The sequence below is a fragment of the Salvia splendens genome, chromosome 5, assembly GCF_004379255.2.
Source record: "Salvia splendens isolate huo1 chromosome 5, SspV2, whole genome shotgun sequence".
In the NCBI taxonomy this organism is placed as follows: domain Eukaryota; kingdom Viridiplantae; phylum Streptophyta; class Magnoliopsida; order Lamiales; family Lamiaceae; genus Salvia; species Salvia splendens.
In genome coordinates, this window is record NC_056036.1 from 5,236,218 (window position 1) to 5,366,467 (window position 130,250).

Consider the following 130,250-nt stretch of genomic DNA (forward strand, 5'->3'; position numbering starts at 1 on the left):
TTTCAGCATGAAATTTTATGTAGTGTTGTTTTGTTGGTTAATAAGGAGAGAATAAAGTAAGAGAGATAAAAAAGTAGAGATGAAATTGTTTGCATTTTAAGAAACATTTCATTTTTAATGCGACAGAGGCGTATTTATTATTATGGATAATATTATATTAATATTGTATCCCCAATAGGCCATTTAACCTTATTGGTTTATGAAATTTAATTATCGAATATATTATAATGTGCAATAATATGACAGAATTAGTTTTTCCTAACAAAATATTACTCCCTCCGTCCCGCAATTATGATACCTCCCTCCGTCCCGCAATTATGATACTTACATAACAACATATCTTATGTGAGTATTTATATGTATGTGATTTGATTTACAATATTTTAAAATTCATTATTTGACAATATTACTTTTATAAATTATATGACAAAATAAAGGTTGATCTTTATTTTATTTATTTATTTGAAGTTTTATAGACAAATTAATAAATTGAGCTTTGATTTTTAATTAATCTATAAAGTTCATTACGTCATTAATAAATTTTGAAGTAGGAGTATTAGATAAAAAAAATACTCCCTCGGTCCCAAGATGAGCGAAGCATTTCTTTTGGGCTCAAGATTTAAGGAATTGATATTTAAAGAGTTAAAATAGAGAGAGTAAAATATGAGAGAGGGAAAAGTAGATAAATAAAGAAAGAATAAAGTAGGTGGAGAATAAGGTAAGAGAAATGAGTTTTTGCTAAAAAGCGAAATTACTCACTTAGTGGGACATTCCAAAAAGGAATATGACTCTCTTCTCTTATGACGAAGGAAGTAAGTATAAAACAAAACAAATAATATTAACGAGAACTAAACTAGAGTATATATGGCGCAAATAGGGTCTATAACATATTTCTCATTATATACATTTGGCGACTAGTACACCAGAAAAGGGCCGGGTTGAAAAACATGTGAATATATAATAGTACTTTGTACAACGAAACTAATCGGATTTCTGATTTATAAATTCATGTGTTTTTTAAAAGAAAGGTAAATAGAAATTTAAAAACAATGAAAATAGAATATCTTTTCAGTATTCTTATTCTATTTTTTTTAAATATTCTTTTTCACAGTTCATGATTCTTACTTATTTAAGTATGTACTATTTTTATGATTTTATTAAAATAAAAATTATAGTAGTAATAAATGCCCAAATTTCCATCCACTTTGATAATTCAACACGATGCTAGTTCAAGTCACGGTGTTGCCTCTGCGCCAATACAGATGGGTGTACCACGTAGTAATGAATACTTGTTCCAATGTTTCACTGATATGTGCAGGAACACATCACATACCCAACTCCAGGCTGATTTGGTTGAAGAGCTCTGGGCACGTAGGGGAGGGGGCGCATCATGAAGAAATTGTGTGATGTCGATAATTTTCGTTGTATAATTTTTCCCTTCATGTAATACAACAAAGATTTAGTTTTCAATTTTTATTTATTAAATTAGTAGTTTTTTTCTAATTATTTTCTGTCCGATAATTTTAATTCTAATTGAATTAAAATATACAATCAATTGATAAAATAATGTGATTTGTGGCTTGTGCGTGTCCACTATTGCTATGGACAAATTTTTTGTAAGAGCATCTCCAATAGCACTGGACGTCAAATAGCCATCAAATAGCCTTTACACTGCCACTAGGGATGTCAATCGGGCCGGCCCATCGGGTTTCGGGCCGGCCCTACTCGGGTTGCGGGTCAATCGGGTACGGGCTAATCGGGTTGTGAATTCTTTCGGGTTGTAAAAGTTCAACCCTAACCCTAAAAGCTCGGGTTTCGGGCTAGCCCAGCGGGTTAATCGGGTTGCTACCGATAAGATTAACATGCGATCAATCCAATAAATAATGATGAAAATTAGTTATATTCATAAAATGTAAAATATTTAATTATGATACATTTGAGATATATGGTTAAACTCAATCATAAACATGATCAAATACTAATATTTGAGATATTTCGTGAAATTTTAATGCATGTTTTAGAAATTTAAATATTTTTTAAGTGAATTTGAAGTTTTTAATTTATTTATCAATTATTATATTAATAAAAATTTAATATTTAATTTGTATATTTAATATAAAATTGAAAGTTATTTTTGCAGTTATCTATATTATAAAATTTATCAATGAAGTGTCGAATTAGGAGTAAAAATAGAATAATAGAAATTTTATCGGGTTTTCGGGCCAGCCCATCGGGTTTTCGGGTCTAGCCCTAACGGGTCGCGGGTTAATCGGGTGCGGGCTAATCGGGTTTTAATTTTATCGGGCTAGAAATTTTCAGCCCTAACCCTATAAATTTGGCGGGCTATTCGGGCCAGCCCACGGGTTGCGGGCTACATTGACATCCCTAACTGCCACATCATCAGCACTACAATTCTCCTGCCATATCAGCTTGCCACATCAACTGGACATCAAATAGCCCTCACATAGCCTTCACACTACCTATCCACATCACTAATAACAATTATATAATTTAATTTACACTTGTATCAACATACGGAATTTAATTTACGAGACAAATACGGAAAATTCGAATAATACTATTAAAATTTAAAAAGTACATTAATTTAAAAAAAAGTACAATAATTAAAAAAAAGTACAAAATTTAAAAAGTACAATTAAAAAGTACAATATTTCTATATGGAAACATAAAACATTCAAGGATGTCTCTATAAAAGAGAGACAACCTAGAGTGGTTTTTGTCCCACATCGAATGTGGAACATAAAACATTCAAGGATGTCTCTATAAAAGAGAGACAACCTAGAATAATTTTTGTCCCACATCGAATGTGAAACATAAAACATTCAAGGATGTCTCTATAAAAGAGAGACAACCTAGAATGATTTTTATCCCACATCGAATGTGAAACATAAAACATTCAAGGATGTCTCTATAAAAGAGAGACAACCTAGAATGATTTTTGTCCCACATCGAATGTGAAACATAAAACATTCAAGGATGTCTCTATAAAAGAGAGACAACCTAGAATGATTTTTATCCCACATCGAATGTGAAACATAAAACATTCAAGGATGTCTCTATAAAAGAGAGACTACCTAGAGTGGTTTTTGTCCCACATCGAATGTGGAACATAAAACATTCAAGGATGTCTCTATAAAAGAGACACAACCTAGAATGGTTTCATAATTCGCATGCCCATTAAATATATATGGGCTATTACGAATTTCTTGTATAAATTTATTTGTAAAAATTGTTTTTAAATATTAAAAACAATTTTCATAAATAAATAGTATTTTTTAAATTTTTTTTTAAATTCGAATTTTTAAAATTCGAATTAAAAAAAATTAAAAATTTGACGCCGGTTTGACGCCGATCCGGGGCCTACAATGGCGCCCGTGAGGATCGGCGTCGGAACCGGCGTCAGCGTGGGAATCGGCATGGCGACGCCGATTTTGACGCCGATTTCGCCGACGCCGGTTCCAATGGTTCGGCGTCAAACCGGCGTCGGCGAAAAATCGGCGTCGCGGTGGTGACGCCGGTTATTGGAGATGCTCTAACTGTGGAAAAAAAATGGATGTGGACAAAAAAAAAGTGGCTTGTCCACCAATATGTCCACATTATTGTGTACACTCTTAAAAGCATATGGTAGATTAAGTCAACTACTATGTACCTAGGATCTTGAAATCGACCTAAATTACGTATGGTTTGAATATGGACACTAGATTACATTATTCAGAAACATGCACATCGATAGTATTTTCTACAGTATTTTATAATAAATGGTTTAAAAATAGTACTATAACCAGTACGTAGTAGTACTAGTTCATCTGTACGAATATATTGGTAAGTAGGAGTATATCTGAAAACTACTCCGTATTTAATTTGTTTCACAACATAAATCAGGAGACAGATATAGGTACACTATTTCTTACTCCGCATAGATGATAGATCTGATATTAAAAACAATACTTGTATATTGGAAACAAGTTAAATTTATTTATTGAGTAATGCTTGTTAAACTAAGAAAAGGAAACTAGCTAGTAGTACTAGGGAGTAATTTATAATGTTGCATGCATAATAGGAGTACTAGTAAAGCTAGCTCGTGCATAATTGATAAATGATAGTACTCCCTCCGTTTCTCCATAGTTGAGTCATTTTTCCATTTTAGGAAGTTCCCTCATAGTTGAGTCATTTCCCTATATAGTAACTTTTTTCTCTTTCTTACTTTATTCACTTTCTACTTTTTCCCTCTCTTACTTTTTTATCTATTTATTTAACACATTCAACATCCATTTCTTAAACCCCGTGCCGAAAAGTTTTGCCTCAACTATGAAGAAACGGAGGGAGTACTAATTAGTGATGCAAATTAATTTAAGCTGGAGTCGGAGAAGGTGCTTCTGTAGGCGGCGGCGGAGGAGGATGGATGGCCATTGGTGCCGGAGAAGGAGCTTCTATGGGTGCCGGAGAAGGCGCTTCTATTGGTGCTGGAGTAGGCGCTTCTATAGGTGACGGAGAAGGCGCTTCTATTGGTGCAAGAGAAGGCGCTTCTATGGGTGCCGGAGAAGGAGCTTCTAATGTTGGCGGTGGAGGTGGTGATTTGTGTTTGTGTGGATGTGGTGGTGGCTTATGTTTATGTTTGTGTTTGTGTGGTGGTGGTGGTGATTCGTATTGAGGGGAAGGTGGTGGTGGACAATATATTTTGTAGTGGTGGCCGTGGTGGCCGCGGTGATCAAAAGGAGACCAATAAATAGGCCATTCTATGCAATGCTTCATGTGAAAAAAAAAACGTTGCTTCAATGCTCGATACCAACATCGACAAAATAGCTACTAATAAAACACATATTTTGAATTTCATTTTTGTTGCTAATTTGTTGGCTAATTAACAACAGATTTAAGGCTTGGTTTGTTGTTGATTCCACCACTTCAGACCATTTATATAGGCAACATGCTTCTATAACTTTTATTTATTTATAATGGCTATTCATATCTAGGCCTGGCTAAATTAATCCATCCCTACACTAAATGAGCTCAAAAAAGCTAAATTTGCTTCGTATATATGTGTAACCGATTGAAATTCCACCGGAAATTCTTACAATGTTTAATTTACAAGTATTGCTTTTTATAACTGAAATATTTTTATATAAATAGCTTGAAATATTATAGCTACCTTGTACTTGTGCATATCATCTAATCTAAACCTTGTAAGATCATATATAGTAACTTATTTGTAAGCATCAGGCAAAGACCAATAACTAAATTTTGAGACTCATCATTTAATTAATTTATTTCAAAGTATATTCGAAGATTATTAATTAATCAAAGAGCAGATTAGCTAGGTTTTGACTTGTAGAAGTGCATGCTATTTAAGATAGAGAAATTAAAATAGATCCATATGTAGCCCGTCATCAATAACTTATTTGTACGTGCAAATTAAACTAGAGAAGTGATAGTTTACCCCCTAATTATGAACTCACAACCTCAACCTAGAAAGCAAAAGTAACACTACTATTGATTCAAATTATTTTACACAATATTTAGATATATTTTAGTTGAAGGGAGGAAGAGATTGAACTTTCAGTCTCTCAGTAATTAATTAAATATTAAAAAAATACACTTATTAAACGTAACATTTTCGTTAAAGAAAACCTATAATACCAAAATAAATTTGAATTTTTATGTGACATTATTGCAAATATATTTTGATTAATTTATATTTAGAATAAACGTATTTATAATGTTCATAAAATACTGAATATACGTTTATTTTCAGTATTTTCATTTTTTCATTCATATAACGTCATCGAATTTTCAGTATTTTGTGTTAATCGTTATGCAAAAGTCTCTATCATCACAATAAAACATAGGGTAATTATGTTCTCAAATTTTTGAATTGTTTTTTAGCCTCAAACAAAACAAATTTTTTTTGCATCCGCGCCTGCTGGTAACCAAGGTTGGTCGAGGGGGTCGACGCACGAAAACTCTACCTCCATCAATCACGGACCAAAGGGCGATGAGAGCGAAATGGAGGCAAATTGTCTAGAGGGAGGTGGAATTCTGCAAGGAATAACTGAAGTCGAAGAGGGAGAGGAGAAGGATGCATACCCATGCCCATTAAGTGTCACATTTAGTGTGGGCACGAGTTTTAATAAATGTAAAGAAAAGTTGGTTGAATAAGTTAGTGGATTATGGGTCCCCTTATATATATTAGTTTTATAATAAAATGTGAGTAAAATTGGTTGGTGAAATGTGACTCTTATGGTGGGACGAACCGAAATGACCAAATATGACACTTATTGTGGGACGAAGATAGTAATTCAAAAGTTGAACTTGGCCTTTTAATAAGAGTTCAGATTAATTTCTTGAGAAATTGAAATTAGTAGATACTACTCCCTCCGTCCCACAAAAGATGTCACACTTGTGGGACGACACGAGATTTTAAGAGGTTTTATTTTGTGCGTTAGGTGGAAAGAGAAAATATAATGTTTATATTATTGTGAGAGGGAACTTTTTCTAAAAATGAAAATTTGACATCTTTAGTGAGACAAACTAAAAAGGAAAGTGTGACATCTTTTATGGGACAGATGGATTACTATAGTTTAAGAATTGATTATGTTTTTTATTAGGCTAAGTTATTGAGCACATATTTCTTTATTTTTTATTGTAAAAGTTTCAGTCTAAACCCAGCCCACCTTCTTTTATTAGTACTCCCTCTCCGTCTTATTAAACATGAAACATTTATTTTTTAGCATGAGATTTCATATATGATTGTTTTGTAAGTTATTGAAGAGAGATGAAAAAAATAGAGATGTTGTTATTTCAATTTTTAAAAAACGTTTCATTTTTAATGAGATAATCTAAAAAGGAAAATATTCATTTTTAATTAGACAAAAAATTGTATGACACAGAGTGAAAGGAGACACCGGCTCTTAAGGTAAGTAAGCTTCATGATCTATTAGTAACTTTTTAAAATTTCAACACTTTGTTTAAATATCAGGTTCCGTCACTAACTTAGTATCACATTTGAGTTCTTTATCAACCTATCGTTGAATTTAATATTGTAATTATAAAAAACTAAGAAAAAATGAATATATATCATTTTAATTAGCTTCTAATCAATTCTATAATAACTTTTCAAATGACTAATTAAATCATAACTTTTTTACATTTCTCAATCATCTCTTACAATTAAAATTTAAATTCGACTGATGTCTACTCTATAAATATGACCAACGACTTAGTTAATTACTCCATGAGATGCAATCGGAATGAATTTCCATATTTATAGGCATCATTAATCAATTTGAAGTGATAAGTCTTCGATATATTAACTATTGGCTTTGTCACCCTTTATTTTATTTAATGTAGTTTGGCCGTTAATTAAATACAGTTTACTTACTATAATATTTCAAGCTCACAACTGTATATTGTTAGACTTAGTGGCATATAATAGTACGTACTTGATTAGTATTTAGTCTAACAAAGTTGACTTACTACAAGTGGCGGACACAGTAAAGAGGGAGGGAGAAAGGGCTTAACCCCTTCCAAGAACTATTTTTTTATTTTTTTCTATTTATTTTTTTTTTGATAAAATTCTCAAATACTCTTTAGCCCCTGCTAAATGAAAGTGAGGATTTTTGCACGTGTGTCGTGTGCACGTGTTCCCCCTTTCAACAAGATTTATAATTTTCCCACTAATACAACGAATATTACAAAGTATAAGCGGCAAGAGCGGGGTCGAACCACAGAGACTAGGGACCTACTCGAGATTGTTTCTACGACACAATCGGAAAAGTGATCGGCTGCTGCCACGCATTCATTAAGGGCTGAGTTTTAACTACTAGACCTGAGAATTTAAACCTAATCTATTCTATCTACTGGATCGAGAGAACTGAAGGTGCTTCAAATGTAATTGCAATCATGATTTGAAACTGAAAATTAACTTTAGATCATTCACCAAATTTCCTGGGTCAAGCAAATAAGTTTCCTAAAACAGCCAGACAGTAGAGCATAAGAAAAGCAACAAAACAGATTTCCCTAAATAGCTACTGATAAGAAAGCTGCAACTAACAAACTAAAGCAGATCTGATTCTAACTACCAGCAAACTTCATCTTCTTCATGAATCCAACGGGAAATACAGAACAAAACAGAGCATTAAACACCATGAAAACAGAGCAATCTCAGATCTAAATTTAAACATGAAATTAAAGCATAAACTAACAGATCTACGCTACTGGGTCTAGCAGATGCGAGATCGAACAGTAAACAGCCATAATCGTGCAGAATAGAAACAGAGAACTTCAGATCCACCAACACAGATTCAGATCCACCACAATCCAACATCGGAAACGAAACGTAAACACGAAATTCAAGCTAGAACTGTCAGATCTACTCTCCTGGGTCAAGCAGAAAGCGGAATAAACACAGATTAACCTTGCATGCATCACCTAAACTAACAGATCTCAGAAATCGAGCACGTGAATAACTAGATCTCAATCTCTAAACTACTGGAAATCATGTAAACATCATGGATCTAAACATCTAAGCCACCAATTGCAAAAAGCACCCAAGAAACATGAGTAAATAGCATCATCAACATGAAAATAAACACCAAAGCTTCATAAAACCAGAAATAGGTCGAGATCCAAAGGCGGAGTCGTCAATTCCTTCGATGAAACTCGAGATCTAACTACATCGTCTCAAAAGCGGTAAAGAAAGCAAGGATCCGACGTCGGAGTAGTCAATTCCACCGTCGAAACCATTGAACTAAGCTAAGAAATCAGCAACTAAACTAAACTAAGCTAAGAAAGCGGTGGCGTTAAGCGCCTATAAGAGTTTCCTACCTAAACTATGAGAATGGTAGCGTTAAGCGCTACCGAGAACTTCCTACCTAACTACAATAGCGTTAAGCGCTCCTTTCTTCATTCATGTTGGTCCCTTTATATAGGGAGGCTTCAAGCTCGAATCCCTAGGGTATGCTCTTCATGATTTGACGTTTGTACCCTTAAAATATGATATTTTAAATCTGCTCCATTTTCCCCGCCCCGGGTAATTTGTGTGCGTTCCTGGGTCCGACAGATTTTTCACACACCTGCTCTCCTGATAATTCTCCTTGACCTAGCAGATTTTTGACACTTTTTACTCATTTTCTGCTCATTTTGCATCTGCTCGGTCAATTTGCAGTATCTACTTGACCCAGCAAATATCTGCACACTTAATCTCAAATTTACGCACTATCTCCCCAAAAAAGCATGTAATATCACCCAAAACCAATGCATGAAACGAGCCTTATCACTAAGTTAATAGTATTAGAGAGTAAATCATCAAAAATATAATAACAAAAGGGGCTGAACTGAGTTTTTGGAATAAAATTGCAGAGGTGAATTTTTTGAGATGAAAAGGGCTGTCATCATTTTGAGGAAGAAGACACCTTTTTACAAAAGTTAACAATATTATATTAGTAATAGTAAAAAGTTTTATCGAACGAAGTGTAGATATTGGGACTAGTTCTAATAAACTGCCTTATTTCACAAACACAAAAGTAAAATCAATTTAAATTTTTTAATAACATTTTCTGTTTACAACATTCTAAATTGATAATTTAGCCTTTTTACCAAAAAATTAGCACAATATTATTTTAGAGAGTGTAACAACATTCTAAATTGATAATTTAGCCTTTTTTAGCTAAAAATTTGCCACAATATTTTCGGTCATTTACAAAAAGAATTGATAAGTATATTTATAATAATATATTTAATGTGTTGTTTTCTCTATGTAAATTGGCGACTATTCACGTAGTATTTGATTTGAGTTTAAGAATTGGTAGATTTAGTTGGATTTAGAGTTTAGTTCAAATTTAATTTTAATATTATCTATCTTTTGTTTATATTCACGGCATGGTTATATTTTAAATTATATACTCCTTTAGAATAAGATATACTCTCTTCGTCCGTGAAATGTTGTCTACTTTTGTCATTTCAGTACGTCCGTCAAATGTTGTCCACTTTGCATTTTTTCGATATTTAGTAAATGAAGCACTTTTTCCACTAACTCATTATATTCACATTCTATTATAAAACTAATACTATTATATTTCACGTTCCACTAACTTTTTTCATTCACTTTTCTTCAGATTTCTTAAAACCTGCGCTGAGTTAAATGTGGAAAACATTTCGCGGATGAAGGGAGTAATATTTATTCGTTTTTGTTGCTGTATTTGCATTTTTTTTAAAGATTATTTTTATTAAATATATTTATTTATTTATTGAGTATAATATATAGTGTAATGGAGCCCCCGCCAACAATATTTTCTGCGTCCGCCACTGCTTACTACCTTTAAACCACTCAATTATTCGAGAAAAAAAATTGATCAATGTCTCTAATTATACTCCCTCCGTCCCAGAAAGATTGTCTCATTTCCTTTTTCACACTTGTTTTACAAAAATAATAATAAAAATTAAAGTAGAGAGAGAAAAGTAAAAGAGAGAATAATGTAGAGAATAATCTTATCTACATTATTTTTTCTATTATTTTACTCTCTTTCAACTTTACCTATTTATTATTATTTTTGCAAAACGAGTGCAAAAAATGAACTGAGACAATCTTTCTGGGACGGGGGAGTATTTATCTTTAATGAAAAATATTGAGTACAATGTTATTGGCAATAAATTAATATTATTTACTTCAAAATTTAAAGATAGTGGGTATCATTAAACTTGAATATGCTCCCGATACTCGAAATATATTATTCAGTAAATGGAGTATGTAAAAAACCATGCATGAAGTTTATTGAAAAAATGGGTAGTATATATCCATTTTCACCCTAGTTAAATACATAACACTCATTTAAATCATGGATATTGGTTATATTCAAATCAGTTTCATGAAATTTGAAAATACAATATTAAATAGTAAATTTTAGTTTTTCGTAATTGTCCTATCAATATACAAAATGATATCTTGGTAAAATGATGTTGTTTGAATTAAATAAATACTATTTCTTTTCCTTTCTTTCGTATTTTAACTAAATAACACTATTTTGAGTATCACCAAAGATGTCGTTTTGTACATGAATGAGAAAATTGAGTAAATTTAAAACTTCGTGATTTGCTAATATTCCGTTTTCAAATTTCATGGAACCGACTAGCATTCGATAAACTCTGTGATTTCAATGGTTATTATCACAAACATTAATATATAGTTGCTATAATTCCAGACATATAAGTCAAATTTATACTCCTATGTAAATAAAAAATTAATTTAAAAAGCAAATTAAAATAAAAAAGGTAAATAAATAAAAAAAAATACAAAAGCAACAACCCATCTGAATTGGACGAGGGGAAGGTATTCTAATTAATTAGGAGTACTATTTATCGGATTTCCTTTTGATATTTGACTAATTTATTATAATTTGAAAGTGATCACTATTTTCATATTTTTAATTATTAAGAAATTTTTATTAAAAGTGCTCCTCCCCATAAAAGTAATACTCCCTCCATCCCCATTAATTGTCCACTTTTGTCATTTCCGCCCGTCCCTCATTAATTGTTCACTTTCACTTTTACTATAAATGGTAAGTACGCTCCACATTCTACTAACTTATTCACTCACATTTTATTATAAAACTAATAAATAAAAGTGAGTCTCATATTCTACTAACTTTTTAACCTACTTTCATTTACATTTCTTAAAACCCGTGCCGGAATCAAAGTGGACAATTAATGGGGGACGGAGGGAGTAATCTTTCTCCATTTTAATATATCCCACAAAATTAGTCTATTTTAACTTTTGGCAAATCTTTCTGGATGGTCTCTCATTTTTTATTTGAGTGAACTACATAAATAGTAGTTCATCTATCCCATATAGATGTCATAATTTCTTTTTTAGTTTGTCTCACAAAAGATGTCACATTTTCATTTTTGGAAAAAGTTCTCTCTCACATGAATATAAAAATTAAATTTTCTCTCTCCATTTAACACACAAAACAAAACCTTCTAAAATCTCGTGTCGTCCCATAAGTGTGACAACTTTTGTGGGACGGAGGGAGTACCTGATCTTTCACGTTCGCACAAAAATGGAACCTGATATTTGTTTTATATCGTTTTTGGTACCTCGTGACAAAAATAGCCCTAGGTACCAAACATGTGATTTTTAAGTCATGATAGAGGGTATATCTGGAAATTTCAATTAAATAGTCCAAAAAATGTGATTTCTTTTTTATTTCCTTTCATCTTTCCTTTTTCTTCTTAGTTCCTGTTTCCTTTTTATATGCAAATCTACTCCTTATTGCAGAACTGTAGAACTAAAGACCAAATTAGAATTTTTAGATCTAGTTTTTTATGGATGAGACGCACCGATGTATAAATTATTTTTGCTTTCATTATATGCCTATTTTACTTAAACTCATGGCAAATAAGTCATAAAATATTAGGAGAATTTAACTTCATTCCAGAATATATTACTTCATTCCAGTAGTTTTTACTTCGTCCCAATAGGATTATTACTTCATTCCAGTACATACAAGCTGTTTCTCGGACAGAGACGTTAAGACCATCCCGCCGACGCTGTGATAGTCTCGAAATTTTAGCTATGCCAACAAAATAAAGTGATAGTCTAATTGAATAGTGTAATAAGCACATAGAATGATTTAATAAATTATTTGAATGAAGTATGTATATAAGCAAGTCCTACTCGAATGAAGTAAAAATATTGTCCAATGAAGTAATAATCTTTTTTGAATGAAGTAATAAATATACTGGAATGTATTGTATTTTTTCAAAGTGAATAAAGTAAAAAAATCAATTGAATGAGTTCGAATGAGGCATCAGTTGAATCACTTCAAAACCTACTGTAAGTAAGTAAAAACATATTGTTGTTTCAAGGTATTACGTACTGCAATGAAGTAATAAACCTACTAGAAAGAAGCAATGGCGGACCCACATGTAAAGGGGGAAGGGCTCTAGCCGCTAATGAATCTTATTTTTTAATATTTTTCTATTTTAAAATTTTAAAATTTATTCATATTTTGAGCATATTGGTATATAAAAGCCCCTAATAATAATTTAAATCACGTGAAAATTTAATTTTACATAAAATTTAGAAAATTTAGCCTCTACTCATGTTTATTTCTGCGTCCGCCCATGAAAAGAAGTAAAATGAGCTTGTAATGAAGACCGAAATAATTTACACATCAGCGCATCTCATTAAAAAAAAGATCTGGTGGCCCTAATTTGATCTCTAGTCCAATCTTTAAAATTATTTCGACATTGATCACAACTCTATGGATATGATGATATATAGGTAGTTAAGCACGTGGATCATACATACATACATATAAATATAATACTATAATTATACAAGTGTTTAAATAATCTGGTTCAATTCTCATTATACATTGACGCCGGAAGCACATGGCTTCTTATTGTGTGGAATGATAGTAGATTAGTAGTAGAGATGCAGGACCTAATAATCATGGCAGCTTAATACTTTATTTTTTAGGTAATGCTCATATTTTTGTAGAACCAGATTTAGTGTTGTTGGTTTATCCTTCCGCTGGAGCAAGTGGTGGCAAACCCTCTGGAGTAGGAGGAAGCACTGGTGATAGTGGTGGTAAAGCCTCAGGAGTAGGAGGAAGGAATGGTGATAGTGGTGGCAAAGTGATAGGGCCCTCGATCTTGTGAATCTCGTCTAGCAAATCTCGTCGAAGATCATCTACAATATTTTAGCGTATCTTTTATTTTAGTTACTTATCTTTATTTATTTTCTATATCTTTTGTAATCTTTTATTTCAATTATCTTTCTTGATTAGCAAGATATGTTTAGGGTTTAGAATTCTATAAATTATAGAATTCTCTAGTATTTTGAATCATTGAGAAATAAAGTATAAACTTATTCTCATTCCTGGTTCTGGCGGAAATCGCCCCCTAGCACCTCAACTAGGGTTTATCTTGTTCTTCATAATCGTTCGAGTGCTCTATTGCTGATCGATAGGATACCACATCCTATCAATTGGTGCTTCCATTGTTTACTCTTCCTCCCTCAAACCACACTCCAGATTTTTCCTCCGACTCCAAAGTCATAGTTGTTTTCATCACATGCCCAAAACCCACTCCCATCCCAAGTTCACACTATTTCCTGATCTCTCTCCATAAACACTCACCTATTCTCATATCAAAACGGTATTGACGATTGTTTCTTGGTAGAAACAATTACTTTTGTTTCCATGGCTTTTCTTCAGGAATCTTTACAACAACATGTTCTCCGTGATATCCTCGTGGATTTACGTCATCATGTAGCTGCTCACGGTGAATTTCTAGCCAATTTCAGACGGCATACACTGTCCGAGGAGCCTCCGGACAGCCTTGACGAGCGCTTACCTCCACATTCGTCGTGGCATACTAGGCAGCCGGACCAGCAGCCAGTCGCAGAGCCTCCGCGGTGTTGGATACTTCCTCCGTCGATCACACAGCCGCCGCTGGGATTCAAGGCTGAGCCCTTGCCGCACCTGAGAGTTGATCCTCCTCGTTTCGATGGACAGAATGTTGTCGAGTGGATTAAGAATATGCAGATATATTACAACCAACGTTACACGCCTCTATCTGATCGTCTATACCTTACACAATACTTGTTCGATCACCCGGCGTCGGAATGGAGGGCATCCTGGATGGATAATAATGCCGGAAAATGCTGGGATGATTTTCTGCTGGCAGTCAAGCAGCGATTTGACCCTGATCCATATGCAGACAATGTCGGTCCTGTTCGGAAGCCTCACACTGCCACTTCCGATCCGCTACCTTGGGCAGAGGCTCCGTCACCGGCAGTTTCTTCCACTGCCAACGTCGTTCGAGCTGAGATTCTTTATAAAAGGAAGCCTTGCTCCGGCTACAGTCCGAAGGAGATGAATGACAGTGGAGAAGGTTCTACAGATTCCAGAGAGCATGATGATAATCTCGAGTACCGGATATCAGTCGGCATTGTGAAGCGTGCTCCAATAATTGCAGGGGACGGTGGTAATCCTCGTCTGCTTCAGAAGCAGAAATTTCCTTGCTTCGATGACGCAAGTGGTGGTGATGGTGATGCCCACATGAGCCAAGAACCAATGAGTAAGCAACGGACACCATACGTCGCGGGTGAGACAGTTTGGGGAAGTCAGATTCCGGTCAACCCACGACGACATACATCGCAAAATGCCTCGTCCACACTCGAGGCAGCAGTTTCACTTCCATCCGAGTCTAGGCAGTGCATACAGAATGAGACACCACAAGTTTACGGGGACAACCCATTAGTTCCAGAGGGATTTGTCGTTGATGTTTTTGTAGGGCCATTGGACGTGATTGATTCGAGCAGGACTCGGCTTCAAGGCCAAATTGATGAGGTAAATTTGAGCTCCATTTTCTGTTGGTCGAATTTGCTGCATTTAGATGTATATGGGTATTTTTTTAGTGGGAAATTTTCGACTAGTTTAAGTCGTGTTATGAATCTTGGCCACCCTAATCTTGCACACAATGGATTTAAAGAGCAAGAGCTCTTGAAAGTTGATATGCTTTCTGGTTTAGAGTATCTGAGTTTATCAACAACTACTTTGATTGGTGAGATTCCTAGCAATGCCTCTCATTTGAGTAGTTTGAGGATTCATGATCCATCCAAGAACAATCTTAGCAGCCATATACCTGGAACTATTGCAAAGAATCTTCGAGCTCTTGATCTTTCTTGCAACATAGTAGTAGGAGAGATCTCATTTGTGCTCATGCAAGAACTTCATGAGTTGGAGAGGTTCAGCTTTTGCGGCTCACGGTTCTGTTCCGAGATTCTCCCAAATGTATCTGTTGGATCAGTAAACAGTTGCCTCATTGCGGCCGCTTTTCGATTTCCCGGTGATCCCGCAGAGGTTTGGATTGGTGTTCAACATCGGTGTGATTCGACATGCTACACAATGCCTCGGGATGAATCAGGTGAATATAGGGTTCAGAAAGATGAGCATGAGAACAAACTAGTTCAGTGGGTTGAATATTTGCACATGGAGGTGTTGTTAGATAAACATACTATGACTGGTTTACGAGCTTTTCACTTGGCTCAATTGGGTGGATTTGCTTGTTGTGCCAACGAAGGAGTGCGCATTTTCGACCCAGGTGATTTTGAGAGTACTTTCACTTTGGACGAGACACTCATGTTTTTATTTCATTACCCACCTTGAGGGCAAGGTGGTTTTCAACGGCGGGAGAGTTGATAGGGCCCTCGATCTTGTGAATCTCGTCTAGCAAATCTCGTCGAAGATCATCTACAATATTTTAGCGTATCTTTTATTTTAGTTACTTATCTTTATTTATTTTCTATATCTTTTGTAATCTTTTATTTCAATTATCTTTCTTGATTAGCAAGATATGTTTAGGGTTTAGAATTCTATAAATTATAGAATTCTCTAGTATTTTGAATCATTGAGAAATAAAGTATAAACTTATTCTCATTCCTGGTTCTGGCGGAAATCGCCCCCTAGCACCTCAACTAGGGTTTATCTTGTTCTTCATAATCGTTCGAGTGCTCTATTGCTGATCGATAGGATACCACATCCTATCACAAAGCCTCAGGAGTCGGCGGAAGGAATGGGGATAGTGGTGGCAAAACATCTGGAGATAGTGGTGGCAAAGCCTCAGGAGTCGGGGGAAGCAGTGGTGGCAAAACATCTGGAGCAGGAGTCGGAGGAAGCAGTGGGGGTAGTGGTGGCAAAACATCTGGAGCAGGCGCAGGATTCGGAGGAAGCAGTGGGGGTAGTGGTGGCAAAACATCTGGAGCAGGAGCCGGAGGAAGCAGTGGTGGCAAAACATCTGGAGCAGGAGCAGGAGCCGGAGGAAGAAATGGTGGCAAAACATCTGGAGCAGGAACAGGAGCTGGAGGAAGCAGTGGGGGTAGTGGTGGCAAAACATCTGGAGCAGGAGCAGGAGCCGGAGGAAGCAGTGGTGGGGGAGGTGGTGGCAAAATTACTGGTGTTGGAGGAAGTAGTGGTGGAGGGCTTGCCGTTGGAAGAGGCGGTGGAGATGGAGGAGGTGGTGATGGAGGAGGCGGTGGAGATTGAAGCGGAGGCGGCGGTGGTGATGGAGGAGGCGGTGGAGATCGAAGGGGAGGCAGAGGAGGCGGTGATGGAGGCGGTGGAGATGGAGGAGGTGGTGATGGAGGAGGCGGTGGAGATCGAAGCGGAGGCGGCGGTGGAGATGGAGTAGGTGGTGGTGGGCAGAATATTGGAATCGGGAAAAAGTATGAAGGGATACCTGGAAAACGTGGAATACAAACAGTACCATTTGTAGTAGCAGCCATTGCCAAGAACAATAGAGCCAAAATATTCCTTGTTTTGAGATCCATGGCTGCCTATTCCATGCAAAACTACTTTCCCTATTTATAGGCCTAACACAATGCCCTAATTCTTCAACTCATTCTTGCTGCATTTTTCTTTCACTACAATTCATAGTTCATTAATTAAAATACTATAGTTAGGCAAAACTTCATTTATTTGTTAACCTAACTGTGAATCATCTTCTTGATCTAATTAGCCCGATGTATCAGGCATGCTATCATCCGCCACTATAGCCATGTGGACGATGCCCGATGCATCGTCCGCGGACAATGGCGTCGGAACGTATGATGCAACGCGTTTTCACATTTTTTTTATTTTTTTAATTTCTTTTATCTATATATACCTCACTTTTCATTCTATTTTTTCACACATTTCTCTCCCATCTCTCATCAGTTATCTTTTCCCCACACACCAATCTTTCTCTCACTAAAAAATGAGACCCGGTGAAGATTGAAGTATCTCGGAGGGCATTACTCAGTCCTTGACTCGGGCCTTGTTCGATTGCGTTCATGAGGCTGCGGCGGAATGCTTGGCCGAAATGGAGCGCGAGCATGAAGCGGCGGAACAGATCCAGAGGCCAATTCGCAGTCGGACGTTTGTCCACCACGAGCACGATATCGCTCACCAACGTCTGTTCGCAGACTATTTTGGGGAGGAACCACGGTGGGGCCCGACGGTTTTTCACCGCCGGTTTAGGATGAGATGAGATATTTTTCTCAGCATTGTCTACTCGTTGGAGACACGTGATCCTTACTTCCAGTATCGGGAAGATGACATCAACAGACCTGGACTTACGCCGTTGCAGAAGTGCATGGTTGCGCTCCGGCAGTTGGCCTACGGCACCACGGCAGACATGTTCGATGAGTACCTTCACGTCGGGGAGACAACTGGCCGCGAGTGCTTGAAGAAATTTTGTAGGGGAGTTGTGGAGACTTACATCGACACATATTTGCGAAGGCCGACTACTGACGATTGACATGCCCTGATGAAGATGCACGAGACGGTGCACGACTTTCCTGGAATGCTAGGGAGCATAGATTGTATGCACTGGGAGTGGAAGAATTGCCCGACGGCATGGAGTGGCCAATTTACTAGTGGATACAAGGGCAGCCACCCGACGATGATCTTCGAAGCCATCGCTGACCATCAGCTCTGGATCTGGCATGCTTACTTCGGTGTGGGGGGTCGAACAACGACATCAACGTCCTGAACTCCTTATATCTCTTCACCAAGCAATGCAATGGCAACGGCCCGGCCATTGAGTTCACTGCAAACGGACGCCAACATCATATGGAGTACTACTTGGCCGATGGCATATACCCGAGGTGACCTCTTTTTTTGAAGACGAACACCTGCCCAATCGGTGAGAGGAGAGTTTTATTCGCGCAAAAGCAGGAGGCTGCGCGGAAGGATGTGGAGCGGGCATTTGGTGTGCTCCAAGTGCGGTGGGCTTAGTGAAGGGTCCGGCGCGGTTCTGGTACAAGGACGTCATCGACGATGTCATGTATGTGTGCATCATCTTGCATAACATGATAGTCGAATACGAAGGTGGAAGAGTCACCGATTGGGGCGATGATGAAGCTGTATCTAGCTCCAGCAGGGCGCCCCGCCCCACGTTTGAGGATTACCGGCGGGCTACAATGAGGTTCTAGCTAGACAGGCCTCAATGCGCAACCAACAAGACTATGCTCGGCTCATGTCCGACATGGTTGAAGAAATTTGGAACCGCCACGGCCGTTGAATTTGTAGTTTTTTTTTATTTCGTACTGTACTCTATGAACTTTCAATGAAATGAATTTTTTTATTAAACTTTTATAGTGTTTATTTATTCAAATAAATAAAATGCTATAGTGAAGACTATAGGGCGGACTATAGGACATTCCACTGCAGGTGGAAGGGTAGGAGGATAAAATGCTGATGTAGCGGAGGATAGGGCTCCCTATAGGGTGCCCCATTATGGATGCTCTTAGATTAATAGTAATATTTGACATGTTGCACCAATTAGCTACATAGCATTTATATGTGAGCATTATTTTTTGTTAAGTCTACTTTAATATTTTTATATTTTTTATTTTATAAAATTAACGACGTTAATAAATAGTAACTTTTAAAGTTTATAATTAAACCAAATGGATAAAATGAAAAGGCTAATGCAAACGTTTATTAAATGAGAAAGAGCGTTCACAAATGATGCTCAATGTGCACATTAGGGTTAAAATGAACCACCAGTGCGAAATCGTGTGGATGGTTAGAGATTCTACGTAGTCCGAGTGAGAGGTGGAATCAAGCTAGAACAAACAACATGGCTCGCGTACTAGGGATGAACATAGTACACGGTCTGCATAAAGTGTGACATTGATGCACAATATACAACACACAGTTCACAAGCGCAATACCAAGAACACCGTCCTCATCAAGATCGACAGTTAGAAGAGAAATACACGTCATATGAACCATGTGTCGGACTTTCCTACCTCGTGGTTCGCTTAAGATGGGTTTGACAAGATTTTGGGCTATTTTAGTACTACCTTCGTCTCAGTGTAGTTGGGGCATTTCTTTATGGCGCGAGAATTAAGAAATTAATATGTTAAAAGTTAAAGTGATGAGTAAAGTAAAAAAAAGGATAAAGTAAGAGAGAGTAAAAGAAAGGGAAAGGAGTAAAGTACGTGAGAAGATAAAGTTTTTGCAAAAAAAAAATTGACTCAAACTACCTTAGGATAGCAAAAAAAAAACAGTACGACTGAACTACCTTGAGATGGAGAAGGTTCATTTTTGTATAAAAAGCCCAGACAACTTCCTAACACCTATAAATAAGCCTATAACTCATATTTTAATGGATTCATGCCATGGAGAGTCAAATATACATAGAAAGTTACAAAATTCCACATGGAGAAAAAGATTGATCGAATAGTGGACTGTTGCTCCAACTAAAATTTCGTCACACAAGAAAAAGAAAAAGAAAAAGAAAAAAAAATGAGCTGCTTCGTCAAATTACAGTTATACTCGAATGCAATGCAGTTTCAAAGAAAGTATACTTTACGCAGTGTTTTGAACTAAGATGCTTGAATACTGTTGTCACTTCTCATTATAAATAAACAAAGGAATAAACAGTGGGCGAAACTAATGTTAATTTCAGCATTAAATTTAAACAACTGTGGATTGCAGTTTCTGAGAGTTAGAAAACAAAAAATTGGATGCCACTCTATTAAATAAATATAAGTAGATTTTCTAAACTACACACTAGTACACTCTGCATAGCTTCTATGTATGAGAGAGAGCATAAATGTGCAATAAACAGCTCCTTCTCTATGGAACTTTCACTCAATTTGTGTGCTGATCATCGATCACCAAATACCACAGTGTTGCATACTGGACATGTCTGGAAAGAAGTGGAATCTGCTATTACAAAATACAGAAAACACACTCGAGTTTTTAAAGATGGTGTCGAAGTGTACCTTGTTGATGCTAAGCCACTTGGAGCCACAGTGGGTGTGGTAAGCATGCTTACACGGTAAATTGATTTGTCTGTCCCCTCTTTTATATCGCATCTGGCAAATGACACATCTGTTTCTCCCACAGGAAACCATGAAAACACTTTAATTCAGGACTCTGAATAAAAACCGAAGAAAATCTAGTACTATCTAGCTTTTATGATCCTGTCTTAAAAAGTGTGTTGCCATAATGATTTGGAACTTGGAAGAAAAGAATATTTGAAGGAATTTGGGGAAGTAGTAAGGTAGTACATCAAAGAGAGTAAATCTTCCTGTACATAATAACACTACAATTGCGTAGAAAAAATTTAGTATCATTCATAAAATATCACCTCTCTTCAGATTTTTTCCGTGAGAAAATTCCGCCAGACTTGTGTTTTGAGGTCGGAAGTTGATCAATGAGCTCTTGGGAAAGTCCTCGACTTTGAGTTCCCACTGCCTCGCCTAAATCAAGTAGTTCCTACAGAGGAATGGTAACAGATCAACAATTCAGTAGGTGGTAAGGCAAGAGTCTGAAACCCTTTGAAAAGTGGTATCACACCACAAGTACATTCTTTTTGTCAATATTAGTATTTTAGAATTGCATGTCTATTAAGCATTTAATCTTGTGAGACGACACAACTCAATATCTCACTCTGAAGAGTATTTGCATTCTTCATCCCGATTTGATAGATCCCTATTCTAATTTTCGTTTATTCCTAACAAAGATCGAACTAGTATTCCGAAATATAAATTTATACCTATAGCACACTGAAATAGTTTCCTATTATTCCCATAAATCCTCCATTGCCCAACTCCATGAACAAATTCTACACTAAACATAACTCTAGAGTAGGATGCCATGTTAACTCTATTATGTACTTCACTCATGATAAATTGGCAACATTGTCCACCCTTCAGTTACATACTTAGTTATTCAGTACTTCTCTTACTCATAAGTGCCGAGCTTACAAGGAAACAGTTATTAAGAAGGGAGGAATCCACATTTCAAAATAAATGTTTATGCCATACCTCATACGTCATGGTATCAGGGTTAATATCATCTTGCCATGCAACCTACAGCAACACATACAAGAAACATAAGTTCGAAATCAAACATTAGCAGAATTCGCCATTCATTTTGCAAGAATTTTTGTACATATGAAAATTATTTCAGGGGTTTAGTCTCAAACTCACAAATGTACACTAGAAACCTGGGATATGTAACATGTTTCAGAGTTCTCAATCAGACAGTTTGCAATTAGAGTACTACTACTATCGAAAAAAGTAGAAATGTGTACGAATGAATGATATGCTAAAATTCCAACCTCATCATTGGCAGCATCTTGATCATTTGGTAATCCTGCATATTTGGGGAATAATATAAGAACATGCTAAACTCAAGACTGGAATAATAATTTGGGTTTTAAGAAACCCAAATTCTACTCATAGGTAATAAATTTGGTGTTTGTGTTTCATCTCAACCTCTGCTTTCTAAGAACTTACTTTCCTCGGGAATAGAATGCACTTCAGAAACCACACTTTGTTCAGGTGGTATATCTACAGTTATAGGATCTTCTGCGGTTGTCATTGAAGAATATTCCCAAACTCTCCTGTTGGAATCCATTCTTGGGGCAAGGTCGTTGTCTTCATAGAGTCCATAATAGATACCCTCTGGATTAGGTTGTCCATATTTATATGTATTCATATGCATTGACCAATACAAAGCTTCCTGAATGAAAATGAATAGTTTCATAAGATAGAATGAACTCTCAAATGCTTTTAGATCACTTCTATAACCTACCACAATAATGTCAAAACTATAAATTCAAGAATAGAATCGTCAAAAGAAATCAAGACTAAAAAACCATAGGGACATATTCAAATGCATTCAGAAACACCTTGAAAGAAAATAGAATAGGTAACCAATAACAATGAACTACAGTTAACAGGAATATCCTCTACTTAAAGCAGCCATCTTCTCAAGCATACGACCTTGCTCAAAAGAAAAGGTTCAAAACCAATACTTCATGCTTTTCAATAACTTAGTCGAAGATATTTGCTACTCAGAAATCCCCAGCATAGCAAATATTCAAGAACTCATCTTCAGCATAGAGTACATTCCGAACGTGTATCAAAACTGGATTTATATGCAACCATTGATAGTAATTAGTAACACAGCATACTTCTTCCCTAAAAGAAACTCCATTAATCAGACTGGCAAATGTCATCGGCCCCAAAAACACGAAGTTACATTCATTGCTGTACTAAATCCAATGCAGATAGAGTTGAAAATGCATAACAACACAATAATAAACTAAATACCGAATTCATATATGCAGTAACTCTTCCTTAACAATGAGAGAAATAACATAACAGTATACCTGATCATGCATTGGGGCGAAGTTGAGATAATTCAAAGGGACTGTTGGCACACCGCCGAAGAAATCAACATAACCCTCAGAGACAGGGTAAGAGTAGCTACTGTCCATGTAATGCACCACTTGCTCATTCTCGTTCATTCTTGCCTGCAAAACATTGGTCTTCCATAAAACAACTGAACCAACTTAAATTCACAGACACAAACAGCAACATAAATAGTACTCCCACACTCTCTATTACTACTATAAATTACAAAGCTTTATTACTAGATTTCATCTGTAAGGAATTCCAAAAGCAGAGCAATTTAATCACCACATCCACAGTCATCAGAAGTAAAAATCTAAAATTTCCCAGAAACCAAGAAAAAAAACGCAGATTGCACCCTCATCAATCCACATCCCATTCAAGGAATAAACAAGAAAGGGATGAAGAAACCCAAAACACAAAAGAGAACAAACCAGATAATAGCGGGGGTGTATGCGTTTGGTGCTACAGATGTTGGGTGCGAATGAAAGGGGTGTAGATTCACACTCACACATACAGAGAGAGAGAGAGGGAGAGTGATGGGGTGTGGCAGCGTGTTTTCTCTCTTTTGTCTGGCTTTGCTTGTGGCGAATTGCACCTGCACTACACGCCAACCTCCCCTATTTTGTATCTACACTCTCTTTTCAACTTTTTCAATAAAAAACAAATAAAATAATACAAAGTGTGAAAAAGTGAAATGTTGGAAGAGGGAGATGGGAATCGAGGAGGAGGCACAGCCGATTCCCCAAAATACTGTCTGCAAAAATCTTTGCCCTACACCTACACTGTACCAACAATATCTACAAATCCAATTTGTTTGTTTTGGTCCCCTTCTCCTTCATTGTTTAATCCCCTATTATTATTAGTATTAAATTCCATAATTTGACATTTTATTAATCACCAGATTTCGTTGTTGGGATGATCAACTGCTCTACTCCCCAACATCTTCATTGGTTAATGTTTGGTTGGGTTGATCAACTACACAACACCAATTCTCTAACATAAATTGGTTAAATTGATCTGAGTTCTAACATATTCATAGCAGAATTTGATTTTTTTTTAAAAAAAAAAGAAAAGAAAAAGCTACATAAACACATGAGGCGATCAGAGGGGCCCCCCAATTACCTTATATCGAAGCAAAGAATTCATCTCCTTTTGACTCAAACGTGATTTCGGCAATGCTTACAAATCATATAAAGGAAAGAAAGTTGTATGAATAGACCTGCAACTTTCCATTAATAGTTAGAACAATTGGTCTGGATGGATTGTGTATGCATAGACCACGGCACACAACGCCTGATAAAGGAGTACTACTACTACTACTCTAATCCAGCCCAAAAATTCTATGTACCTCACTGAGTTGAACTGCGGTTATTCAAACACAAGTGCGGGCACGTATGCCCCACAAATTTCGATTTTTTCGAATAATATTTTTAATAATTTTCAAATATTATTTCTTTTTATAATAATAGTAATTATTATTATTTAATTAATTACATTTGAAACCATCCCTTAAATTTTACTATCATCGATTTTGTTGGAGAAATTGATGTCACCCTTCGACTTTGAGATCGAGATGTCATTACATTTTTTTTAAATGTCTGATAACTGATAACTGATGGTTTAGGGTTCAAATAACTTGATGGTTATTTGATTTTGGTAAAATCTCACAATACTTAAAAAAGGTATTTGTGGTGAAACTTTAAATTTATCGAATTCTAATTTTGCACACCAAGTTTTAAATATACATGTAAGTTACTATTAATTTATTCTAATTTTACATTTGATACTAACATTGTTTAATATAAACCATAATTGAGCAAATAAAATTATTTATTGTATACTTATATGCTAGTATATTGTTTAATTGCAAATTGTGTACTATATTGTTTAATTGCCTAAATGTGACTTCATTTTAGTTGACGTTCAATAATGTCACGTAATTAAGTCATCCAACTATATTAGCACCCAAAATCTTAATTAATTGCTTATAAAATCAAAATAAATTACTAGTTTATTAAAAAGTAAAGAACAAATTAATAATTAAAAAATTTACAGATATTCTTTCAAGGTGACATGCAAAAATTTTTATAAAATCAAGATTTTGCCAAAGTTTAAGAATTTATCCTCGAGAAAACTTTGTACGGCAAAACAATTAGATGAATTATTCCTCATATGTCCAAATTAAATAGTTGGTAGCACGACCAACAATCGGGCCTACCTAATATTATAGGCCTGTTGACGGGGTTATTTAAATGGGCCTGGCGTAGACACATTAAACATTGGGCCTACCCAACCCAATTTCATATGGCCAATTGGGTCAACCCGGCTAAATTTACATCATTACTAGAGCTTCTATCATTTGTCAAATCAAATGATCTTGCATTTAAAATATTAAACCTGTCCTATAATAAAACCATATCTCTTATTTTTTGTTGAATGTATTTAAACACAATTTAAAATACGTGAGCTAGATAGATTTATGCCCCACTATATATTGTTATTTGATAGATGCTCCATCTGCCCAAATTATTTCATTTACACGTTCTATTTCAATATTTCATAACCTAAAATTGAAATTAACTACTTATAATGTGTCACAAATTCTCTAAATACTTTTTGAACAGATATACATTCAATTATATTCAACATACCTTCTCTTATTTTATTAAAACAAATACTTGTTTCTTAACCCGCACAATAAGTAAAAATGCATATGGCCTCCTTTATGGAACATTAATAAGACCATCCACTACAGGTCTCGCCGGCGTCTCGCGTCCCGTCCCGGAGAGACGGGACCCCGGCGCGACGCGTTGCAGCTCGTCGTCTCGTCCCGGGCCGTCCTGCGTCTCGTCCCGCGTCGCGTCCCGTCGAGCCAAAAGACGGGCTGTCTCGCCACGCGCCTAGGCGACGTGGCGCGACCCGGCGTCGTCACGTGCTGACGCAATAAATATTTTAAAAAAAAATTTAAATTTAAAAAAAAATAAAATAAAATAAAAATTCTAACGGTAATAATACCGTTTTTTGTTTTTTTTTATTTTTTTTATTTTTAATTAATTTTTTTACTTTATAAATACTCCTAAACTCATCATCATTTCACACACAACTACACATCTATTCTTCCTATCATCTAAATTTTCTCTCAAATTTTCATATAACAACTCAAGATGTCCGGCGACGGCGACGACAACTACGGCGGTTCCGGCTCCGGCAGGTGGGATCTCAACGCGTTCGGCGATTGGGAGACCATGATCAACACATTGGGCGGTTCCGGTTCGTCAACGCCGGGGACCCAGGGTTCGGCGATGCCGGGGGGGTACCAACCACCCAATTTTGACCTTGATGCATATGTCCGTCCCTCCGCCCCGCGGTATTCGCAGGGATTATCCCATATCCGGGAGGATTTTCCCGTTGATCCCACGCCGGGAGTAGGCCAAGGCGGTGGAGGTGGCCACGGCGGTGTACAACCCCAGGCGGGCGAGGACGAGGAGGAAGAGGGAGAAGAGGAAGAGGATCTAGGCCGGCATCCGTACAACAACCTCGAAACTCTGGCAGTGTACAACGCCTGGATCACCGTCTCGTACGATCCCATCGTCGGGAATCAACAATCCCGGAAGTGTTTCTGGGAAAAGGTCTGCGAGGTCTACCACCAGATAAAGCCGAAAGGCTCCAGCAAGCAAAAATTTAAAATGCTCCGCTCTCACTTTGACCGAGTCGACCTACAGGTCAAAAAATTCTGCGGCATCTACTCGGCCGAAGAGGCGCGCTACCAAAGCGGCGCCACGACAACCGACATTTTGACGTCCGCTTTGCGCGCCTACTACCAGGACGAACGTCATCAATTCAGATTTATTGATGTTTGGCAGACCGTCAAGGACGAGGAACGGTGGGCCGGCGGTTTCCGCTCCAGCTCGGGCTCAACCTCGAAGCGCACGAAGCATACGGCGAGTGGCCAATACTCGTCTGGTGGTGACACCGCTAAGGGCATCAGCCAACCTGAGGCTGAATCCCAGGAGTTTGCGGGTACGGTCGGCGATGCTGGAGGATCCGCGAGTGGGCGCCGTCGGCCGCAAGGGACGAAGGCGGCGAAGGCGGCTAGAGCAAGGAAGGGCCGAGGCGAATCAAGCCAGCCGGCCTCGGGATCGGGCTCGCGGGGCTCGGACACACTTATGGTGGCGTACATGACCGCCACAATGGCAGACACTTCCCGCTTCTCGTACGCCCAATTCACGGCCTGGTGGAACGGAATTGTGCATATGGCAGCACAACTTGGCCTTCCGACTCCCCCTCAACCTCGACCGCCTCCGGAGGATGATTAGCCGGCGGAGTAGTTTTTTTATTTTTCTTTAAATTTATATTTTAAATTATGTTGTGTGTTTTTTTATGTTGTGTGTTTTTTAATAAAGTATGTTTTTTTTAATAAAGTGTGTTTGTTTTAATTGAATTGGGTTGGGAAAAAAAATAAAAAATGAAATTGAATGAATAGTAATTAAGGGACGGTTAAGGGACGGAGCGTTGCAGGTTCCGTCCCTTAGTTAAGGGATGGAGGATAAAAAGGACAGTGGGGCCCTCAAATAGTGGTCAAATAGTAGTTAAGGGACGGTATAGAGACTGCGTAGTGGATGGCCTAAGTGACTAATAAGATGACAATTTGATACATGATCAATTAAAATGTACCTACATCCAACCCTAGGAGTGTGGTCGAGTGACATGAGACCCATTCATCCTTAATCAAATGATTAAGGGTTAGTCTTATGGGCTATAGTTGTTTCATCTTTCGAGAAGCCTACAAATCAGCATATGGAATAGCTAGTGTTTGGAGGAAAACTTGTTTCCTTGGTTTATCCGATTGGGGTCGGGAGGACATGCAAACGATAACGAATCTAATTCTGAGTACGAAAGCTTGGTTTTGTATTAAAAATCGTTAGTTATTATGATATCATGTTAATTACTCTTATAGACACAATATTTAGGGTTGAAAGGTATAGTGTGTTTTCTTATATTACAGCATCCCTACAAAGGGATTAGCCTATTGTCTATAAAAAGAAAGAAATATTTTAACCAAAAAAATACAAGTGATTGGTTCAACTATTTCAAGCATGATACAAAGGAGTATATCTTAATTGAATCCCTTGATTTATTTAAATTCTTCCAACATGAAGCTCCTCTCTTCATATCATTGTTTAAAAGTAATGTCCAAGAATTTCACAAACAAATGCAATGAAAACTTTAACTGATTTTGCCACTGGCAAACAACATTAAACATTATAACTTAATATAATACCGAATCCAGATCACTTAATCATGATCTGTTTTATTACAATAACCACTACCAAACTACAACTTTGCACATTTATAATAGTATATAAATAAACAGTTTTGTTCATATCTCATCCATCCAAACTCATTCATTGAACAAAGCAGTTCCATTAAGAGAGTGAAAGAGATACATGCCATGTGCTCTCTCATCTGATGCAGATTGCACAAGAACTGGTCCATCATCTCAGGATAATCCGAGTCCCTTTCCTCATCAACATAGTAATAAAATAAATGCACTTTTTACAAAATTGATAATCCTTTCCCACCCATTTTCATCAAAACAAAAAAACCCTCCACTTTTCCACGAAAAAGACTGAAAATATGGTATTCAGCTTTTAACGTTTTCCACTGCTGTTAAATTTCTCAGGTACCTTATCTGCACATAAAAAAAAACACCAACATTTCATTTGTAAAGTCTAAAATTGTGGCTTTAATGAAAAAAAAATGAGGTTATGTCGATTTCTTTGCAGGATTTGCGGGATATTAGCAAGTGAAGGTGTGGAGGGGCCAAAATGTATGCAGACACTATGCTACTTCGAGGGTGTTTCTGCACTCATCCATTTGTCCTCAAAATACGATGTGCCACAGATTTATGTATAACTAACTGTTCTTGCTTTGTGGGGTTTTCCATCTCTTTTTGTTTTTTTAATTATTTGGTATTAATGTATATATATGGAAAATTATTACTCACATGTATTTTAAGATATCAAAACATTCAGTTTATATATCATGATCTGACACCCCCATAAATAATAGGCGACAAAACAGTAAGGTACAAGTGTAGTTTGCCGAAATCAGTCCACATGGCCATCCATGCATATTTTTTTATATTATAAAAAATCGAAAATATGTTTTTTTATCATAATCTTGAATTCTGAAATGTTACAAAGAAGGATTTTTAATAACAAAATAAATTCTTTACATTGGTTTGGACAAAACCCTAATCCAAGTTTCAATGATGCTTCCTAGGTAGTACCTTAAAAAAAATATGAACCGTTTTGAATGTACAATTAACAAAATAAGAGAGATGAAAAGTGTTAGTGGAGAATTAAATCCATATTATTAGTAGTGTTTAGTTTGACTAATTTAGAAGGTTTATAATTTTAAAGGATGTATCAAATTGGAAATAGTTGTTGTTTGTAAATGATGGAGGTAGTAGTAGTATCAAGCTTTTTTATGAAACTATTTTTGAAAACTAGAGAAACACAAAATGGACTAATGATGCAAACGTGCCACAAGAACGACGAACTGCACAGTTATTAGAGAAACACAATTTTTGACATTTGAAAATTATAACAATAATAAAAATTAAATGACTGCAAAACAATGACGCTCACTATTTATAAATAGATCCGAAATCCTAAAAGAACTCAAAAAGAAATAAAACAAAATCGCATACTCATATTACAAGAAATCCTTACAAAATAAAATGACGATTTCACCCCTTAAACGACGTCCGATGGAGAAATTTCATCGTACGTTATGGCAAATTCCGTTTCATAAGCCGAGGGCGACAGAGTTGACGTTTTCGGCATTGGCTGGTGGAACTACACCAACGAATTTTGTCAAGTTAGCAAGAACTAATTAATTTTTTAGTAGTAGTAATTAAGATAATTATTTGGGTGGGCTTGTTAAGAAAATGCTGAAATGGGTATGGATGGATAGGAGCCTCGAAGCTAGCAGAAGGGGTCGCTGTCGATGACGAGCCCCATGCTGGTTGAGTGGTCTATTCTTGCCTCACTCACTTTTGTGAGAATTGCTCTTTGTTTCTTCATGACTGCAGTTGCTGCTCCGGCCCCCCTCTCTTTTATTTTTTTTTAATTATTATTATTATTATTATTATTATTATTATTATTATTATTATTATTATTATTATTAATTTTATTTGGAATCTTCTGTGCACTTCTCTTCTTCCATAATTCACATGTCTCCTACATGATGTCAGTGCCTTTTAAGTACACCCCCTTCTGTTTCTTGTTAAATGCCCATTAATTAACAACTCTTTTCCATTTTTATGTAATTGTGTGTGGGAATTGGATATGATATTCCTCTAAGAATTATGATGAGTGGGGACACTTAGTATTAATTCACTCTCTCTCGAATTTGCATCAACTGAGTGGCTACGGATTCTTGCTGGTTTTTATCGACATATCGTTTATCCTAAACAACTAAACAAGGCCATGACTTTTGCCATACGGCTTTAATTCAACATTACCCATATGCCTCCTCGCCTTCATACATGTTACACTAGTCATGGCAGATCCAGAACATAATTTTGGTGGTGGATCCATCATTGTTTGTTGCCTGAAGTAAATTGTAATTTCACAATATAAGTTTTATAAGATATAAAAACAACGATATTTGACATCTTCTTAAAGGACATGCACTTTGAGGGGAGTCACTGTGTTTCCGACCGGCGATGCGCTTCTGATATTTCGTGTGTCTAGCAAAAGAATAAAACAAATCAGTGCGCGTTAATTCAGACAAGATTGAACGCACACAATTTCTATTTTCGAGGATTTGGGATGTGTACATGACGGAGGCATGATGCCATTTTAGGGCAGGGTAAATTTTCCCGTATTAGGAAAATGCAAGATTTGAACCAAATTTAGGAGTTTTTAATGTGGACTTGGACATTGGTGCAGAAAATGAAGTGATGGGTCATGTGTCACCAAAGCTTTTCAGTTTATTTTTTGGTCATTGGAAGACTCCAATACATTTTTGGAAATAGGGACAAAATTAGCCATTTATAAGTGGGGGATTTTCCATTATTTACGTATGTGATATAGAGATGCCCACCGGTTCCGGTTCCGGCGGTTAACCACCGAACCGGAACCGTGGCAATTTTTCCGAACCGGAACCGTCGCAATTCGGGTCGCGGTCCGGTTCAGGTTCAAGATATTTCGAACCGGAACCGTCACGGAACCGGCGGTTCGGGACGGTTCGGAACCGGCGGTTAGCCGGCGGAACCGCCGGTTCGGGCGCATATATCAAGGCATCGGGGATGGGGCCGACGGCGGCAGCTTTTCAGCTGTAAAACCGGCCGGTTTCGGCGGTTTTTTGGCGGTTAACCGGCGATTAACCGCGAAAATCGGCGGTTAACCGCCGGTTCAGTGGTTTCCGGTGGCGGCGCGAGACACGAGGAGACAAGGCGCAGCTTTTGCAGACGGTTTTGTCCCGGGAACCGGCGGTTTTGCCTGAAAACCGGCGGTTCCGGCGGTTTTGCCCGAAAACCGGCGGTTTTTCGCCAAAACCGCCGGTTTTCTGAAAATTCCATTTTTTTTTCAAATTTCAAATTTGAATTCTTCCATTTCGCCCCATTTTTATCTATATATACCCCCTCTATCCTCATTTACATTCACTCAACTCTTGTGTTAATAAGAGTTTCTCTCTTCAATCTCTCAATTCTCTTTCTTTGTCTCCAATTTCTCATTTGTGCTATTGTGCTTCCATTTAATTACGCAAGTGCTACTCTTATTACGCATTGTTATACACTTATACTTGTTCCCGTAGTTCTATAAGTTGTCTTTCTTTCTCAATTGCTAAAACAAAAAAATATATATTATTCCATATTTCTACATTTCTACATAGCAATATGTCTTCATCCCGAGAAGGTCGTGTTGATAAGGGAAAGGGAAAGTCCAAGAGGCCATCTCGGAGATCCGTTATTGATGAAATTTCTCAAATGAACATGGATGCGTGGCAGGTTAATATTTATTATCTACTAATTTAATTAATTTTGAATTACATTACATTATTGTTCATAATTTTATTTGAAATTTACAATACAAATATTATTTTGTAGACTCGAGAAGAGCAAGATGTGGCACATGCTATTGCTCTCTCTCGCTCTCAATCCCAATGCGATGCTTATGTTGGTACCGATAGTGGTGCTCCCGGTTGCGGTGCCTATTCTCAACAAATTCCAACCCCTATGAATATTGATGAAGACGACGATGATGATGATGACGAGGAGGGGGAGGAGGAGGTAGAAGAGGTTCAAGAAATGCCACCCCCACCACCACCAAGAAGTCGTCGTGGCCGTAGTCGTGGTCGTGGACACCCTCCTAGATCAGCTGAAAGGTTTTTAACCTCAAACATCATAGTGAAACATTTCAAGAAGGTACAAGATAGTAACGATCCTGACACTTATAATGTGTATCGCAATTATTGCGAAAACGTATACACATTCCGAAGGGGTGGAGGATACGGTACATTTACCCGTCTCATGGAGAAAGCGCATCCGGTCGAGTTTGGTATCGCTCCAACCCAAACTCAACTCAACTTTCAACATGGAGTCGGGACCGGGAGTGGGGCGGGTTCATCCCAAACATCAGGTATGTGTAGCAATACTCTTTTGAAATATGATCACAAAAATGCTCTTAATGGGATGTCTAGATTTGCCGTTATGAAACATTTTCCATTCAATGCTTTTGATAACGATGCTATTGAGTCGAGTATGCGGCAAGTTTATAATGCCGCTGCAAGAAAATTGAGTCGAACTTCAATGACTCGAGCCGTTGTTCGACAATGCATGGAAAAGAAGGCGCAATTAGGTACGTTTATTATTAACTTAGGGCATAAAGTTTCTATTTGTTCTGATGTGTGAACTGATTGTTTTTGCAAAAATTCGTATATGGGCATCACTGTGCATTTCGTTGATCACAGTTGGACTTTAAACAAACGTTTGATTGCATTTTGGGAATTTCCCACACCACACACTGCACAAGCAATTGCTCAATTGATCATTCAAGTTTTGAATGAATTTCAATTGATCAATAAAATTTTTTCCATTGGTTTTGACAATGCTAGCGCTAAAATTTTTCCATTGGTTTTGGCAAAAGTATGTTGATCCTATTAGAACTGCTGTGAAGTTGATTCATAACAAAGCTCCTATTGGTAGAGCTTGGAAGAGATATTGTCATAGTAAGCAATGCAGGTACACCAACTTTCGTTTGGATGTTTCAACTCGTTGGAACTCGACGTATGATATGTTGGAGTCGACTTTGAACCTCATTGAGTATTTATGTGATTTTTTTAGAAGTTGTCCTCATGTTCCTTCTGATTTGGTTTTGATACCCGCTTGTTGGGACCATAGCATGGATTTATTTCGATTATTCCGCGCTTTCAAAAATGCCACTGTTGAGTTATCCGGTGTTTATTATCCTACTTCTGTGCGCGTTTTGGAGCATTGCATGTATGTGGCAATTGGTTTTAAAACATGTGTGAAAAATACTCAATTCATTGAGTTGAGGGCAATTTTGTTTTATATGGTTGAAAAGTGGTTAAAATATTTTGCCCGTATTCCAAATGTATTTTTTATTGCAAAATGCTTGGATCCAAAGTGGAAGTTGCATGGTGTTTATAAAATTTTAGACATGTACTATGGTTGTTTGCACAATTTGGATTTTTCTCAACTCCGCGAAATGGGCTTGACAAGAGGAGAATGCTTCGAACTATGTATTCCGGATGTTGATGAAATCAAACTAAGGTTAGATAGTGCACTTCGTGCTCTCTATGCGGAATATGAAATGCGCTATAACACCGCTCACCAGGTACGTGCTCCTCCTAGTCCTTCCACATTTGATTTTGGTGGCGGGGAGTTTAGCAATGTCATGATTGACCCAGACGTAGTATCACAATTGCAAGATCTATACGGTACTACAACCAATAGGACTAGAGCGACTAGTGAGTTAGATATATATTTGGAATCGCGCTCTATTTTTCAAGATGCAGGTCCTCCTACTCAACAAATTGACGTCCTTAATTGGTGGGGAACACATGACAAAGAGTTTCCGATACTATCCATCATGGCTAAGGAGATTTTCGCCGTTCCCGCTTCCACCGTCGCCGTTGAGCAAGCTTTTAGTGTCGGCGGTTGTGTCCTAGACGACAAAAGGAGCAATCTCTCCGCCAAGAACATGGAAGCCACTATGCTACTTGATGATTGGGCAAAGGCGGACATGAGAGCACAAGAGCCGGATTTCGACTTCCGTGTAGAGAGTGATGGTAAAGAATTTTCCTCCGATGGCGATGACGAGGTCAGAAGCGAGAGCACTCAACAATAGCAATGACGGGGGCGGTGAACGGCGAGCACGGCCGACCAAATAGGTAAGCAAGGTAAGAGAACTACGTGGACTTTGATTCCTCAATAAAATTGTGGATACGTAGGCAACTCAACTTAAATTTGAAAAGTTTAAGTTGAGCTCAAGCCCATTTTCAATTTCCCCCCCCCCCCCATTTCATGTTTTTTTATTTACGTTCACGAGTCCGACGACACTTGTAAATTATATTACATTGTTGTATGTTGTATACTTGTAGTTGTAGTTGTAGATGTATATGTATTGTAAATTGTAATGTATCGTTGTCCGTTACAACTCAAACTCAATAAAATTGATATCATTTTCTCCTTATTCGTCGTATTTCTATTTGAATTATACATTGTCTTGTACTCTTGTTCCAAATTGTTGTATAAATCCAAATTTCAAATTTAAAAAAAAAATCGAACTGCGAAACCGCCGGTTCCGAACCGGAACCGCCTAAACTGCCGGAAAAACCGGCGGTTCCGAACCGGAACCGTGAAATAGTCTCACGGTCCGGTTCCGGTTCCGCCTTCGACCAAACCGGAACCGGCGGTTCCGAACCGTGGGCAACACTAATGTGATAGGCTGATAGCATGGGTCGTCGATGTAGGATTTTATCCCAAAAAATCGACCAAATTAATTTTAGATCACTGAAATTCCCATCGTGAAGTCATCAATGACATAGTTTCTGTTTGGGAAAATAGTTGATACTAACTAATTTCAATGAATTAGGCCATCTTAGGGAAGGTTCTTTAATTCTTAATTTGTTCATCATGCTTAACCAATAAAAAGAGTGTAACATAAAGATAAAATAATACTCCCTCCGTCCCCAAAGAATCTGCACTTTGGGTTCGGCACAAGTTTTAATGTAAAATTGGTAAAGTAAGAGAGATGTGGAGAAAAAGTAATTAAAGTATTGTTAGTGAAGAATGAGTCTCGCCTTATTAAAGAGAAAAAACTTTCCAAAATTATTAAGTACATATTCTTATGGGATGAACTAAAAAAGAAAGAGTGCATGTTCTTAATAATAAATTACTTTATCATGAGGTATTACCAAATTTCTGGATATTTACAGTTGGACCCGATTGAGTATTGTACGAGTATACATGTAACGTGTTCAATTGAGCAATTCTAATGATCAAGTAACCGTCAAAATGTTTAGTGCTATATACGTATCTAGGGTTTTGCCTTTTCTTTCTTGCTAGTGAGGTCTAGATCTTTTGTCACAAACTTCTACTACTTGCCACTTTTTGGCTCGAGTGTTTGGCTCTTCCGGTCTTATTGCAGCACATATATTTTTCCTCATTTCTCTCATTCTTTATGAATCCCAACAAGATCTGATCCAAAATAATTGGGCACGTAACAAATAAAGTTTAATTTAGGACTTAAAATTAATGTAGTTTGTGGTATTTAATTAATGGAAAACGTGGTTGATTATATGTACGTTACGTGGATGACCAAAATGGAAATTAGCCCATTGCATTCTCTTCTCTCATTTGTTTTCATTTACACAATGTCGTAAAAGGGTTCAAATTTTTTAAAAAAATAGTGATTAATTTGTCAGAGAATTGATCATTGTGAACCTAACTTTCATTATTTGAGGAGTGGGGAGAGGACCATCAATTGGAATTGAAAAGGTATGAGATAAACACCTACTTAAAAAAAATCTAGAAATCTAACTATGACTTGATTTTCTTATTATGATTGAAAAAGAAATACAACATAAATAAGAGATATTTTAATCTTTTCTTGTTAACAATTACTCCGTTGTGTAAATATGATATATTTTTAATCAATTGGAGTATTTATTAGTATTACAATTGTTGTTGTCCAAAGCCCTAATGCGTAAATATGATATCTTTTTAATCTCTTATTATAAATTGATACTATCGTTACACCGCTCATTTGCGGTTACGAAAACGTGCATCGATTATACTTACAGCAAATAAAATACTGAATATACTCTAAAGATGATAAAGCTCCAACAGTCACACTTTCTCTTGCCACAGTTTAAGTTCTGCAAAAGAAATTTATGGAATTATAAAATATTCCCACATAGGCTATATCATTAAATACCTGTTTCTCAATTGAGGCAAGCCGCTACGTGAATTTTAAGACAAATAGTATATATGAACATATATATTCCTCAATGGCACGTACACACCTAGAGTGCATCTAACACACACATAACTACATAAGTTAATCATCAATGCATATTACAATATTCCATCACTAAATTTGACATTATTAATTTGTAGGTCAATACATATCATCATGCATAAAAATTGTCGGGGAAAATGAACAAATTAATGTATATTTAATTATATATAGGAAGCGTGGCTAAATTAATTGAAAATCGTTGTTTCCACTTATCGAATCATATCTGTCTTCATGGGCTGAACCAAAACCAATATAGTACTACTTAGTTTTTTTTTTGTTCTAAAACTTTTTTGAATTAACTCTTGATTTCAACTCAAAACGTTAAAAACTGAAAAAAATGGTTGAAATGACAAAAAGTCGGCGGTTTTGAACAGAAACTGAACTGCCAATTCCGATCCAGAATAGTAACCGTCACTTTCTTTGTCGGCAGGTTTAGGTTCCTCCTTTGGCCGCGGCAACCCTATTTACATAAATAAGACTAGTGAAAATACATATCCCTATACAATATTATGTATGTATGTATGTGCAAGGGTAAAAATGGTAGAAGAAGGATGGGCAAAATATCACTATCGTTCAGGCAGGTAGCAGAAGGCAAAGAAGCAAATGCCAATAAAGTATGAATGACATCATCCTTCTATCTCAACAGTTACATCTAATCATTGCAAAACACTTCATTTCAATTTTCATTTTGAGATTTCAATGTAATGTTCAAGTTTACTTATGTAAGTGAAAAAAATGAAGGTCTCATAAGTCCACATCTCCACCTCTCTCCCCCACCAATTCCCTTGTTATTTTCTCTGCAACCAAACTCATCCATCAAGGTTTTTCCTCCTCTTCACAACATGCTAGTGGGATCCAGCTTGTCTACTCCCATTCAATACTTTCTCCATCTCTATTTTATTTTCTATGCATGCTATTTATATATTATTATTGTGTCACAAATTAAAGACTATAGGAAAATATTGAGATAGTACATACATACTACACTACTATAGTACTGGGTCAAAAAGACTATGAAACATTAATTACTTTCCAATGAATAACTAGAAAAAATATTGTCCTTCCATAATTTACCAGTATCATTTTTGGTGACACTGAAAAGGGTGGTCAATATTTTTACATTACAATTGTAATTTTTTCTAGAAAATGAAATTAATTTCTTCTGGTGATATATTATACGTCCTTTGTACTTGTACTAAATTCCTAGTTCTTTATGTGAAAAGATGGCATAGAAACATCATTTCAGAGAGATTCGACAAGATAGATGCTAGTTAAATCAATAAATAGAGAGTCAATAGTAATTATTAGGCTGTGCAGTAACTAAATGGATCAGAACCATTGAATTAAAGTTCAAAAGACTGTAGCCTTGAAATATTTATCTCTGTAGTGATTAAGAAATGCACCTCCAACAAATAATCTACAGAACTTCTAAATTTTAGCCCCACCCACCAAAACATTAATAAAGAAAAAAACCTGGCTGCTCAAAACAAACATGAGTTAGAGCATCCACAACGGTGGACGGACGGCGTCCGTCCGTCCGTGCCGCTGGCAAGGACGAGCTCCGCCGCCGCTGCACTCTTGCCGCTGGCACGGACGTGCTCTTAGCTAAGAGCACGTCCGTGCCAACGGCAAGAGCACGAGGCGTCGACGTGACATGCTTTGATTGACCCGTTGATTTATCATTTTTTTATTATTTCTTTAAAATTGAAAAAATCTGAAAAATTCAAAATTAATAAAAAAAAATATTTTCTCACTTCCTAATAAAATATATCCATTTTTTCAAACTTTTAATTTATTTTTTTCATTATTTTTACCCCAAAATTCATACTTTCATCTATAAATAGTCTCATTTCAAACACAAAAAATGACACTATACCAAACAACTCTCTCAATCTCAAATTTTAGGATTTTAATTATGTAATTTTTAATTTTTAGGAGTCTAATTATGTAATTTTTAATTTTTAGTATTTTAATTATGTAATTTTTAATTTTTAGGATTTTAATTATGTCTTTTTTATTTTATTTTTCATTTTTAATATTATTTAGGTTTTTTTAATGAATTTTAATATTATGGAAATGTTTTTGTTTAATTGAATTTTAAATTGAATTGTGTTCGTCCTTGCGGAAGAGCACAGCTGTGGGTGTTGTGCTCTTGCCAGAGAGCATGCAGAAAAAGTGGGTCCGGGCCCACAACCGTGCTCGCTGGCAAGAGCACGGTTGTGGATGCTCTTATATTTAGGAGGAGACAGTGAATATTCCACTCAAGAATATGAAAAACTTGAAGTAATTAGTTTGAATAATTCATTATTAGTAGTAGAAATATGAGTTGTAGTTTTTTTTATACTATTAAATTAATTTTGTTTGGTTTGTACAAGAAAAATTAACAATTTACCAAAATAATCAAAATTATGTGTGTATCCGTATGGAGTATATAAAAATAATATTATGGTTGATTATTTAATGTATCCAACTAAAAAACATTGATCCAAAAGCTGATTTTTTTGCTAAACAATTTTTTATACTCCATATTTTAGTTTTATTGTATACAATAAAAAAAATTACTCCTACTCCACTATGTTACTTCATCCATTCCACTATATAGGAGATTCATTTTCTATAGATCATCATAGTTTAATTACTGTTTATTAATGATTCTCTTTTCTCATACTAATAATTAATCATTTGAAATCTCACTTGTATATAGATACACATGTGTAGGAATGATAACCAATGAGAATTGTATTTAACGCGAGGATTAAGAATTCCGCATAATACAAATTACATGTGCATATATAAACATAATAAATCCAATACATAATTAAGAAATCCAGAAATAAGATTCGAACTCAAGTGTTTTTTCCGCGAATTTCTTAAGCATGAAACGTAATGTGTTTATATGTGGTAATCCATATTTATGCATCATTCTAAATTAGGTCCATATTAAGTCAAATTGATCTACAATACGCACTCGAATGATAAATCAATTTCAGTGAGGAGAATATATATCCAAACTATCATATCATAACTAATAAGGTATAGAGTAGTTAAGCACAACGGCAAACAACAAGTTGAATCAAAGTGTATTTAACTTCTATACACATCAAAATTGTATAAAAATAAAATCATTAATTGATAATTAGTTAGTTAGTCCTCATTGAAGCATTGGTTTTCCAAATAGAACAATTTTCAAAGAGGAAAAAATGAAGAATTAGTTGCTAAACAAAGCAGATATTAAAGATTATATAATTGATGAAGTGGTCCATCTAGAATTGCTAAATGTGAAGGCACAGATTGTATGGAGATGATCAAAGATAAATGTGGACATCTTAAAAATGCATTGAAACACACAGACACACACTCGTGCACTCTTGGAAACATCAGTATCATGGCTACCAGTCAAAGCATGGACACTGATTTTCAAATTTGGGATTATTTTACTTCGGCTTAATAGTTCACTTATAGCTACAATTACCAAAATTTATATAGTAGAAGATTGACTATATGTACAATCAATTTAATTATTGTAATATGGGTCAAGTTCAGTTATTTATGATTACTTGCTACTTGAAATTAATTTTGTTATAAAGAGAAGATGAATACTTATAACCCCATAATTAATAATCTATGTACGTGACATTGTCATGATATTAAATATTATGACAAATACATCCAACCAAACAATATTAGTAGATAGTGTTCGGTTCTTTAGACAAAATAATAGGGTGATACAATATGAAATAAAATTAACAAGTTTGTCGACTATTACTATTAAATTAGCTATACGAGTGAAGGTAATATGAATAATCATGAGATGTAATGTAATTTTTGTATTATGGAGATGAGTCAATATATATTATCATGGGACGAACTTTTGAGAAAATAAGCAATCAAACAAAAGACATAGACTTTAATCACAAAAAAACATGATAACCTCACAGTTCCATAAAATATAAGAATATCTAATCTAGCAAACCGAAACACGGATATAATGCTATGTATTTGGGGAGTTGGGAAGGGGCATTTGGTGGTTGGCACTTGACAAATGACTACGAGCCATATCGCTATAAAGTACAAGATCTGTAATAATTTTATACTCCATAAGTCATTTAGGATTGACACAAGTTTTAATGTGTAATTGATAAAGTTAGAGACAAGGAGAAAAATAGTTGAAATTATGTAGTGGTGATGGAGCTTATAAATGATAAAGGAAAAGAAAAGGAGAAAAATGTTACCATTCATTATGGACTATTTCTATGGGACGGAGGGAGTATGTTTTTTAATATTATAAATACATGTAAGTAAGATTCATGATTTTTAAACCAGACAAAATTAAATACCACTACTATTCAGTATTTACAATAAAATTAAATGCATCCACGTTTTGAAATTTAATAGCGGACCAAGTTTCACGAGTTTTTTTGACCTAATAGTGATTTCAAGGCCTCTGCTGTCAGGTCGGGTGATGGCATCTTACTTTCTAATTACTCCATATTTTTATAACATGATGATTAATTACAATGATAATAATATTTACAAGAATTAATAGTACACAATCTTATTATTTATTCAACATTCATACATTTAGTAGTACTAATTCTAAAATTTCTATTTAAAAAATCAGTCGAATTCAAATATTCGTGCATTTATTTGGTTGGGGTGGACTGGCTCTCGTTATGCTGTGTGTATTTTATATTAGTTGAAAAACAAAGTAAAATATAATTATGTATATGATACGATTCCCAGGCAACCACCGCATCAACACAACGCCGAGCTGCGCGACGCCGAGCTGCACGATGCCGAGCTGCGCGACGCCGAAGAGCACAATGCCGAGCTGCATGGCGACGCCGAAAATCTGCATGGCGACGTCGAGAGATCGGAGGGAAGATCAGCGAGAGGCGAGAACGACATGCAGACGTCGGTCGCGACAACAAGGGGAAGAAGAGTTCGGCGCGCGCCTCTCCGATTCGGCGATTACGTCGCGAAGTAGAATTAGGATTCTCTTTTTCCTTTTAGATTTTATTTCCTTTTTATGTCTTTCTTATTTTTGGTAACTTAGTTATTTTAATGAGTCGAGCATATCTATAAGCTCCGTTTCGGGTTTTCTTTGTTGGTTCTTTCCCGAGATGCATTAGGTTTAGAAGTCGAACCAACCCTAGGGTCCTTAGTCTATAAATAGGGCTTTGTTTATCAAGTTACGAATGAATAAGAATTACAATATTTGCCCACAAAATACGTGAGTTTATCTAAACCTAGTTCGCCGCTGCCCGACGGAGAATCCTCCGCGCACAGCCGCTGCTAGAACACGCCGCCGATCCTGTGTAGGACGCCGGAGTTATCGTTGGATCGCCGCGCAACCCCGCCGCCGATCACGTTGAGGTAATAAGGCCTTAACAGTATATGTCGGCTGATTGTTGCTAGTTCGACTGTTTAAAAGTCTTCTATCGTTATGTACATTTGTTAACTCACATTCCAATAGTATTATATTAGGCTACATAATCAAAATTGAAAAGGGACGTGATCATAAAATATTATTAAAGATATATTTATGTAATGTTGTGTAATGTGTAATGTGGAAATGTGACCTAGGCCTCGAAAACAGTATGGTGAGAAAATTCTATGGGAATTGACTTTTGACTGTTGTTTATTCCCAGCAGTCTAAGTTTAAAGTTTCTTTGATGAATAAATTAATGTGCACGTATTTAAGAAACAGCCAGCACAATCTTCAAAGCAAATGCTGGATCAGTTGAAATAAAATTACATTGAAATAATTTTAATAATATAAATTGTCTGAACATTGTATGTCTAAACTAATTAATCCAATGTTATAGCATCAGTGCACATTACTTAATTACATGTGTATGATATCTTTGATGTTATTGGTGCATAGCTAGTGAGTTACATGATAATTAAGGTTGCTAATTTTTCACACTATCTACTTAGATAATTAGTATTTTAAATATGTTACTCCTTCATTTCAATAAACTTATCTAAACACAAAATTAAATAAACAATTACTTGTATTGGAAAATTTTGAAAAATGACAAAAATTGAAAGCTCAAATAAATTGTTCTTAAGTTGAGGATACGTTTGTCCATTAGGCCTTAATCTTCTGGTTTTTTTCTGGACCACCTTCATCTGCGTCCCTTATTTTTAATTGGAATATTAAGATTGATGATGTTTTTAAAGTGTAGTTGTTGTATTTAGAAACATAAATTTAGTATCTTTAATGGAATAAAAATGTTCTTCGACATTTTTTTAGTGAACTTATACTAGTTAGGTTAGATACTTAGATGTATACATATAAAGAAATTTCTTTTAAAGAATAATTGGGGTATTTATTAAGGATAAGTACCAATTTATATACGGTCATAAATGAAGCTACAGTTTTTTTATTCCAGCCAAGGTACAAAGATAAACAAAAAAAAAGGTAAAGGCGACCAAAAGAAATGACTTTTTGCTTGTTAAAATGTGTATTACTTAGAAAAAGTTAAATTTCATAACACATTCCACTGTTGGCCTGTCATGAAAAAATTCCTCAAGTCACAAAACCATAGAGAAAAAATGTAGTTTCTGAATAAAGGTTGCTGCTTTTTTAAGGGGTAAAAATCATACTGCATTAACTTGCTCCTTTTACTCCCTCATTCCCCACTCCCAATTGTCTGTATTTTTCCTTTATTTTGCAGCTTTACAAGGGTTCAATATTTCTTCATTTCCATCTCTCCCACCATTGCCACCTCTCTCTCTCTCTCATCCAGTGCAGTGTATATATAGACACACAAACTCATCACCTCTGTGTCAGCTAATCCCTGCAACACCCTAATGAATTAATCAAATCCATTCAATTCATCCCTACTCTAATAATCATGACTGAGCCCTACTACAATTTCTGGTTCAACTTCAGTTCCCATCTCCACTCCCACTACTATTCATCCTCCACTTCTTCCTCTTCTTCATCACCAAACCCTCATACCATCAACCCTCCTTCCCCTTCTTCTTCCTCTCCTCCTCCTCGAGAAGCCCTCCCTCTCCTCAACACCCTCAACTCCTCCCAAGAATCATGCCCCATCAAGCATTGCGATTGCGACGACGAGGATGTGACGATAGCCCTACAGATAGGTCTCCCAAGCCCTAATTCTGACCCGGGCTCGGCCTCCTCTGAGGCTCCGGAGAAAGAGGGCGTCGACATCCTCTCTGGGCTGCCCTTGAACAGGCTCAACATGGGGCAGTACTGGATTCCCACCCCTTCCCAAATCCTCATCGGACCTACTCAGTTTTCATGTCACCTTTGTTGCAAGACTTTCAACAGATACAACAATCTCCAGGTATAGCTTTGATTTTACCTAGTGGTGTTTCGATTTTCATGGTATGTGTGTGTTTTTGGTGTGTGTTGAGGTGAGAGAGAAGTGTGTGAAAACATGCTTGTTTTAAAATTCTGATAATTGATCTTTTGATTGGGTCACATGAACTATCTTTTCTTGATTTGATACATTCCATGAAATGTAAAGTAAAATCTAGGCTCTTTTTTTTTTGCTAAAACCATGGTTGAATAGATTTGGGATTGGTTCTTTATTGTTGTTGTCTTGTCAAGGAAAACAAAAGTTAGTTTGAGATTCAATCAACAACCACTTGTTGTGTCAATCAGTCTCTCCTATGTTTGCTCTTTTCAATCAAATCTTGAAAAGAAATATAAAACTATGTTGCCTTTTCTAAGTTTAATTTACTTCTCCCTTTCTGATTTAGCTATTACACAGATCTGGGTTCAATTTGATTTAACCAAACAATGTCACTTCACATTTTGATGGATCTGTTAAATTAAATAAAGTAAGATATGTGACTAAATTAGGTATATCCATTTTCTTCCCCTTTTCCCAGTTCATATTGTCTTGGTTAGTCCTAAAATACCTTATTAGACTCTCTCTCTCTCTCTCTCTCTTTATTTTTGCTTTTTTTGGTATATTGTTTTGAAACTGGGAGATGGGGGCCTGAGCTGATCTGAGCTAAAATGTGTTGAACCTTTGAAATATGTGCATGAACACTGTTAGCTCAGCTAAAAATCATGTGTGGTTGAAAATAAAAACTGACAAGATGCAAAGGTAATAGTTGTTTCAGATGTTTGCTTCTCATCACATTGTTCAACGGCAAACTACATACTCATCCACTGCTCTAAATGCTTACAAACACCCAATGGCTGCTCATCTGTCTCACCGCATTTATATCAATATATATACATTCAATCCTTCTTGATTACTGTCATGTCTCGCCAAATATTTTCCATATTGTTTAGAGTTTACTTAGTTTTTATCTTTAGATTAGAGTCTTGAAATATTTTGTAACTATGAAACAATTTTTTGTTTAGCTTGAAGAATTACTTTGATACTAGTACTTTTTTTCTTTTTGACAGAAATGTAGTAATTCATTTTTCCTCCAAAAATAAAAGATAAATAAAGAAAAAAACCAACTTAGGTCAAAGTGGTGATCTCATTTTTAATGTTCCTCACTAAGTTTTGGTTTTTTAATAATATCAATAATGATTCTTCATTTATTTGCAAACTCCTAATTTTTGTATTAGGTCAATGTTCCCTATTAGGTTAAGGACCCGTTTTATAGAGTGAGTGGGTTATAGCAAGAGGATTAACATAGGATAAAATTTTCGGGCCAAATGTAGGATTTATGTAGGATAAAATAAACCCACAAGAGGATAAAATAAACCCACAAATTTTGTGGGTCACATTAACTAAGCCCAATAGTGAAAACGGGCACTATTCACGCGGGCCTGGCGGGCCGCCGCAATTTTTTTCGGGCCTTGGATTGCATTTATCCACTCTGAAAATTTGTATCAAACATTGGATTGTGGTGGGTCCCACCAACCTTAACCTTGGTTTATCACCTATAAAACGGGTCCTAAGGGGCTAATCTCTCTTTCTCTCTCTTGATCAGATGCACATGTGGGGCCACGGATCGCAGTACAGAAAGGGCCCGGAATCCCTACGAGGCACGCAGCCGACGGCAATGCTGCGGCTGCCGTGCTACTGCTGTGCAGCGGGGTGCAAGCACAACATCGAGCACCCGCGCGCGCGGCCCCTGAAGGATTTCCGGACCCTTCAGACGCACTACAAGCGGAAGCACGGCACCAAGCCCTTCATGTGCCGCAAGTGCGCCAAGCCGTTCGCCGTGAAGGGCGACTGGCGCACGCACGAGAAGAACTGCGGCAAGATATGGTACTGCTTCTGCGGCTCCGACTTCAAGCACAAGAGGTCGCTCAAGGACCATATCAAGGCCTTCGGCCGCGGCCATGGCGCCCACGGAATTCCAGCCGATCTCGACGACGAGGATAATGACTCCACCTCAGAGATTGAGCAGGCTGTGGATGATCATTTTCCTCACAACAACCACTTCTAGTTTTTTTTTTCTTTTTTCTATAATTATTATATTATAGGTTTTCTGTTTAAATATAGAATTTCTGCTGTGTTTGGGAGGTTGATTTTGGCTTGCAGTGTAGTTATACTGTGCTGCAAGATTTTTTTTTTCTTTTTTTCCAATTACTAGTAACTATAGTTAGGCTCTTCCTGTTCTCCACAGTTGTGAAATTAATTGTAAATGGCATGGATTGCTGTTTGTGTTGTTGTTGGTGTAATGTATCAAGGTTTTCAATCTTGCCATTGATTTTCACTTTTGGTATTGAATTTGATGTGTCACGTTTTGTCTATGTTTGAGCTAGCTCAAGAGTTCGTTGAGATCACCGGATGATTACTAGTAATTTTATATATAGATGAAACAAGCATTAATTTTTTATTATGTGTAGAAAAAAAACAGCCAAGATTCTAGTTTTGGATATTTTAAGGAAAAAAGTCACTTGATGAGAACATTTTTTTTATACCATGGAAGAGAAACATGTTCAATGCTATTGGCGTGTTTAAAGAGTAATATCTCAATGTTATTGGCGTATACTAATAAAGAAACACGCCAACTCTATTAACCGGTTTCATTTAAAAGTAAAATAAACTAAAAAGTTAAATTTGAACAGGCCAAAAGCATGACATGTTTTTTTTCTAAAGTCACTCCAAATTTGAATTTTGCCAACAAAAACAGTTCATAATTTTACATAGAAAAGAAAATTTAGAATAACTAGAGTACAAAATTGGAGTTGTTTATGCTTTCCATAAAATTCTTGATCACATAAAATTCGAGCACATTCTTATTTCTATGTTTAGTTGTGATCGTAGGAACTTTGCACAACAATTTATACCCCTTTGTCCACGAAAAATATATCACATTGTGAATGACACGTGTTTTAATGTGAAATTGGTAAAGTAAGATAGAAAGGAAAAAAATAATAGAGAAGTAGTGTTAATGGAATGTGAGATCCATATGATTAGTTGTAGTGTTTAATTGTGTTAGTAGCAAATGTAGTGTCTTTTTTCAAACTTGGTCTTTTTTTAAACTTGGTCTATTTTTCATGGAAAACTAAAAATGGCAAATGTGGTCTATTTTTAGTGGACGGGGGAAGTATAAAAATTGAAAATTTATGCTAGAACGAATAAAATACAGTAAATTACTTTGGTATGGGCTATAAGTCCCTTCAACTGATAGAGTTGTTTGAACACTATATTCTCAAAGTAGATTTAGCTAGACAGTGTAATTTCCATGATGGAGTACGTACTAAACAAGCCCAACAGCAGTAAAGCCCAAGAAAGAGTATCAGTTCGGCATGACTAAAGAGTATCAGTCCGGCATGACTAAAGAGTTCAGTTCGGCACAACCAAAGAGTTCGGCCCCAGCCTACAGCTCGGATCTGAAGCCAACTAATCAAACTCTGCTCTCAGGTCGGCATCAAGCTCTACTCTCAGATCGGCAAAAGCTGCTCGGCAATAATTCAGCAGTTCGGTCTCAGTATTCGACCGAACTGGGAGATAGTGGACTCATGCAGAACCTCCACGACCTCCACTACACCCACGATCTATTTAGTGGTGTCAAGCAGTCATTAACTCATGCAGGATAGTGGACCCATGCAAGATCGCCACGATCTCCACGACATCCACTACCTAGTAAATGGCTGCATGCCACGATCTTGGTTCAATGTATAAGTAGAACCTAGATCAGATAGATAGGGTTAGCTTCTAGACTCTCTCGCTTCCTAGAGATAAAATACAAAATAGCAAGTCTGTATTGTAAGCTGTAGAAAACAGATCAAGCAATACAACTCTGCCCTCTTTTCTTCCCGTGGACGTAGATTTACCTCAGTAAATCGAACCACGTAAATTCTCTGTGTCGTGATCTGCGTTTTTCCAGCATTCATCACCATCGAAAATTCGCCGATTCATCACTGGCGCCGTCTGTGGGAAACAGAGAACTAAATTTGTGATAAAGCGAATTTTTGACCCTTTTCCACCCCAAAAATGCATACCAGATCACACAACACCGTTCGTGATAACCGTGGGGAAGCTAGTCCAGCTCGCAGGTCTGAAAAACGGCCTCGGGAGACATCTACCTCCGGTTCTCACGAAGAAGGAACAAGCCACTCCAGGAGTCATCGCACCGAGTCTTCCCAGCAGCCCGATTTAAATGAAGCTGTCAAGCTGTTCTTGGCCGAGAAGCAGGAGGAGTTCTTAACCTTCCTGCAGAAGAGCCAACAGCCGGAGAAGACAACGGCGGATTCTCCCTCTTCATCCAAACATGAAAGTCACTACCGCAGTAGTGACGTGTCTTCCAGGAGAAAGAATCCTCAACCCCGGCATGTTCCTGTTCCTCCTCGGTACCGGAACCACAGGAGAATTCCATCTCCTCCGTACCGAAGAGATGTCGGGTTCGCCATGTACGGAGCATTAAAGACTCCGTTCTCGGACGATATCACCCGAACTCCTTTGCCGCGGAACTACCGGACACCGTCAATGACTTATGACGGGCTAGTGGATCCTCATGACTTCTTGGGACGCTATCAGTATAACATGGCGAACCAGGGTCTCAATGAGGTCCACATGTGCAAGCTGTTCCCCGAGCTGCTCATCGGGAACGCCAGAAGGTGGTTCGACAGCCTTCCTCAAGGCAGCATTAGATCCTACCGAGATCTAATGGATGCTTTCCACAAGAGGTTCTTTCAGAAAGCGGAAGTCCGAATCACTTCGGCTCAGCTGCTTTCCATTCGTCAAGGTCGCGACGAAAGAATCAGCGACTTTATGACAAGATTCCACAAGGAATGCCTGCAAGTAGACGATCTCAACGATCTGCTTGTCATCTCGGCATTCCAAAATGGAATCCTGCCCGGAGCTCTCTACAGAAAGCTCGTGGAGTGCGGTCCGCAAACAGCTCAAGAAATGTGGGACATTGCGGACCAGTTTTCCCGTGCGGATGAGGCAGACCGTCGAAAACGGTCTTTAGACAGCTCATCCCGAGGAGACGAAAAGAAGCCCGATCATAGCGATCAGAGGCTTCCTCGCCGAACTCCTTTTGAAAGAATTCAAAGGGCACCGGTACAAGGCAGATTGGGACCACGTCTCAATCCTGAGAAGCCGCCCGCTCAATTCGTACCCTTAAACAAGTCAAGAGCGGAAATTTTCGAACTACATTCCGATATGTTCGAAAAACCAAGGCGGATGACGAAATCGGCCGCACGGCGACCTCAGGATCAATATTGCTCCTTCCATCAAGCCTACGGACACGATACCGAGGAGTGCCGAGACTTGGCTGCAGGTATTGATGTTCTTGTGAAAACAGGAACGTTAAAAAAATACCAAAGCAAGCAGCCGAAAAAGAACAAAAGGCAGAGAGGTGCGAACTGCAATCCTCAGGATCCGAAAAGGCATGAGGATCCCGAAGACGACGACGAGCCGCAATATGATGGAGTAATCCTGACTATTGATGCTCTCCCTGCCGGGAAGACTAAGTCGTCCCTAAAAGCAGAACGCAGAGGTTCCAATCAAGAGGAGCCAACACATAAAAGGCTGAAGAAAGACGAAGTGATCACATTTTCAGATGCCGATCCCGTCCCAGCCATCTCTCCTCACCAAGACGCTATTGTCATTCAAGCCGGAGTGGCAAACAAACTGATCCACAGAGTATTTGTGGATACAGGAGCGTCAGTCAGCATTCTTTTTAAAGAATGTTTCGATAAAATGGAAGGGGATCCAGCTCGGCTCAGTCCGGCTCCACTTCCTCTGAAAAGTTTCGCCCAGGAGGACACCCGCCCTGAAGGTATTATCAGCCTTCCGATCACGGTGGGAAAAGCACCTACAAGCTCCAATACGATGATCGAGTTCTTTGTGGTGAAAGCTCGGTCCCCGTACAACATCATCCTGGGGAGAGACTGGCTCAACACAGTTCGGGCCGTTTGCTCTACTTATCACCTCACCATCAAGATCCCCACTAAAGGAGGGATAGCGGTTATCCGAGGTGATCAAAAGAGAGCAAAAGAATGTCTGCAGATTGCGCTTAAAAGTGCCGAGCAATCAGTTCGGCACCATCAAGCATAGCAATCACAGCAACCGGAGTCAAAGGCAAGCGAGATGACCGAAGTCACTTCAGAGCCGACCTCAATGACCGTTCAGTTATACGAAGATGATCCATCCAGAACGGTCAAGATCGGCTTCGCAGGAACGCCTCTACTCCGGGAAAAGACCATTCAGCTCCTCAAGGAGTACAAAGATGTCTTTGCATGGTCTCCGTTGGACATGACCGGAGTGCCCCCCGAGGTAATCACTCATCGGTTAAATATTGATCCTTCAATCCGGCCAGTAAAACAGAAGCAAAGACTCTTTGCAGCAGAAAGAAGCCAAGTCATCCATGACGAAGTCCGCCAATTACTAAAAGCGGATGTACTATTCGAGGTGAAATATCCTTCTTGGGTGGCCAATCCTGTGATGATCAAGAAAAAAGGAGGAGGATGGCGGATGTGCATAGATTTTACCGATCTAAACAAGCACTGTCCTAAAGATTGCTATCCCCTTCCGAATATAGATAAAAAAGTAGAAGCTTTGATCGGCTTCGAAATTTTCTGTTTTCTTGATTTATACAAAGGATATCACCAAGTGTTGATGGATGAGAGTGACGCTCCGAAAACAGCTTTCATTACCGATTTCGGCATTTTCGCTTATAAAAAGATGCCATTCGGTTTAAAGAATGCCGGAGCCACTTATCAAAGGATGGTAGACAAGCTTTTTCGGCACCTGATTGGAAAGGAGGTCGAAGTGTATGTTGACGATATAGTCGTCAAAAGCAAAAGCACTTCGGAGTACGAGCACAACCTCAAGTCCACTCTCAACGTGCTCAAGAAAGCCAACCTCAAACTTAATCCCCAAAAGTGTACCTTTTTGGTAGATTCGGGAAAGTTTCTGGGTTGTTGGGTTTCAAAGGACGGACTCAAGGCAAACCCCTCAAAAGTTCAAGTCGTTCAGAACATGGCAATGCCGAAGTCCATACATGACGTGCAAAGGCTAACCGGATGTCTAGCCGCACTGAATCGATTCCTTTCCCAAGCAGCCGAAAAGCAACTGCCGTTCTTCAAGGTGTTGAAAAAGGCACCAAAGTTCGAGTGGGGAGCCGAGCAGAAAAAGGCCTTTGACGAGCTCAAAAGTTATCTAGCCGAGCTTCCTATTCTCTCTGCTCCAACCGAAGCCGAAGTAATATTCTTATACTTAGCGGCATCAGATCAAACCATCAGCGCGGTGCTTGTACGAGAAGAAGGCCTAAAGCAGTTTCCCATCTACTTTACAAGCCGAGCATTAAGAGGTCCAGAAACAAGGTATCAACCTCTGGAAAAAATTGCTCTGACGTTAGTAAATGCAGCAAGGAGACTGCGGCCATACTTCTATGCTCATAAGGTATGCGTCTTAACCGATCTGCCTCTTCGGCAAGTTCTGACCAAGCCAGAAGCATCAGGCAGAATCGCCAAATGGGCCATAGAGCTGGGAGAACACTCAATCGAGTACCTACCTCGGAAAGCCATCAAGGGACAAGCCTTGGCAGATTTTCTTACAGAGGCCAAGTTCGATCAAGCAATCCCTGTCATTGCCGAACAGAAAAATTCTGCCAATGCCGAACTAGCACAGCCCTTGGAATCCGAAGTAGAGCCGCCAGACTGCTGGAGCGGATTCGTAGATGGAGCTTCAAACAAGATGGGAAGTGGAGCTGGTATTTTACTCGTCGCTCCCGACGGACACGAGGTAACCTACTCACTTCGGTTCCTATTCCCCACTACTAATAATGAAGCCGAGTACGAAGCCCTCCTTGCCGGACTCCAATTAGCGCAAAGTCTGCTCGTCAAATCTCTCAAAGTCCATTGTGATTCACAAGTCATAGTAAATCACATGTTGGGTACAAGTGAAGCTCGTGACGAGAGAATGAAGAAGTATTTGGACAAAGCGCAAAGCATCAGCCGAAGTTTCTCCTATTTTCGGATAATCCGCGTTCCCAGAGCGGAAAATAGCCGAGCAGATACCTTAAGTAAGTTGGCCTCAGATCCGAGCTCAAAGGCGGAAGAATTAATGCATCGAAGCATTGATGAAGCCGAGATACATTCAGTATCCAGTTCGCCGAACTGGATGACGCCGATCTTGCAGTATCTGGATCAAGGACAATTGCCCGAGGATAAGAGAGAAGCTCGGAAGATCACATGCCGAGCACTTCGGTACGAACTTCATGAAGGAGTCCTCTTTAGAAAGTCTTACCTCCAGCCGTTATTGCGGTGCGTAGGATCAGAAGAGACGGACTACATCCTCAGAGAAGTTCATGAAGGATCGTGCGGCAGCCACATCGGAGCTAGAGCTTTAGCTAAAAAAGTTCTAAGATGGGGATATTATTGGCCAACCTTGGTACAGGAAGCAGTGCAGCTCGTCAAGACATGCCCGAAGTGCCAAATCCATGCAAATATCTCAAGGATGCCGCAGACCGATCTATCCACTATGCAAAGCCCTTGGCCTTTCATGCAATGGGGCATAGACATAGTGGGACCACTTCCTCAAGCTCCTCGGCAAATGAAATTCCTAATCGTTGCCGTGGATTACTTTACGAAATGGGTGGAGGCTGAACCATTAGCTACGATAACGAGCTCAAAGGCATTGGACTTCGTCTGGAAGAACATAGTGTGCCGATTTGGCATACCCCACATCCTCATCTCGGATAACGGGACTCAGTTCACCGACAAGACGTTCAAGAATTGGTGCCAAGAGCTGAATATTCAACAGCGGTTCACTTCGGTCTCTCATCCACAAGCAAACGGACAAACGGAGGTAACAAATCGTATCCTGGTGAAAGGGTTAAAAGCTCGGTTAGAACAAGCCAAAGGACAATGGGTAGAAAATCTCCCTCAAGTCCTATGGTCCTACCGAACTACACCCACAACCTCCAACGGTGAAACTCCGTACAGTCTTGTGTACGGCACTGAAGCCGTGATTCCGGTGGAGATCGGTATACCCAGTCCCCGAACTCTAAATTTCTCGGCAGAAATGAATGACGACGGACTGAGAGCCGAGCTAGATCTTGCCGAAGAAAGAAGAGAATTGGCATGCATAAAAGCAGCCAAGTACAAGGAGCAAGTAGCCCGGTATTACAACCAAAGGGTGAAGAAGCTGCAATTTCAAGTGGGAGATCTCGTCTTGAGAAACAACGAAGTAAGCCGAGCAGAAAAGCTGGGCAAGCTCGAACCCACATGGGAAGGTCCGTATCGGGTGTCAGAAGTCCTCGGCAAAGGGTCTTACAAATTGGCTCACATGTCAGGAGAACAGGTACCCCGAACATGGCACATTTCCAACCTCAAAAAGTTCCATTTGTAAGAGACAGTCCGGTCAGTCAGTCTTGAGTCCTGTTCGGTCAATGTGCTTTATTTGGGTTTGCTTGGTCTTTATTTGTCTCTGTGCGTTTTGTCTGTGTGTTTTGTCTGTCTCTGTGCGTGTCGTCTCTTACAAATGTTACTGAGGTATCTTGTTCTTCGAAGGTTGATCCCCTTCTTAGAACATATACAAGCTAAACGATTGTGAGTCAAAGCTTCTAAAGAGGATACAAGACCACAATTCAGCTTAAACAAGCAGTTCGTCTGAAACGAGCTGCAATAAGCCAACGATTGTGAGTCAAAGCTTCTACAGAAGATACAAGACCACGATTCAGCTTAAACAAGCAGTTCGTCTGAAACGAGCTGCAATAAGCCAACGATTGTGAAGTCCAAGCTTCTACAGAAGATACAAGACCACAATTCAGCTTAAACAAGCACTTCGTCTGAAACGAACTGCAACAAAAGTCCGGTTCTCGCGATAAAACTTGCCTGAATTAGGACAAGGGAAAGTCCGATCCACGCGATAAAACTCGCCGAATTAGGACAAGGGAAAGTCCGATCCCCAAATTAGGACAACGGAAAGTCCGATCCGAGCGATAAAACTCGCCAAATTAGGACACAAGCTTAGTCCGGTCAAAGATGTTTATTTCATCAGACCAAAGACGAGTCCGGTCAAAGATGTTTATTTCATCAGACCAAAGACGAGTCCGGTCAAAGATGTTTATTTCATCAGACCAAAGACGAGTCCGGTCAAAGAAGAATTCACTTCATAAGACCAAGGACAAACATCAACTTACCCCGTACCTTTATTCAGAATGCCGAACTAATTCACTTCGCTTTCCGGGGGGGGTAGTGATGGAGTACGTACTAAACAAGCCCAACAGCAGTAAAGCCCAAGAAAGAGTATCAGTTCGGCATGACTAAAGAGTATCAGTCCGGCATGACTAAAGAGTTCAGTTCGGCACAACCAAAGAGTTCGGCCCCAGCCTACAGCTCGGATCTGAAGCCAACTAATCAAACTCTGCTCTCAGGTCGGCATCAAGCTCTACTCTCAGATCGGCAAAAGCTGCTCGGCAATAATTCAGCAGTTCGGTCTCAGTATTCGACCGAACTGGGAGATAGTGGACTCATGCAGAACCTCCACGACCTCCACTACACCCACGATCTATTTAGTGGTGTCAAGCAGTCATTAACTCATGCAGGATAGTGGACCCATGCAAGATCGCCACGATCTCCACGACATCCACTACCTAGTAAATGGCTGCATGCCACGATCTTGGTTCAATGTATAAGTAGAACCTAGATCAGATAGATAGGGTTAGCTTCTAGACTCTCTCGCTTCCTAGAGATAAAATACAAAATAGCAAGTCTGTATTGTAAGCTGTAGAAAACAGATCAAGCAATACAACTCTGCCCTCTTTTCTTCCCGTGGACGTAGATTTACCTCAGTAAATCGAACCACGTAAATTCTCTGTGTCGTGATCTGCGTTTTTCCAGCATTCATCACCATCGAAAATTCGCCGATTCATCATTCCACAACAGTTATATTCTTTTTATCCCCATGGATATATAATGTACTTTGTAATAGCGAAAGAAAATTCGTATCGATCGGTTTAATAAAGTAAGTACTACTTTGTAATTTTCTTATCGAAAGAAAAATAGGTTTTCCAACGGTTTGTAGGAATTTAAGTTAATTAGCTATTCTTTTTTAAATTAAAAACCGATTTTTAATAAAAAAAAATTTTTTTTCACTTCCCAAAAAATATATATCCATTTTTTACCGTTTTTTCCACTTTTTAATTTTTTTTATTTTTTTCCCCAAAAATACACATTTTCATCTATAAATACCCCACTTTCACACCCAAAAATTCACACCAAACTATACAAATCTCATCTTCATTCTCCCATATCCATTCTCATCTTCATTCTCTCATATCCATTCTCAATCTTTCTTCCACTCCTACATCATAACAATATCCGGCCAAGGCGATGACCCCCCGCCCTCCCACGGTTGGAACCCCGAATGGTTCGGTTCACAACCGTTTCCTAGTCTGGAAACGGAATATTCGGCCCCTCCTCAAACCCAAAGTTCGGGCGTTCCGGGTGGTAACCGGCCATACCCAATCGACGACCAAGGTGCCCCCCGAAGGGCGATACGGGTGGACACCGGAGCCTAGGCCGACCACCCCCTCCCAAACTCCGACTCCTCCTACTCGCGGTGTCCGCACACCGTACACTTCGGCGGAGATGGATAAATTGTTCACGGTGTACTTGGAAATCTCCGAAGATCCGGTGGTTGGCACGAACCAATCCGGCGATCACTTTTGGTGGCGCATCGCTCGCTGGTACAATGAAAATCGGCCGCCGGGAACGGTCGAGCGCAACGAGAGTATGGTGCGCAACGCCATCTTCCATATTTAATTGTTTCACCTTTACAAGTACTCCTAGGTAGTAGCCTCCATATTTAATTGTTTGACTTTTAGTATATCAGTTTGACTCTATGCCTCTAAGAGCATGCACAACCATGGACGACGTCCGTCCGTTCGTGCCGCTGGCAAGAACGAGGTCCGCCGCCGCTGCGCTCGCGCCGCTGGCACGGCGCTGCTCGCTGCATCGAGCACGTCCGTGCCAGCGAGCAGGCGACGTGGCGAGCAGCGATTGGGCAACGGCATAGCCGTTGCCTTTGATTTTTTTTTATTAAAAATCGGTTTTTAATTTAAAAAACCGATTAAAAATTAAAAAAAATATTTTTTCACTTCCCAAAAAAAATATATCCATTTTTTACCGTTTTTTCCACTTTTTAATTTTTTTTATTTTTTTCCCCAAAAATACACATTTTCATCTATAAATACCCCACTTTCACACCCAAAAATTCACACCAACTATACAAATCTCATCTTCATTCTCCCATATCCATTCTCATCTTCATTCTCTCATATCCATTCTCAATCTTTCTTCCACTCCTACATCATAACAATATCCGGCCAAGGCGATGACCCCCCGCCCTCCCACGGTTGGAACCCCGAATGGTTCGGTTCACAACAGTTTCCTAGTCTGGAAACGGAATATTCGGCCCCTCCTCAAACCCAAAGTTCGGGCGTTCCGGGTGGTAACCGGCCATACCCAATCGACGACCAAGGTGCCCCCCGAAGAGCGATACGGGTGGACACCGGAGCCTAGGCCGACCACCCCCTCCCAAACTCCGACTCCCCCTACTCGCGGTGTCCGCACACCGTACACTTCGGCGGAGATGGATAAATTGTTCACGGTGTACTTGGAAATCTCTGAAGATCCGGTGGTTGGCACGAACCAATCCGGCGATCACTTTTGGTGGCGCATCGCTCGCCGGTACAATGAAAATCGGCCGCCGGGAACGGTCGAGCGCAACGAGAGTATGGTGCGCAACGCCATCTTCCGAGCCAACGATAAAATTGGCAAGTTCAATGGCTATTTCCTCCAGGAAGAGCGGAATGCCGGGAGCAGCCGGAGCGAGGTCGACATCATCACTGTCGCGATGAGTACCTACCAATCCATGAACTACAAGCCGTTCAAGTACCTCAACGTTTGGCAAGAGACGCGGACGCACCCGAAGTATATGGGAGGCGTAACATCCTCCTCTAGCGGCTCATCCAAACGGTCAAGGTCGGTATCCCTATCCGACGCCGGCTCCGAAGAAGTGGCTAGCCAACTCGCCGGAGCTAACTTGGGTAGCCCTGACGCCGGTCCGAGTGGTTCCCAACGCCGACCGCAAGGAAGGAAGAAGGCGGCGGCCAACCGCAGTCGAGCCGCGGCTGCAACTGCCGATGCTCCAGTTCCCGCTCCCGTTCCCGTTCCCGTTCCGTATGCGCCACCTCCACCCCCCACCAGCTCGTTGTGGCAGCTTTTGGCCCAACTCAATATGGCCGATAGGTCCACTATGACCCCCTCGCAACTTCGATCTCACGAGGCCATGATATTGGGCCTCCAAAGACAATTGGGGGTAGTGCCGCCGGATGAGTAGTCGTCCACAGGGGTATTTTTAGCTTTTAATTATGTAATTTTTAATTTTTAGGAGTTTAATTATGTAATTTTTAATTTTTAGTATTTTAATTATATAATTTTTAATTTTTAGGATTTTAATTATGTCTTTTTTATTTTATTTGTAATTTGTAATATTTACTGTGGTTTTTTAATGAATTTTAATATTATGGAAATGTTTTTGTTTAATTGAATTTTAAATTGAATTGTGCTCGTCATTGCGGAAGAGCACAACTGTGGGTGTTGTGTTCTTGCCAGAGAGCAGGCAGAAAAAGTGGGGTCGGGCCCATAACCGTGCTTGCTGGCAAGAGTACGGTTGTGGATGTTCTAATTGTGCTAAAAAATATAATTAAAATATAAGCTCAAATTAAAGATCAAATACGCAATTTCCTAAAAGATTCAAGTATTTAACATCATATTGGCTTCAGAAATAAGGAAATATACGTGTTTGAATCGCCAGTTAAACATGTTTCTCGAGTTGGAATGTCAAAGAATGTTTTGAGTTCAAATGTTCAATAAATTGATAATTTGTTTGGGAACAGCCGAGGCTTAATTTGTTAATTAAGGGCTGTTAATTTTTTCACTCATTAAATTAAACTTATATTAAAAACTTATGCCACATCCTTTAAGATTTTTTTATGGATGAATGAAATATTCAAATAACACTCATGTCCCCTTAAATTTTTTGATTGCTTTTGGAGACATTGTGCTGGAACATGAAATAGACGGGATAATTACATAATACATATAAAATGTTTCATTAATATTTCAATTCAATATAAAAAGTTTTAAGTTTATATATTTTATACTCCTTCCATCCCTATTAATTGTCTATTTTTGTCATTTTCGTCCGTCCTCCATTAGTAGACCCTACATTCCGCTCACATTTTATTATAAAACTTTATATATAAAAATGAAACTCATATTCCACTAACTTTTTCAACTCACTTTCCTTTATATTTCTTAAAACTCGTGCTGGAATAAAAGTGGACAATTATTGGGGGACGGAGGGAGTACAAAAATGTTACTTAGGTGGTGTTCGGTTTACAAGATAAAATAATACCAAGATACAATCTAGGATTGAGTTGTAAGATCTTAGTCATATGAGGTTAGCTATGACTAATTATTCCATTATTATCCATCTAGGATTGAGTTGTAGGGTTGAATATCAGGAACCAAACACACAACAAATTTAATCTCGAATACAATTTTGCAAACCGAACACCCCTTTAGTGTTTCAAATTGGTACATTCGGTCAAATCTCATCTAATACCATTACTTCTCTTCTTTTTTTCATCATATTCATTCCCAAATTATATTATAAAATGTTAAAAACCTATTAGTATTATTTATACATATAAATCATTTATACAAAATTTCTTTATACTACTCCCTCCGTCCCGGCTCAGACGACACATTTCTTAACCGACACGGGATTTTATGAGTTATTGGTTAAAGTGTTTAATTCAATAGAGAAAAAGTGGGAGTAAGTATTAAAGTAGAGAGATAAAGAAAGATGGATATTTTAATAGAAGTTAGAAAAAGTGATTGAGTGTATTAATTGGAGAGAGAAAGTTTCCAAAAAATGAAATGTGACATCTTAGTTAAGACAAACTAAAAAGGAAAACGTGTCATCTTAAGCGGACGGAGGGAGTAATTCGATTCCAAGTAAAATTACAATTATAAATTACATGCTGTTTATCTAAATTTTTTTTATGACAGCCATAGTAAGGAATAGATTTACCAGTATCTAACTACATGCAACCAATCTAAGCAACGAAATCACAGCAACAAAATCACAATGTACTATCACGATGCATTGGGCGTGCTATCGTCCGCCATTGTGGCTCCGCTGACGACGGACGATGCGTCATCCACGCCCGATGCTTAGTCCGCGGACGAAGCGCGGACGATAGGGCATCGTCCGTGTCATTATCCGCCCACTGTGGGAGGCGCGGACGATGCAACGCGTTTTTTTTTAATTCGAAATTTGTCTATTTAAACCTCGATTGTCATTCCATTTTTCATACGAACATTTCTCGCATCAGTTCTCTCATCTCTCATCACATCTCTCTAAATCTCACAAGCCAAAATGAACCACGACGACGACCATGCGCAACTCATGAACGACATGATTGATGAAGTGTGGGCCCGTAACTGTCGTCGCTGAGTTTGCGTATTTTTTTGTAATCCGTATTGTAATGTATTAATTTTGTAAATGGAATGAAGGTTTTTTTAATTTTTGTAGTTATTTAAATATTCAAATAGAAGAAAATGCTTAGGGCGCCCCACTGCAGGTGGAAGGGCAAGAGGATAAAAATGCTGACGTGGCGGTGCATAAGGCGGGCTTTAGGGCGCGCCTTAGGGCGCCCATTGTGGATGGCCTAAATATGCGAAGATACAATTGTTGATTTGCTAAAATCAACACAACATAAACCCCATTTGTGCAAAATATGGATGGAATGAGAGTGAGAGTTGCTTCAAAATAAGTGAAAACACGAGACATGTGTAAACCCCTATGCTACAAAAAAGCTTCTCAAATTCATATGACCAAACAGACAGCTGCTGCTGCTGCAACCATAGTGCCAAAATGAAGGCCCACCGCGGTCCTTGTGCTATCCGAAGACTGGCCGACTGGTCCTAGTGCTGAAGATGGAAACAACCCTCCCAGGGTCGAGTTCGAACTGCACCCAATTAATACAAAATAATGAAACTACCATACATAAACCATGGACATGGTTAATATTTAACAGGTCTAAAAAATCTGAGGCTCGCCTTCCTGTAAACCTACAAGATCCATAGCCTGCCACGCAAAACGGAGACACCAAGGTTGTTAGAAATGCAGGCGAAAGATGGACGTAATTAGGTACATCGATCTTCCCTTTAAGTTTTATATGGAAACAAATTCATTTACCAAGTCGGTGTGAGATACGACATAAATAAAATCCACCAAGGTAGACAGTTTAGTTTCCCATCTTTATAGATGTATTAATCTGGTTTATCAAATTATAACAAATGTGGCATCAGGCTTCTAACTATATGTAAGCTGATAAATAGCCTGAGGGTATTTTGGTCATAAAAAGTCTATAAAAGTGCAAAAGTTCTTCTAGCGATATTATATCAATGTCCGACAACGTCTGATGATATTTTTGAAGAACAGAGACTGCGGATGATATTAATGCAATAGGCTTCTACCTATATGTAAGCGGATAAGGAATAACGATACGAAAAACTTACTAGGATCGACTGTAGTTGTTGTAGCTGTGCCACCAAAATCACAAGTCCCACCAGAGCCGCGCATCTTCTGATAGTAGTCATTATACGCATAAGAAGCATGGTTTTGCAACGTATCCGGGATATAGCAAGGCTGCCCTTTCTGAACCGCTGCACAGTTAGCCTGGCCATGCCCGCAAGCCCAATTAAGTCCGCCTTGCAGCGACTTCTCATCTGCACTTGGTCGAGCAATACAAAACGAGCTTGAAGAATTCACACCGGTACTGATCTCTGCATCAGCCAAACCAAGGTCATACACAGAAGTGCCATTAGTGAAAACTAGCCCCCAATTTCTCTCAGAAATTGGCCCAGGCCTCTTGTCTTCGTTGAAAAGTTCGTAGATGTACGTGTTGATAGGGACCGCAGGCTGGCTAGGTGGACCAGAATCATTCGACACGCGCCTTATCAAATTATTTATATACACCTCAGCATTTCCTGAAGTTGCATCAGGCTCGTTGCTACCACCGAACCACGGCCATCCAGTTTCCGTTACAATGATAGGGATACCCGAGAAGTTGAGGTCGGCTATGGAGTTGTAAGTGGCATCGATCAATGCATCAAACATGCTGTTGTAGTGAAACAAGGTGTTTGGGTCGACAATCTGTTTAACGGGCGCGAGTGGCTTGAAAAGCGCATAGTCGAGAGGGAAAATGCCGTTGCTCTTGACATATTCGTAATAAGGATAAGCATTCAGCATGTAAAAGGACTTTGTGTTCATCAAGAACTGAAGGATCTGAATCATGATAGAGTTCAACTCTGTGTTGAAGGTGGCCGTGGAAGGAGGGAAAGACCGAGAAACGACGTCCATTGAATTAGGCGTCGACACTTTAACTTGGTAGTTGAGATTTGAAGCAACCAGGGCTTTGTACAGGTTGCTCATAGCAGGGACTAAAATAGGCGCGGCATGTGGGAGAGTAGTGAGGACTTCGCTTCCCACAGAAATTGAGGTAATATTGGTTGAAGGAGCATAAGCGGCGACGTTTTTATTAACCCAAGCTGCTGCTGTTGAAGCCAATTCTCCGATTCCTAGGACCTCCTTATTTGTAACACTGACCATGACTTCGATGCCGGTTTTTGCAAGAGCGTTCAGCATGTGGGCGTTCGCGTCATAGAGACGCACGTGAGTTATTTGATGAGCTCTGAGAATCGCAACTATATCAGGAGCCGATGGCATGTTAGAAACATCCGTTCCAATGTTGACACCCACGAACGCCCCTGCACGAAATTTCAGTACATTTTGTTTTGTTATAAATAAAAGAAACTTGAACAATGTTAATTTCCAAGCTAAGAAACTAAGCCATCAATTAGCCCTATTGCATTATTTGATTAGGAAATTTCCACAACTATACTATAGGTGTCATTGTCCTTATTTGGATCATACTTCTCTAGTATCAAAGTTAAAGATGTCGTATACGATAATCAAATGTAGTTTGGTCCAACATTATCTTCAAAAGGACACATACTAATAATTGGAGTTCATCCAAAAGATTTATCTGACATCTAGTGAACTCGGACAGGTATGCCGAAATATTGAGCAGCATATATACATCAAAGGATGCTTGAATTTCGCAGACTCACCAGTAGCATTGCAGAAATGACCACATATTAGCAGGACCGCATTAAGCCATATTCGGAGCATCATCAGCAAGAACTATAGAGCTTTTAGCTTCAATGTTCCTTCAACTGAAACACTGTCCTTTGATAATGTCGCTGTTGGCAATGGAAAACCAGCAAGTTTTACCCCTCAGAAGACTAACTATGTCGAAAACTTAGGAAATAGGCCCTCTGCCTTTTATACAAACAAATGACCTCCTAGTAAATGACAAGAGGGCAAACCTGCATCAATAATCTGGGAACTAAGTCATATACAAAATGAGCTTATAAATATGTATAGAAAGCCTTTGAATGCATACACCGAGTATTTGTGGTAAGCAAGACAAATCCAGAAATATGTGAACTCAAGTATGTCAATTTTGAACTAACATACAGCATAAATGCAAGCAAATGGACTTTGTAGACGCATTAGCACACGCATAAATCTATTCGGGATTTTGCAAGTATGAGAATCCAGAACTACTATGAGTGAGAATGCACCGAAAACCCAACTCGAGTTACTATATAAAGAGATCCAATCCAACAAAGGAATGCATATGCTGTGAATAATTCTGAAATGAGAAGAAAAAGTAAAACAATCATCAAGCAAGAGGTCTGCTGATACATACCCCTATATATATATATACAACCCCATGCAGTCACATTATCCATACACGATCCTAGTGAGAAACCACAGCTGTAAAACAGCTTAAATTAAAGATTAGACCATCAAATGTCTTAAACTGTCTCTATGTTAAGGCTCATTCCACAGATCTCAGACCCATGTTCAAGTTTTAAACTTTCTCAAAGAAAGATTGAAGTATATAAAAACAGAAGACTACATATAAATATTGTTCTCCAGATCACAACTTAACAAATATAGAAACTAAGAATGGCTAATCTAGTGGAAAATCCTGCCTTAAAGAAATAGCTGGTAGCAAAACCACACTATTATTAAGAGGGAATCTTTCTGAACAGGTTAAAAACTAAATCTTTATGCTATAATTTCACAAGGGCAGTAAATGCAAGTTCAAAATTACACTAGCCAAGCATAAACACAATGCACACACAACACAAGCCAAATAACTGAAGTGAGAGAGGGACACCAAGAATGTTCATAGAAGAGCAGTAAAACGGCGGTAATTAGCAGGAATTTGGGCAGAAAAACTCACTGATGGCAGAAGACTGCAGAGAAACACAGGGGGTGAGGGTGGGGGTGGACTGTGGTCAGTAGAAGTGGTCTCAGACAGCGTGGGTTAATCAATTTCAAATGCTGGTTGTTGTATTGTATGACCCTTGTCCAAAGAAAAGATTATTTTTTTAGTGCGCAAAAGAGTCCTACTTCATTTTCTATTGCAATGAAATAAATTGTTAGTTACTAGGTCAATAAATAAAAGACCCCAGCCCCAGCAATAGTTATAGTTAACCTCTCTTTTATTTCCATTTGACGTTTCATTGGTAACAAACATACTAATTTTTAAAAATAAGAGACAGAGTTGTGAACTGTGATTTATCTTACATGTATATTTATGTAGTGGATAACTTATTCCTTTTTTCTTGTAATGCAAAAGATTTATGCTTAAATTTAGCAATTTTACTTTTGTGAAAAATGATGAATAATTTTATGATTGGGAGAGATTCGAGACCACAGCTTTAATGATCATAGAAACTGTAACTATACTATTCAAATGGAGTATTATTAACAATTGATAAATATGGGGGGAAAATTTGTCAAAAAGCATATGATAAAGATTAAAGACTCCGGATAGAAAAGCATACACCGGGTTTAGAGGAACATCAATTGGAATCATTTTATGCACAAAATAATTCTTACAAAATGTTGTTGCAGCGGTACAAATTTTCATGATGATTAAAAGAATATGGAATGTAAAACAGGGAGGAATTTAGTCCACAATCTAAAGTATAGAACATGGGATCCAGGAAGATGCCAGAAAATATGTGCAACAAATAAAGTAAAATAAAATACGTGATAGTGGGCCCGCGTTTGTCTTCATATTTTTTCATTTTAGTCCGTCTGTTAATAAGAGTCTCATTTCATTTTTATTATAAATGATACTATAGAGTCTTATATTTCTCTCACATTCATTTAAAACTAATATATACAAGTGAGACTCATATTCCTCTAACTTTTTTTCCACCTACTTTTCTTACATTTCTTAAAACTCATGTCGCCAAGAAATAAGACTCATGATGGCGGAGGGAGGGAGTAACATTTTTCATTAGAATAAATTTATTTTTATCTTTTCAAGAAATATTCAAACTTTTAATTTTTACTATTATAACTCAACAACTCTTTTTAAAATCATACTGACATTCATTCTAATATTCATAAATTGGAATTTATTACTAACTCACACGTGACATAAATTGGGAGTATATCCGTATAAGGGATAAAGTAAGCAAGAAAATGTTGTGGAAGATGAATTTGGCTTCTTCACCACCATTCCAATTCCAACCCAATGCAACAAGATTATCAAGAGTGAAGAGCAGAGCATCCCCAAAATTAAAGATTTTGAGCGCCCAGAAAAGGTGTTTGAGGTGCAACACCTTTTATGATGACTCCCACAACTCCCCTTCTGCTTGCTCTTTCCATGGCCACGCCACTGGTATTATCTATCCACCCCTTCTTCTTCTTCTTCTAAAAAATAAGGAGTTTACACAAGGAATTTGGTGCGATAATCCCTAGTTTTCCATGGCAGCAGGGAATTTGGTGAGATAATCTCGCGTGCTGTTCAACTAACATTTCGACAACCTATGGAACAAAGCCTGCTTTTGGGCAAGTAAACTAACTATATAATTATGGACTCAATTCATGTGTGTGAACATATGTTTATGTTGAAATAAGTTTGAGATGTAGGTTTATCTATATTCTGAAATATGCTGATCTCATTTTGCTTCATCAATTTCAGATACAGCTATTATTTCAGTTGGAGCACTGATTCCCTGTTATGATAGTTAAGCTGGACTATATTGAAAAGTGAAAATGATGGTATATCTATTAACTATACCATGAGTGAGGTTTTTTGACCATTGTTCTGTCCCAAAAAAGGTTTTGATGGAATGATATACTCCAGTAGAGAGTGGGCTTACATGGGAGGGTTGTGCGTTGTAATTACTCCCTTCATTTTGGTAGCTCTTGTAATAGCTTACTGTTGAAACTGGTGTTGTAACATATGCTACTCTCATGATTTGTGTATCATATGTTTAATTGTTGAATGAAGCAGCAGGTCTCTTTATTGCTTATTTTAATTACTAGTAGAACTTATTAAACGCTTCCCTATTAGGCTATTACCTACCTATATCTGATTTTGTAAAGGTGAATGGCTACTGTCATGAAGTAATTAACAAACTAGTCTCATAAAAGAATAGTCATGAAAAAACAAATCAAAATACAAGTAAATATATATAAACTAACAATATCATATCATGAATCTTTCTAGTAATAAAAAAGAATATCATATCATATCCCTCCAACACACAATAATTTTATTTAATACTAGTAAAAATAATAAAATCAATTGTTGAGTAGCACCACGAGGGACACCACCAAGGAAGAAGCGCCGGCGGCGGCGGAGAACGGCAGAGAGGTACCAGCACCGGCGTCAGGCGACGGCGCAGGGGGGTCCACCTGCGCAAACGCAGCGGAGAGAGCAGACATGAGCGCCACAAACATCAACATCAACATCACCATAGCCTTAGAAACTGCCATTCTTTTCTCAATATATATACCAACTATAACTCTCTTCTTGTTTAACTTCAAATTCTCGACACTGTCTCAACTCTCAAAGGTCGTGTGGCTCTATATATACACATCTTAGCCTAGAGAGAGAAAAGAGGAGAGAGTAATAACGTGTGGGGCCGGGAAGAGCGTGGACACATGGCGAAGGAAGGAGACATGCCCATGTTTGAAAAGGTTGCATTATATTGAAGAAGTAGACCATGTTTAGAAAGGCAATAATAGCAGCTGTCATTGATGGGGTGCGTACTAAACAAGCCCAACTGCAATGACGGCCCATCAGCCCAAAGCCCAAGGAAGAGTATGAGTTCGGCATTACCAAAGAGTTCGGCCTCAGCCTACAGCTCGGTAAAAGCCAACCTATCAAGCTCTGCTCTCAGATCGGCAACCAAAGCAGGAGTATGAGTTCGGCATTACCAAAGAGTTCGGCCTCAGCCTACAGCTCGGTAAAAGCCAACCTATCAAGCTCTGCTCTCAGATCGGCAACCAAAGCAGGAGTATGAGTTCGGCATTACCAAAGAGTTCGGCCTCAGCCTACAGCTCGGTAAAAGCCATCCAATCAAGCTCTGCTCTCAGGTCGGCATCAAGCTCTACTCTCAGATCGGCAACCAAAGCAGTTCGGTCTCAGTATTCGACCGAACAAGGAGTTAGTGGACCCATACAGGATGTCCAACACACCCCCTACCACGTGGTGTCAACTCAGGCCACGATCGTAGGCCATGACCTACGCTACATCCACGATCTTAGGCCATGACCTACACGACATCCACGACTTAGGGTGGTGATGCAAGCCACGATCTTAGTTCAAGATATAAATAGAACTTAGATCAGATAGAAGAGGGTTAAGCTCTCTAGAGATAAAAGACCATATAGCAAATAGCAAGTTTGTATTTGTAAGCTGTAGAAAACAGATCAAGCAATACAACTCTGCCCCCTTTTCTTCCCGTGGACGTAGATTTACCTCAGTAAATCGAACCACGTAATTTCTTTGTGTCATAATCTTCATTCTCTACCAGCATTTACTAACGTCAGAAATTCGCGGATCCATCACTGGCGCCGTCTGTGGGAAGCAGAGAACAAAATTTGTGATAAAGCGAATTTTTGATCCATTTTTTTCCACCCAAAAAATGCATACCAGATCGCAGAGTACCCGTATTCCTGCCCGTGAGAACCAGGAGGAAGCCAATCCATCCCATAGGTCTGGAAAACAGCCTAGGGATAAATCCACCACCAGTTCTCATGGCGAAGGAACAGGCCGCTCCAAAAATCGTCCCACTGAGTCTTCCCAGCAGCCTGATTTGAATGAGGCTGTCAAGCTGTTCTTGGCTGAGAAGCAGGATGAGTTCTTAGCCTTCCTGCAAAAGAGCCAAGAGCCGAAGACGAAAGCGGAGGATTCTCCTTCCTCATCCAAACATGAAAGTCACTACCGCAGTGGTGCCGTGTCTTCCAGGAAGAAGAATCCTCAACCCCGACATATTCCTGCTCTTCCTCGGTACCGGAATCACAGGAGAACTCAATCTCCTCCATACCGACGAGATATCGGATTCGCCGTGTACGGAGCACTGAAGACTCCGTTCTCGGACGACATCACCCGAACTCCCCTACCACAGAACTACCGAACTCCGTCGATGACTTACGACGGGCTCGTGGACCCTCACGATTTCTTGGGGCGCTATCAGTATAACATGGCGAACCAGGGTCTCAACGAGGTCCACATGTGCAAGCTGTTTCCCGAGCTGCTCATCGGGAACGCGAGAAGGTGGTTCGATAGCCTCCCCCAGGGCAGCATCAGATCTTACCGAGATCTAATGGATGCCTTCCACAGGAGGTTCTTTCAGAAAGCGGAAGCCCGAATCACTTCGGCTCAGCTGCTTTCCATTCGTCAAGGTCGCGACGAAAAAATCAGCGACTTTATGACAAGATTCCACAAGGAATGCCTGCAAGTAGACGATCTCAACGATCTGCTTGTCATCTCGGCATTCCAAAATGGAATCCTGCCCGGAGCTCTCTACAGGAAGCTCGTTGAGTGCGGTCCGCAGACAGCTCAGGAAATGTGGGACATTGCGGACCAGTACTCCCGGGCCGATGAGGCAGACCGTCGCAAACGGTCGTTAGACAGCTCATCGTCCCGAGGAGACAGGAGGAAGCCCGATCATGGCGATCAGGGACATCCTCGCCGAACTCCTTTTGGCGATCAGGGACATCCTCGCCGAACTCCTTTTGAAAGGATTCAAAGGACTCCGGTACAAGACAGATTGGGACCCCGTCTCAATCCCGAGAAGCCGCCCGCTCAGTTCGTACCGCTGAACAAGCCGAGAGCGGAAATTTTCGAACTACACTCTGACCTGTTCGAAAAGCCAAAGCGGATGACGAAATCTGCCGCGCGCCGACCCCAGGATAACTACTGCTCCTACCATCAAGACCACGGTCACGATACCGAGGAGTGCAGAAACTTGGCTGCAGGTATCGATGTTCTTGTGAGGGCAGGGACATTGAAAAAATACCAAAGCAAGCAGTCAAAGAAGAATAAGAAGCAGAGAGGTGCGAACTGCGCTCCTCAGGATCCGAAAAGGCAGCCGGATCCCGAAGACGATGACGAGCCGCAATATGATGGAGTAATCCTGACTATTGACGCTCTCCCTGCCGGGAAGACCAAGTCGTCCCTGAAGTCAGAGCGCAGAGGCTCCAATCGAGAAGAGCCAACGCATAAAAGGCTGAAGCAGGACGAAGTGATTACGTTCTCGGATGCTGATCCCGTCCCGGCCATCTCTCCTCACCAAGACGCCATTGTCATCCAAGCCGGAGTGGCAAACAAACTGATCCACAGGGTGTGTGGATACAGGAGCGTCAGTCAGCATTCTTTTTAAAGAGTGCTTCGACAAACTAGAAGTGGACCCAGCTCGGCTCAGCCCGGCTCCGCTTCCCCTGAAGAGCTTCGCCCAGGAGGACACCCGCCCTGAAGGTATTATCAGCCTTCCGATCACGGTGGGGAAAGCGCCTACTAGCTCCAGTACGATGATTGAGTTTTTCGTGGTGAAAGCTCGGTCCCCGTACAACGTCATCCTGGGAAGAGACTGGCTCAACACAGTTCGGGCCATTTGCTCCACTTATCACCTCACCATCAAGATCCCTACTAAAGGAGGGATAGCGGTCATCCGAGGTGACCAAAAGAGAGCAAAGGAATGTCTGCAAATTGCGCTTAGAAGTGCCGAGCAGTCAGATCGGCACCACCAAGCATAGCAATCACAGCAGCCGGAGTCAGAGGCAATGACCGAAGTCATACCGGAGCCGAATTCGATGACAGTTCAGCTGTACGAAGACGATCCATCCAGAACGGTTAAGATCGGCTTCGCGGGAACGCCTCTACTTCGGGAAAAAACCATCCAGCTCCTCAAGGAGTACAAAGACGTCTTTGCATGGTCTCCGTTGGACATGACCGGAGTGCCCCCCGAGGTAATCACTCATCGTTTAAATATTGATCCTTCGGTCCGGCCGATAAAACAGAAGCAAAGACTCTTTGCGGCAGAACGAAGTCAAGTCATCCATGACGAAGTCCGTCAATTATTGAAGGCGGATGTGTTATTCGAAGTGAAGTATCCTTCGTGGGTGGCCAATCCTGTCATGATCAAGAAAAAGGAAGGAGGATGGCGGATGTGCATAGATTTCACCGATCTAAATAAGCACTGTCCCAAAGATTGCTATCCCCTTCCGAACATAGATAAAAAAGTAGAAGCTCTGATAGGCTTTGAAATTTTTTGTTTTCTTGATCTATACAAAGGATACCATCAGGTTTTAATGGATGAGATTGACGCTTCAAAAACGGCCTTCATTACTGATTTCGGCATTTTCGCTTATAAAAAGATGCCATTCGGTTTAAAGAATGCCGGAGCCACTTATCAAAGGATGGTAGACAAGCTTTTTCGGCACCTGATTGGAAAGGAGGCCGAAGTGTATGTTGACGATATAGTCGTCAAGAGCAAAAGCACCTCGGAGTACGAGCACAACCTCAAGTCCACTCTCAACGTGCTCAAGAAAGCCAACCTCAAACTTAATCCCCAAAAGTGTACCTTTTTGGTAGATTCGGGAAAGTTTCTGGGTTGTTGGGTTTCAAAAGACGGACTCAAGGCAAACCCCTCAAAAGTTCAAGTCGTTCAGAACATGGCAATGCCGAAGTCCATACATGACGTGCAAAGGCTAACCGGATGTCTAGCCGCACTGAGTCGATTCCTTTCCCAAGCAGCCGAAAAGCAACTGCCGTTCTTCAAGGTGTTGAAAAAGGCACCAAAGTTCGAGTGGGGAGCCGAGCAGAAAAAGGCCTTTGACGAGCTCAAAAGTTATCTAGCCGAGCTTCCTATTCTCTCTGCTCCAACCGAAGCCGAAGTAATATTCTTATACTTAGCGGCATCGGATCAAACCATCAGCGCGGTACTTGTTCGAGAAGAAGGCCTAAAGCAGCTTCCCATCTACTTTACAAGCCGAGCATTAAGAGGTCCAGAAACCAGGTATCAACCACTGGAAAAGATTGCTCTGGCATTAGTAAATGCAGCAAGGAGACTGCGGCCATACTTCTATGCTCACAAGGTATGCGTCTTAACTGATCTGCCACTTCGGCAAGTGTTGACCAAACCAGAAGCATCAGACAGAATCGCCAAGTGGGCTATAGAGTTGGGAGAGCACACAATTGAATATCTACCTCGGAAAGCCATCAAGGGACAAGCCTTGGCAGATTTTCTTGCAGAAGCGAAGTTCGATCAAGCAATTCCTATTATTGCCGAACAGAAGAATTCTGCCAATGCCGAACTAGCACAGCCCTTGGAATCCGAAGTAGAGCCGCCGGACTGCTGGAGCGGATTCGTAGATGGAGCTTCAAACAAGATGGGAAGTGGAGCTGGTATTTTACTTGTCGCTCCCGACGGAAACGAGGTAACCTACTCACTTCGTTTCCTATTCCCCACTACTAATAATGAAGCCGAGTACGAAGCCCTCCTGGCCGGACTCCAGTTAGCGCAAAGTCTGCTCGTCAAATCCATTGTGATTCACAAGTCATAGTAAATCACGTGTTGGGTACAAGTGAAGCTCGTGACGAGAGAATGAAGAAGTATTTGGACAAAGCGCAAAGCATCAGCCGAAGTTTCTCCTATTTTCGGATAATCCGCATTCCCAGAGCGGAAAATAGCCGAGCAGATGCCTTAAGTAAGTTGGCCTCAGATCCGAGCTCAAAGGCGGAAGAATTAATGCATCGAAGCATTGATGAAGCCGAGGTACATTCAGTATCCAGCTCGCCGAACTGGATGACGCCGATCTTGCAGTATCTGGATCAAGGACAATTGCCCGAGGATAAGAGAGAAGCTCGGAAGATCACGTGCCGAGCTCTTCGGTACGAACTTCACGAAGGAGTCCTCTTTAGAAAGTCTTACCTCCAGCCGTTATTGCGGTGCGTAGGACCAGAAGAGACGGACTACATCCTCAGAGAAGTTCATGAAGGATCGTGCGGTAGCCACATCGGAGCCAGAGCTTTAGCTAAAAAAGTTCTGAGATGGGGATATTATTGGCCAACCATGGTACAAGAGGCAGTGCAGCTCGTCAAGAAGTGTACGAAGTGCCAAATTCATGCAAATGTCCCAAGGATGCCGCAGACCGATCTATACACTATGCAAAGCCCTTGGCCTTTCATGCAATGGGGCGTAGACATAGTGGGACCACTTCCTCAAGCTCCTCGGCAAATGAAATTCCTTATCGTTGCCGTGGACTACTTCACGAAGTGGGTGGAGGCTGAACCATTAGCTACGATAACGAGCTCAAAGGCATTGGACTTCGTCTGGAAGAACATAGTGTGCCGATTTGGCATACCCCACATCCTCATCTCGGATAATGGGACTCAGTTCACCGACAAGACGTTCAAGAATTGGTGCCAAGAGCTGAACATTCAACAGCGGTTCACTTCGGTCTCCCATCCCCAAGCAAACGGACAAACGGAAGTAACGAACCGGATTCTGGTGAAAGGGTTAAAAGCTCGGTTAGAACAAGCCAAAGAACAATGGGTAGAAAATCTCCCTCAAGTCCTATGGTCCTACCGAACTACACCCAAAACCTCCAACGGTGAAACTCCGTATAGTCTGGTGTACGGCACTGAAGCCGTAATTCCGGTGGAGATCGGCGTACCCAGTCCCCGAACTCTAAATTTCTCCTCAGAAATGAATGACGACGGACTGAGAGCAGAACTAGATCTCGCCGAAGAAAGAAGAGAATTGGCGTGCATAAAAGCAGCCAAGTACAAGGAGCAAGTAGCCCGGTATTATAACCAAAGGGTGAAAAAGCTTCAATTTCAAGTGGGAGATCTCGTCTTGAGAAACAACGAAGTAAGCCGAGCAGAAAAGCTGGGCAAACTCGAACCCACATGGGAGGGTCCATATCGGGTGTCAGAAGTCCTCGGCAAAGGGTCTTATAAATTGACTCACATGTCAGGAGAACAAGTACCCCGAACATGGCACATCTCCAACCTCAAGAAGTTCCACTTGTAAGAGACAGTCCGGTCAGTCCGTCTCGTGTCTAGTTCGGTCATAGGGGTATGTGTTTTTATTTGTTTGTTTTTTACTTGTACCTTTTACTTGTCGTTTTTTAAAAGGTTTAAAGTCTTTTTCTTTCGTCTTTTTCATTTTTTCCCTATGTGTTTTGTCTCTATATGCTTGTCGTCTCTTACAAATGGTACCAAGGTATATCGTTCTTTAAAGACTGATCCCCTTTTTAGATCGATTATTAAAGACTATTGTGAGTCCAAGCTTCTAAGGAGGATATAAGACCACAAGTCAGCTTAACAAGCAGTCCGTCTGAAACGAACTGCAATAAGCCAACGATTGTGAGTCCAAGCTTCCAAGGAGGATACAAGACCGCAATTCAGCTTAACAAGCACTTCGTCTGAAACGAACTGCAATAAGGGAAAGTCCGATCCACGCGATAAACCTCGCCGAATTAGGACGACCAAGTTCGGTCAAAGAAGTTTACCTCATAAGACCGGGGACGACCATGTCTGGTCAAAGAGGTTTACTGCATAAGACCACTTCGGTTAACTGGGAAAGTCCGATCCACGCGATAAAACTCGCCGAATTAGGACAAGGGAAAGTTCGATCCCGGCGACAAAAATCGCCAAATTAGAACACAAACCAAGTCGGGTCAAAGATGTTTATTTCATCAGACCAAAGACGAGTCCGGTCAAAGATGTTTATTTCATCAGACCAAAGACGAGTCCGGTCAAAGATGTTTATTTCATCAGACCAAAGACGAGTCCGGTCAAAGATGTTTATTTCATCAGACCAAAGACGAGTCCGGTCAAAGATGTTTACTTCATAAGACCAAGGACCAAGTCCGGTCAAAGAAGTTTACTTCATAAGACCGAGGACAAGTACGATGAAATTTTTTCGCTAAGCTGTAAATACAGTGTTAGAAGCGAAAACAAAATTTCATTTTTCAAATCTTGTTCGGCATACAACTTAGCTACCCTACAAAATGGCGTTACGCTATTACAAAGGACTATTCTACTGTCCAGGGTTGCTGAAGTTAAGCCACCTATCTGCAAAATCCTCTGGAAGCCGAGTTCGGTTGTTCCGAGCAGATGAAGAATAAGCAGGTCGACGAGATGCTATCCTCGACCCAACGCCTCTTCCCCGAGCCCGAGAAGTCCTAACACCTCGGCGATGAAGAGTCTCTGCAATAAGCATCTGCTGATCTTGCTCGCTCATAGTCACAACTCCTCGGCGAATTTCAGTCCGTCCCTGTCTTGACGATTCCGGTTGCTCCTGAGCCCGTTCTCGTCTTGACGTTTCCGGCTGTTCCGGAGTTCGTTGTTGGCTGGGAGTAGGATTTTGAACAAGGGAACCAGAGGTTTGATCTGGAGTGCGAGCATCTGTTGGCGCGATATGCCGAAGGAATCTTTCTATGGAGGGGCGCCGAGAAAGAACAATGTTGTACCGAGAAGCCCAACGCCGCAGTGATGTCACAACTTGTTGGCAAGCCGGGCTCTCCAGCACATTGTTCATACGGAGTACATGATATTCCTCCCACAGTTCGTCAACTCGACTCTGAACATCTGATATGGTCATTCCCCCGCGCACACGGATGTAATCCTCATACGCAGTCCTCTCAGCAATGGCCGTATTCAGCTCGGCCTCCAGATCTTTCTTATCGGACTCTAAGTCCTTGATATCGGCCTCCAGCTTCACTAAACGAGCCAGAAGCTCGTCATTCTTCGTCTGATCGGCTATAGCTCTTCTCTCAGCTTCGTCCAAAGCCGAAGAGTACAGCCGTTTCCAGTGAAGTATCTCCATCTCCTTGGGTACAAAGCAGCTATATTAGTTCGGCAGCTGTACCGAGCAGATAGTAAAATACAACAGGAATAAAGGCGAGTACGAAAAGCTATACGAAGACAGGTGTAGAGAATTTTTCATTCACAAGGAAAATTTTTTACACTAGGGCTTCAAGGCCATTTTACAAGGAAGAAACTAGACTAAGAGAAGGGAGACGAAATCATACTCCGCCAGCTTCGTCTCCGGCTCCTCGGTCTGGTACAGCTTCTTTCTCCTGGGCTACCTCAGCCTCAGCCTCGCCTCCTGCCGGCCTCGCCTCCGCCTCCTGATCGGCTTCCTTCTCCGGATGCCCGGCCTGATCGACTTCGGCCTCCCGCTCCAGCGGCTCGGCCTCACCCTCTCCGTTGTAAGTCGAAGCGGGTGAAACGGGTCCCACGGAGGCAAAGATAGCCTCCAGGTTCTCGTCCCGATCAGCTCGACAACTCCGGACTCGGTCTGCAGAAAGCAGGACCGAAGATGAAGCGAGCTCCTCAAGGAGCGGCAGATTCTGAAGCCGAGCCGCTATCTCTCGGCTGTACAGAGGCAGCACGACGTCGGCCCCCTGCTCGCCCTTATCGGCAATTAGCCTTACCAGACTACCGACAAAGGCCGAGAACTGGCTGCTCAAAAAGAGTTTCTCCCTGTAAACACGGAGAGCCTCCCCTTGGGCAACCACGGCAGCAGCATCCAGACGTTTCGTCTGCTCCCGCTGGATGACGAGCTGGTTTTTGGCAAACTGAGCTTCATCCTGGGCCGAAATCCTAGCAGCTCTGGCCTTCTCAAAGTTAGCCTCAGCCTGTTCGGCCCGATGACAAGCAGCCGCCAACTTCCTCTGCATCTCAGCATAGTCATTGGACGCTTTGGAGAGTTCGACGGCGACGAGCTTGGAGAGCATATCGTTCCTCTGAAAATGAATAAAGAAAAAAGTCAACAAAGGGACCACAAAAAATACAGGAAAAAAGCAAGGCCAGAAAATCAAGAAGAGAATTCACCTCGGCGAAGTCCGTGGGCCATAAAAACGGCTCACAGATATGTTCCGAAGGAGGCGCCAAGACCACGTCTTTCTCTGGCGCTCTCGGGGGCTTCTGGGCCTTCCCCCTCCCCTTTGCCGAAGTTGACTCCGGCTTCTTCGGATCCGAAGAGGTTTTTTGCCTTTTCGGAGTCCTCTCGGCATCAGACGCCGAGCTGGTGGTTTTCGGCCTCTCCGGCTCCTTGGACTCCGAAGATTTTCGGGTAGCCTTGTTCAGCATGTACACTGCCAAAAAGCAAGAAAGCAAGGTTAGTTTTCTTCGTTAAAGCAGTAGAACATAAAGGTAAAGAAAAATCCTCACCCTCGGCCTCTTCGTCCGAAGACGAGATGTCGAACACGACGTCGCCCTTGACGAGCTCAGACTCCGTGTATTGTTTCCTAACTACGGGAATCTTGTTGAGCTCGCCATCGAGCTCGGCCAATGGTTCTAACCGAGGATGAGGAATCACGGACTTCGGCCCTCTCCAGGGGAAGCCCGGAGCCGCTGTCCTATTATAAAAAAAGAAGCGGTTTTGCCATTTCGGCCACTTGGTTTTGCAGAATGCCCTAAAAGGCTGTAAGGGGATCAAGTAAAACCAAGATCCCTTCCTTTTAAATTGGAAAAAATTAAGGATTGCCCGCAGAGACAGATCCTTATCTAACCTACGGAGTTCGGCAGCAAAAGCCGACAAGTGCCTCCAAGAGTTCGGAGTCACCTGACCTAAAGGGAGTTGAAAAAAATCAAGAAGCTCTACAAAAGGTGGGGGAAGAGGGAAACGAAGCCCGCATTCTAAGCAGGCTTCGTAAACGGTGGCATAACCCTCCGGCGGGTCGTTAGCCCTATGATCATCGTCGGGAACCACCGCCTTCCCCCCAGGAAAAGAGTATTTTTCGTAAAGGGATATCACAGTATCCTTACTCAAGATACTGTGAAAATACTCTACGGTCTTCTCCCCGGATTCTTTCCGGCTAGAAGACCCCTTACCCCCTTTTCTACCGCTACCAGACTCAGACGAAGAAGAAGCAGACATGGTTCTTACTCTTTGAAAGTTTGAAGAAATCCTGAGGAAATTTTTGAAAGCGGAAGGAAATTTTTCACGCAAAAGATAGAGAGTGCAGAAGAAGCCAATAGCAAAGGTGTTCAAATGATGAAGAAAGGCGGTATTTATCAGATTTGGAAAAGATTTCAAATCATCGCACCGTTTCATATCCCACCTTTTCAGGATTCGACGGCCGGATTTTACTGTCGCATTTAATGCCGCATTTAATGCAGTCACGCGCAGGGCACGTCCCCTGACTTCAGCCTCCCCCGTCCCCTTTTTCAGAATGCCGAAGTGACTCGCTTCGCCGAAGTGATTCACTTCGCTTTTCGGGGGGGGGTAGTGATGGGGTGCGTACTAAACAAGCCCAACAGCAATGACGGCCCATCAGCCCAAAGCCCAAGGAAGAGTATGAGTTCGGCATTACCAAAGAGTTCGGCCTCAGCCTACAGCTCGGTAAAAGCCAACCTATCAAGCTCTGCTCTCAGATCGGCAACCAAAGCAGGAGTATGAGTTCGGCATTACCAAAGAGTTCGGCCTCAGCCTACAGCTCGGTAAAAGCCAACCTATCAAGCTCTGCTCTCAGATCGGCAACCAAAGCAGGAGTATGAGTTCGGCATTACCAAAGAGTTCGGCCTCAGCCTACAGCTCGGTAAAAGCCATCCAATCAAGCTCTGCTCTCAGGTCGGCATCAAGCTCTACTCTCAGATCGGCAACCAAAGCAGTTCGGTCTCAGTATTCGACCGAACAAGGAGTTAGTGGACCCATACAGGATGTCCAACACACCCCCTACCACGTGGTGTCAACTCAGGCCACGATCGTAGGCCATGACCTACGCTACATCCACGATCTTAGGCCATGACCTACACGACATCCACGACTTAGGGTGGTGATGCAAGCCACGATCTTAGTTCAAGATATAAATAGAACTTAGATCAGATAGAAGAGGGTTAAGCTCTCTAGAGATAAAAGACCATATAGCAAATAGCAAGTTTGTATTTGTAAGCTGTAGAAAACAGATCAAGCAATACAACTCTGCCCCCTTTTCTTCCCGTGGACGTAGATTTACCTCAGTAAATCGAACCACGTAATTTCTTTGTGTCATAATCTTCATTCTCTACCAGCATTTACTAACGTCAGAAATTCGCGGATCCATCAGTCATGATAAATCATTTTATTTAATTACTATGTGAATTATTCAAACTCTTTTGTTACATTAATCGTTACAGACTATTTAACTGAAGAATTTCATTCAAAAAACAAGTGTCGTGAGTAGGGAGGGTGACACATGGTGTGTGGGAGGACATGGCTGGTTTAATTGTAGGTTTTCATTTTTGAAAAGGAAGAGGGCTGTTTACCTAATTACTAGTACTACTACTTTTCTTCATTTCAAACCTAAGGCATCCTGCTCGGTTTACACTTTTATGTCTTCTATTTTCTTTCTTAATTGTCGTTTATTATATCATTAGTTAGGGTTTATGGGCTTTTTTTCTAGCTTCAAATTTCAGTTATAGTTATAGTTAATCGTTAGGTTTAATTTTTATTATTACTAATATTTTGAAGGATATACAAAAAATGTGAAAGGAAATTGAAGAGATCAAATAAAAAATTCTAAATGTTAATCAAAAAAATCTTAAAAAACGTCACCTAAAGCAATGGTGGGGAACGGAACTTGATAGTTTTTGAACCTGCATTCACGCGGGTTGTTGATTTGAAACCTGTTTGTGCAACGAAATCATAATTATTATTCGAATTTTGTAATGTGGAACGAATCTGCATAGGATTTTTATTCTTGAAATTTTTAGCATTCTTTAATCCTCATTTCTATTTATGTCGGTTTTACAACCTATTTTCATTTTCTTTTTTGAGGATCTATTTTCAAATTAGATTTATACTCAATAGAAAACTTTTTGTGATCGATTATTTGTTTTTGATTGGATGCTCTCCTAAGTTTTTAATATATGTCACGGATCCATTTTAATTGGTAAGCACAATATATAGTCCCAAGTTTTTCTCGTAAGTCTCATTACGCTTTCTTAATACTTAATAGATTAGTTTTGACTATTTTCCTCAGTGCTATTAATATAGGAAGGGTAACTAAGTTAGAAATTGGACGGCATGAATTAGTCTGAACTAAAATTTTGAAAAATCTATTTTTAATCGGCCGACATATAGGTGGATCTATTTTATTTTTCTAACTATCTTTAACTATTTAATTATAGGATGCTTAGTAACTACTACTACTACTCTATCTATTCGGATTAAATATTTCACTTTAATTTGATGGAACTTTGAAGATTATAAATGAAATAGAAAAGGTTAATAAAAATGACTCATATTTATTTACATATTAATTTTATACATAAAGTGAAATGACGTAAAGGAATACAAAGTCCATTTATTAAAATAGTAAAATATAAATATTTAAATTGTAGTGATGGAAATCTCAAAATATCGATATTGAATAGAGTATATAATAACGAACTATAGAAGTATATTTTATAAATGACATAGATTATAAATAGTTATTTAAGATAATAAAATAGTCGTTATTATAACAAAAATAAAACTTTTTATTCACTACAAACTCAACCAATTATTAAAGTAGTATAATGCATAATTATACATAATTACATACACAAATTAAAATGAGACTGCTATCAGCTTATGTTCGACGCAAGTCCACCCAATGTCCAACGCTCAAAATCCTTCTAAAAATAGTAAGGAGAGAAACGCGGCATAGATATTTGCTCGAATCATTTCCAAAAGTAGGCATTCAGTCGTTATAAAAATTTAAACACACAGCAATCACAAAAAATAATCATAAAAAATAGTGTGAGCACCTTTTCAAGCCAACATGGACATGAGGAAGATCGCATATGCAACCATTATCGCGGCCGCATCCATGAGCGCGGTCGTGGCCAGGGATGATCCTCGCGATGATTCGCCAGCACCGAGCCCAGACAGTGACATCGCCATCGCGGCCTTACCAGCCATGGGCGCCTTGGTTGGAGCCTCCATCGTGTCTTTCTTCGCTATCTACATGAACTAGGCATGCATTTTGGTGGGATAATAATAGTTTATATCACTAATTTTATTTGTTTTCCATTTTTTTATCCGAATGTAATAAAAGGGTGATATACTACGCTCTTGCATTTTACTTTTATAGATTCAATATGTGTAGATTTGGTTAATTAAACTATTTCTAATTATATTGAATAAGACTATAAAATTTAGAGCTCGGAAATTATTAAAACTTTAATTATTGCTTATTACTCTTACTTTGGTCGACCACTTTTGAAAAGTGAAAGATTATCATTATTGGTTATGCTGATTTTTTTTATTTCAAGGTTCAATAAATTAATCAATTTCAATTATTTGGTGAAACATAGAAGATGTTGAAGACTTGGGAGTAAAATTTTTATTACATGTTAAACTTGGAAGTATTGAATGAAGACTCGGAGTGGATTTATTTTATTAGAAGTTGTTGTGAGCTTATTAAATACCTACTACTTACTCCTATTATGAAATTTTATTTTTGTTGACATTAGACGTTGTGGACTAAACATCTTGTTTTAGTTGCTTGATGCATATACTAATCATGTTATGGCTTTATGATATTTTTTTCTAGTTGTTGACATTTGATGTTCTGGACCGACTATCTCAATATGTCCATTTAAAACCGGGTACTCACACCCAATGACCTAATCTTTTTGTGCATTTCAAGATTGATTAAAGATTGCATTGTCATTCGACATCCTATGCATCTTTGTTCTTTTTGAAAATAAACAACTTTTGATGTTCTGGACCGACTATCTCAATATGTCCATTTAAAACCGGGTACTCACACCCAATGACCCAATCTTTTTGTGCATTTCAAGATTGATTAAAGATTGCATTGTCATTCGACATCCTATGCATCTTTGTTCTTTTTGAAAATAATATGTCGTATTATACTCGAAACATTTGTCATAGTACATACTTGGACTTATACCTAATAAGACGCAATTTTAAGCATTTCAGTTGTTATTATATTTTCCAAATTTTCGCACAAATATATGCACCCAAAAACTGCAAGCTCCTACCAATTAGAGCAATGTATTAGAATGAAATGAACTTCATTCTTATTATAAACTACTAGCAAACATTAATATTCCAAACCCCAAATAAAATCAAAACAACCAACTAATTCTCGAAAGTGAACTTATAGTAATCCTGCAAGAAGCAAAATGATAGTGCATGCATACTCAACTTGAGCTTCACTAAGCACAATCGCATCCCAAATCAATTACTCAAGAGCACATGCTTGGGCTTCAGCATGTTGAGGACTTGAGGTTGAGAGATCCTACAACCCGGCCCAGTGGGCATTATCAGTGAAAGACAATGTTTTAAAAATTGAACCGGTGAAGCTATCGGTTCACGATTCAACTGGCCCAACAGGTTAGACCATTGGTCGGATCGAATTACTATTATTATATAATATAATATATTTATAACTAAATATATAGTATAAAAGCATTACTATAATTTTGTAAATAAGATAAAACATATTTTTTTTAAAAAATGAATGTAAATATTATATAAATCCAAATATGGAAAGAATTTCAGATATTAAAAAGTAAATTATAAGGCTATCCACAATGGCGCCTAGCGCACCGCCTAGCCAGCGCCGGCGCTAGGGGGTCGCTAGGCGAACCATTGCAGCTTCCGAAAACCGCCGAGCAGTTTTTCGGAATTAAAAATCGCCTAGCGCTAGGCGGTCGACGGGCGCTGGGCGATCCGCTCGGCGCCATTGCAGCGTCGGGATCGCCCAGAGCATCGCCCAACGGTTTTTTTGTTTTTTTTTTAAAATTTTCGAGACAGTATATATACGCGATTTGCACTTCATTTTCATTCGCACCACTTGTATTAACGAGTACTCTCTCTATCTTAATTTCTATACAAGATCAACACCGAGAAATGAGTAACGCGGGAGATGGTAGTGGAGGTAGTGGGGGGGACGCTGAGGAGTACGAACGTCGAATGGCCGAAGCGTTTGAGGCATATACCAACCGCGGGATAGACCAATGGATGCAAAGAGCCTTGCAGCCGGCGGTACCTCGACCTCGGCCAGTTGTCCATCGCCTACTTGGCGGATGGGATATACCCTAGGTGGCCCGTCTTTGTGAAGACGATCCGATGCCCAGGAGATGAGAAGAAGGCCTACTTTGCGGCACGGCAGGAGTCCGCGCGCAAGGACGTGGAGCGCGCATTTGGTGTGCTCCAGGCTCGATGGGCGGCGGTTAGGGGTCCAACGCGTTTGTGGCACGTCGACTGCATTGCTGATATAATGTACGCCTGTATTATCATGCACAACATGATTGTCGAAGATGAAGGTGTACAACTGACGGAATGGGCCAACGACGATAATGAAGCCGGTCCAAGCCACGGCGTGGCCGTCCCCAACGCACGGAGTGGGGTACCTCACGATGAAGCCGGCCTCCTCCAAGCACATGCCGACATGCGCCAAACGGAAGCTCATATTCGACTCCAAAAGGATTTAATTGAAGAGTTATGGGCGCGGAGGACTGCTCGGAGTTCGTTTTTTTTATTTATGTAATTTTGTAAAATGTACTTTTTTAAGTAATTTTTATTATTAATGTACTTTTTTAAAATTTTAGTATTTTTTAAATTTATTGTACTTTTTAAATTTATTGTACTTTTTTTAAAATTAAAATAGTATTATTAATGTTTCCCGTATATGTCTCGTAAATTAAATTCCGTATATTGTGTTATTAGTGATGTGGCTATTGATGTGGCTGGGCTATTTATGATATGACTAGGTTATGGCTAGGCTATTTCTGATGTGGCAGGAGGATTTTTAGTATTGATGATGTGGTAGGAGGAGTTTGTGGCTGGACTATGGCTGAGCTATTGCTGGGCTATCACCACTATGGATACCCTAAAGCAAAATAGATACTCTCCAACTAATTTGCAGATAGAATAAAACTAAAATGCAAATGTGCACAGATATCAAAAACTTTTTACTTGGTGATTAACTTTTTCTATTCCCAATTCAATGTAAATTCCAATTCACATTAATGTCTCTCTCTACCCGTTTGCTCAATTCACCATTGAAGCACTATTCTAGCTTCTTTTGCTGCCAAATCGAGGGGTTCTCCAGCGGCGATCAAGCAGACCGACGGTGCTGGAGCGGGCTGGCGATTGAATTCAGAGCTGGAGCAGCTGTGTAGGGGGACGAGGGAGAGCTCGGTGACAGATTGCAGCAAATTCAAATTAAGTGCACCGGTTGAACCAATTTCCGGTTTCCGGCCAAACCAGGTGGCTTAACAGAGTCAAAACGGCTCAACGTCAAGACTGTTTAACATATTCAACCGGACCGGACAGTACGCCGGTTCACGGTCGAGCCGGGAGGACCGGCCGGTCCAGTCCGATCCGGTTTTTAAAACACTATTAAAAGATAACTTCAATGATTTGGATTTAATTCGAATAATTTCATATCACTGGCAATAATATTGAATATCCAACTGTCCGCAAATGTCACTTTGAATATTTCAATTAATTCGATTCAATTATGCATATTTCCATCTCTATCTACATTAAAATTTATTAATTACACATACTCTTAAAGTATGGAGTAGAAAACATTAATTTGTGAACTGGCTATCGCTACAAGCCTACAACCACTAACTACGCGACAGCTGTTGCCGGTGTACCTACACCACAAACTTCACATGACCACCGTATTTTATACGATATTATATAGGACTATAAACATCATCTCCCCGATTTCAATCGCGATTTCCTTGTCCACGTTTCCTGCTCGCTTCTGGGGTGGGTTTCCCTATCTCTCGCTGCTGTGGACGTTGCGTTTTTGTCTTTGATTTAATCGAGATTAATATGAGTATCAATTGCAAAAAAGTTTTTCGCCAGTAGTCTCTCGACTCTGTTAATTATGTATATTTATGTTTGTAATTCATCTTCATCTGATTAGTCGCAGGGATTAGAAGCTGACAAAAATATTCTCTTTTCTCCTCGGCGAACAGGTCTGTCTGATGACTAATTTTGTTTTATTTCGTTAACAGTCTTTTTTTGCTTGATTAATTGTATATTTGTCAGCTTTTATCGATTCAAATGCAATTAATTGGTTGGGTGATTAAATATATCAGGTGGCATATTGTAAAGTTTCGTGTTTGTGATATTTTTATTAATTTAATGAGCCTATTGTAATCGATGATTAAGGTGTTGTATGAAGTTGATTCAGTATGATTATGGGTTTAAATGATTACGACCTGCAACCAGCTAGGGTTCAGTGTTCTACTGCTTTGATTGAATATTTGGATTGTGAAATTATTTAGTATTGGATCCATCTTTTTCTGTCTAGTTAGTTAAAGCCACCGAGCTCAGTTTTGACTTTTGAAAGATATATAAAAGAAGTTATGGTAGTGACTAGGTACTGTTTAAAAGGTTATACAAGAAGTTATGATTGGTCTGAGGCTTGTATTAGCTAATGTATGTATTCCCTATTGCTTCTACAATGTTTTCTTGATCTTCTCTAACTTCCATGGAAGTGGGGTCTGTTTGGATAGGTTATACCAGTTTTTGATTGAGTACCGTGTTGTTGTTTTGATTTTCAAGTATTGTGCATATTGTTTGACAACGAACAGTTCTATGGATATTTTATCTGTTCTTATCTTATGACATATGGTTGGTTTGAAAATAAACACCCAGTATGTTACTGTGGAACATTTGATCAGTATTGCGTTCCTTCCAAAAATTAGTTTGTTCTAATTTTCTGTTATGTAGTATTATCTACCTATCTCTACAGTCAGCTGACAGGTTTCAGCTATGTTTCCTTTCCTAGATTTTGTCACTCTGTTGCCAATATAGGTAGGAGTAATTTTTTTCTTAGTATCTCTTGATAATGGTATACTGGTGCCTTTTAGTAGTTGTTATACACTAGATGTGGCAGTATTACGGTCAAATAAACTGCACATGATGTTGTTGTTGGGAATATATCGTTTCATGTATTCATCGTTCTTATAAAAAACGTAATTTGGTGAAAATGATTGGCAAAATCTATCAAGTTACAGGTTTGGAAATGCGACATTGTAGATATTTAGGCATAAGAACATGCTTGATATTGTGAGTAACTCTTGAAATGAAATGTAAGGTTATGGTCCTGGCTTGCAATTCAGATTTTGTTTTGCATTATATATTCATTTATGTCAGCATTATTGAAAGTTAACCTGTAATACTTTTTTCCAAATGAACAAGGAGTTTATGCTACATTATGTGATCTCATTAATCAATGAAGCTGGATGTACATATAAAATTTTGTGATGGCATCATAGGCTGCAGGATTTGTTTTGAATCCACAATGTGACTGTCGCTTGTGTTGAGGGTTTATGCTTTATTGCAGGAAAAAAGCTAAGATGGAACAGACTGAGACTGGATGCCAAACTCCTCAAGCTCCTATCATGTGTGCAAATAACTGTGGATTCTTTGGGACAGCAGCTACCATGAATATGTGCTCCAAGTGTTACAAGGACCTGGTTTTGGAGCAAGAGCAAGCGAAGCTTGCTGCTTCCTCAATCCAGAGTATCGTTAACGGGAGTTCTTCTGTTGGTGGACAGGATTCAGATGCTGCTGTAATTATTGAAACACAGATTGCCCCATCAGACATGGTGGAATCACCTCAGTCATCATCTGTACCTCCTGCAAGTGGGCATGCTGAGGAAGTGAAAGAAGGTCCAAAGAGGTGTGGTGTGTGCAGGAAGCGGGTTGGTTTAACAGGTTTTAATTGTCGATGTGGCAGCATGTTCTGTTCTATGCACCGTTACTCGGACAAGCACGAGTGCTCCTTCGACTACCGTTCTTCTGGTCAGGAGGCTATAGCCAAAGCCAACCCAGTTGTGAAGGCAGATAAGATTGACAAGATATAGAATGCAAAGTATGGCTTTCTTGAATATGGATGCATTTGCTTTCATCTCCTAACAATAGGTGAATCGGTTCGCAATCAACATGTGAGGTGTGCCCTTTTTTGGCCGAGTAGCCAAATGCGTCGTTTGGGCATCCCTCCAACCTGCAGTGATCTTATCTCTTCTTGCTCGTCTTTGTGTAGGGTCTGATATGATTGTTATTTCAGCTAGTCTTATGTATTCAACTTTATTCTGAACTGGTCTAGCAATAACATCTCTAGTTTGTTTGGGTCAGTTTTGTGGCATTGGGAAATTTCAACGTGCATTTAATTTTTATGATCAATGGAACTTATCACCTATTCGATTAAATAATGAATAAAATATTATTGTTAGTATTATATTTTCAATTTACATTTAATACTCTTAATTACAGAAATGAGAGGCCAATATTGATACGATGATGTGCATGTGAAGAGCACATGCATGTGGTTATCTTTGGTGACATGATCATCTCAATTGTATGGATGTTGTTGATTTTGTAGTTGGATAATCTTCTCATTGATTTTTGCGTCTCCTTGATTTGCTCTAACCTTCTGCCCTTTTTAATCAACAACTCTTTTCGGGGGAGTCTATGAATAAGGCGGAAGTGGCAATGAATGAATATAATTTCCTGATTTTTATGGTTTGAAATGTTTGACTTAAGTTGAGTCGTACCAATTGTTGAAAGGGTTAACCCGTGTTTCTAAAACTGAATTAAGTTGACTCTTTCATGATTTGCCCATCTCGCATGACGGCAGCATCGCCATTTATGACCTAGCTCACGTCGGCACCACGTGTGGAATAGGCCTCTCGGTGCGGCCGGATGCATTGTGGGCCCAGTGGAGAAGTCAACAGCAGGTCTCGACCGCTATTGGGGTATGGACAAATTTTGGGGCGAGGCTATTGGAGTGATAGACATGCCCACCGGTTCCATTCCGGCGGTTAACCGCCGAACCGGAACCGTGGCCATTTTCCCGAACCGGAACCGTCGGAATTCGGGCCGCGGTCCGGTTCCGGTTCAAGATATTTCGAACCGGAACCGTCACCGAACCGGCGGTTCCGGACGGTTCGGAACCGGCGGTTCCGGACGGTTCGGAACCGGCGGTTAACCGGCGGAACCGCCGGTTCGGGCGCGTATTTCAAGGCGTGTGGATGGGGCAGACCGGCGGCAGCTTTTCAGCTGAAAAACCGCCGGTTCCGGCGGTTTTTGGGGCGTTAACGGTGAAAACCGGCGGTTAACCGCCGGTTCAGGGGTTCCGGTTGCGGCGCGAGAAACGAGGCGACATGACGCAGCTTTTGCAGACGGTTTCGTTGACCGAACCGGTGGTTTTGTCCCGGAAACCGGCGGTTTTGCCCGAAAACCGGCGGTTCCGGCGGTTTTCCGCCAAAAACCGCCGGTTTTGCCGAAAATTCAAATTATTATTTTTTTTTTCAAATTTCAAATTCGAATTCTTTCATTTTCCCCCCATTTTTATCTATAAATACCCCCCTCTATCCTCATTTACATTCACCCCACTCTTGTGTTAATAAGAGTTTCTCTCTTTAATCTCTCAATTCTCTCTCTTTGTCTCCAATTTCTCATTTGTGCTATTGTGCTTCCATTTAATTACGCAAGTGCTACTCTTATTACGCATTGTTATACACTTATACTTGTTCCCGTAGTTCTATAAGTTGTCTTCCTTTCTCAATTGCTAAAACAAAAAAAATTATTATTCCATATTTCTACATTTCTACATAGCAATATGTCTTCATCCCGAGAAGGTCGTGTTGATAAGGGAAAGGAAAAGGCCAAGAGGCCATCTCGGAGATCCGTTATTGATGAAATTTCTCAAATGAACATGGATGAGTGGCAGGTTAATATTTATTATCAACTAATTTAATTAATTTTGAATTACATTACATTATTGTTCATAATTTTATTTTGTATTTACAATACAAATATTATTTTGTAGGCTCGAGAAGAGCAAGATGTGGCACATGCTATTGCTCTCTCTCGCTCTCAATACCAAGGCGATGCTTATGTTGGTATCGGTAGTGGTGCTCCCGGTCGCGGTGCCTATTCCCAACCAAGTCCAACCCCTGTGAATGTTGATGAAGACGATGATGATGATGACGACGAGGAGGAGGGGGAGGAGGTAGAAGAGGTTCAAGAAATGCCACCCCCACCACCATCAAGGAGTCGGCGTGGTAGTCGTGGTCGTGGACAACCTCCTCAACCTCCTAGACCAGCTGAAAGGTCTTTAACCTCAAACATCATGGTGAAACATTTCAAGAAGGTACATGATGGTAACGATCCTAACACTTATAATGTGTATTGCAACTATTGCGAAAACGTATACACATTCCGAAGGGGTAGAGGATACGGTACATTTACCCGTCACATGGAGAAAGCGCATCCGGTCGAGTTTGGTATCGCTCCAACCCAAACTCAACTCAACTTTCAACATGGAGTCGAGACCGGGAGTGGGACGGGTTCATCCCAAACATCAGGTACGTGTAGCAATACTCTTTTGAAATATGATCACAAAAATGCTCTTAATGTGATGTCTAGATTTGCCGTTATGAAACATTTTCCATTCAATGCTTTTGATAACGATGCTTTTGAGTCGAGTATGCGGCAAGTTTATAATGCCGCTGCAAGAAAATTGAGTCGAACTTCAATGACTCGGGCCGTTGTTCGACAATGCTTGGAAAAGAAGGCGTAATTAGGTACGTTTATTATTAACTTAGGGCATAAAGTTTCTATTTGTTCTGATGTGTGGACTGATTGTTTTTGTAAAAATTCGTATATGGGCATCATTGTGCATTTCGTTGATCACAGTTGGACTTTAAACAAACGTTTGATTGCATTTCGGGAATTTCCCGCACCACACACTGCACAAGCAATTGCTCAATTGATCATTCAAGTTTTGAATGAATTTCAATTGATCAATAAAATTTTTTCAATTGGTTTTGACAATGCTAGCGCTAACACTGCTAGCATAGATGAACTAATCAGTGCATGTTCTCCTGTTATTGATGGCAAATATTTTCATGTGCGATGTATTGCCCATATTTTGAATTTGTGTGTTCAAGATGCGATCGATTTGTGGCAAAAGTATGTTGATCCTATTAGAACTGCTGTGAAGTTGATTCATAACAAAGCTCCTATTGGTAGAGCTTGGAAGAGATATTGTCATAGTAAGCAATGCAGGTACACCAACTTTCGTTTGGATGTTTCAACTCGTTGGAACTCGACATATGATATGTTGGAGTCGACTTTGAACCACATTGAGTATTTATGTGATTTTTTTAGAAGTTGTCCTCATGTTCCTTCTGATTTGATTTTGATACCCGCTTGTTGGGACCACAACATGGATTTATTTCGATTATTCCGCGCTTTCAAAAATGCCACTGTTGAGTTATCCGGTGTTTATTATCCTACTTCTGTGCGCGTTTTGGAGCATTGCATGTATGTGGCAATTGGTTTTAAAACTTGTGTGAAAAATACTCAATTCATTGAGTTGAAGGCTATTTTTTTTACATGGTTGAAAAATGGTTAAAATATTTTTCACGTATTCCAAATGTGTTTTTGATTGCAAAATGCTTGGATCCAAAGTGGAAGTTGCATGGTGTTTATAAAATTTTAGACATGTACTATGGTTGTTTGCACGCTTTGGATTTTTCTCAACTCCGCGAAATGGGCTTGACAAGAGGAGAATGCTTCGAACTAAGTATTCCGAATGTTGATGAAATCAAACTAAGGTTAGATAGTGCACTTCGTTCTCTCTACGCGGAATATGAAATGCGGTATAACACCGCTCACCAGGTACGTGCTCCTCCTAGTCCGTCTACATTTGATTTTGGTGGAGGGGATTTTACCAATATCATGATCGATCCCGACGTAGTATCACAATTGCAAGATCTATACGGTACTACAACCAATAGGACTAGAGCGACTAGTGAATTAGATATATATTTGGAATCGCGCTCTATTTTTCAAGATGCAGGTCCTCCTACTCAACAAATTGACGTCCTTAATTGGTGGGGAACACATGACAAAGAGTTTCCGATACTCTCCATCATGGCTAAGGAGATATTCGCCGTTCCCGCTTCCACCGTCGCCGTTGAACAAGCTTTTAGTGTCGGCGGTTGTGTCCTAGACGACAAAAGGAGCAATCTCTCCGCCAAGAACATGGAAGCCACTATGTTACTTGACGATTGGGCAAAGGCGGACATGAGAGCACAAGAGCCGGATTTCGACTTCCGTGTAGAGAGTGATGGTGAAGAATTTTCTTCCGATGGCGATGACGAGGTCAGAAGCAAGAGCGAGAGCACTCAACATTAGCAATGAGTCGACGGGGGGCGGTGAACGGCGAGCACAGCCGACCAAAAAGGTAAGCAAGGTAAGAGAACTACGTGGGCTTTGATTCCTCAATAAAATTGTGGATACGTAGGCACCTCAACTTAAATTTGAAAAGTTTAACTTCGAAAGTTTAAGTTGAGCTCAAGCCCTTTTCAATTATTTTTCCCCCCCCATTTCATGTTTTTTTATTTGTAATTGTAATGTATCGTTGTTGCGGCTAAGTTGTACTTGAAGATCATTAAAATATATTCCCCATTTGATAAGTATCTTATTGGTGAAAAAGTGGATATCTTTGGGGCAGATGGTACTGGAACATAAATTTATATATGAAATCTGGATGAATGGGGATCAGATTATAGTTTAAAATGGGAAGTTGGGTTAACTGGCCGCCAATGAACCCAGCTTCCCATTTTAAACTATAATCTGATCCTCATTCATCCAGATTCCATATATAAATTTGTGTTCCAGTACCATCTGCCTCAAAGATACCCACTTTTTCACCAATAAGATATTTATCAAATGGGGAATATATTTTAATGATCTTCAAGTACAATTCTTCTCGGAATCAACCATTTTTTCTTGCAAAATGTTGCCCATTTTCTAAGCAAACACATATCAGCACGCCATATACACATTGCTGCATTTCTAATAGGGGCAATTTGATCTTCCAAAGCAATCAATGCATCTCGAACATACATAGTCAGAACATTATTCAAGCATCTAGCATGGAAAAAATCAGAACAAACTATCTATTAGTGCTAATTTTTTCCATGCTTGAATAATATTCTGACTATGTGTGTTCGAGATGCATTGATTGCTTTGGAAGATCAAATTGCCCCTATTAGAAATGCAGCAATGTGTATATGGCGTGCTGATATGTGTTTGCTTAGAAAATGGGCAACATTTTGCAAAAAAAAAAGGGTTGATCCTAAGGTAAGAGAACTACGTGGGTTTTGATTCCTCAATAAAATTGTGGATACGTAGGCAACTCAACTTAAATTTGAAAAGTTTAACTTTGAAAGTTTAAGTTGATCTCAAGCCCTTTTCAATTTTTCCTTTCCCCCCCCCATTTCATGTTTTTTTTATTTACCTTCCGAGTCCCACGAGGCGACGACACTTGTAAATTATATTATATTATTGTATGTTGTTGTATTGTATACTTATGTATTGTAAATTGTAATGTATCGTTGTCCGTTACAACTCAAAATCAATAAAATTTATTTCATTTTCTCCTTATTCGTCTTATTTGTGCTTGAATTATGCATTGTCTTGTTCCGATTTATTGTATAAAGCCAAATTTCAAATTTAAAAAAAAAAATGAACCAGCAAAACCGCCGGTTCGAAAACCGAAACCGCCAAAACCGCCGGTTTTCGAACCGGAACCGTGAAATAGCCTCACGGTTCGGTTCCGGTTCCGCCATCGACCGAACCGGAACCGGCGGTTCCGAACCGGAACCGCCGGTTTGTGAATCGTGGGCAACACTAGAGTGACAATGCCTTTTTGCTTTGCCTATCATATTCAGTGAATTGTCTATTGTACCCCTTTTACGATGACGACGGAAATGACTTTATTAAATTTCTTTTTATTGCTATTTTTTTGGGAAAGAGCCCTCACCTTTTTTATGCTATCGCTTAATCTTTACTCTTGTACCAACTGAATGCGAATCATGGTGTAACTTGGTTTAAGATATTATCAATTTAATGCACCATGGTTCATTGTTTAAGATCATCTGCATCGCTGTCTCGATGCTGGCTCGGTCTCGTCTCGCACAATGGTTCTTGGTTTAAGAGCATCTGCATCGCTGTCTCGATGCGGCACTCCCGTCGCGTCCCTTGGCCCTCCGCTTCGAGGGAGCTGGCGAGCCAGCTCGCACGCACCAGCGCCACGTGGCGAGCTCTGGCGCGAGGCGTGACGCCCACTCGCTGGCCCGCGATTGGGTATCATCATGCTGACGCAATAAATAATTTTTTTAAATCAATTTTCCGAAATTTTTTTTTTAATTTTTAAACGGTAAAAACAAATTATTTTATTTTTCTTTTTTTTTCTATAAATACTCTCATTACCTCTTTCATTTTTACACACAAACACACTATCTCTCATCTTTTTTTATTCTCATCACTATCATATCATCTCTCTTTCCTCGGAAACTCTGGCGGCGAGGGCGGCTTCGACTTGAACACGTTTGTCAACTGGGGGGCATGTACAATGTTTTGGATGCTTCCGGTTCGTCGCCGGGCACCCAAGGCTCGTCGACGCCGACGTACCAAATATCATCTTTTCCAGTTGATGCATACTATCGTCCCTCCGCCCCGAAGTATGGGCAAACGCAGGGATTATCCCAGATTAGGGAGAATATTCCGGAGGAACACACTCCGAAAAACCTTTCGACCGGAGCTAGAAGAGAAGGAGACGGAGGAGGACGAGCCAGCAGAGGAGGAGGACGAGGCAGAGGAAGCTCCGCCAGTCTCGGATCCGGAAAAGAGGAGGAGGATGAGGACGACGAGCCAGCAGAGGACCTAGGCTGTCATCCATACAGCTCCGCGGAGACGATGGCTCTGTTCGACGCTTGGATCAACACGTCGTACGATCCCATTGTCGGGAATCAACAAACCCGCAAGTGTTTTTGGGATAAGGTCACCGACGTATACAATAAGCAAAAGCCGAAGGGGACCTTCCGCCGCAACCTGAAGATCCTTCGCAGTCATTTTGAGCGAACCGACAAAGATGTCAAACTATTTTGTGGGATCTACAAGCGTGAAGCGGAGAATTGCCAAAGTGGAACCGACATTCTGATAACGGCTTTGCGAGTCTTTAAATCCGACACCAACGACACCAAAAAAAGATCATGCCGATGTTTGGCATTCGGTCAAAGAGCTTGACAGGTAGGTTGGCGGTGTCCAGTCCAGCACGAGCTCGAACTCAAAACTCACGAAGCACACGGCGGGTGGTCAATACTTGTCTAGTGAGGGCGGGGAAGGCAACGCCTCACAAGAGGTTGAGTTCCCGACATCCGATGCAGGGGGCTCCTCTAGTACACGACGTCGGCCACAAGGGAACAAGGCGGCTAGAGCTCGCGCAGGGAGGGGCCGATGCGAATCAAGCCAGGCGGGCTCCCAAGGGCCGCCGACCTCCCTAATGTCCATGTACTTCACCGCCACGATGGCTGACACTTCCTGCATGACGCCTGACTAATATCAAGTCCATCTTGCCGGCATTGCGCATCTGGCAAGACAACTTGGTATTCCGCCTCAAACGGGTGCACCGCCACTGCCTTCGGGGGATTATTCGCCGGCGGAGTAGTTTTTATAATTTAAGTGTGCAATTTTTAATATCTAGTATTTTAAATTATGTCTTTTTATTTAGTTTTTAAAGATTTTAATTGTGTGTTTTCTTTATTATTTTAGGATTTTAAATTGTAATTTTCTTTTATTTAATGAAGTGTTTTTATTAATTGAATTTGTTGAAAATGAAAATAAAAAAATGAAATTGAATGAATAGTTAAGAGATGAGATGGTTAAGAGACGAAGGTTGCAGGTGCTGTCTCTTAGTTAAGAGATGGGGTAAAAAGTGCAGTGGGACCCATGAATAGTGAAGGGATGAGACGGTATTGAGACAGAGATGTGGATGGCCTAAGATATTTTTCTTTCCTAAATTACTCTTTTCACTTAGTACTCCTCTCGTCCCTGAAAATTTGTCACTTATTTTTATTTTCGTTCGTCCCTAAAAATTTGTCACTTTTTACTTTTACCATTTTTGGTAGTAGACAACATATTCCATTAACTCATTTCCACCCATATTTTATTATAAAACTAATATATAAAAGTGAGACTCACATGTCACTAACTTTTTCAACCCACTTTATGTTACATTTCTTAAAATCTGTGTCGGGTCAAATAGTGACAAATTATGGGGGACGGAGGAAGTATTTCATAAAAATAATTTAAAATTTCTAACACAAAAAAATCTATATTATCATCGCATCAAGATTACTATTTCATACTCTCTCCGTCCAAGAATATGCACTCTTTCCTTTTTAGTCCGTCCCATAAGAATATGCACTTTCTAATTTTGGAAAGCCTTTTATCTGCAATGAGGTGGGACCCATTCTCTACTAACAATACTTTAATTATTTTTGCTCTCTACCTCTCTCTTACTTTACTAATTTTACATTAAAACTTGTATTATACCCAAAGTGCATATTCTTTGCGGACGGAGGAAGCAGTAATTATTTATATCACTTCCGCCTCTTTGACAAAACTAAACCTAAACCAACTCAATTTTAGTTTATTTTATTCAATGTTTTAAAAATCGGACCGGTGAGTGAACCGGTGAAGCCACTGGTTCATGGTTCAACCGGTCCAACTGATTTAACTACCGGTCCAACCGTTATACTGTTATAAATGTATATATATAATTAAATAATATACAAAATATATTCAATTTAGTGAACGATAAAAATATGTATAATATTAATAGTATATGCCAAAAACATTACACCTCTACCTATAAAGGTTTAGTGAAGGATAGATTTTTTTTAATTTTTATCAATAAATATGATTAAATATAAAAATTAGGAGCATAAGTTATTGTAAATAAAAAAATTAATGTATTATGTATATAAATAAGTTCATATTATTTTAAAAAGGTAATGTGGCAAAATAATATTATACATAAAGATATATAAATAAACATGTACTAAAAAAATATATTTAGTAAATACTAGTAAGAAATTATAATTAATAATATAGTAAACTTAAAGTATAAGTAATCACATATTCATAATATACAACTAATAATAAAACTAGCAGTAATAATCGATACATAATTAAAGTAGATGATAATTAAATATCATAATTAGTACTAATTACTTTGTTATTAAACACGCATTATTAGTATACTAATGTTTCATGTATAAGTATACTAATGTTTCGTAATGTTTAAAGAAGTCATTGTGGTGTAGTGGTAGAATTGTTGGTGATTATGCCTAGAGGTCTTGAGTTCGACCCCTATCATGCCTAAAATTTTAAAAATAAAATTTGTAAATGCATTCAAACAGGTTTCCTGTTCCCGGTCCGACCGGCCGGTTCTGGCGGTTCACGCTGGTTTAATGTACTAACTGGTTTATAGTATGAACGGGACTGGACTGCGTACCGGTTCGCGGTCAAATCGGCCGGTCCGGTCCGATTTTTAAAACATTGATTTTATTTATAATTTTTTAAAAACAAATCCAAGCCAATCATAATAGGTTATGATCCAATAATCAAATTAGTACTCACTCTGTCCCATATGATAGGTTATGGATTATCTCAAGATAGTTGAGTTTTCGCTTTTGACAAAAATATATTTTCTCTCCTACTTACTCTATTTTCATCTCTCTTATTTTATTTTATCCACTTTAAATCTTTATTTTATTAATTTCTTAAATTTTGTTGCAAAAAATAAATACTGATCAATTATTTTAGGACTGAGGAAGTACTAGTAGTACTTTTTTGAGCTGTCCAGCCGAAACCGTGACTGAAAAGGATAGGTTAAATATTGAAACAAGTGGGATTATATAAAAACTCGTAATAAAGTAAGATAAGTAATTAATTTTCCAGCACAAAATAACTAAAAAATGACGAGGGCATTATCGTCCATAACTCCTCACCACGACCCCTTCAAATCCCACCTCCTCCCTTCCCAAAGCCAGCCCGCAACTCTCTCCACCTCCATCTCTCCGGTCTCCATACGCCCCTGTCTCTCTCTCTTGAGATCAATCCGCCAACGATTCTGTCCAGATTCATTTGTTCTTTGTTTTTCAGATTTTAATTTTTTGTGTCAAAAATGGCGCAGAGGATGGAGAAGGAGGAGACGGAGTTCAAGGTCGTACCTGAGACCATGTCGCTGTGCGTCAAGTGCGGCGTGGCCGGAAACTCCGCCGCTGCTAATAATCTCTGTCAGAAGTGTTTCAACGCAACCGCAGCGGCATCAACCTCCGTCGGTGCCGTGGCGAAGCCGTTTAATCACGTTTTGTTGGAGAAATCCTTCAGATCTAGCTCGTTTCTGCCGGAGAGGAGGCTCGCTTCTGCTGCGACGAGCCGAGATCTGAAGAGAGAGGCCTCCGTAGCTGCGGTTTCGATGAAGAGAGAAGTTAATCGGTGCTCCGGTTGTCGGAAGAAGGTAGGTCTGACCGGGTTCCGATGCCGGTGCGGAGACCTTCTCTGCCCCGATCATCGATACCCCGATCGGCACGACTGCAGCTATGATTACAAATCGGCCGGCCGGGAAGCGATCGCGAGGGAGAATCCGGTGGTCAAAGCCGCGAAAATCGTCAAAATCTGATGTTTGAAGCAAAGGGAAAGGGAAATACCAATCAAATCAATTTCGCCATATGCTTAGCATATGAAGATCGATGCTCCGGCTATGTTGTAGCTCTTACGGTGAAGGAATTGCCGGAAGAATTAGGGCGAAACGATGGGAAATTCAACTTTTACTTTTCGTTTTTTATTTAAAAAATAGAAACGGAAATTACTGTGAAATCATTATATGCGCCGTGCGTTGCCGCGTGCTGATTAATTTCTAAATTTGTTTGTATGCAGATGTATTCCTTGTTTCAGTGGAAAGATTGCAATCACTGAAACATTGCAATCAAGTTATTTTACTGGAAAAGTTTTATTGAAATATGTCAGTGTATCTGAATTAAGTGGGGCCCGTTAATAATTCGTGCAAGTTGGATGTCACTTGGAAAGCGGGGCGGGGCGGGGCCCATTAATTGACAAAACCACGAATCGGAATCTAACACCGTTTGATTCAGTTTTTGGTTACCCGCCCCGCCGGCCGTCAGGAACCAAAATAGCAAAAAAACATTAAAAAGGTGGAAAATACTGTTGCAAGGATTCAACCGCATGTTAATGCGCAAGTGAACAATTCACAGACGTAGGAAAAGAATTTCTTACACCCAAGAAAATGATTTTAAGGCAATGCAGCATGGTGAAGTTTTACAAGAGAGGAGTAATAGCCATCTTTGATATTGATCAAGCTTTGGTGATTTCCTTTCTCCACAATGCATCCATTCTTGAACACCGCAATGGAGTCTGCTCCCCTGATTGTAGATAGCCTATGTGCTACTACAATTGTGCTTCTGTTCACCATCACTCTATCTAGAGCCTCTTGAACTATCTTCTCCGACTCCGCATCCAATGCGCTCGTTGCCTCGTCTAGTAGAAGTATCTTTGGCTTCTTGATTATCGCTCTTGCAATTGCCACGCGCTGCTTCTGCCCGCCCGATAGGTGAACCCCTCTCTCTCCTACTACCGTATCATATCCCTGTAATTTTTTTTGCAACACGTTCAAGCACTAATAATGTCTACTAAAACAAGAAAAAATTATAGTTTTTCAAGAATACTGACCTGGTTCAGCCCACTGATAAATTCATGTGCATTGGCTGATTTTGCTGCAGCTATGATCTCAGCCTCGGTCGGGGACTCTCCTTTGCCATAAGCGATGTTTGCTCGGATTGTGTCGTTGAACAAGACCGGCTCTTGGTTCACCAGCCCCATCTGCTGCCTTAGCCATTTCAGCTGGAGCTTATGTATTTCAATCCCATCAAGTGTGATGTGACCAGAGTCATATTCATAAAATCTTTGGAGTAATGAGATCACAGTTGATTTACCACTTCCACTCTCCCCAACTAGACCAACCATCTGAACTCATTAACATATTACTACAAGTTACCATATTTGAAACCAAAACAACAAAGTTTCTATGTTTAAGTTGAATTGTGGTAAAGCAACAACCTTGCGACTGCTGACCGTCAAAGAAAGATCCTTTAAAATCTGAATGTCTGGCCTACTTGGATAGCTGAAGTAAACATGTCTGAATTCAATTTCCCCGTCAATATTTTCGAGAGTGATCCCTGACTCGTGTCTAGGATCAAGCTTGGATTTGCCATCAAGAATGGCAAATATGGAGGCGGCTGCCGCCTTTGCTTTGCCTGAATCTGGAGCCATGGCACTCCAAGTGGATATTGCTGTGGCCACCATTGATAGAACGAAGAAAACCTGCGTGTTTGCAAGAACTGCATTATGCAAATGAGCGCAATGTGATGAGACAGAGCCATGTAAACGTACACAAAATACATTAGCAGTGGTAGTTTTCCCATCCTCAACGAGCCGACCACCTGCATAGAAGCTGGCAGCATAAACCAAATATAGAAAGCACATAGATGCACCAAATCCAATTCCACCAATCAATCCTGGTTTTGTCCCACTTGAAGCTGGCCCTTCACATTTCTCCTTGTAAATCTCCATGATCTTTTCTTGAGCACAAAACGAAGCTACCGTTCTCATATTACCAACAGCATCGTTCGCTACTTGACTCGCTCTCTCATTCATCAACTACAGTAGAAGGATATAAAAACCTCTATAAGCAAAGAATCTATAATCTAATTAAAATTGAAGTTTGAAATTCTTGATTTGGCTACCTTTGCTTCCTTGATGAAGCCTTTGGCAGACTTCATCTGTACATAGGTGTTGAGTCCTAAGAGAGGCATCATTGCACCAACTATAAGTGCCAGCTGCCAACATGCTTCAAAAGCTATAGCGAACCCAACTAGAAGTGAGGCGATTTCTTGCACAATCTGTGCCAATGCATCTCCAACGAGAGCACGGATCATAGCTGCATCAGTCGAGAGCCTTGCACTGATCACGCCGCTGGAGTTCTTAGCCATATCAAACCATTCTATCTCCATGCTAACCAACTTCTCGAAGCACATTTCTCTGATTCGCTTAATCAGTTTATTCCCAGCCACACCAAACAAGTATGACCTTAATGAATATGCAACCAGTGCTACTATTCCAAGAATGAGAAACATCAAAGCCCAGAATTCTGAATCCTTCCTCATTTTATCAGGCAACTCAAAAAATGTCTTGATCATGATAGAGGTTAGTAAGCCAAAAACGGGCAGTATTGCCCCAGTTATGACAGCAACTACAGCTCCTGCTATTAGCACTAGTGCCTCTGGCTTGTTGAGATGAGCAAGGCGATAAAGTGAGACTTCCGGATGGTATTCTGATGTATCAGTAGAGAAGGAAGACTTAACATCTAATGCTGTTTTCGAGGAACTAATTGACAATGAACCAGGGCTGCTGCTTGCCATTCCCAATGATCGTGAACTCTCTAAGCCAAATCTTGTGGCACATGTTATGTATCTGTCATCAATGTTTTGCTCCAATTTGTTGTTTACTTCTTGAGAGCATATCAGATTCGAATACATCCCCTGAGGATCCTTGAGTAGTTCGGCATGTGTACCTGAAAGTTGAAATCATTAACAACTGATTAAAAGATACCAGCAATTTTCACAAAGATTTGAAATAAAACCAACAAGAATGAATCACGAAGGTGTGTTTACCTTTCTCAACCAGTTTCCCTTGGTGAAGAACAACAATTAAATTAGCATTTCTAATAGTGCTCAAGCGATGTGCAACAATGACAGTCGTTCGATTCATCTTGATCTTTTCCAACGCCTCTTGTACGACTCTCTCAGAGTCTCCATCTAGCGCGCTTGTTGCCTCATCTAGAAGTAGAATTCTGGGATCCTTTATGATTGCTCTAGCTATTGCAACTCTTTGTTTCTGACCACCAGAAAGCTGCACGCCACGCTCCCCGACCACGGTATCCATCCCCTAGAAAAAGGGAAGAAAATGTAAGGAAATTACAGTTCTACATATACTGTGATGATGATCATGGAACACTAAATTGAAAAATGCCTGAGGAAGCATATCAATGAAATCTTTTGCGTTTGCCAAATCTGCTGCTGCTCTAATCTGGTCTGAAGTCGCCTCGTCTTTGCCATACGCGATATTTTCCTTGATGCTGGCATTGAAAAGTAGTGGCTCCTGGCTAACTAGGCCTATCTTTGATCTAATCCACTTGAGCTTGAATTCTCGTAGATCAGTTCCATCAATCAATACCTCACCCAAAACTGGATCATAAAACCGCTCTATTAGACTAATAATAGTAGACTTCCCGCTTCCACTCTGCCCGACCAAAGCTACAGTTGTTCCATTGGGAATAAACAGAGAAAATGAATCAAATATTAGCTCTTTTGGTCTTGTTGGATAGCTGAAAGTGACACACTTCAACTCTATGTCTCCACGAATGTCGTTCAATATTTTTCCTCTCGTGTCATATGCATCAATGCTCAGTGTCCTATTTATCGTCTCAAACATACTTAAAGCTGCTGCTTTGCCTGCTGCAAATGCAGCTAGTGGACGCGACACATGGCCCAGAGAACTGCAAAAAGAAAATTTCTGGAGCTGTCAAGACAAAAGTTGGATTATCGACTAGAACTCGAGAAGAAACTTACGAAGATCCCATTATCATTGCAAGGAGCACTGTATACACTTCCCCTCCAGTATAACCATTATGTATGATCATTTTGGCACCAAACCAAACAGCCATAGCATAAGTGCAGAACATGGTAAACATATGGAATCCGAATTCTGATCCGCCACTCAAGACTGCAAACATGTCGAATTTGTAGGAGCTAGCAAGAAACTTCTTGTAGCTAGCAACAGCTTGTTTCTCACCATTGAATGATGCAACCTAAACACAGTTCAAAACCATTATATATCGATGGTGTTTCGTACCAAAACTATTATATTCACTCACAGTTCTGATACAGCCAAATGTTTGATGCACTACGTTGGCAGCATCATTGCGCGCTTTCTGAGCCAGAGAATTAATCTTGAAACCGAGAGAGTAGATGACGACAGAGGACATGACTGTCAAAGGAAGTACTGAAAACATGACTAGTGCAAGGAGCCACCCTTTTGCAAAGGCAACCACAAAGCCTCCGAGTAACGTCGTTACAACTTGGACAAACTTCCCCGCCTATGCTTACACGATCAATGAGACACAATCATAAACATCATTAAGAAACGGAAAGAGGAATGAATACACTCTCACCTTCTCTCCAATGGCATCGTGAATAAGATTAGTGTCACTAGACATCTTTTCAATTATTTCTCCGGTGCTTACTTTCTCATCAAAGTAAGCAATATCTTGTCGCAGTATAGCCTGCAAATATAGCCTCCTAATTCGAGCAGACTGCCTCTCCCCAGTGATCGTCCAACACGACACTTCTGTAAAAATCAAGTGTTGATTTGCAGTACAAAAGCAAAAATATATAAATCGATTATATGACACGAGCTTTCAATTACTTACGAAGAAAAGAAGCAAGTCCACACCCGAGAGCCAAGTACACAAATTCAAGTGAAACCTGTGGTTTGATCCAATGTGATGAGAAGCAAAATTAAAATGTGAGGAAGTGGTGAGGTGGAACATACCTCGGACACCATTGGTACGGTGTTCTTCGTTTGAGATTGCTCGAAAGCATTCACTAAGCTTCCGAAAATCAGAGCCATCAGAGGCACTGACAGTCCATGACCAATGGCACCAACTGTGCCTACCAACATCAGAACTTTGTCTGTAGAATCGGCAACAGAGAATATCGATGAAGACGGAGCACTCTCCATATTTGCCATCCTAATCAACTGCCAACCACCATTATAACCTTAGTACTCCATCACACTGCAGCTATTAGTTACACTAAGAGTTGAGATATTGCAATCGGTTCAACATGTAACAATTTAATAGTACTATAAATCAAGCAAAACATAGTTATGATATTTCCACTTAATAAAGTAGGGATCATATAAATGACTAAAACAATAAAGATGCGCAGCTCAAATATCAGAACAAGAGAAAAAGGAAGTAAAATTTCTTACAAATTTTACAATTCAAGGTTAGCATTAAGCAATGGCTCCTTGCATTGCATTTATATACTTGATTTCAACGATTTTGCTTTTCACACGGATTTAGCATGTGATTGTGTATATAATACTATTAGTAGTACTATATATTATTGGGAGGAGCAATTATTGATTAAGTAAGATGATTTCAATATCTTTTGACTGCACAAATCAAATACTTTAATTTGTTTAGATATAGGTGGAGTCGAGGTGTTGCTAAGACGACATGTATCCCATTAATTTCCTACCACGTCGTTACATTACATCCTTCCTAGTTTGACTACTTGAATCGAGTGCATGTGTTTAAAGAGTTTTTCAATTTACAATTCAGATTATTTTGTTGTAATTTATTTATATACTTATAAAACTAATAATTAATCAGCAGTTAATTAGTAACATGATCAATCGCGTGATATTGTCTTTTCAAAAGCTTTGACTAAAATGATTTGTAGTATCTCAAAGACAACGTACGTACGTATCTACAATCCAGCCTGCATTTCTGTACTTGTTTTCAACTATGTTGTTTTCATTCATATTTTTGCATGTGATTGCGTATATAATATTATTGCGATGAGCAATAATTATAAGAACTACTATTATGATATTTCAATATCGTTGACTAGAGATCAGGCGTCAGAGTTAGTGGAGTCCGAGGTAGAGATAAAAGATGATATATATTTCAGATAGACATAACATTATTATGAATAGGTTTAAAACTAGGAAAACACATGCAATGGTTTGGTTTGAATTATTACAACTAACATTTACAGAAGTTAATACTATATGGACAATACAGATTTTAATAAAATGGTTGACACTATATCTATATGCATTAATAGGTGATGTATGATATGGAGTATATAATTAATCAAAAGTAGTGATCACATGCATATAAGTTTATTAATTAGATCATTCTGGCGAGCCAATTAAAATTACTCGTGACTTAGTTGAAAAGGATGAAAATTGACTCTCAATTTTACTATGTTTGTGTACCAATTCATATTTTTAAGGATAATAGCCATTTAAATTACATTGGTCAAATTATGGTCTGTCCTATGAACTTTGAAATTGAAATATTAAACCACGAAGTTTCATTGTTTTTCTCAATTGTCCCATCCATGCACAAATTGGCGCCTTTTTGTGATGTTAAGAACAACAATATTTCAATATAATATAAGAAGAGAAATGAGAAAATAAAGTAATATAAAAGAAAAATTACTTATATTAATGAAACATGTCGTTTTGAATATCGCTAAAAGATGACATTTTGTGCATGGATGAGACAATTGAAAAAAATTAAAACTTTGTGATTTAGTAGTCCAATTTCAAAGCTTATGGGACATACTGAAATTTGATCAAACTTTATAATTTAAATTGCTATTTGTCCTCTATTTTATTTTATCTATTTTTACTAACAGGTGTAGATTCTGCGGCAACATTTCCAAATCAAGAAAATGTCTAGCTCTTTTTTAATTTACCGTAGTTATATTTTATGTGGATATATGGGGTGGTTTGATTTTTGGTTACTACGTGGACAAATTATTTGAAGTTCTGTTTTTGTAATTATTAACTGGAAATTAATGATATGATATATCTCAAAAATTGAAAATGAAAAGGGAGCCAACTGATTGAGAATGGGTATAGTAAGTTTTTTCAGCTAAAAACAGACAACTTTGCAATCAAATCTTAATCATAATATCGAGTGCCATATAAAGATCGTATTTTTACACGTCAGATACGCAATTAATGCCACACACCGTTAAAATAATTTTTAAAATTAAAAACTAAATATATAAATAAGTGAAAAAATATGTAAAAAAGAATATATGATTCTTGCGTAGATCGAAATTTGGGAAATAAAATAAACAAATTTATCCTAGTATAAAAGTAGCTTTAGTCTAAAGATAAAACTGATAAAAAAAAGAGAATATAAAGCAAAGGGAGTAAGGGAGGATAAATTTCCATAATTTATTAGCTTTAGACCTATTTTATTTCGTTCGACCAGGAATAGGGAAATTTTGGTATGCACCTTTTTATAGCACTCCCTCCGTAAATATGGGCCATCTCTTATTAGGTCGTCTTATAATAAGCGAGATATTTTTTTCCATGCAAAAAAATAACACTTTATCTCTCTCTTATTTTTTCTTCTATTTACTTTTTTTCTTTACTTTTTTCTCACTCTTATTTTATTCTCTCTTCATTTAACCACTATACATCACCACCTAAAAACTTGTGCCCAAAAGAAATGTGTCACATGTAATGAGACGTGCCCAAAAGAAATGTGTCACATGTAATGAGACGAACAGAGTATTGTAATGGTCCAATTAATTAGAAAGTTTGTGTGATAATTAATCATATTTCATTTGTTCTATAAAAATATGTGCATTTGAAATGACACGAGAATTAATGAACAATTGGTAAAGTAAGAGAGATAAGGAAAAAAATAGTTAAAGTAGTGTTATTGGATACTGGATAGTGAGACCCACATTATTATTAGTGTTTAATGATTTGTAATTATGGATCATAATAGTATAAGCTTGTAAATAAATTGATGTATATAGATAATGAGTTGAGGACAATTTTTCATAAATAGAAATACGCATATTTTTATGGAACAAATTGAAATAGTAAGTGTATATATTTTTATGCAACGAATGGAGTAAGTATAGAAATACTGTGGAAATGCGGCAATGACCAAAAAAATATGAAAAAAAAACTATAAATCACAATTTTTTAAATATTATATAAATAATATTAGAGTAATATTATAACACATATATATGTAGGTCGGGGATTATACGATTATGAGGTATCTGGCTATTTGCTCGGCATCGCAAAAATTGAAGATGACACATGTGTGTTTTGCAAAGATAGGATAGGAGTATTAGTGTGTTAAGTAGATGGCGAGGGTGAATAAAGTAGGAGAGACGGAGAGATAATAAAGTAAAAACGAGTGTTACTAAAAATGATTCAATTATCTTAGAACTTTCCAAAATAGAATAATGACTCAATTAACAAGGAACAGATGAAATAATATAGAGATAGAAGAAACATTTATTTTCATGCCAGAGTCATTGGACTCCAAAATAGAATAATGACTCAATTAACAAGGAACAAATGTAATAATATAGAGATAGAAGAAACATTTATTTTCATGCCAGAGTCATTGGACTCCAAAATAGAATAATGACTCAATTAACAAGGAACAAATGAAATAATATAGAGATAGAAGAAACATTTATTTTCATGCCAGAGTCATTGGACTAGAGGTTGGTGTCCTAATTCTCATTGTTATAGGGATTAGTGATTGAGAACTTGAGCAATACTAGAAATTGAACGAGATTAGAGACATCAAAAGAGACGGGAAAAACTATGAGACCATGATCCCGGTATGTTGATTGCCAACTAGGTTTGTATAGTGGTTGTGATTCACGTTGTGTTAGGATCTATTTGGCTTTTTGTTGGTTGTCACTTAAACTTAACCTTTATATGTTTTACTAAAAACAAATTGCTTATCTATTTGACATTGTTTGAGCCTCCTTCTTATTAAAAAATAAATTGCCAAAATAAAAACTAAAAACATCAATTTGATTAATGAAATTATCAATTTATATAGGTGATTCAAGCTAGGCCCATTGAAGATGTTAATATTGGGCCTATTAATCCAGTAGGTTATATTTACAAGTAGAAGTGGGCTTCTTTATACTCCTATTTGGGTATTCTGTGTTCTATATAAACCGTGTTCAATAAAATTAGGGTTTCTCCACCAGCCTAAGCTCCAGGGAAGCAAAAGCAGTGCGGTTTACAGCAGCAGCAGCAGCCAAATCCAAAATGGTGGAGAAGGGTAGCAAGGTGAGGAAGGAGGAGGTCGTCTCCAGGGAGTATACCATCAACCTCCACAAGCGCCTCCACGGATGGTACTCTCTCTCTCTCTCATATGCTATAAACTTTAATTTGATATTGATTTTGTAAGATTACTGGATTAAACTGTTGCTTTCGGAATCTCTCTATTCGATGTGTATTTCGATTGCGGGGCTTCGGGCTGTGAACTGATCTGTCCGAAGATTTGAGATTTTTTGGAGTTTATGTGTCTCTGTAATCCCTTTTATTCGTTTTTGGATCTGGTTCATTGTTTTATCCCTAAAAGTATTCGTAGAATATTTTAATTCTAGCATCAAGTCCTGCTATGTGAAACTGTAATATAGAAGCTTGAGTTGTTAATGCCTCGCATAAAATTGAAAGATTCACACATAACAAATAACATCCGGATTTCAAGCATATTTATCTTTATTGTTCTTTTACCAGTGTGGTGTAACAGTTGGATTAACCTTAACATAATACTAGCATAAGTAATTAGCTTGCATCAATCTGCAATTTCGATGTAATTTTAAAATTATACTGATTCTTGTATATACAGGAAGATACTTGTATCGCTATTGCCCCTCTCTGAAAACATGGCTGTGAACTTTTGTTGCCTTGCTTTTTCTTTGAAATCTCAGTAGTCATTAGAAATTACTGTGTTCACTTGATTTGATTGTATGCATATTTGTTTGCTTGTAATTTGGTTTGAATATACTCCATGTTTTTACAGTGTTTTCAGAGTTTGCCATTTGCGATATTGTACTTGTGTTCTTAATCGTCTGCCCTATTGTTTGCCAACACTATGATTGACTTGGTTATGTATTCGATGCAGCACCTTCAAGAAGAAGGCTCCAAATGCTATTAAGGAAATCAGAAAGTTTGCCCAGAAAGCCATGGGAACTACAGATGTGAGAGTTGATGTCAAGTTGAACAAGCATATCTGGAGCCGTGGCATCCGCAGTGTTCCGAGAAGGATTCGTGTCCGAATTGCAAGAAAGAGGAACGATGACGAGGATGCCAAGGAGGAACTCTACTCTTTGGTGACTGTTGCCGAAATTCCAGAAGGGGGCTTGAAGGGATTGGGCACCTCAGTCATTGAGGAGGAAGAGTAACTTTTTTTTTTATGTTATAGGCACTTGCTATGTTTCAATTTTGCCTTACTCTAGATCTTTATGTTTGACTCTTAATCAATTCAACCTGTTTTGTGCTACATTTGTACGACATTTGGAATGTTTTGTGCTACATTTCTGCGACATTTGGAATTCATTCGCTGTGTTTTTTGTTAGTGTTGGCTACATTTGTGCGACATTTGATGAACTTCTTAAGAAACATAAGAAGATCCCATTGAAACATTACATTGTGCACTTCCCCTGCACACTGCCAATTGCCTTGTGTTTAGAATATTCAACATTATGATGACTCAAACTTTCAGTCTATTAATTAGAATAATTAGGCAAGTGTTCTAAAGAAACCTAATCTTTCTTCGTTCCATCTTCTGGAACCTGTATCCATACAGTACTGATCCCACCACCGGAGCGAGCTTAAAGTCGATAATGTGGTGTTTCCCACACCACTAACGCAGCAAGCTTAATAATGTCGATGAAAGTGATGTTTTCTACTCTACTAACTCGCTGCACTAGATTAATACAGCAATCACAACACAGGAAAATGACGGTGGTGACTTATCCTTCTCCGGCAAAACATCAGAAATTTAAAAATTGAAGTCACAGTACCGGGAAATGACGGCGGGAACATATCCTTCTCCGGCGAAACATCAGAAATTTAAAAAATCGAATCTTCCATTTATCCCGCATATCTTCGAAAAGCCCAACAAAATAATAAACCAAATCTGGGCCCAATGAATAAATAAAAAATTAATTGAATAAATAATTTCCCGCCTAAGCCATCTCATGCGTCCTTCATACTCTTCATCTCCCTCTCTTATCATTCCTTCTCGAAATTTCTGGCCAAATTCACCAATCTACCACCACCACCGCTGTCTCAGCCCCCTTTTCTTCGTTATTCTCAGCCGACCGAACAGCACGTCAGTTCCCCGCCGCTGCCGCCGTGGCCTTGTGCTCACCACGCTTTCTCAGTCTCAGCTGTCAACAAACATAGAGCCTTAATCATAGTTGCTCGCCAGGTCAACTTCTTTTTCACCGATATTGTATCTTCTTCTTCCTGTATAAATCCACTCTTTGTTGGATTTTGTAGTGAGATCTGCAATTTTGCTCATTTTTCCTGAATTGGAATTTGTAGATCTAAAAATTGGAACAATAAGATTTGTGAGATATTGAAATTGTTAGATTTTTAAATTGAATAATAGATTTTGTTTATGTTGTGGGAAGCTGTGCGATGTTTCTGAATTTGACTGTGATTTATGCATGTTTATTGATGAAAGTAAGTGGTGAAAAGAAATGACTGAGAAAAAAAATCTAGGTTATACATGTATTTATAGGATTGAAACAGCCAGAACATGGCTGCACTTTACTATATACATGTTCTTGCTATTTCAGTGTTCATGCGTGAGAAAGGAACTCATATTTTGTAGTTGTTATCATAGGTGGCCAGTTTATTAGTCACTTCTGCTGAAAATGGAATGCCATCTGCAAAAGTCTCCCAACCCAGGGCATCCTGCTTTTCATTCTGATCAAAAATATGTTTCTGGGCTCAGTACCATTCTGGTTGCTACGATACAGGAAACCAAAGATAGGATTTCTCAGATAGAATACATCTTCTGCAGTCAACTATTTCCCAAGTTTCAGTTGAATACTCAAAGCCTTGATATGATATATTCAGAAGCAAGGGAAGCTGCAGAAGATGCATACAAAGAAAAGGAAAAAGACCTGCTGCTCCAGATTAAGAAGCTCCAGTGTCAAAACCAGCAGCTTCTTGAAAATAATAGATTGCTCAAGATGGAGAAGGCACAACTTGCCCACAGGGAGAATGAGTCCCGTAACCGCTTTAATGAACTCCAGGAAGAGTTGAATCAGCAAACACTAGAAGCAAATGAAAGGAGGGAGGCTCACCAAAATCAGCAGAAGCTTCTCGAATCAAAATCATCCCTCGTGCATAGCTTTGAAAAGACAATACAGGAGCTTGAAGAGAAAAATAAAATGCGTCTGAAAATGCAAAAGAAGTTGGAGCTTGATACCGAGGGACTGCAGCAAGACCTAACCAAGAAGTCTAAGGAACTTGATGATACAATGGAGTTGCAACATAAGCTCCTCCAGGTGAATCAATTGAAATCGTCTTCAGTTCTGCAGAAAGAAAACCAATTGAAGGAGTATGAAGAGAAAACTAACAGACTCCATCGCAAACTTGAAAAAATGGAGAGTAAAATTAAAGAGCTGCTGTCAGAACTCAGAGAGAAGACTGAAGAAGTTGAAAAGAGGAAGGAATTGCAAGGAAATTTGCTTAAGAAGATCGAGTTTCAAGCTGCAGAAATAATGGATAATGAACAAGCATTGAATGACAAAGAGAAGGAGAATAGGCTTCTTGCATCGAAAGTAACGTGTTTGGTTAATCGTGTTAATGAAATCCAAAAGGAACTTGAACAAAAGACTTCTGAATTCGAGAAGGTCAGTAAAGTGCAAGATCAGTTACTTCGACAAACTGAGTCTTCTAATCTAGAAATAGTCAAGAGAGGGCAAGCATTGGAATTGCTTCAGGAGGAGAAGAAAAGGCTTCTGGATAAACAGAAACTCTTAGGAGAAAGAGTTGATAAGCTTCAGGAAGATCTCTCTAAGAGAACGAGAGAGTATTTGGATGGGGTGGAGCTGCACAGGAAGCTGTTGCAACAGATTGAAGCAAAAGATTCTGAATTGTATTCTGAAAAGATGAAAGTGAAAGATGGTATTGATAAATATAAGAGTCTGAAGTCTCAGCACCTAAGTCTCCGCGAAAAATGCAATCTTACTGAAGAAACTATGCTACCTCTTGAGGGTGAAAATGAAATGATGGGACACAACCAGACTCCAGGGCCATCATATGGTAAGCTCTATATTTGTATTTTTTTTAATCACATTTCATTTTTTCAGCTTGATTATCAGATGTAATTGGTCATTCTGGAAAACATTCCTGGTTTGCTTAGCTGCGTCCTTGAGCATAGCCTGATCATTGTCTTGAAAAAATAGCCTCCACTCCACCACACTACATTAATAGCTTGCAAAATTAGTATCCTTTATCTTCAAGCCTTTTCTTCTTTTGAACTCAAAATTTGCACACAAATTGTGGTTAGCATAATATATTCATTTAGAATGCAGCTTGTCATTTTCATTTCACTGCTTCTTCAGATATCGACAAAAAGGAGGCTGTATCGGTTCAGAGGACCAGTCCTGCCGCTCCTACAACTTCCCGTATTCTCATTGCTCCAAAGCGCCCGATTAGTTCAAAACCTTGTCCCTCAGCTGGTATGAAACGCCCTCATTCTCTCTGGAGGGACACAAGGTCTCATCAGAGCCGTGTGGGACCTGATCCCCATGATGATTTCCTTGATACTCCTCTGGAGAATGTTAGAGATAATTTAGGGAAGGCCATGAAGGTGGCTAGTCCAGATTCTACTAAGCTGAATGTGGTTAACAGTCACCTTGATGACTCTGATGATCAAACACAGGACATTGGTGCTGATGCTAAATTAAATAAGGTGCACAAGTCACCTCCGAGAGCTGGAACGTCAGGTTTTAAGTACGTGGAACCAGTGCGAAAGAAATCTGATCGTGAAAATCTGAAAGGTTTTGAATGCAAACAATGCAAGAAATTCTATGATGCTGTTCTCCCTGGTACTGATAAGGAAAGCAGCCGCTGTGAACACCACAATGGAGTATCTAGGCATCGATATAGGTATGCTCCTCCTTCGACTCCTGAAGGATTTTGGAATATCGGATTTGAATCTGAAATGTAGTTTTCTGAGTTAAATATTGAATTTGCATACAAATGTGAACTCACAAATAGGAAGCTTGAGTTGTATATACTTCACAGAGTGCACAAGTGCCACTTAAAACTGAGCAGTGGCCACCAAGTAAGAATTGTAGATCATCTACACACATTGATAGAAACTGTTATCATTCCTAATTTTTATCATGTACTGTCCCATAAAAGATGTTTCACTTTTTTTAGTTTGTCCTACTAAAGATGTCATATTTTCATTTTTGGAAAAAAATTTCTCTCACATTAATCTAAATATTATATTTTCTATTTTCATTTAACACATAAAACAAAACTTCCTAAAATCTCGTGTCATCCAACAAGTGTGACATCTTTTGTGGGCCGAAGGGAGTAATCCTTTGCAAACCTAATTTGTGTATATCCTACTATATGACTTGGGGAGATACGGTGCCTCCTCCACCTACCCACTTTTCTTAGATTTTGAAGAAACATAATGTGTATGAATGTTGATTTTTGTATCATATTTACCCATTTTGTGGTCGTCCCTTTGTAATGTTGCTGCAGAAAAATCGTTAGGGCTAGGAGATCAGACTTCGGCGTTAAATGATCACAAATATTCACAATATTTGCACGTGTAATTTGAAATACAAAGTAATCAGGAATTTAGTTTATTACTCTATATTTTTAGAATTTAAATCACAAAATGAAAATGAAGCCACAAATCAATTTGTGGCTTCCCAAATTTGGAGTAGCCGTTGAGTTAATGCAAAAGCTGAAAAGTAAAAAATCATCATAAGATTTGTTCCATAAAAGACTAGTTTAATCTTATCACTCGAGCTTAACAAATTACATAGTTTTAATTTCCACTCAAAACAAAAGGAATAAAAAACAATACTACATGGTTAAATCCTATCATTAAATACACATACTATGTGAGTTTATCTAGTTCAACATCGGCGTAACTCTTTTTTAATTGTGAATTATCGAAAAGTAAAAATATTTATATGCTCAAGGACAAACGCATAGAGCAATGAGAAGACTCCCCACAAACTTGAATATTAATCCAACATTCGTATTATTTTGTATAATATAAATTTTTAGCACTTATGATATGCATACTTTTAAACATTAAATCACAAACAAATCAATTCAATTTATGAATTTAATCATTATCTTATTTTATAATTTGAAATCATAAGTATCCGATAAGAGCATCTCCAATGCCGGCGTCAAAATCGCGACGCCGATTTTTCGCCGACGCCGGTTCTGACGCCGAACCATTGGAACCGGCGTCGGTGAAATCGGCGTGGCCATGCCGATTCGCGCGATGACGCCGGTTCCGACGCCGATCCTCACGGCGCCATTGTGGGTCCCGGATCGGCGTCAAACCGGCGACAGATTTTATTTTTTATTTTTTTTTCTTTTGAAAACACTATATATATACGCGCTTTGTACGTCATTTTCATTCGCACCACTTGTTTTAACGAGTACTCTCTCTACCTTACTTTCTGTTCAAGATCAATAACGAGCAATGGAGAACAACTACGAAGGTACTCCAGTGACTCCCGGCGGATGGTCTCAGACTCCCCCGCCTCCCGGTGTAGGGTCTCAGACGCCCCCGACTCCCGGGGTAGGGTCCCATACTTCCCCGGCTCCTGGGGGAGGTGGTTGGCCTCCGATGACCGGGTACTACAACATGTACCCGTGGCAGCAGATGATGTCAGGGTGGGCACCCGGCATGCAGCCACCGGCGCAGCAGATGATTCCACCGGCGCAACAGATGATTCCACCGGCGCAGCAGATGATTCCACCGGCGCAGCAGATGATTCCCCCGGCGCAGGGGACGCACGGGGGGACAACGCCTATCGGCCGACTTTTGATTTTTCCACCGGTTCTTCACACACATCGACCCCAACGGATGCACAGTATACGGAGACCTTCTCCTTAGCGGACTTGGTTTTTGATATGAACGAGGTTCCGGAAACTCTCATTTAAAGCCAGGGAGTAGGGCGGGGTAAGAAGAAGGGCAAGGCCAAGAAGGTCGGCGAGTCGTCGCAGCCGGAGGCCGAAATCCGGGGCCGGAGGAAGTGGACGGACGCGGAGAACGTTGCGGTTGCCAAGGCGTGGGTGAGTGTCTGCGACGATCCTCTCGTTTCGAACAACCAGAGGATCGTCAACTTGTGGGCCAAGATAGCCGCAGCCTACAGGGCATTTTGCCCTGAAGGGAGACCGTGCACCGGGGAGGAGGTCCGGAAGTGCTGGGACTGAATCAGGTCTGGCGTCTCTCGATTTTCGGGTTTGTACGCCAACGCCTTCCGCATGCAGACCAGTGGGAAAACAGAGGAAGACTGCAGGAGGATTACGGAGAGAGCCTACCCCGATCCGCAGAAGAAGTACTATGAGTTCACCTACTCGAACTGCTACGTTGTGCTCAACGAGTCGGAGAAATTCCGGGCAGGCGTCGACGCTGGCTGGCCGAAGAGGCAGAAACTGAACTATACCGGAGATTATAGCGGCAGCAGCGGTGGTTCGACAGACCTCCCTGAGACGGCCCAGGAGGTCTCGACTCCTCGTTCGTTCGGTCGCCGACCTCGCCCGGTTGGCCAAAAGCGGGCGCAACAGGTTGCGAGGGGGGGCACCCCGAGTTCCCAGGGGGTCCATTCGACATCCCCCCTCGGCAGGTCTACCGAGGAGCTCAAATTCTTCGCGCGCCAACAAACGCGCGCTCAAATGGTGAAGACCTTAGCCGACTTCCAAGCGGCGGTGGACCCCGAGGTGAAGGATTTTCTTCGTGTATTGCACCAGAGCCAGCGTGAAGAATTGGAGGCGATGAGGAGGGACACCGACGGGAATAGCCACGTCGTAGGTGGCGACGGAGGCGGCGGCGACGACGGTGAAGAAGCGCTGGGCGACGACGGAGACGAGGACGGCGACGAGGAGTGATTTTGTTTTACTTTTTTAAATTAATGTACTTTTTAATTTTTGTACTTTTTTTAAAATTATTATACTTTTTTTTAAAATTAATGTACTTTTTAAGTTTTAATATTATTATTCGAATTTTCCGTATTTGTCTCGTAAATTAAATTCCGTATGTTGATACGAGTGTAAATTAAATTATATAATTGTTATTAGTGATGTGGATAGGTAGTGTGAAGGCTATGTGAGTGCTATTTGATGTCCAGTTGATGTGGCAAGCTGATGTGGCAGGAGAATTGTAGTGCTGATGATGTGGCAGTGTGAAGGCTATGTGAGGGCTATTTGACGTCCAGTCTTACTGGAGATGCTCTAATGTAAAACACAAAGTGGAGGGGCAAAATAGCCATTCCGTGGAGCAGTTTTTGGGTGGCTGGGATGCACCGACATAATTTCACTAATAAAAAATTTATATAATAATATGTATTCAACCACTCGACCGGTAACGAATTGGGTTTGCCTGCCCCTTTCTAAATACACAGATATACAGATTCCGCCAATTTCTGGTTAGGGTTCCGATTAATTTTCCACTCTCGATCGCCTGCACTCCGGCTACTCTTTCTCTTCATTGTTCATTAGGTACTCAATAGCATGTGATATCCGAATTCTGCTCCTGTTTCTGGAATTTTATGTTCTCATTTTTGGCCTTTATTTTAATTGTTAATCGCAATTCACTTTTTTCGAAATTGGTTGGGGATGAGGGCGAATTGTTATACTTCGTTGTTAAAAGGATTTTGGTTTAGCTCAACTGTTGGTTGAATGATGTTTTAGGAGCAATTGTATCGTCTTTGGCTTCATATTGTTTAGATTTTCTGTAGATAGAAGTGTGTTTGCAGTCCAATAGAAACATAGTATGATTTTGCAGATCCTATTCGCCTTGCTTTTAGGTTTACGGAAGTACTTTTCAGTATATTTATTCCTGCTATTTGTTGTTAAAAAGGTATGAGTTACTCTTTTGATAAAACAAGATATTTTATATAGAAAAGGATGAGTTGTTGTAATCATCCCTTGAAAAATGATAGCATACAAAATCAATTTGATTAGATAAAATACAAATGTATACCGATTTCTTGAAATTGATTAAACATTGAAAGATACAGCTCCAATGTATGGTACCTGAAAGAGAGATTACAAAAACATTGAATTTATTATGACTTAATACCCCCAACAAAATCTAAACTTTGCCATTTCCGCACCTATAAGGGTCTTCTAGTTCCTTGAAGATTTACTTATTCCTCTCTACTTTCTAGCTACAATGACCAATAGAGTTATTTCAAGAAGGGTTATTTTGACATTGTATGGCATGTTTCATTTGTTGTAGCCAGTCTTCATGGAAACACACTCGTATTATTTCTTGTACGCATGCCACTCATTGCCATGTTAGGAAAATTTTTGTTCTGTTGTTGCATAACTTAACAGTCACTGATTTTTTTAGGTGTCTGATCAATTCAAAGCAAAATAGAGTTTTGCTGTATTTTCTTCTTTTCTCAACTTAGTTCAGTGCTTGTAGAATTTTCCGGATTGTGCCTTCCATCACTGTGCATCGTTTTTAATTATGAAAACAGATACGTATATGTCACTAGTATCACTGATCACTTGTACTCCGTAGATTTATTATTTCATCAATTTCTTTTTTTAATCACTTAAGGTCCTACTTCTTACTGACCATGATATACAACTTTTTTTGGTTTATTATGCTACTTATTATTTCCAAGAGTGCAACTACTTATTAAAAGCATTAAACTGCTGTCTTTTTAACTGATAGCAAAATAACCTTTTTTTACTCTCTTACTAAATCGAATTTGAGCTTGCTTGTCAATCAGTGGCTAACTGTAAGCATTGAGCCAGACTCGGTGTTCAGGCAATGGATAAAGCCACCAACCCTAGCTTATTTGTTAATGATGGATCTTTCATGGAGAGGTTTAGACAGCTTCAACAGGAGAAGGAGAAGGAGAAGGAGAAGGAGAAGGAGAAGAAATCTGAAATATTGGATAAATCTCGATCAGGCTCTAGTACACTTGTGACATCTAGTCCAAAGACTATTATTAGTAATACATCCATAGAGTTTAAGGCTAATGGCTCTCGGAAGGCAAACCAAATTCCTTCAACTGGAAAACTTGCATTCAGCTTGAAGCAAAAATCAAAACTCATCACACCCCCTGTTAAGTTTGAGGAAGATGGAGATGAAGATGATAAGGATGCTGGAAATTCCTCAGATAATGGGCCAATAAAGCGGCAGAAGTTGAGCCAGCTTGATATTTCTGAACAGTCATCTAAACAAAATGATGTTGGTAATTACTTCTTTTGTTCATCTAACTTACACTTGGCAAGGAAATCAAGCCGGGTCTTGTTTTTTTTTTGTTGGTCACCGCTCCGCCTGGAAGCTGCTTCTCAGGATATTATAATATGCTTCTTGCACTGTTTCACTTTTACTGTATCTGTGGTCTATGGCTTCCTGTACATGCCCTGTATGTACAAGCAATGGGTGTGGATTGTCACCTTATTTTCCATTTCACAGTGGTCTTGTTCGTAATTGCAGAGTATTTTTTTTTTCAAGCCCCTTTAGTTATGATCTTTTTTAGCAGTGATTTCATTGTGCCCATTACATTGTAGTTATAACTGTTAGCTGTCTTCTTTCCTTTGTATGTTTCATGGTCCTAAGAACTTTTACAACTTTTATGGAGTAGCCACGAATTTCTTATGATCTTTGTTGATTCCCTTAAGTCTCTTATTTTTATCTACACAGAATTGTGCTTCTTTTTTCCCTTGGATACTTGCCCTTCCTTCTAGTCTTCCAGCCTCTGCCAGAAACTTCATTAATTCTTTGCTAGGAAATGAGTCATAGTGCCATGGCTTTCTATAACTATTAAGTTAGACCTTCATTTTGCAAAATTGGTGTCAAACTGCTGCTTGTGCTTTTGTGCCTTGTCCTTCTGTATAGAACTTGACATTTTCTGCACTAGCTGGTAGAATAAAGGAAAAACATTCTTGGAATTACTTTTTATCCGATGAATGCAGCTTATGCATAAGCCTATCAGCTTCGACGGAAAGAGATGTTCACTGAAAGATTTGGAATATGTAGCACGTCTGCTACAAGAGTAATTTATATTCACTTGTTGATGCTCTTGGTATTGATCAATTATTTAAGTGAATTGCAGCACCACCTCCCCCAAGTGATCCTACAGTAAGGAAAGTTGCAGACAAGCTTGCAAGTTTTGTGGCCAAGAATGGAAGGCAATTTGAGCATGTAACTAAGCAGAAAAATCCTGGAGATACTCCCTTCAAGTATGTACTTTGTTTCTTTGGATTTTCTCTTTGTATTTATTGAATTAAAATGGCTGGCTCAATTACTGCACTCTCTGTGTTTTTTCTGTAATATCTGAAATACTTTGTTAGTTTTGTTTGTCGTATCATTCACTTATAATGTTTTGCATTGAGTAGTTTCAAACAAGACACTGTATCTAGAATGGTCAGGAATTTCTAAGATACCGCAACTTATGTGTTACTGATTTTTTTTGTCTACTAATATTTCTTAAATGGAACGTCTTTCTTGATGATTAATTACTAAGGCTGATGAGCAATATCAGCCTTTAGTTGGTAGTGTTCTTTGTATTTATTTGATTTAACATTTGTGAGTCTATCATCTGCTTATGCATGGCTCATGGAGTATTTATTACTGGATAATTTGTTTCATAGCCCTCTATTTGATGATAGTTGCTGCTTATCTCGAGGGTAGGTTAAGTTCAGTATGCTATTAGTTTTTACTTGCTTATATCCTCAATATCTTCATTATTTTTGTTCAATCAGATTTTTGTTCGATGAAAGTTGTCCAGATTACAAGTACTATGAATATAGACTCAACGAAGAGGAAAATGCATTGTCCCAAACCATAGATTCCCAGACATCAGAAAGTGGTTGGTTTCTGCTGAAACTTTTACCTTCGATTTTGGTTGGAAATGTCATATTCCAAACAACCATCATTTCTTTTGGATAAGAAGATCTTCTGTTAATGCTTTATATTGCTGATTGATGAACGGCATAATTTTGTCCAAGCTTTGAATCTTTGTTCACGTACATCTGTGACTTGCCAATTATATTCAATTGGATGTGCCAAGCTGGATTTCTTTCTGTAACTCCTTTGACAATACAAATTTGCAAACATACATATCTATTTTTTTTTCCTTTTTCATCGTTCCCCTCATGATGATATAGGTAATGCACCTCCCAATCAAGTCGCCAGTCGGCCAAGTACCCAGAGAACGCAACATCAGCATTCTAAGTATCAAATTCCACCTTCAGCATTATATGAAACCACAGATCACAAAGTAGCATCCCATGAATCATCACAAACAATTGGAAGATATGGTATCTTGTTCTGTTTTTTTTTAATTTTTTTTTCAGCAGGTTAAGGTGTGTGCAACGATCTAAGTTTAACATAAATCTGTATGTTCTGTTCCATTAATGGTTCAGCTTCAAATGATTTAGAAAGCTTTTGAAAAACTTGCTCTCAGAGTTTATTGGGAATACAATGTAAAAGTTCTAGTAATTAATAGATGCTTTCTTTAAGGGCTTTCATTGAATAAATTTCTTTAAATAAAATAGATAAGATAACATTTTGTAATGATCTGATATCAAGCAACGTGTATGAGTAAATAAAATCAGAAAAGTGGTGTAGTTTTGGTCCATTGTTGGATCTTCAATAAATATTAGTGGATTAAGTACAAAATAAGTATTTTCTTGTTAGACTTGTATATTTTAAAAGGTCCATTTATGAAGTGTGTATTCATTGTTTGATATTGTGAAATGGATTTCCCTTAATTCTCTATCTCTGCACTTTTGGTCGTGTTCTGTTGCGTATGATATTTGGTATCCCGTGTTTGCAATTACTGATAGGTGAATCAACTGCCCCATCTGGCTCAGATCCTATAGCAATGATGGAGTACTACATGAAGAAAGCTGCAGCAGAAGAGAAGCTGAGACCTCCTAAACACTCAAAGGATGAGATGCCCCCTCCGGCATCCTTACAAGGTTGAGATTTATATGAGAAGGCTATCTTCCTCCCCCTCTTCCCCCTCAGAAACCCCAAAAAATAACTGCCAGCAAATAAGCATTTTAAATTCATTGTCAAGTAGTACCATTTTGTTTAGTAGCCCGTATGAGTTTTTGCATAATTTTAAGTCCCATTCATATGTAACCTCCTTTATATGCAGCTTCAAAGAAAGGTCATCACATGGGTGATTATATTCCTCCAGAGGAGCTCGACAAGTTTCTGGCAACATGTAATGATGCAGCTGCCCAGAAAGTTGCCAAAGAGTATGCAGATAGGATGAAAATTCAGGCTGATAATGTAGGCCATCGGCTCTTATCTAAAATGGGTTGGAAGGAAGGTAATAGCTGATCATAGAATAGTATATGTAAATGTTGAAATGAAACCTAATCTTTTTTAGAATAGAATCAGGTGTTGATTACCATTGAAATTAGAACAGCGAATATATTCCTAGTTTGTCAGCATTGCGCTCTGATAGTTATAGGTATAAACTGTTGCACTCTGAAGTAGTGATTGCGATTATTTAAGACACTTAAAACATGTGTGAGTGCAGGTGAGGGCCTGGGTAGCTCGAGAAGTGGGATTGCAACTCCTGTTATGGCAGGAGATGTGAAAAAGGATAACTTGGGTGTTGGTGCACACGCTCCTGGGGAAGTGGCCCCTGATGATGACATTTACGAGCAGTATAAGAAGCGCATGATGCTTGGCTATCGTCACAGACCGAATCCTCTGGTATGTATGCTTGGCAATCTTTAATTTATTTGCATCCCATTCACACGGTCGTCACAAGTATCTAATGCCTTCTCTTTTTTGCAACTTTTGCGTTTGCAGAACAATCCTAGGAAGGCATATTACTGACGAGTTGATCAAAAGTTTCTGCTCCAATAAATGATAAATTCCCCTTTGGTATCGAACAAATACAATGACAAATTCGTGCCATGATATCCCAAATGCATTACATTACTCTGATCTTTGTATATTTTGAGTTCGTCATGACTGTTTTCTTTTGTCACCCAGTTAATTTTGTTAAATTATGTACATTTACAAGTGTTTTTCAAATTCCATTGTACTTTTCTTTTAATGCTACTACAAAACTATGAGTTTCTTTTACTATGATCTTGCGAATATGTTACTGATAACAAAATTATAGCAAGCTTGCGTTGATAGTTGGTTTTCCTTTTAACATTCCTAGTTTTAATGTTAGTTTAGGTGCAATTATCTTCCAATTTTTAGAGATTATAATACTACTACCATCCAAAAAAATGATTAGTTTTATTATTTTAGGTCGTCCATCAAAATTAGACTATATCTAAAAATGAAAAGTTTTAAGCATTATTAATATTTTTAATATTGTGGATTCCACGACCTAGTAACATTACTGTCACTATTTTTTTTCTTCTTAATTTACCAATTGCATATTAAAATATATGTTATCTATAATTTTATCTATTTTTTATAGGAAATTATATAATAGTATGCCAATTATGTACAATTACATAATAAGATTAATTTCATATCAAAACCACAATTTCATTTTATTATTAAGTGAGAGGGCAGAACCGATCTGAAGGCTGTTCGCATAGAATCCCAAAATTAAAATAATATTTTCGTATTTTTTTGCAATTAATTAATTTTTGGATTGGAAGTTGTATCTATGGATAAGCTTGTGTTTGGAGAATGGACATCATAGTATCCGTGGGCCCATAATGGATATGAAACAATGAGGTTCATTCATTTGCAATTCTAGTCGTCCAACTTTCAGTCTCGCCGAAATATTTTAAGCTTATTTAAATTATACCAAAACTCTTAATTATTAGTATTTTTAGATAAATTAAAATAGTTATGTTTAAGTTCATTAAAAATCCCAGTCTGACTTTGCTTTCATTATTTTCTTTTACGTGGCCAAAGATTTACACAAATTGGTGGATCCAAAATAGGGCCAACATAAATAATAAGTTGATCATGATTAAAGGCTATTCAATAATATAAATTGGAGATTATTGTACGCTGTAATCAACCTTATTAATATGATGATGTATTTTTGTTAAAAATTTCGTTGCGATTCTTTATTACTGTATAAACAAAGATTGACAATTTGTTCGAATCAATAAAAATTCAAGATATGGTGGATTCATTAGAAGTGAATACAGCTTTATAAGTGGAGTAGTAACTCTAGTTGGGGAAATAAGAATATAAATGGATATAGGTTTTGAATTAAGGGAAAACAATTATGATTTTATCAATAAATCCATTATCACTGTTCATAATACTGCTATTGCTATTGCTTACTTTTCTTTTTAGGTAATATAGTTGACTTTTTAAATATCTCTGCCTTTTTGGAATGCTTATCTTTTGACAAGACTCATTTTGTTCTTCTTAGAGCATCCACAATCGTGCTCTTACCAGCGGCACAGTTGTGGGCCCGGCTCCACTTTTTCTGCTTGCTCTCTGGCAAGAGCACAACACCCACAGCTGTGCTCTTCCGCAAGGACGAACACAATTAATTTAAAATTCAATTAAACAATAACATTTCCATAATAATAAAATTCATTAAAAAACCTAAATAAAATTACAAATGACAAATAAAATAAAAACGACATAATTAAAATCCTAAAAATTAAAAATTACACAATTAAAATACTAAAAATTAAAAAAACACTACTCGTTGCCGAATTTCGCCCACATGTGGTTGATTAGGTCTTCTTGTAACTGAATGTGGGTTCGGGTATCGCGCATTGTGTGTCTTGTCTCGATCCTCTGGCCAACCGTCGTATGCTCACCTCGGCGTGGGGGAGACCTCGTTGTTGAGCTTCCGGCTTCATCCTCGTCGTAGAAGCTAGCCGCCCTCGGCCCTTCGTCGGCTATAATCATGTTGTGTAAGATAATACACGTGAACATGATGTCGGCGATATTATTCACGTACCGCAGCCGAGCCGGGGCCTTCACTATGTTGAATCGGGCTTGAAGGACCCCGAAGGCTCTTTCGACGTCTTTCCGCGCGGACTCTTGACGCTGCGCAAAAAGAACCCGTCTCGGGTCGTGCGGGTTGTGGAGCGTCTTCACGAACGTCGACCACCTTGGGTAGATACCATCGGTGAGATAGTAACCCATGTGGTATGTATTTCCGTTGATGGTGAAGTCGATCGCCGGTGCTACACCATTCATCACATCATTGAAGAATGGTGAAGAATAGAGCACATTCAAGTCGTTGTTGGCTCCGGCAACGCCAAAATATGCATGTCAAATCCATAGGCGGTAGTCGGCGACCGTCTCAAGGATAAGTGTTGGGCCGCCGCCTTTGTGACCGCTTAAGTGTTGCCCACTCCAAGCATTCGGGCAATTCTTCCACCTCCAATGCATGCAGTCAATGCTGCCAAGCATTCCGGGGAAGCCATGGACTGATTCGTGAAGACGAAGCAACCGTTGGCAATCATCGGTGCTGGGTGCCAGAAGGAATTCATCCCCGAAAGCTGAACGAACACCCTCGCAAAAATTCTTTAGACAAAGGATTCCAGTGGACTCACCGATATGCAAATACTCGTCGAAGATGTCGGCCGTTTGCCCAGTAGCGAGTTGTCGGATGGCACACGTAAACTTCTGCAACGGCGTGATACTTTGCCGGCCGGCTGCATCTGGACCTGTTTGGAAGAATTCAACACGTGCGGACAATGTGTTGATAATTCGCATGAACAAGCGCTTTGACATGCGAAAACGGCGCCTAAAGTAATCTGCCGGAAACCGCGGCTGGTCGGCAAAGTAGTCGGCAACGAGCCTTTCGTGGGCTCCCTCCCTGTCACGATGGATGTAGCGGCGATTTGATCTAGTTTGTTGAGGAGGAGGAGCGGGGGTATTCACCGCGACATATGCTTCGTAAGCGGCACAATGTTGTTCGTAGTATTCTTGTTCTTCGCGCTCCGCTTCCGCCATAATATGGGTGAAATCCATTTGAGGTTTTGAGTGAGGGATGAATGTGTTGATAGTTTGTATGAGAATTATGAATGAGAGATGAATGGGAGATGATTTGATGTGATAAATTGATGATGAATGTGTGTATTTATAGATGATTTTAGGGAAAAAAAAATAAAAAAAGTCAAAAAAATTCAGAAAAAATGGGAAAAAAACGGCCATTTTTTTTGGATTTGGAATTTTTTTTTATTTTTATCATTATTTACAATTAAATACCGATTTTTTAGTAAAAAAAAAATTTGAAGGCAACGGCTATGCCGTTGCCCAATCCCGTGCCGCGGCGGCGGTGCTTCGCCTTGCCAGCGGCGCGGACGGCGGTGGCGACCGTCGCCACCGTTGCGGATGCTCTTATGCCCTTCAAATAAACTTTTTTATTTAATTTTTTGTATTTGAGAAAAAGAATGGGATCTTTATTGCCAAAATAAAATTGTTTTTTTTTCTATTACTTTCTAGAGGGCAAAATCGACATTTGAATAACATGCATGCTCAAAACAAAAAAGTGACATTCTTTAAAGTTTGATGTTACAATTAAAAAAATAGTACTATCATCTCTATGTGCTTATTTTGGTCGTCTAATGGAACTATTTGATGGATAGCATATTTGAGCTTCAAATTTTAATTATTTAGTCACTATAATGGCTGATAGAAAAATGACGTATCCAGACTTAATTGAACTTCTAATTATATTGAAAAACCTACATAGCCAAAATGATAAAAGTATATATATTTGACTCTTCAATAAAGTTAATAATATTTTTATTCATTTCTTTTTACTTTTCATTTAATACATTTTATTTTTTACCACTACAACTATTTTTTACTCAAAACAAAATTCCAATTTTTACGTTGAGTTAGTGAAGTGTTGATGAATACAAAAATATCTCATCAACCAAACAATAATCCATATGGTTGATTCCAACCGATTATAATTAAGTGGTTCGATCTTACTATAGATTAGCAAGTTAATTTATACTATAATAAAAACGTAAAAAATTATTAATAAAAACAAAATCAACTAATAGTACTACACAAATGTGTTTTTCATGTGCAATCCATGTGACACACTAATTTACGCAATATCACATTAACCACCGATTATCATTCTTGTTTGTGTTTGTAAACTTAATTAAGATATAGATTAATTTAAAGAAAACATGCAGTGTAAATTCTCAAGCATAATTAAGCTTTATTGTGTATTGAAATGTCTACGCCGACTTACTTATCTGAATTGGATGGTAAAACTAAATATGAAAATTCTTATTCTTGCTTTGTATGAAGAATATTACAATGGAATATATGTTGATAACATGTTACTTTTCTTTATATATATTCGTGACATGCATGCCAAAAGCATCTTAATTTAATCGGTATAGTATCAATAACTATATGACCAAAAATACAAAATCATAAAAACAATAAACAGTTAATCCAATTTAATTTATAGTAATTTAAAAAAAAAGATGGTCCAACTTATATTAATTATGCATTGATTTCAATTGCCTAATGCCTAGGCAATAACTTTTGAATTGTGGTTTCTGTAACTTTGTTAATTCAGTTTTTTATTATTGAAAGGAAGAAAAAATATTTAGTGCGCCCACCTCGATCGCGGACGAACCATGGCCGACTAAACCCCACGGCCTTAACCCGGTCCGAACTCTGCTTGTTAATTACTCAATCCGTTCGCCGAAATCTGACACATTTTGTCATTTTAAGTTATCCGTCATTTAAAGATACATTTACTTTTTTTTACTTTTACTAAGTAGATCTCATACTCAATCCACTAACTCATTACACTCACATTTTACTTATAAAATTATGAAATATAAAATATGACTCACATTTCACTATTTTTTTCACTCATTTTCTACATAAAGTTAAACATTTTTTCAAACTCATACCGAGTCAAAACGTGTCATTTATTGTTGCTCGTATTTCTTTTGGGATCAGGCATAATAGCTTACGGATAGCTTACAGTGTTGGGTATAGGGGTAAACATTCATATTTTAGATTATCTGAACCGATCTAAAAATTCGACCAAATTTGAAATATCTAAAAATTCAAAATGAATTTAATATTTCTATTCGGTTCTAGTTGATTATACGAATTAATGTTTTGCTCAACATCATTTAACGTTTTCATTTTATCCCAATCACTATAATGCTTGTTAAATTGTTATTTAATCATGTTATAACTCTGAATTTGATTAGGAAGAAACAAATTTTTTTGGCAATATATGAATTTTCAACTGGAGTCTTATTTTGAAGCATTGCTCAACATTTTTTTAACGTTTTCATTGTATCCCAATCACCAACGCTTGTTAAAATTGTATTCAATCATGTCTGAATTTGATCAAGAAGAAACAAATAATTTTGGCAGCATATGAATTTTCAACTGGAGTCTTATTCAAGCAATTTGATGGTCACTGGATGCCGTCATTGTCAACACATAATTGTAGGCATGGTGCAAAATAGAATAGACTACATCAAATACTCTCCAAGTCTTGCCCAACTAATGGTGTAATAATTATGGTTAAATAATTTAGAAGAATAAACAATAATGTAGTCTGTAACTATCCGAATTTATAAATTGTGCTAGCTTTAAAAGTTATTTGTTGAGCATAATAAGACACACATGAATTGTTTATCTAGTTAAGTACGTTACGTATCTAAATCTCGGTATATGTATTTATGTCTCGATGTGATGTTAAATTAAAAATTACTATAGAATTTTTGTGTAGAATTAATAGAGATCATATATAGTCTAACCCAAATTCTAGCCATAATAAAATTAGATCAAGGCTAAATATGTAGTATTATACAAAAATCAAAATTGTCACCATAAACTGATTACTAACTTTCAAGCTCCATACTCCAACATTACAATATCAAATTTTATTTTTCTAGTAAAATTGTTTGACGTGCCTGCTAAAACAACATTATATTATGTGAAAAATTTCCATTTTCAACAAATTAAAGAACAATATTTCAATTACACGTTTTAAGATCGTTTTCAAAATATAAAGTCAAATAAAGATTAATGTGTTAGATTGTACAAATTGATGCAAATGAATTCTAGCATCATAGATTTATAGGAGTTTGACATTTCTAATTTTCCGGTCAAGCCTCATTTGTTTCGGATTTTCATTAACTCAAGAGTTCACACACACAATGTCACGACCGCAGTTAGCTAAGGATAGCATAATCCGGGGAATTCGCGACTAAGGAGGGATTATAAGAAGCGGGGATAGAATTTAGGGGAAAATAAAGCCAAAGCAAAACGAGACGCACATAATAACTTAAATACGGAAATACTTATAACCAAAATACACTCGATCATGTAGAATCGAGTGACCGTTCATACAAGTTCTGATTATCAGAGTAAAGAGTAAGATAGACACTGCCTCTTAACCGGCACAGCGGAAACGAAAGAACGCGGTCCATGTATGGAGACATGAACCTCCGAGAGTTTTGTTCATAGTTATCTACTAGATTGCTCTCCACAGCACTTATCCCTTCCCCTTTCCACGACTCAACCTGCACGTTTAGAAATATGCAGGGCTGAGTACAAAAGTACTCAGTGAACATAATGCCGAAAATTACAAATATACATTTGAAAATATTGTCAAGCCATCATTGCAGTAATACTCGGGGTTTTATTTAAAAGACCCGAGCTTACTAAAATATTCACTTTGGGCCCTTTTTCCTGTACTTAGCCATATCTGATCACCTTGTGCCGTCGAGATGGTGTTCTCGCACGGTCACCTTACATGCATGTGCCGGGAAGGTGGCCACCTTCCTCGGTCACCTGCTCTGTCCAACATGACAGAGGGAGCTTGTGTACACTAGTCCGAGCGGGGACACCACCCTCACCGGGACCCGAATTCGACTTATATCATCATTCATAATTCACTTGGCCTTAGCCAAGCAGATAGGCATCATACACAAAACATTTATGGCAAGACAATATCTTTAAAACATCCACGAACATGTGCTCGCGTTTTCATAGAATACGATTTGTATTTTAAGTATAAGAAAGCTCACCTTGATCGCTTATTTTCCTTACTTGAATCTCTTACTCCGACCTTACTTGCGGAGATAACCTTTTGAAACAACACAATAGGAAAAGAAAATAAAAATACTAATTCAGTTTTAAACTAATCTGATTAAATGAGAAATAAAATCTCAAGGTTTAACTTTATTATTAACATTATTATTATTATTATTATTATTATTCGAAATTTCCAAATCTTGCATTATTTACTTCCACTTCGTTTGCTAGTTAGATTCCAACCAAAATTTGATATTCTATACTTTACTAATTACTCCTAAAAAAATAAAACAATTTGGGTCACAACTATTTATTTTAGCTTACTTAACCATTTCATTCTTAGGCCCGGAATAAATTAATTTCGGAAAGGACCTCAAATCAATATGCATTACAGCCCCAAGGTCGCTGAATCGGCTCGGAGGCTCCACGTTCCTCGCCGGCCTTGTCCTCGCAATGGATACTTCCTCCCTTGCTACACTCTGCTCCTCGACCGGCTCTTCCCGAGGCTGTAGGTCTGCCGGAGTCGTTTCCTACTCCATGCTCGGCTCATGCCGAGGTTGCAGCTCGGCTGGGACCATGCTCGGCTCTTGCCGAGGTTGTAGCTCGGCTGGGACCATGCTCGGTTCTGGCCGAGGTTTCAGCTCGGCTGGGACCATGCTCGGCTCTTGCCGAGGTTGTAGCTCGGCTGGGACCATGCTCGGTTCTGGCCGAGGTTTCAGCTCGGCTGGGACCATGCTCGGCTCTGGCCGAGGTTTCAGCTTGGCTGGGACCATGCTCGGCTCTGGCCGGGGTTGTAGCTCGGCTGGGATTGCATCCACCAGCCCTCCCCTCCCTTCCAGCGTCGTTGCCGTTGAGACCCTCATCCCCTCCCCCTTTTTTTTATTTAAGTTTTAAATACCTTTATGATAATAGACTTTGTTAAATTCATTCCAAGATTTCCCAGATTCATGGAACGAAAAGAAAGGATGGGTTTTTGGAGCGTGGGCTGTCATTGTTGACGACGGAGCGCCTAGCTCGCTGCCGGAAGTTCCTCACGGCAGATTTACTGATTGGCTCAAGATGAGTTTCTTTATTTTAGAGGTCTACATAGAATTGTTATAAGAGTCACATGCTTTTGGTGTTGTCTAAAGCATCATTAAAAGTCCTATGTTATGTCTATCATTCAATAGCTTGGGGAAAATTCTGGTTTTGGCATGCTACTTGTATGTGTTGGGTGAATTTTGGAGTCCCGGATGTAATATGTGGAAATAAAGGCTACCTAGCATGTTTCCATTTTCATTCTTACTATAATCTGATGTATATGCATAAAAAAAACTTGGAATTACCTTTTATGTGGGGGAAAAAGAGGTGGTGTTGGATTGGTGACTTGATTCTACAAGTGTGTGTAAATCTTCCTCCTTAGGCTCTGTCCGATGTGGAATTGAAGTAGGAAGAGGAAATAGTATGTGGGGTTTGTGAAGGAATTAAGTGGGGTTGGGAAGGGGTGATTAGGATATGTGATGGTAACGTTTTTCTGGTGAAAGAAAGTGAGGAAATATACTAATCTATAGAAGATGGCAATAAAAGATGGCCACGTAAGCGGTAATTATTCTTGGAGAGAAAGTTCACCATTTGTGTCAGAGAATGAGAATTTTTTTTTTCATACTTCATTAATGCATTCATAAATGCAGCATTTATTGCTTTTACTACTCATCAAGTAACATTAAATGCATTGTCATGCCCTTCTCGGATAAGCTATCAGAGAATATATATTAATTAATTATTATTATATATATATATATATATATATTTTTTTTTGTTTTTTTTTTGATCATTTCATTTGGTGTAGGTACAAACGGCGCAAGCTCGGGGCTCGGATTTAATCGCAGTAAAAGCTACTTATATAAGTAATTTAGCTAATAATATTGTTTCTAATAATATCGGCTTAGCGGGTCGTTACATACTACCCCTCTTAAAAGAAATTTCGTCCCGAAATTTAGGATGTGTTTAAACAAAAAGCTCGGGATATTTCTCCTTCATTTTCTCTTCTAGTTCCCATGTTGCTTCTTCCTGTCCGTGGTTTTTCCACAAAACCTTCACTGTGGTAATCGACTTGTTCCGAAGCTGTTGCACCTTTCGGTCTAGTATTTCTATCGGCTTTTCTTCGTAGCTCAGGTCAGGTTCTAAAGCGATTTCCTCGTGACGAATGACATGCTTCGGGTCGAACACGTACCTCCGAAGTTGGGAGACGTGGAATACGTGGTGCACATTACAAAAATTGGGTGGTAATGCCAAACGATATGCTACCGGGCCCACTTCTTCCAGAATTTCATAGGGTCCAATAAACCGTGGTTTCAGCTTTCCTCTGAGTCCAAATCTGGTTATCCCTTTGGAAGGAGATACTTTCAAAAAGACTTTCTCTCCGATGTTAAATTTCAAATCCGTTCGACGCTCATCGGCGTAGGATTTTTGTCGGTCTTGCGCTTCCTTGATTCGACTCCGGATTCGTCTCACGGTTTCAATCATCTCCGCCACGGATTCTGGGCCTAATACCTTTCTCTCCCCTACTTCGTCCCAATAGAGTGGAGACCGACATTTTCTTCCATATAGTGCCTCATAAGGTGCCATGTCGATGGTGGCTTGATAACTATTATTATAGGCAAACTCTATCAGATGCAAGATGGATTCCCAATTTTCTCCTCTATCGAGTACGACGGCCCTCAACATATCTTCTAGAGTTTGAATTGTCCTCTCGGATTGTCCGTCGGTCTGGGGGTGGAATGCGGTGCTGAAATTTAATCTCGTACCCATTTCCCTTTGCATGCTTTGCCAGAATCTGGATGTAAACTTCGAGTCTCGGTCTGACGTGATTGTCACAGGTATTCCATGCAGACGCACAATTTCCCTTACGTATAACTGTGCTAGCTTCTCGGATCCATACGTGATGGGAATAGGGATGAAATGAGCACTTTTCGTGAGTCGATCAACAATTACCCAAATGGCAGTATTTCCACGCTTGGATCTGGGCAGGCCTGTCACGAAATCCATGGCGATATGTTCCCATTTCCACTCGGGAATTTCCAAGGGTTGTAGTTTCCCGTAAGGTCGTTGGTGCAATGCCTTGACTCGCTGGCAAGTTAAACATCTCTCGACAAACATTGCGATGCTTCTTTTCATGCCGTCCCACCAAAACTTTCTTTTCAGATCCTGGTACATTTTTGTGCTTCCCGGATGAGCGGTATACGGTGTGCCGTGTGCCTCAATCAATATTTCATTCCTAAGGTCCGGATTGGCCGGTACACACAGTCTTCCTTCAAAAGTGAGGGCATTGTCCGCCTCTTCTCTATAATTGCTTTGCTCACCGGTCCGCACTCTTATTCGTATTTTCTCCAGCGCTTCGTCGTGTCTTTGGGCGTCAACTATTCGTTTCCTCAGGTCGGGCTGCAGCACCAAAGTTGCGATTTTAGCTTCCACCGTTTCCGGTGCTTGTATTATTTCTATTCTCATCTTGGCGAATTCTTGTATTAGTATTCCCTCCCTGGTGGCTAGACAAGCTTGTGATTGGGACTTTCGACTCAGTGCGTCAGCTACCACATTTGCCTTGCCCGGATGGTAGTTTATGCTACAATCGTAATCCTTCACCAGCTCGAGCCATCTCCTCTGCCGCATGTTTAGATCCTTTTGTTCGAAGAAGTATTTTAAACTCTTGTGGTCAGTGAAAATCTCACATCTAACCCCATATAGGTGGTGTCTCCAAATTTTCAGTGCATGCACTACGGCTGCTAATTCCAGATCGTGAGTGGGGTAGTTCAGTTCGTGGGGTCG

General features: G+C 39.1%; 10 protein-coding genes and 1 long non-coding RNA gene across 23 annotated transcripts; 8 read left to right on the forward strand and 3 right to left on the reverse strand.

The window, feature by feature from the left end:
* Positions 1–16,596: 16,596 nt before the first annotated feature.
* Positions 16,597–17,211, forward strand: LOC121803023 (involucrin-like). Its single transcript, XM_042202727.1, has one exon. The coding sequence runs from the start codon at positions 16,597–16,599 to the stop codon at positions 17,209–17,211; it is 615 nt and encodes a 204-aa protein (XP_042058661.1).
* Positions 17,212–20,459: 3,248 nt separating this feature from the next.
* On the reverse strand, positions 20,460–24,513 carry LOC121802198 (E3 ubiquitin-protein ligase BIG BROTHER-like). 3 transcript variants are annotated; one of them, XM_042201796.1, is made up of 8 exons: positions 24,344–24,513; positions 23,197–23,340; positions 22,319–22,544; positions 22,141–22,175; positions 21,845–21,889; positions 21,166–21,293; positions 20,798–20,906; positions 20,460–20,721 (listed from the first exon to the last, which is right to left on the reverse strand). In XM_042201796.1, exons 1-8 carry the CDS (start codon positions 24,365–24,367, stop codon positions 20,680–20,682), a joined length of 753 nt encoding a protein of 250 aa, XP_042057730.1. In that variant the 5' UTR covers positions 24,368–24,513; the 3' UTR covers positions 20,460–20,679. The 3 variants fall into 3 exon arrangements, with proteins under 3 accessions (XP_042057730.1, XP_042057731.1, XP_042057729.1); XM_042201797.1 differs by lacking the exon at positions 24,344–24,513 and adding an exon at positions 23,730–24,019; XM_042201795.1 differs by lacking the exon at positions 24,344–24,513 and adding an exon at positions 23,653–24,018.
* An 18,793-nt stretch (positions 24,514–43,306) lies between these two features.
* Positions 43,307–46,449, forward strand: LOC121803583 (zinc finger protein WIP2-like). The gene is made up of 2 exons (XM_042203206.1): positions 43,307–44,102; positions 45,718–46,449. The coding sequence occupies exons 1-2, from the start codon at positions 43,644–43,646 to the stop codon at positions 46,177–46,179; spliced, it is 921 nt and encodes a 306-aa protein (XP_042059140.1). The 5' UTR covers positions 43,307–43,643; the 3' UTR covers positions 46,180–46,449.
* Positions 46,450–59,949: 13,500 nt separating this feature from the next.
* LOC121805570 (glucan endo-1,3-beta-glucosidase 4-like) lies at positions 59,950–63,757 on the reverse strand. 5 transcript variants are annotated; one of them, XM_042205477.1, is made up of 5 exons: positions 63,595–63,757; positions 62,408–62,665; positions 60,794–62,044; positions 60,332–60,359; positions 59,950–60,240 (listed from the first exon to the last, which is right to left on the reverse strand). In XM_042205477.1, the coding sequence occupies exons 2-5, from the start codon at positions 62,469–62,471 to the stop codon at positions 60,099–60,101; spliced, it is 1,485 nt and encodes a 494-aa protein (XP_042061411.1). In that variant the 5' UTR covers positions 62,472–62,665; positions 63,595–63,757; the 3' UTR covers positions 59,950–60,098. The 5 variants fall into 5 exon arrangements, with proteins under 5 accessions (XP_042061411.1, XP_042061414.1, XP_042061415.1 ...); XM_042205480.1 differs by having other exon boundaries at positions 59,950–60,359; positions 62,408–62,641; XM_042205481.1 differs by lacking the exon at positions 60,332–60,359.
* A 1,027-nt stretch (positions 63,758–64,784) lies between these two features.
* LOC121802673 lies at positions 64,785–66,215 on the forward strand. Of its 2 annotated transcripts, none has more exons than XR_006050831.1 (2): positions 64,785–65,257; positions 65,353–66,215. It is a non-coding gene; the product is annotated as an uncharacterized LOC121802673 (long non-coding RNA). The 2 variants fall into 2 exon arrangements; XR_006050832.1 differs by having other exon boundaries at positions 64,785–65,223.
* A 17,065-nt stretch (positions 66,216–83,280) lies between these two features.
* Positions 83,281–85,782, forward strand: LOC121805701 (zinc finger A20 and AN1 domain-containing stress-associated protein 4-like). 2 transcript variants are annotated; one of them, XM_042205651.1, is made up of 3 exons: positions 83,281–83,401; positions 83,562–83,613; positions 84,990–85,782. In XM_042205651.1, the coding sequence occupies exon 3, from the start codon at positions 85,003–85,005 to the stop codon at positions 85,510–85,512; it is 510 nt and encodes a 169-aa protein (XP_042061585.1). In that variant the 5' UTR covers positions 83,281–83,401; positions 83,562–83,613; positions 84,990–85,002; the 3' UTR covers positions 85,513–85,782. The 2 variants fall into 2 exon arrangements, with proteins under 2 accessions (XP_042061585.1, XP_042061587.1); XM_042205653.1 differs by having other exon boundaries at positions 83,355–83,401; positions 83,568–83,613.
* A 9,700-nt stretch (positions 85,783–95,482) lies between these two features.
* LOC121804735 (zinc finger A20 and AN1 domain-containing stress-associated protein 5-like) lies at positions 95,483–96,533 on the forward strand. Its single transcript, XM_042204380.1, has one exon. It carries the CDS (start codon positions 95,697–95,699, stop codon positions 96,192–96,194), a length of 498 nt encoding a protein of 165 aa, XP_042060314.1. The 5' UTR covers positions 95,483–95,696; the 3' UTR covers positions 96,195–96,533.
* Positions 96,534–96,753: 220 nt separating this feature from the next.
* Positions 96,754–101,747, reverse strand: LOC121804734 (ABC transporter B family member 11-like). 2 transcript variants are annotated; one of them, XM_042204379.1, is made up of 13 exons: positions 101,642–101,747; positions 101,201–101,407; positions 101,079–101,133; positions 100,821–100,996; positions 100,524–100,745; positions 100,219–100,457; positions 99,620–100,145; positions 99,262–99,535; positions 98,335–99,161; positions 97,982–98,248; positions 97,649–97,912; positions 97,262–97,555; positions 96,754–97,178 (listed from the first exon to the last, which is right to left on the reverse strand). In XM_042204379.1, exons 2-13 carry the CDS (start codon positions 101,396–101,398, stop codon positions 96,825–96,827), a joined length of 3,696 nt encoding a protein of 1,231 aa, XP_042060313.1. In that variant the 5' UTR covers positions 101,399–101,407; positions 101,642–101,747; the 3' UTR covers positions 96,754–96,824. The 2 variants fall into 2 exon arrangements, with proteins under 2 accessions (XP_042060313.1, XP_042060312.1); XM_042204378.1 differs by having other exon boundaries at positions 97,649–98,248.
* A 3,669-nt stretch (positions 101,748–105,416) lies between these two features.
* On the forward strand, positions 105,417–106,811 carry LOC121805987 (60S ribosomal protein L31). Its single transcript, XM_042206048.1, has 2 exons — positions 105,417–105,582; positions 106,359–106,811. The coding sequence occupies exons 1-2, from the start codon at positions 105,497–105,499 to the stop codon at positions 106,636–106,638; spliced, it is 366 nt and encodes a 121-aa protein (XP_042061982.1). The 5' UTR covers positions 105,417–105,496; the 3' UTR covers positions 106,639–106,811.
* A 634-nt stretch (positions 106,812–107,445) lies between these two features.
* On the forward strand, positions 107,446–110,653 carry LOC121802589 (protein gamma response 1-like). Its single transcript, XM_042202276.1, has 3 exons — positions 107,446–107,669; positions 108,090–109,519; positions 109,822–110,653. The coding sequence occupies exons 2-3, from the start codon at positions 108,121–108,123 to the stop codon at positions 110,427–110,429; spliced, it is 2,007 nt and encodes a 668-aa protein (XP_042058210.1). The 5' UTR covers positions 107,446–107,669; positions 108,090–108,120; the 3' UTR covers positions 110,430–110,653.
* A 3,178-nt stretch (positions 110,654–113,831) lies between these two features.
* LOC121804385 (SURP and G-patch domain-containing protein 1-like protein) lies at positions 113,832–119,514 on the forward strand. Of its 4 annotated transcripts, none has more exons than XM_042203893.1 (9): positions 113,832–113,965; positions 115,210–115,677; positions 116,545–116,671; positions 117,194–117,300; positions 117,599–117,751; positions 118,280–118,414; positions 118,597–118,773; positions 118,987–119,165; positions 119,265–119,514. In XM_042203893.1, the coding sequence occupies exons 2-9, from the start codon at positions 115,251–115,253 to the stop codon at positions 119,289–119,291; spliced, it is 1,332 nt and encodes a 443-aa protein (XP_042059827.1). In that variant the 5' UTR covers positions 113,832–113,965; positions 115,210–115,250; the 3' UTR covers positions 119,292–119,514. The 4 variants fall into 4 exon arrangements, with proteins under 4 accessions (XP_042059827.1, XP_042059829.1, XP_042059831.1 ...); XM_042203895.1 differs by having other exon boundaries at positions 115,235–115,677; XM_042203894.1 differs by having other exon boundaries at positions 113,835–113,965; positions 114,252–115,677.
* The last annotated feature ends 10,736 nt before the right edge of the window (positions 119,515–130,250 follow it).

Excerpts from the sequence above, each read along its gene's own strand:
- LOC121803023 (XM_042202727.1), top strand. The coding sequence starts at position 16,597 with ATGGGGATAGTGGTGGCAAAACATCTGGAGATAGTGGTGGCAAAGCCT.
- LOC121802198 (XM_042201795.1), bottom strand. The coding sequence starts at position 23,733 with ATGTGTGAGTGTGAATCTACACCCCTTTCATTCGCACCCAACATCTGT. Across the intron at positions 22,176-22,318 it reads GCATTCTATTCCCGAGGAAA|GATTACCAAATGATCAAGAT; the intron begins GTAAGTTCTTAG and ends CCAAATATGCAG. Across the intron at positions 21,294-21,844 it reads CTGATACCATGACGTATGAG|GAACTACTTGATTTAGGCGA; the intron begins GTATGGCATAAA and ends ATTCCTCTGTAG.
- LOC121803583 (XM_042203206.1), top strand. The coding sequence starts at position 43,644 with ATGACTGAGCCCTACTACAATTTCTGGTTCAACTTCAGTTCCCATCTC. Across the intron at positions 44,103-45,717 it reads ACAGATACAACAATCTCCAG|ATGCACATGTGGGGCCACGG; the intron begins GTATAGCTTTGA and ends TCTCTTGATCAG.
- LOC121805570 (XM_042205480.1), bottom strand. The coding sequence starts at position 62,471 with ATGATGCTCCGAATATGGCTTAATGCGGTCCTGCTAATATGTGGTCAT. Across the intron at positions 62,045-62,407 it reads TCATTTCTGCAATGCTACTG|GGGCGTTCGTGGGTGTCAAC; the intron begins GTGAGTCTGCGA and ends AATTTCGTGCAG. Across the intron at positions 60,360-60,793 it reads AACAACTACAGTCGATCCTA|GCTATGGATCTTGTAGGTTT; the intron begins GTAAGTTTTTCG and ends TTTGCGTGGCAG.
- LOC121805701 (XM_042205651.1), top strand. The coding sequence starts at position 85,003 with ATGGAACAGACTGAGACTGGATGCCAAACTCCTCAAGCTCCTATCATG.
- LOC121804735 (XM_042204380.1), top strand. The coding sequence starts at position 95,697 with ATGGCGCAGAGGATGGAGAAGGAGGAGACGGAGTTCAAGGTCGTACCT.
- LOC121804734 (XM_042204378.1), bottom strand. The coding sequence starts at position 101,398 with ATGGCAAATATGGAGAGTGCTCCGTCTTCATCGATATTCTCTGTTGCC. Across the intron at positions 100,458-100,523 it reads CATTTGGCTGTATCAGAACT|GTTGCATCATTCAATGGTGA; the intron begins GTGAGTGAATAT and ends AACTGTGTTTAG. Across the intron at positions 100,146-100,218 it reads GCAATGATAATGGGATCTTC|TTCTCTGGGCCATGTGTCGC; the intron begins GTAAGTTTCTTC and ends TTCTTTTTGCAG.
- LOC121805987 (XM_042206048.1), top strand. The coding sequence starts at position 105,497 with ATGGTGGAGAAGGGTAGCAAGGTGAGGAAGGAGGAGGTCGTCTCCAGG. Across the intron at positions 105,583-106,358 it reads CACAAGCGCCTCCACGGATG|CACCTTCAAGAAGAAGGCTC; the intron begins GTACTCTCTCTC and ends TATTCGATGCAG.
- LOC121802589 (XM_042202276.1), top strand. The coding sequence starts at position 108,121 with ATGGAATGCCATCTGCAAAAGTCTCCCAACCCAGGGCATCCTGCTTTT. Across the intron at positions 109,520-109,821 it reads GACTCCAGGGCCATCATATG|ATATCGACAAAAAGGAGGCT; the intron begins GTAAGCTCTATA and ends CTGCTTCTTCAG.
- LOC121804385 (XM_042203893.1), top strand. The coding sequence starts at position 115,251 with ATGGATAAAGCCACCAACCCTAGCTTATTTGTTAATGATGGATCTTTC. Across the intron at positions 117,301-117,598 it reads TTCCCAGACATCAGAAAGTG|GTAATGCACCTCCCAATCAA; the intron begins GTTGGTTTCTGC and ends ATGATGATATAG. Across the intron at positions 118,774-118,986 it reads TAAAATGGGTTGGAAGGAAG|GTGAGGGCCTGGGTAGCTCG; the intron begins GTAATAGCTGAT and ends GTGTGAGTGCAG.